General features: G+C 38.9%; 5 protein-coding genes, 1 non-coding gene and 1 pseudogene across 10 annotated transcripts; 2 read left to right on the top strand and 5 right to left on the bottom strand.

Annotated features, from left to right (window-relative positions):
* Positions 1-7663: 7663 nt before the first annotated feature.
* LOC122324818 (AT-rich interactive domain-containing protein 1B-like) lies at positions 7664-33490 on the bottom strand. The gene is made up of 5 exons (XM_043219497.1): positions 32262-33490; positions 27892-28080; positions 18672-18812; positions 9024-9122; positions 7664-7678 (listed from the first exon to the last, which is right to left on the bottom strand). Exons 1-5 carry the CDS (start codon positions 33270-33272, stop codon positions 7664-7666), a joined length of 1455 nt encoding a protein of 484 aa, XP_043075432.1. The 5' UTR covers positions 33273-33490.
* A 1439-nt stretch (positions 33491-34929) lies between these two features.
* LOC122324817 lies at positions 34930-38144 on the bottom strand. Its single transcript, XM_043219495.1, has 9 exons — positions 37923-38144; positions 37766-37797; positions 37134-37229; positions 36830-36991; positions 36430-36581; positions 36167-36303; positions 35975-36068; positions 35850-35880; positions 34930-35054 (listed from the first exon to the last, which is right to left on the bottom strand). The coding sequence occupies exons 1-9, from the start codon at positions 38006-38008 to the stop codon at positions 34930-34932; spliced, it is 915 nt and encodes a 304-aa protein (XP_043075430.1). The 5' UTR covers positions 38009-38144.
* Positions 38145-42931: 4787 nt separating this feature from the next.
* On the top strand, positions 42932-49773 carry LOC122325565 (annotated as a pseudogene).
* Positions 49774-53671: 3898 nt separating this feature from the next.
* LOC122324320 (coiled-coil domain-containing protein 85C-B) lies at positions 53672-89361 on the bottom strand. 4 transcript variants are annotated; one of them, XM_043218641.1, is made up of 7 exons: positions 88190-89361; positions 66090-66172; positions 62635-62673; positions 59355-59456; positions 55689-55781; positions 55471-55569; positions 53672-53970 (listed from the first exon to the last, which is right to left on the bottom strand). In XM_043218641.1, the coding sequence occupies exons 1-7, from the start codon at positions 88887-88889 to the stop codon at positions 53881-53883; spliced, it is 1206 nt and encodes a 401-aa protein (XP_043074576.1). In that variant the 5' UTR covers positions 88890-89361; the 3' UTR covers positions 53672-53880. The 4 variants fall into 4 exon arrangements, with proteins under 4 accessions (XP_043074576.1, XP_043074577.1, XP_043074578.1 ...); XM_043218642.1 differs by having other exon boundaries at positions 66090-66169; XM_043218643.1 differs by lacking the exon at positions 62635-62673.
* Positions 89362-91396: 2035 nt separating this feature from the next.
* Positions 91397-91469, top strand: trnat-ugu. Its single transcript has one exon. It is a non-coding gene; the product is annotated as a tRNA-Thr (tRNA).
* A 99-nt stretch (positions 91470-91568) lies between these two features.
* Positions 91569-97267, bottom strand: LOC122324318 (cholesterol 24-hydroxylase). The gene is made up of 15 exons (XM_043218637.1): positions 97060-97267; positions 96890-96967; positions 96434-96515; positions 96257-96330; positions 95388-95474; positions 95175-95313; positions 94970-95083; positions 94744-94900; positions 93482-93553; positions 93341-93413; positions 93172-93256; positions 92980-93090; positions 92704-92792; positions 92203-92269; positions 91569-92042 (listed from the first exon to the last, which is right to left on the bottom strand). The coding sequence occupies exons 1-15, from the start codon at positions 97191-97193 to the stop codon at positions 91902-91904; spliced, it is 1503 nt and encodes a 500-aa protein (XP_043074572.1). The 5' UTR covers positions 97194-97267; the 3' UTR covers positions 91569-91901.
* Positions 97268-97910: 643 nt separating this feature from the next.
* On the bottom strand, positions 97911-108887 carry LOC122324319 (cholesterol 24-hydroxylase-like). 2 transcript variants are annotated; one of them, XM_043218640.1, is made up of 15 exons: positions 108711-108887; positions 108527-108604; positions 108072-108153; positions 107885-107970; positions 105614-105715; positions 105401-105539; positions 105196-105309; positions 104969-105125; positions 103808-103879; positions 103667-103739; positions 103498-103582; positions 103306-103416; positions 103029-103117; positions 102596-102662; positions 101986-102478 (listed from the first exon to the last, which is right to left on the bottom strand). In XM_043218640.1, exons 1-15 carry the CDS (start codon positions 108842-108844, stop codon positions 102338-102340), a joined length of 1530 nt encoding a protein of 509 aa, XP_043074575.1. In that variant the 5' UTR covers positions 108845-108887; the 3' UTR covers positions 101986-102337. The 2 variants fall into 2 exon arrangements, with proteins under 2 accessions (XP_043074573.1, XP_043074575.1); XM_043218638.1 differs by lacking the exons at positions 101986-102478; positions 107885-107970; positions 108072-108153; positions 108527-108604; positions 108711-108887 and adding exons at positions 97911-98389; positions 98476-98542; positions 98920-99008 and having other exon boundaries at positions 105614-105770.
* Positions 108888-144179: the final 35292 nt, after the last annotated feature.

Here is a 144179-nt window from a genome sequence, read left to right as displayed (position 1 = left end):
CACCAGGCGCGTCTAAAAAAAATTCTGCATTCAACACCATTTCGTTGTGCTCCACCTACAACTACTTTTAAATGCAAAGCTAGCTAAGAAACGTGTACGATTGGGATTGGAATGGGGGGAGAATTGTTTTAGACGAATGGCTCGACTAGCCGTTCACACAAGCCATCGACTAGTTGATTTTGTAGCTCGTTTTGCATGTCTCTAACGAAGGAGAATAAAAGGACAGATAAAAGATTTCGACAAAACATAAAAGGGCTTGGTGCTCCGTCTCTCACGCAAGCAGTGACTAATGTATGCGTCTGCCGAGCGAGTGAGACACAGTAGACAACGGCAAGGCTGTGCTTGATTTGATGAGCTGTTGATGAGAGCAGCCTGGATCCCTGTAGAGGCTTCAGAGAGAAAACGAGCGCGAGACGCACACACACAGCCGAGTTAGGCCTCGATCTATCCTTCACTTCCTCCCCGAAGAGCAGCTTCAGCCAATAGAGTCGCAGTTTCCCATCCCCCCTTACGTCCCCTGCCAACGGCTCAGCCAATCAGACGGCTTTCTCGTCTGCCTCATCAGCACGGCCCTGGCGCCTTTCTCCCCTCCCTCATTTTCCATCCCCTACGTGCTCGTTCTAATTATGGAGAACAAGTTGTGGAGCACGGAGAGAGGGAGTGGAATCAAAGGAGCACGGGAAGACAGAGTGGAGCGAAGGAGAGGAACGTCGGAATGGTGGGGGGAGAAGGCTGCATTGACAGGATACAGACTCAGCCTGCAGGGCTCGGGGATAAACAACGATTCTTTCAAGCTCTCAGTAAATTAGAGCGCTGCAGACCGGCGGTGAGAGTGAGTCGGCTGTGTCTGTCTCACTGCAGCTGTGTTATTGCGGGAAAGACACAATCCTCCCCTTCCAGCCAGTCTGTGACAAGAGGACAGGCAAAAAAAAAGAATGAAGGGTAGACAGCGGGACTAAAATGAGAAAGGTGAAGCAAGAGGGGATAGAAAGTGAGCTGCTTTTTTTTGAGTGGGAATGATCAAACCAAGCAGAGATCAGTGAAGCACCACAGTGATAAAGCAAAAGCCTTTGCGAATCCCCAAAACCTAGCTGCCTACGTAGGCAGAATTTTAAGGCATCAGTCATGCCCCCAATACCAAGTCTGTTCCAAAAAGAAGATGTCTTTCTTCAGGACAAATTGTAAGACGGCTTCACATGTATCCTTTGTGAAGAAGGCAATCAAAGAATGCACTGCGCATCAAGCTCGCAAAAAAAAAAATTCTGTTCAAGATGGCAGACAAATTGAGGGAAAGGTTTATTATACTTACTTGTGTTGTGTTTTTAGCTTAGCTACATGCTAAATTACACCTAATTAGCTGATTTGTTAATGCAGGCTTGTCTAGTTTGATGATTTTAGATGAATGTAAGGGTCTGAAAGACTTAACCCATTCACGTCAGAAGCTCAATTTGTATGACTATGTCCATGTGGTGTGTTCCAAAATAGTCACATATGAAGGTATGTTTCACTTTGGATGCTGCCATAGAACAAAGCATACTAGGTTTTAGACCAAACCTTTTCCCTTCTTTTTTTCTTCCAACCCAGATTCAGTCGTGCTCTGCCTCCCTCTTATTTATGGTTCTGAATATTCAGCTTCTGAAAGCCGTGCTGAGCTCTCATCTGTCTTCCCAGCTTTTTCTCATTAACCGCTCTAAATTCTCCACTCCAACTCTCATATAAACATTAGTTGGCTAGACTGTGTGCAATTCAAAGTGGCATATCTCTAGTTTTAAAAAAAGCTCAGGACACAGAAGTGGTCAATAAAGGAAAATGTGTGTTGCTGAGTGTACATTGTATCGGTTTATTGTGCTTAGATTGAATGAGGTAAAAGGTAGATAGTGGCCAAGAATTAGGTATTTCCATCATATACTAGGGCTGAAACAATTCGTTGAAATGACAAAAAAGCTGACAACAAATATTGTCAACAAATATTGTTGTTGTTTAATCCCATGTGACCTAACATAAGAGCCTGCAATACTGTGGTTTGACAAGTGTAGCACTATAGCGCAAGACTGTAATTCAGCCGTCCTGGATATAATTCGCAAGAAGACGACAACACTTACGAACCTTTAGACAACCTAAACCTGCTGGGCGGTGAGAAAGCAGCAGTTAAGAACGCATCTGATTAGATATAGGATACTCAAAATGTTAAGGAGGTGAATTTACTATGCGAAACCTTCACTGAGCCATTCCTTTTTCTGTCTTGGGAAATAAAAAGAAGACTTTAAGTGTTTTATATGATAAGAGGGTGTATAATGCTGTGAGGAACATGACACCAACAAGGAACCTTAAAACCAAAAAAAAACCTACTCTGATATTTTTTTACAATCCTAGGCATTTACAGTTGTGGAACGGGATGAAAGCCATCAGCTGAAAAAACTAAACCCACAACAAAAATGCATTCATTAAAATTCCCACCCACTGTTCAGGCTAAGATTTTAACTAAATCTGACTAACACAAAGAAAGCCAAATATATTTACTACAAAATTCACGTGCTTAATGATTGTTACTATGGTGAAATGACAAAAAGGCATACTGTATTTGTAACAAGAGGTGTTTTCAGTCACTGCCGGAGTGCAACCAGGCAATGAGATACAAGAAAAAAAATATAATGAATAATTGATAATAAAAATGTAATGTGAACAATATATTAGCTAAAGTGATAAACTATTCTATAATCTAGGGGTGGGCTATATGACCAATATCTAAAATGAAAACAGATATTTTGCTTCATGACAATGATATATTGGATTCTATTTCTATAATGTATTTTTTGAATAATAAAACTAGCCTCTATCTCAAAATCTGTAATACCCGATTTCTGGACTAATTGATCAGCCGTTTAATGTATGGCAGAGTTTTCTCTATAACTATTTACAAAGTCGTTAAGCTTGATCCTAGTATTTTGAAATCTCTTCAGATTTGAAAAGTCGTGTAGTGTATGTCACCTGGTCAATTCACCTGGGTGAACTTACCCTTTAATCTTACATTATTTACAATTCGAAAGATAAAAGCCACCCAACTCCTTTTTGACCTTCAGTACAACAGCTGTCGTGGTGTATAAATGGAAAAAAAAACCTGTGATCCCATGATTCTACAAGCTAGTGAAGAGCATCCAGTCATCCTTGAGAGCTTTTTCTAAACCCAATTTCTCTAATAGAAAAGGCAAAAAGTAGGAAGAATTGACTAGGAGAGACCAAAAGGGTCTAATTACGTCTGCAAGGTCCAGCACATGTTTATTTGATTCGTCTTTTAAAGGAAGTGCTTGATTAAATAAATAGAGGCCAGGAAGCGCATTTCAAATTCTCTTTAATGGAAGATGATGAAAAGCCCACGGCTCGAGGCAGAAGTAGCAAACCCACCACGAGAAAAGCAGGCCATCAATCTCGCTCTCGCTCATACGCATTTCACCTCTTAATGTTTTCCCCAACTGCAATGCATTGAAGATCTGAACGCAAGCACAGAGAGAGACTTTGAAAGCGTCAGGTAAAAGGGATAAACTGTACAGAGATTCCCGCCAGCCCATAATACCCAAGGCACGTAAAAGAGGTTTAAAAAATAAAGCAGAACACCAAAGCAATATTTGTTCAGAAAGATGACACAGGGGGAGACATGAATAAAATGTGCGTGAGAGTGTGCGCGCGCCGCTCCGCTGCTGAGACAAAGCCATTTACGATTACAGCAACACAAGGGCTGCGAAAGAAACAGCGTTTTACCCTTCACAGAGGTGAGCGTTGAGCAAACTGCAGGTGACAGAAGCTTTGATACACAGATAAACAGCACTGAGGTTGTTCCTATAACCTCTCTCTCTCTCTCTCCAACAAAGATAAGCCAGCTGTGATGAGCTCTTACAGAGGTGTAATCCTTCTTTCATAGACACATCTTGGCAGTTGACATGCTTCATCATGCTAATAGAGAGGGGTTGTGTGTAGATGGCCATGTGTGCAAAAGTGGATAGACACACAGAGTTTGTATCATTGTTGTTTTTATGTATGAGTTTTATCCGAAGTGACTTCTTATGTGCCAAGTCTAATCAATTATATTTATAGTTTTTTTCAAAGAACCTAAAGAAACTTCTACAACAAAAGCTGTAATAAAGCTGTAATAAAGTCTTAAATGACTTTCAGAAGGTTAGTTAAAAAAAAAAAAAGATGTCATAGTGTATTTGTCTGTGAAATTGTAATATCTAGTCACTTACTGAAAACAATGGCCGAAAATAACTACATTTGTATAAAAGGATTAAAACAAGAATAAAACTAGCAACTTATAAATAGTATTACAAGTGATTTAGCATTTTAGAATTATTAGAAATTAGGTGACAAGTGATACTTTGAATAATAATAGTACAATAATCATCTAAAATCTGTATAAAGTTACAATTAAAAAACAATTACGATTGTTTTGTTTTTTGTACTTTCAGGCTATTTTCTCAGCCATCACATGAAATCTGTCTTCTGCAGAATACAAAACATATTTTGAAAAAAAAAATGTTTTATCATCATTGGCTTTATACTGATAAACCCTTAAAAAAACCCTAAAAACTTTATTCAAATTATCTTCTTTTATATTCAACTAACAAAAAGTCAGACAGGTTTGCAACAACACGTTCATTTCATTTTTAGGTGAACTCTTTTTATTTGTTTGAAACCTCATCCACTAAAGACTATGCAAACCATTCGAGTAGATTTTATAATGAATTCTTTTTTGCATTATTTTTCATCTATTTTTGCATGTTTATTTGAACTCCTGAGGCTGTTTGTTAAAAACTTCAAGCACTGCAATCTTCATTTGTGTCTTTATGTTTTCTTTGTTCTTTATGGTTTCAATGCTTGGAAAAAGTCATAATTTGCTAATAATTGCATTAACTGTTAAAATGACAAAGTGAGATAGATATCTTTCTCTCTTGTTATCTAATAAATTCTTTGGAGGTAGAAAATTGTGCTGTGCTTTCATGTATGGGATATCTCAGCTTCCACCATGAGAATTTATCAGACACGATATCAAGGATGGCAAATCAATCTGCCATGACAGGATGTGAAGAAAACGGCTAAAAGGAAACCTTTGATGACCAAAAAGAGTGAAAATGACTGAGAAGTTGCCATAAATCCAAACATAAAACCCCACAGAGAGGAAAAATGACAGCTCGCAGACAGATCTGAAAGGTCGAACCATCAAGAGCCTCTACCGGCGCAGAAGCACCCAAACAAGGTCAGCTCATCAGCAGGGGTCTGTGTTGCCATAAAAATCAACAAAGCGGATGAAGTTCACCACAAGGATCTCTTAGCAGGGTCTTCAGAAAGCTCTCAGAGAGCGACAGACTGGAGGGCAGTTCCTGGACGAAGTCATTGGTGCATTTACACCGCAATGCAAAGTATTTTTAAACATCTCTCTGGTCTCCGATATTCAAATTACATTAAGACATATCTATCTGTGTTTCTTGGGGTCAGCTTGAATGATCAGACTAGCGGATATTAAATAAATACTGGATTCGTAAACTATATGTGAAAGTCATAAGTTGACAGAGTATGTGCGGGCCGAGGGGGGTTCAGTGCTAAAGCCTCCCTGTGTCCAAAGGTTTGATGCATCATCCCGTGAAAACAGAAAACAGAGAAGAAAACCGCAGCTATGTCATGTACAAATGATTCAGGAGTATCTGGATGTGTTTACCCCAGCAGCAGTGCGCGCAATGCGATACAGCCATCACAATTAATATCATCAAAGAGACGACTCAAGACTGCCACTGTGACTCGTGTGACATCGCACAGTGAGTGAAAAGGTTAAGATCAGCAAAAGATTGTGTATAAATTCTGCATTATGTGACAGTTAGCTCTGTCTGGCTAACCTAGAGTGCTAATATTTAGTACAACAAAGTTTCCCTGTTTACACTGCTCATCTTGTCTGTGTTTGCAGCGTTCTGGACAGTCTGTGGGTTAGGGGTTAGTGCAGGCAGTATTGATATTTTAGTGAGTCATTGAATCATTCACTAAACCAGGTTTTTTTAAAAAAATACTGATTTACAGGGTTACTCCACTCCAAAATTAAAATTGTCATTAATCACGTCGTTCCAAATCCATACCTTTGTGAAAAAAATGATATTTATTTAACAATTCGCATTCTCTTCTGCTTAATACATTCTCATTGCTCCATTACATACAGACTGATGGCAGGTGGACTATTCTGACGATGTCTTTCATACATTTCCGGACAATGTTCATTACTTAGAAGTCAAAGGGACAGTCACAAGCCAACCGGTTTTCATCCAAAATATCTAAAATTGTGTTCCAAGGACGAATGAAACTATGGGTTTTAATGTGATTAATGACAAAATTTTAATTTTGGATTAGAGTAACCCCATAAATCAATGTTTTTGAACAAACTGGTTCAAAATGATTCAATGACTCGCTCAAATATCAATACTGCCAATCAAAAAAAAAACAAGTCATTGAATTAAATTAATTCAAGAACAAACCGTCTGGAGTTGACTATTTTTATTTGCGAAGACAAAACAGGCAAAGTAACTTGCACCTAAAATGTATGTTATTTATTATTATCTTCCTGCTTATTGATATTATAAAACAGTATCGCATTCACAATGTTTGCTTTTATGGGATCTTTAACATACATAATGCATAAACTACACTGTACATCTACATGCAGGATGCTTTTACAGTTTTGCCTGTAGCATATATTTTCAAGGCTGTTTCTCATTTCAAAGTGCACTTTAAACGAGATGTCAAGAGCTCTAGATCTCCAAGGCAAATGTAGCCTCACTGAAGGCCACGTCGACATGCAATATCATACCTTACTTCAAAAATATTTACTTCAAAAATAATTTTCAAGGACTTTCTGCAGTCACGAAGCATGACAGCGGATTATGCCATGCAAAGCTCACACTGTTTTGGGTGCCAGTAAGGTGGATTACTTTACGCTTTCATAAATAAAGAGACAATAAGCCAAATGTGTTTAAAAATCACGTCATATTTCACGGGGATTCCACAATTAGGAGCACGACCAGGTGGAGAAGACCAAAGGGCAAATTTCCTCCAGCATCTGACATGTGAAGCTCCAAAACTTGCTTCACTCATGACAGAGTGTATTTTTTCTTATTGCCGTCATGCTGATCCTACGTCTATATTTAATATAATTGTAGGAATAATTCAGTAAAACATCAGTTCATATTAATGGGCTGCAAGTCATTAAACTGCCACAGTAACAGCATCACCAGCCCTCAAAGACAAGGCACAAAACTCAGTTCAGGGCAAAAGTAGGCTTGTGTTGGATACATGTACAACTTAGTTTCTGTGGTTTTAACCCATGTTTTCTGAAGGTTTTCCCACAAGATTATTATTTAATTTAATTGGTGTAGTTCATGCTACATTAACATCTGGTGTTTCTTTGTACTTTTCTTCCACTGACCTGGAGTAGTACTTTACTGTGTGAGAGACGCTCTGAGATAATTATCCATGCAAACACACACACACACACACACACTGGCCGTTCCTTCTGCTGTTATTCTCTTTGTCCTTGGCTGAGAGTTCACTGGGCCATTGTGTCAGACACATCTAAAAATAGGTCTGCCGGCATGATACCAGCAGCCGCCTGGGGCTTTTAAACAACATTACCTCAGTCATCAAACCCCTGCGGGAAACCCATCATGACAGCACCAGAGACTGCAGTTCCACTCGTTTAAATACCCATGCAGCGTCTTCTGACTCTCTGCTCACTGGAAACACTAAGAGCTTTATGAGGGCAGAAGGGCTGAATGACTATTTTTAGAAAATGGATGGTAACAGGAATTCCTTCAGCAATTTGGAAATCCTCATAAATCATTTGAGCCTTGAGAATATCTTCACGGATCAGTGAAGAAAGGACAATATCTCACTGTAAGGAACAGTTTACCAGAATGTATTTAGTTATCCTCATGTCGTTCCCAACCCATCTGACCTCATTCTTCCGCGGAACAAAAACTCAAGTGGTTGCTACTTGTCAAGTTAGTTCCATATCACCTAACCTCAATGACAAACCACTGATTCCTGGGTAATCACCCAATGTAATAACAGTGAAGATGAGTTTCATGGTATTTTTTGGCTCCTTGTTTATTTTGGAATTGCCAATGGCCACTAAATGTGTTCACTGCACAAAATCTCTTTTCATGTTCCAAAGAACAAAAAAAGGTTTGGTTTAGGACCATTAGTTTTTTCTTTTCTTTTCTTTTCTTCTTTTTTGATAGCCACCGGCCACTAACTGTATTTAATGTATGAAAATGAGCAACATTAGCACTGCTTAACATCTCTTTTCATGTTCTAAAGAGAAAGGTCTTGGTGTGTAAAGTGTGAAAGAGTAAATTATGACAAAGCGTTATTTTGGGCGAATAAAAGGATAAATAAGATGAACAAAACACCTTTCTTAAAAATTAATCAACAACAGAAATAAACAATAATTAAAAAATAACAGCCAGTTGATAATTCGTCGAAAAATAGTTGTTTTCTTGTCAACAGCATATATGTAATGGAAAACATTTTCTCCTCCTTTTTAAAAAATAAGCATATTTATTTTTCTATTCCAACAATTCTCTTAAGTTTCATTCTATTATTTGCATTAGCATTGTTTTTCCCTCACTGTCCAGGACTCCATCAGAACGGACCTGCAAACCATTTTTGATCGGTTGAGAAATTAATTGGTGCAGACAATTTAGATTACAACGGAGCGCAAAAGTGGGTTTTTGGAAAAGCACTCAATTCTGATAAATAGATGCAACCAGAGCCTTGAGAAGGCAAGCAACAGTGCAATGCACAACCAGAAATCTTTGCGTGTGCGAGTGGAGGCATTTCTCCACACATACCAGGATTTGTTTGCGATATCTCTATACTACTATATCCGACTGAGAAAGATGGACCATCTAAAAATATTTCTAGTGATTATCAAACACCTAAGTCAGACGGTCTTTAAAATCTCAGACTAATTTTGGACTGTAATGTCTCACCGGGAGGCTGGACGGGCGGTCCTGCTGAGTAAGACCCATGTCATCGTGGTTTGGTTTCCCAGACTGGCCCCTGCTACCATATCCCTCCTGCAGAGTCTCCTATGAGGAAAAGAGAGAAAGACTCTCATGAACAAAAAAACCCCCCAAAAGCTCAACTAAATTAAGAAGGAAAACTAAAACAATCGTGAAGAAACTGAAGGGCTCAGACGGCCCAGACAGTTGTGTCATGGTACTGTACATTAGCAGGGCCTGATTCACACAGAATAAGGTAATTAGACAGTTGCAGACAGCGTGATGACAGCAGCCAATAATTTTGCTTCATCCACAGACTTGTGAATCACACAAGCAGAACGGCTGTTCAAGCAGAAATGCTGAGGCATGTCTAAAACGCAGACTGTGCACTGAAATCAACCGTAAAAGTACACAATCCGAACAAGGGGATCAAAAAATGCATCAAAGCAATAGTTTATCCAAAAATTACTTATTGGCCCTCATGCTAAGTCGGAACTCTGAAGGCTAAATGTCCAAATAACTGGATATCAAAGAAAAGACATTCTATTTTGTGAAATATTATTACAATATAAAACAATTACTAGTACATTTTCAAAATTTATTTCAGTATTCAGTGTCACATGTCAGAAATCCTTCTATTACAATATATATAATATATATACTGCCTAATATTTCTGTGGAAATACATTTTGCGAGATACATTCATTAATATAAAGTTTAATGAACAGCATTTATTTGAATCAGAAATGTTCGTAATATTATAAATGTCTTTCTGAGGGTTTGTCTACTAGATTGTTTATATTTCATTTTTATTTAGTATAAGCTACATAAACATCTGTGTTCCTTTGTGTGTTTTTCTCCACAGATCTGGAGCAGTACTTTACCGTGTGTGTTTTTACTGTGCACTTTGTATGTAATACTTTTGAATGGTACAAAAATACATGTTTTTAGAAGAAATGTGTCTTGATCAGCAAATTAGCATATCAGAATGATTTCTGAAGGATCTGAAGGCTGAGTAAAGACTGAAATAAATGATGCTGAAAATATTGCACTTTAATATATTACACTTTAACATATATTACCACATAAAATAGTTATTTTCATTTATGATGATATTTACAATATTGCAGTTTTGCTGTATTTTTGATAATGACAAATTTAAATAAAACACCATAATTATTCCAAACCTTTGGTATTAAAACCATAACAGCTATAAATTCCAAATTACTTTTGTTGTAAAATGAATGCCAATATGGTAAACATAACTGACAAAGCCTCATCTGTGTCAGTCAATCAATTTCCCTAAGTGAAAGTTGACAAGCAAAACAACTAAAAAAAAAAAAATCTAAATACAATCTGTGCATTACAGAAAGAGAAAAACTATTTTGAACTGTCCACAGCAATCTGGGCCCAATATCCCAATAACACTATGGGTATAAAGCCAAAATAAAATTAATTACAGCATCTTTTGAGGAAAAGTGGATACTTGACTTCCCCCAGCCAATACACTTCAGAAAAGAAAACAAAAGGGGCTTGAAAGTGTGCCAACTAAGGTCGCCCTGCCTGCAATTCACTCATGTATACAAACATCACCAGAACTCCCTCCCCGCTCACTTCATTCAACAGTGGGAAAAAAACACTGGGCAAAAAAAAAAAAAAAAAAAAAAAGAAAGGGGGCATTCCCGAGCCAGACGGAGCCGTGTATGTGTGTGTGTGTGTGTGTGCGTGTGTATTGACTCTGGGTCATGGCCAGGCCACACACACAGACGGCTGTTTACAGTTGGGCCATTACATCACTGCTCAGGCATGTGCTGATTCAGAACCGTAACAGCTGCTCTGCTGCGATAACGGACAGCGAGACCTCCGAGATTCACAGCGTCACACCAAAACTATGTGACACTTCCCGTGTGACGCATGCTTTTCCCCTCAGATTCACAAATTTCACTTTCACTATGCAGTTTAGCACTGGCACGGTAACACAATTTTAGTAGTCAATAAAATTGTCGGGGAAATTTTACTACACTTGATATAAAGATTTCAGTATCCCAGCAAACTGTTCGTTAAATGTACTCCTAGTTAAATATTATAACGTGTTGCATTCAATTAAAACATTACATACCTTCATCTGATTGAATGCTAAATATGGGTGCAAAAAAAACAAAACATTATAAAATGTCCAACTATCTCACAATGAAAATAGTACACTATTTAAAAAAAAATAAAAATAAATAAACTACGCTTTAGTTTTAACTTAAATTTACAGTTCAATACTGTCATTTCATTAGTTGATATAATGTTAATATACCAACATTATGACAGTACTGCAATCTGCCTTGTACCCGTGACAACCACAAACAGCAGGTGATGAAAAATCATTTACACAAACACTAAATATCATGGCGAGACTCAATAAACGTTAATTTAACAATATTAGATGTAACATACAACCCTAGTAACATGAGAAATGCAATGCAGGGAACGTCTTTTTCCCTATAAATTTTACAGGAATTTACCTAGGAATTTTACTGTAGCGTTTTTACATTTATTTCTGTTAAAAATCACGTAATTGTTTACAGTATAGAATCACGTGTTTTCTTTAGTATTGTGACATACAACTGAGTGTAATGGATTATTAAAAAAGAAAGAAACATAGAGAGGGGACATGCTTCTATGCACCAGTTGTTGACTGGATTTTAAGATGTATATTCAAAAATTAAGCTTGCCGTTAATTGTGGAGAGGCGGGATTTAAGCAAACTAAATGATCGAGTGAACTAGAAGACCAGCACATGACACTGGAGAGAAGTCTTATGATTGAGTTCTGATTCATTCTGATTAATCCCAAATAAATTATGAATATTAAAATATGCATACACATACAAATAGTTAAGAATATATATTCATACACGTGGATGAATTGTTTACAATAAGACCTATAGTATGAGTATACAAAAGTTAACATAATAATAACTGTAAATATAGTAAAATGATGCAGTTAATAAAATATTTTGTGATATTTTGTCATTTGGGATAACATAAAATATTTACAATCAACAAAAAGTAATAAGTAGTAAACAGAAATTAAACAAAATCCTTTATTGGTGTTTGCAGCTTCTAGGGGTTGTGGATCTTTCCCTTCTCTCTCTCTCTCTCTCTCTTTCTGTTTATGGATGGTTGATAGGCTTACAAAATAAAAACATAAAAAACATCAATGGAGTAGTTCCAATTGCCTCAGGAAGGAGTTTTGAGGTCAATATGTTCTGATTTGAGTCAGAGCTTTCTGCTTCGTTTCTTCATATAATTCATGTTTTCTTTAAAGCAAGGGTCTGTGTTGAACGAGTCGTGTTTACACAGGGTGTGCCTGGATGAAAACGTCGCTTTAAGAAGACAAACGCATCTGAGACTCATAAAACTCAACATGTCCATGAAAACATCAAATCCATCTTTTTATGGTTTTCGAGTCCCTTGTGACTCCACGGTTTCAGCGCAATGATTAACGGATCCTTCTTTGAGCTGCAGATAAAACGGAAAGCATCCCTTCAGTGTGATTAATGCCCTATTGTAATGGCTTGTCTGAAATTGCATCATCCCTGAGCAGTTTGATGTGTAGTCAGCGCGTGAGGGACATATTGTCTCCTTAAAAACAACATGAAGCAAAAAATTGACAGTATTTACTTTCCTAATAAACGTCCCTGGTCTTATTGCGCTTAATCGGTGCGTGTTATTGTAAAGAAAAAAAGTTCATTTACATAATCATTCATTAAAACGTAATGCCTCTTTCTCTCTTTTTTTCACTGATTGTCACCAAGACCATGAGGAGGAGAACAATAAAATAAAAAAAATATCATAGTCAGCTAACAGTCTATCAATAATTGTGAATGCTGTTGTCACGTTGCTTTGCCTTTAAATCACACACACAAAAACCTTGTCCTGAAACCAGTCGGGCCTTTATAAACGGTATGGTCAGCAGATGCTGTGAGACTGGGTCAGCTAGATGTACCTTTCGTGGCCAGCACATGGTGCTAATTGACGATATGAGCCAAGCGGAGGAGAACGTCGGGCTGGAGGTCACTCTGAGACTGCTCTGTGAAGCTCTAATGAAAGTCAGCGCTTTGATTTAACGGCTGATTTTAACCAGACTAAGGACGGTGGACGGGAGAGCTTGTTTTGCAGCTAACATTAAACAGCCTTCGGTCGCGTTCGGAGATGAACCATCATTTGCAGAATAGAACGCCGCGTCCTAATTCACATATTACATCCTGAGTAGTATGTCAGATAAAAATGTGCATCATAAATCACATTATGTTGAAAAAGGTATGCAAACTTGCCAAATGGTTTCTTTTTGAGTCGCCTTTAGAGTGAAGGGTATTTACACACTAGAGGAAAGTCTGAGTATTTAACCACTAGAAAAGGCTGGGTCAGTTTAAAATCAGGTGGGAATACAGTCATTTCTGAAACCATGACTGGACTTGTCTGTATGAAATTGGTCAACAGGCATTGGTTGCATCAGCCGTTCTTAAGCTAATGCTTAAGTTGGGACATGAAGTCCATTCCACACTAGAGGTTGGGTAACTACAAGAGGTAACTGTCTCTCACACTATTGTTTTTTTCTTAAGTCAGAATGTAGCTAGTAGGATTTAAACTTAAATAATGCTATCAAATATCCTCAATTTAAAATTAGTAAGTTTCCACCAAAATATGCTACTATGTAACTGATACTGGAAAAAAAAACATCAGAATAAAATAGGATTTTTTTTATTTCTCTCTCTTAAAATGCCTTATTATAAGGCTCCTAATATTGTTTTGGGAGGCGAAATAACTAAAATAACTAAAATAAATTAGTTTTTTCTAAATATGCATAATGCTAATTTTTTCAGCCATTCTCAAACAATTCGTTTGAAGCAGTTCTAAGATTCTCTCTCTAAATCCCTCCTTTCCGTAAGCCTACTCTCCTCTGATTGGTCAGATGGCCCAGTCTGTTGTGATTGGCCTACCGCGTACAGCAGCCGTCAGTAAATTAATGTGTTTGTGGAAGGGGTCGAGTTGTTGGGGCTGGCCAACGTGAGAACACAGGCAGGAATTATGCAAAGTACTAACGACTTGTTTAGGCTGTATAGAGTCAATTCCTTATTTTGGGAGACAATAACTTAATCGTGCTCTTTCAGATTTACAACTTTGCAAATTGTTTACGTTTACACACAGCTATTACACAACGCATGAAAGGAAACATTCATTTGATTTGGGATTTTTATCCTATCTTACAAAATTGTATCTTATCTCTAGTTAGGAAATCCTAAATTGCACCATCAACTTTGACAACCCACTCTCAGGTCTGTTACCAAGCAACCAGCACTGCACTGCCGATGAGATAAATAAAATAATTGAGGATACTTAACTTTAAAAAGAAAAAGAAAAAAAGGCATTAAGGCCGTTCACACCAAAGACGATATATAAAGATAACTATAGCATCCACACCAACGGAGATGTTTATTTTTTGTGTTTTTTTCATTGGATTTTGAAGTTGGGACAGCTGTGGGGTTGTCCTAAAGTTACGGCAGTTTTTAAAAATGCTTGTCAAGTTAGGAGGTTTCTGTAACACCCCTTTTCCTATCTGTAGTTAAGATGGGATAATGCGCTTCGGAAATGCTGTTCTGTAATAGCTTTTGTCCTAAATGTGGTCCTAACTGAAATGACCATGGTTACCCAACAGATAAGATAAGATTTTAAAGGATCTTTCTGTTATATACCCCTGGAGGCATGATTCAGTCATTTCATCTAGTTTTATGTAGTGTGTCGTAGTGCATGACACCTCTGAGATGCTTACCGTATCGATGACAGCACATTGTTAATGACAGCATGCGATGAATTCTTGGGTAGCATCGTATAGTCTGACATGTTTCTTGTTCAAGACATGACAAGAGTCAAAAATCATATAATCGGACACAGTGACAGTCCTAACCGCAAAACATAGTACAAAGTATATTCTGACTGGGGTTTAAAGGAATAATTAAAAGTTAAAATTACACCATAAACAGCCATCCTAGGTGTATATGACTTTCTTCTTTCAGACGAACACAGTCTGAGTTTTTAAAAAATGAATCCTCGTTCTTCCAAGCTTAGTAATGCTGGTGGATAGTGGCTATTATTTTGAAGCTCTGTAAATTGGATATTTCCACAAGTACTGCAATGTAAAACTAATGTCAGGCTTCTGACTTGATGTACGTCGATGATGTAAGTTGCATCTTGCGTGGAGTCAGAAGTCAGCCAAGAAGCTGGAACTTGATGCTCTCTGGAAAATAACCGGAAGTCAGTTATTTACCTTATAATTTTAAAACATGAAATATTTTTGTTACAAAATCGCATTGATCTTTTTCATAGCCCACCGGAGGTGTAAAGGTTAGTTTTACGGCGAAGTACTTGCAGATATATCTGATTAACAGAGCTTCAAAATAATGGCCACTATCCACAAACATTACCAAGCTTGGAAGAGCCAGAAATTTATTTTTATTTATTTTATTTTTTTAAACTCATATACACCTAGGATGACCTGGAAGTAAAATAGGGGCAGTTTTCATTTTTGGGTGTACTATTCCTTTAAGATATTTCTGATGAAATCCAAGAGCTGTAATTAAAACAGTAATTTTGGAAAGTATCACAATGCATATACATCTCCTCTTCTCATAAACAAGGCACAGTGCATGAGTGTTCTAGGTCAGCAACAGCATGTAAAGGTATTCTTTACAAGCAGATCAAAGCACATGTTTGGAGAGTCATGACACTCTCCAAAATGGTACTAGTAATAGGGAAGAAAGTCATTATTTTTGTTTTCTTTGCACACAAACATATTCACATAGCTTTGTAAAATTAGGATTCAATCACTGATGTAACGTGGACTATTTTACTGATGTCCCTGATACCTTTAAGGGTCTGGGAGCATTTCAGTTGCATGGCTGTCTATGGAAGGTAAGAAATCTCTCAGACTTCTTAAATTTCTCTCAATTTGTGTTCCAAACGATAAACAAATCTTTTACAGGCTTGGAACGACGTGAGTTAGTAATTAATAACAGAATAAAAAAAAATTAAACCAGCTTTCCCTGCCAATATTTATGAAGGAGCGGCCTTGTGTACTACTGTACTAAAGCATGTGTGATGCTTCCGGTGATATTAACATCTGCTGTCTGACTATGATGATATAAATACACAAACATCCCAACAGCTGCTCTGAGCGTCGCTTCATGATCATTTGACCATTTCATTTGAGTAAAACTACCCTCATGTCATATACGCACAGAAATGCAAAGGTATTCAAGGCAACCTGTCAAAATAAAAGTTTGGAAAGTTATTTCTTCAATGTTTTTAGTTGTTACGTTAATTAATGTTACAGTAAAGCCGAAAACCTAGGGAAAACACTGAAAGCACACACTTTCGGATCATTACACGTAGTCAGAGGCTTTGTTGAATATTTAGTTTATGCACACTTTTACATGTCAACTATGTTTAATGGTGTGACACACAAATATTTAGTAAGTTTGCTCCGGATGTCTCACGAGTGCACAGCAGCAAAGTTTCCTCAACTACTGGCTGCAGGTTGGATAGCTACTTTTGCAAACCCTTGCGTTTTTCTCTACGTCCTTAACCCCCAATAAAATCAATGGACTGGCACCGTTCCTGGCATAAACTCCAGGATGGAAATATCCTAATACCGCCCCTAATACCCCTAATACTGTGACAGTTCTCTCCCACTAAGTTAATAATTAATACATTTAAATAACATTCATTTAGATCATTTTCAATGATTGGTTAATTTCTAACTGGCGTCCAACAACTAAATGGCTTCATTCAGTTGTCGGATGTTTATTATTCATTATAACCTCTCTACCCTCGTATTCCATTCATCATGTTTGTCGAGCCCATTTCTGCTTTCTTTCACCTGCGAAAATTTCACGAGCAACGGTGAATGTAACCATAGCTTAAAAGAATGCATTTTCCCTTCATCAGTGGATAACGGCTTGTAGTATTAGTATGCAAATTAAGACACTGCTAAGTTCTTAACACTTCAAAGTTCAAAGTTCTGCCTGAAGAAAAAGACCGGAAAATACAGCAGCTCCAAAAGTCTGAGACCACTAGTGAAAATGCCTCTGTCTTGCATCCTATTCTAACTGAAAACTATTTTTTCCGTTACAAATCGTTTTCCGTGAAACTATTTAAATAAGTATGAATGTCTTAGTGTTTGGGTTTTTCCCTTTTTGCTTCGATGACGGGAGCGTTCAAGCTGCACGGACTTCCTTTTGCCCAAAGGAGTTCACATGATCAGTGTCGCATTTTTTTTTTCTATTTAAATAGCGCTAAATATCATTTATTTAATCTTCAAGTGGAGTAACTTTTTTCGGTTGAAACTGAAAATTCGAAAACTTTTTCAATGTTCTCTCAGACATTTAGAGCCCACTGTATCTCCCACTTGCTGCAGTGTTTCTCCTCCCCACAATCTCTCCTGTCAGAGACACTGGAAGCAATGGCACAGAGGAAGAAAATGAAACCGTTTTTCTCAATCAGCCTCAGTGTCATATAAGAGAAAATGAAAATAATGCCTTTAAGGTCCAGGGAATAAACAGAGAGTGTGATAGCAATATGAGGCGCACGGCAGTGCTGTCCTCGCTGATATTACACACACACCCCTGAGACATCCACTCAAGGCCAGTTTCTTATTACTGCTTTCTCCAAACTATTGGAGTGTGTGTGTTGCAGCCTGTTAAGAACAAGCAGTGTGTAATAGAAAAAAGACAAGAGAAAAAGCTGTGTTTCTCTAGATACTCAACTGTGTGAGTGAGAGAGAGCGTGAGAGTAAAAGAGGTGGGGTTAATTGTTATATTGTGCAGACAAATATAACTTGGAAATATAAATTGCAATCATTTTCTTCATTGCTTTAACGCTGAAAAATTGTGATAGTCCACATTAGACATTCTACTAACTATAAGTAACTTTGTAAATACATGTCTACTAACTCTCGAGTAGACGGTTCACGGTATGTTTAGGTTTATTTGAAGTTGACATATACTTGCACAGCTTCTCATAGTATGTTTTATGTTGGGGACCCATCAAAATTAAGCGTTAGAAAATATTAATCAGACAGTCCACAAATACTCTAATGACTGCTAGTTGACATGTAGTATGTTATTAGATTGTCTTAAGTGGACTATTAAAATAAAGTTACCAAAAATGGTATTCTTTTCACAATGCAGAAAAACTGCATCCTCATTATGCATTATAAAAACATATTTATAGGCCTAGTAGTAAATGTTCTACTGCCTTATGTTGGCATAAAAATAAATAAAGTGTGTTATTCCTTTCACATTATGAGAATTTGGGGCTGAAATGAATTGGCATGAACATACTTAATGGTCCTAAAAAGATTATTATTATTATTATTTCTTTCTTTCTTGTAAAACTGATCATCAGGAGATTCTATCAATAATACCCAATGCTCAGCATATGTCAGGAATATTCAAAAGCTAAATATTCAAGACGAGTTTTGTTTTCGTCGGTTGGCAAGTTTTTCTCCACAATGTGAACTTTTTTTTAAAACGTGAAAATCTTTTTGAGGACACTTTAGCACCTATTTATCAGCCTTAAATGCTCACCTGTTGTGTTGGAGCGCGCTGCTGCATGTAGGGGGGTTGAGAGGGGGCCGCAGACTGCTGCTGTGGAGGACTGAAGTACGGGGGCTGACCCTGTTGACAGTAGCCGCCCATTCCCTGTGGCCCGTACTGAGCCGGCATCTGCTGAGCAAGGCAAGGACAAAAACATGAGACCGTGCACGCGCTCACCGACAAACATTCTGAAATGCTTCGCATGGCGTGTCACGGCAGGGAGGACAATTATTATTAATCTGTGAAGTATTTTAAATGGCGATCCGCCCCGGAACATTAACCGACTACTTTACAATGCTAATCCGATCTGAAACTTCTCTGTCTGGGGCGTGGCGTCTCAAGTCAGGAATAAAGATTCTCACAGTGCTGGAACAGGCGGTGTTTGGGACTGACAACCATATTTATCAACAGGTGTGACTCCCAAATTACCCTGCACTGCATACAGAACAGAAGCAGATCGCATTACACTTGAGCAGACAGTCTACTTTTAAAAATAAAGGCCCTTTATTTGCATCAATGGTCCTATAAATGCAAAAAAAGGTTGTTCATAGTCAACAAAGGTTGTTTAGATTTCTAAAATGGACCATGGACCACAAAACACGCTTTAAGTCGTATATTTGTAGCCTAGCCAGAAATACATTGTGTTAGGCAAAATTATCGATTTTTTTTAATGGTAAAAATTATTAGGATGTTAAGTAAGCATCCTGTTCCAAGAAGATATTTTGAAAATATTTCCTACTGTAAACATATCAAAACTTCATTTTTGATAACCACTATGCATTGCTAAAGACTTTATTTGGACAACTTTAAAAGGAGATTTTCTCCAGATTCCAAATTTTCAAATAGTTGTATCTCAGGCCAAATACTGTCATAAAGCAAGCCTAACAAAGCATACATCGATGGAAAGCTTATATATTCAGCTTTCACATTATGTATACATCTCAATTTCTGAAAATGGACACTTAAAACTGTTTTGTGGTTTAGGGTTATTTAAAATGATTCTTTTAGGAACTGTTCGCTGAAAGGCTCTTTGAGGAACCAAACATTGTTCTTCTACGGCATCACTGCAAAAACACCCTTTTGAAACCTTTATTTGGTGTGCAGAGCTGTCTAAGCTTTAAAAAAAATACAATATTTACATGCCCTTTCATGAAAAAGCCACTGTAGCCAAAATTCTAATTAAAAACTGGAAATGTGGCCTATAAAATTTTCCCTCATATCACAAAACGCAAATACGACAATGTCAGGTTTTTCCTATATCCTTGAACTCTACTGTGCAGCACTTTGTGTTGTGACTTTAAGGATTTAAATTTTATTCAGTCGTTTTTAGTAACTCCCGCCGCTTACTTTTATTGTCTCAGATATTTGGTCAAACATATATTTTTGTATTTTTCCAGCCATACAACTAACAGGTGTTTAGTCTTGCTTTCCAACCACAATATACTGCTATTTTCTGTCATTTTTCAGCTTGAGAGAGGTTGACAGCCCTAGCATTAGTGATTGACAGCAAAAAAAATATCCCGCTAAGTGTTTACATCAGAAAACAGACATCTATTTGTCCAAGCACTGCTGTTGATACAGCATACAGATACGAGTTGTGCATCCAGTTGAGAGTAGCTCTACAACTACTAATTGATAATAATCATTCGAATTTGGTAAAAATAAAATAAAATCATGTCATGTAATTTCACAATGTTGAGTAATGCATTCAATGCGAACAAAGCAAATAATGAAAATGATCATAGGATATAGGAGAATGTTTTATATTAAGCAGCTAAAAACAAATGTAGTTTACTTTCGCAATCAGGTGCTTTGATTGAAATATCAGTTTTGTTAAAATATCTTTAGACATTGAATGCACGTTTAAAATTGAACATGTAACAAACATAACTGCTTTTATGAGAGAAGAGAGCAGTCATTTAACAGGTTTACCAGTTTCTGTTTATTATAATTTGCAATTTATATATCTTTTTAAATGTTCGGTTTGCAATGTGATTTTATATTTGGAACCCTTTTTCCCCCCACATATATATTAACATCATTTGTATAGTATAGCATTATTTGCAAAGCATTTTTTTTATAAATAATATGTAATATTTATTTATTTGATTTTATCAGGTTTTGGGATTTTTCACCAAATTTATCAGCACCCTTAGTTAAGAGTCCCTTGTTGTCAGTCTGTTTTAAAACTGCATTTGAACACATTCATATTTAGCGCAGCAAACAGGACTGACAACTGTATCGTGCCGCTGTGTGAACGTAGCCAGTGAGGGATGATGGGAGACATCTGATCACCGAGGGTCCCCGTGGGTGTGTTAGTGCTTTAGTAATCCACAACTGTTCCCCCTCCTCTGATTCACGACAAGCTGTTATTGTGACGCTCTTATGTAAGAGCTTTTCAAAGCAACAGCTGCCATTGGCACGCTGTCCTCCCATCTGAGCCCCCCGTTACCCGCTCCCTTCATCCGCTGTAATTCTCATTTGTCATTCATACCAAACAGAAAACAAATCCACGAACCATGATGATGTGTTTTTCCCGCTCATCTCTCTAATACATGCAGAAGTATGTCAGCGACGGTACGTGCACATACACTCGCGAGGCTCAGATGGGAATTGTATCGAGAGCTGTGTTCTCTGAGCTTCTTTAATGAGGAAACGTAAGTCAAGCAAGGACAAACCCTAATCTACACTGCAAAAATAATTTCCTCAATCAGTTTTCCATTAGAAAGTAAGTCGAAACCGTAGCCTTGTGGGCAGCAATGCCTTAGGTGACCCGAGTTTGAGTCCCGGTTAGTCCCCATCTTGTTCCTCTTTCTCTTTTCCTTATTGCTTCCTCTCTTTCTATCCGCTGTCAGTCTCCAATAAACACATCAAATAAAAATCTTTATCAAATACACACACATGCACATGTATTTATATTCACACACCCATTTATGAAAATAGTGTCCTACGTTTCAAAGATTCAAAACAGTGTTTTTGTACAATATTGCAATATTGTAATAATGAATCATAATTAATTATATTTTGTATTTTAATATATCGGTTTGAAATGTAAAATATATGCTAAAAACAGCACAAAAACGAAAGGTTTGCGGTAAAACGCTTTCAATAAATGATACTTTTGAAGTATTAGTATGAACACAAAGCCTTTTTAAATTCAAAGAATTTTTTTTTTGCATGGTTTTGACCAAAACTATAAGCATTACAACCATTCTCATGGTTAGTTTTTTTTTAAATAACATTTCACAATAGATTTGTCTTTCCCACATTTTTTTTATTGGATTTGTTTTAATTGCAGTGTAACAAATACGCATAAATATTCTGACCCCTATCTTCCGGATTTGTAACCGTCTGTGCGGCATTTGAGGGGAATGTAAAAGGATAACTGCCGTGCATTTCCAGTCTTTCCATCACTGAAATAACAAAAAGGGATTTAAGAGGACAGCGCACGATTGCTTCAAAATCCCACAAAGAGATTGTGTCCAATCACAAACGGCACATTTAATCCATTTCTCTGCCATGTATTGTGCTTGTCAGCAGTGTGGACAGCAGGGCAGGTGAGAGGCGGTCAGATGGTCAGCGGCGGTGCCTCGGGGGGGTTGATGGACTCTGCTGATTGTGTTGTGATAGGACCTGTCCTCTTACAGAGCCTTCAAAACACCTGTCAGGACCTGCGGCCCCCTGCCACGCACCTGATCCACATCCACCCGAGTTCACACACGCTCATTAAACACACCTAACTCCATCAAAGCGAACACAGAGGTAAAACACAAGGGCAAGTTTTTTTTGATGCCACTAATGGAGAAGAAATTCACATTTAAAGGTGCATTCAGGGGTTTGGTGTTAATTTAAAAGGTTTTAGGCTTTAAGAAATATATGCTGAAAACAGCATTTTTGGAGTACACTCACATGAGACTGACAGTACTTACTAAAATTCAATATAAAGTGTTTTAATAATATATGGTGTAGGTGACGCCCCTCAGTGAATTAATCCTTGTTGAAATATTGTGAAACTGGAGAGACGGTCATCAGTGTGGTGATGCAAAGAATGAAAATTAGACGGTGGATAAAAAAAATATATATAAATGTATTGTTCCTCATTAGCAGAAACAAGAAGAGAATCCGTAGCTGTATGGCTGAAGAGGAAGAAAAGGTCTGAAGACAGAACAAGACAAAAAAACAAGCTTGGTATATTGGTACGACATACAAAGTAGATATAATGAAGAAAACACTGACTTGCGATACCCAAGTGGCTACTAAATAATAATAAATAATAATAAAATATTCAGTAAAGCATCTAAAACTGTGTGGAATATCAGTGTAATTGACATTAAAATGTAAATTACACTGTGTATGTACCAACACTGTGGTATCCTTACTAGCAGTGATGCTAACGCTAACAAGATAAGTACTGAATGCACCTTTAAAAAAAAATTAATTAGATGATTTGGCTCAAAAAAATGATTTGTTATGCTGGTTAAAAGTCTCTTTACATCCTGATGGCAAACGCTAAGTTAAGTGGTCTGAATGTATTTATATGGTCTGTTAAAGAAGTGGGACTATAAAAAGTTTGTCCAATCATATCACTCGTCCGATAGCTACGATAGGCTGTCCTACTTGCCTGTCAACGTATTTATTTGTATTCCTCTGACTATCCTGTTCATGAAGACATGACATGTCATTAGCGCACTCCATTACATTATTTTAGACTAAGTGAGAATGAAAGTCATTATTATGGTAATGTTGTTTATGCAGCAACTATCCACAGTAACATGCTAAAACAGCTGGTAAAACTAACATTAAAACAACGCCACAGTTTGAAAAGGTGAAACAGTTTTATAAAATTCTCAAACTCAAATTTCAGCCTAACAAATTATGTATATTATATATATATATATATATATATATATATATATATATATATATATATATATATATATATATATATATATATATATATATATAGGTGGCTATAACTGGTCTGAACAAAAAGCGGCAGATGGCTGAACAAAAATGCTAATTCACTTTCTGACATTAAGTAGAAAGCTCAAAAGTTCTTTGGATTTCAAAAAGATTTTTTTCTCAAGTCGATAAAACAAAGTATATTTAACGTTGTCTTTTTCCCTCTGTCTAAAAATTGTGCTTTCCTGGGTTTTAAGCTTTGTCTTCTTCTATTTTTATTGTAAAAATGTTATGTGACCAAAACAGAAGTAGCCAGAAGATCAATAGAAATAACACAGCAGGATTCCCTTGGTATCAGACCAGATGAAACATCCAATTTCAGGTAGGGTTGTAAAAAAAAACAAAAAAATCCTCTGGTCATCTAAGGTCTTCTAGTAGATAAAAGTCATTATAGGGTCTCTTTCGATTGAGATTGGCGACAACTAACAGCTGCACGAATGCATGCACACCCCCCTTCGGTTAGAGATTACCCCAAAACTCTCTCCTGTAATGATCTCATTATGTGCTGGCTGCATTCGGTGATGTCTTTCTTGATTAGTGCCTCTCCTACGTTCCACCGTGCCAGGAGGAGATTGCTGATTCTGATCTTTCGTTCTAAAAAGGTCACGTCCGTACCCAGGGGCAATCACAGGAGGAAACTGCACACGACTGCTGTCCTGCTGATCTTGTGTCAGTATAGCTGACCAAAGATCAGTGTAATGGATCTGGAGGTAATGAAAAGAAAGTGGCTGATAGCTGAAATAGCAGTTTATGTTTCTAAGGTCCAAAACACACTTGAGTACGTGAACCCAAACACTTCCAGCCACGGAGACTCGATTTCACGCGTCGCTGTTTTCCAAAATGTGTCAGAACAAAGAGGTTTACAATAACTGGAGAAAAAAAAAGTCTATCTTTTAGCAGTCTCGTTTGTCTCTGTGGTAGTTGCTCGGCTATCACAGTAGTTCAACTGCCAACAATTTAACAACTGCGTAAATCATAGCATAATTTTTCATTTGAATAATACTGATTATCAACAATCCGTCACCAACTTTTTGTGGAATCTGCGTTTAAATTACTGCTGACCTCACAAAAATTTAATAAAGATGACTATATTTCACCTGCAAAAAAGCTAAATTCCTTAAAGGGTCAGTTCACATAAAAAATAAATATTCTGTCATTAATTACTCACCCTCATGTCCACCCAAACCAGTAAGTGAGCGGTCATCTTCAGAACACAAATGAAGATATTTTTGATAGAATCTGAGAGTTCTCTGACCCTCCATAGACAGCAAGGATTTTACCACGATCAATGCACAGAGACAGCAGACATGGGTAAAACAGTCCATGTGGCATTAGAGGTTAAACCAAAATTTTACGAAGCTACGAAAACACTTCTTGTGCACAAAAAAAAAAACAAGAATAGCATAATTTATTCAGCAATTCTTCCCCATGAGTTACAGTTGTCCGCCATTTTGGAGAATACCCCAAAACATAATCACTGTTATTTAAGTTAATTATTATGTTATCATTTCACGTAATAATAACGCCATGAGGGTGAGTAATTAATGATTGAATTTTCATTTGTGGGTAAACTGACCCTTCAAAAATTATTTAATTATTAAAACAATCACCTCTAAAGAGCCATTTGTACACAAAATAGACTATGCTGGTTGTGCTATAAATTTAAGAATGCAGCCTGTGTAGACTACACAATAAAAAAATGTGTTGCATTGGCTTACTTTGAGTTTTCCGGTCCTTTTATCTCAGTGCATTTGTATCTGACTGCAATCTTAAAAATTTAATCTTTTGGTGTGTTATTATGCTTGCCAAACATATACATCCTAGCCTAAGCATTCATATTAAATCAAAAATACACAGAAGCTACAATCATCCCCAATATGCTACAAAAATATGAAGGAATTTTCCATATAGATTTTTTGCTACAATACTTTGAATCAACATATAGCTTTGAATTGTGTTTTAGGCTTGAAGGAAAATGTACTAGTAATTTTCTGGACGTCATTCGATAACAGTGCAAGTTAGATTAAAGACAATATTCAAACGACACGTGTATTGATTTTAACCTAGTTAATGCGGTAGAAAGTAAAACATGTTTAGTTACAGTACTACCGGCTTATTTTTCTTTCGTCCCACCCATGCGGCCTTGGTTACATCAGCAGAACAGTTATTTCAGAGTCAGTGGCATTGAACTTAACACAGTCCAGCTTTCGAGTCTAAATTTAGTAGGGCAGTCTGTACCCAGAATAGGACGGCCCAGCCCAACCAGACTGCCTGCCAAGCTCTTCTGACAGACATGTGGCGCATAAGACTGTCAACATCTCTGGTACGCTGGGAGTACTGTCGCTCCACGCTGACAGGCACAACAGAGTCGTTCCTTCTGCACCACGCTCTGCGTTTCCTCGGGCTGTCACTGTTCAGACCGCCGGCCTGTGGGACATTTCAGTTTCCTGTGGACTCAACAGCATGAAGAGCACTGCTGCTATCTCTGTTCGAGAGCTATGAGTCAGTGTTACTAATTCTGATAGTCTAAGGTAGATGTGCTTAGAAAGTAGATATCGTAGCAGGAGAGTCCCCTGTGTGGCAGCCAGCTGGGGTGGGTAAAAACATTCTGGCATGGTGAAAAGTGAGCTTTTCCATCAGACAAGTAACATAACCAGGCCCACGCACAGTGTTTAGTTGCCGAATGTGAGGAAAACGTGTGGAATTCTGCAAAATGGATTTAAAAGTGTTGAGATGTGTTAAACGGAGCTGGGAGCGTAACACTTTTTGATGTCTGAAGCGAAGTCAGATTTCTTTAAAGCCCCCATTATATCAAGACATGAAATAACAAATGATGACTCATTTTGTATTCATGAATAGGCCTGTATCAATTTTTTTGTACAATTAAATGCCGTCTAGAATCCAGTCCATTTTTTCAGCAGCCCTTTTTCCAAAAATATTTTTCCTATTCATTTTCCCATAGGGATTTTTTTTTTTTTTGGAAATCTCTGTTCACCAATCACATGGTGAATCATGACATCACCCACTTTGATTTGAAGCAATGCTAGTAAATGGTACAAGGTTTTGTACTTAACAGCTTTAATATAGGAAACAAAAACAATCCCATGAAGCACTGTGAATGACAAATGTCCAAAATACATATAAAAGCTCAAAGCATGTTTATTGTATATACAGAAGAACCTTTTTACCCTTTTTTTTTTTTTTTTTTTTTTGCCAAATAGCCATATATAGGCTAGACAAATATTTAAGAAAGGGAAACTGACTATAGAGTCATTCAAAGATCTTAATGGTTTTGATTCTCTGATTGGTGAAAATTTCTTGAAAAATGATGGGTTTCAGTCCCAAGGTTGCCTTCCATATCATGGACTAGACCTATATTGTGAGAATCATAAATTTGTTTAATAAATTGTTCTATTGGATATCTGTGTCTTAAATATGTGTGTTATGTGGTAGCAACCATTTTATAAAGCAAGAAAACACTCCACAATAATGAAAAATGACGCCGTGAACAACTAACAAATAAAACTTTGCAGCTTACAGTAGGTCTGCCTTTAAAGTTTTGCTGTAGTTTGTGTTATTACCCTATGGAGAAAATAATATTAAGGGAATTTCTACTTCCTATAAGAATCTATAAGAACATGCCTCCTACTAATACTAAACGCTTCCAAGAAAAAACATATCATAAGTTAAAGAATGCAACGTAAATTAAAGTTCAAGTTTAATGTAAACTAATGTCACCCCAAACTTCCTGTCTCAAAAGAAAATCTGTCAACACAGGACTGAAAACTGCATCCATCAAGCAATTTTTATGGGATCCTTAATAAACAAACATCCAAGGGGCATATATATATATATATATATATATATATATATATATATATATATATATATATATATATATATATATGTGTGTGTGTGTGAAATCTGTGGCACATTCTGTAGAATTTAGCACAAGCCTTGTTATAAGTGATTTATTTAGCAATTTAAAAATTATAACAAAGACTCTTTCACATGATTGTAACATCTCCCAATACACTGAGCTCTACAGACTCAAGCGTCAAGCACATGACTTCACGGTGGTGGTGCCTGGTTAAAACCAAAAATACGCTTTCCTTTTTACCAACCGTGTAAAATTGCCTTTCCATGAGGGTATCTCCAAATAGTATCTTTCCACAGGAAATCAAAGATGCATGTGACACATCCGTTTGAAGGGGATGTTTTACGCAACACTGAAAATCATTAGCTCTACCTGTTGCTGCGGGTACTGCATCCCTCCCATGCCCACTTGGCCACGCCCCTGCATTCCCATTGGGTATCGGTGAGAAGTGGGTGATCCGTATGGCTGCCCCGGATATGTTCCGCCCGGCTGAGAGTAGGGACTGTTGCCCATCCCATAAATCTGAGAGCGCTTCATGGCCATAGGGTCCATGGGTGCCACCTGTTGAGAGGAGTATCATCATGTTAGCATACAGAACAGCAACAGCGAGAGCTACAGCGTATTGCAGTATGTGTGAACACATTTATACAACTATTATGCCTGAGCAGACTAGAATACAAATAGCAATCATAAGGTTGAGCGGTTCAGTAAATGGAGAGATTCAGGGCAAAGTGCCATCGACTGATATGGGGGTGGGGGTTGGGGGGGTGGTTAGGTTTTCTCTCAAGTGTCTCATCTTTGCCAGAAAGACTGAGAGCCATCCAAGCTAATCTTCTCATGTCACTGCCAAATTCAGGCCAATTGAAGCAGCACTTACAGAAAATGTGACCAATTTGAGAAAGCCTGGGAGGCCACTATAAATGAACATTTTAAGCGTCAGCAGTCATGCCAGAGTGCTCTGCTGTCACACACACATTTTCTCTGACTAGACAACTATATTGTCAAATTAGGGTTTAGACCAAAAAGAGTTTGTGTACCATTAGGCCATGCCTGAAGAATTTGTAGTGGAACATTGCTGCAAGTTTCCAGGTCAATCTTACTCAAGGAACAATTGAAGTCATCAATGACGAGTCTACTGTTTTATAAGCGTAAGCCATTTCCATCTCTAATTTATTCTCAACACTCCTCGTTGATGCACTGCCATCAAGTCCGTCATTAAATCACCAATTAGGTACGCGAGGTCATGCTATGCTGTGAAAATAGTAACAGCTAAAAGACTTTGTTGGCATTATGTGACTATATTCACAAAATAGTGATTTCTTGCTTTATAAAATGGTTACTACACACGTAACAAAAACGATAAAGACGCAAATATCCAACAGGATAATTTATTAAACAAACTCATGATTCTGATAATATAAGTCTAGTCCCTGATATGTAAATTACATGGGAAAGTGAACATGGCTGGGTTTCATTATTCATAATGCCTTACTTTATTATTTATTCTTTTATTAATAACTACTGTGCAACTTAAGTTTGTAAGTTGCTGAGAAGGCTGACAAGTCAAACAAATTCAAAGATTTTTCTTACCACTAGCATACATTGGATATTTAAACATAAATAATAAACATTCTGTGTTTTTTTTTAAACACCAAAACATTTGCTTGCATCTTTTATCCTCAATCCATACCCTTTTTGAATGTAGCATTTTATCTAGCATTTGTGATGTGATTTAAATGCATTACCATTCAGATGTTTGCGGTCAGTAATGTTTTGCTTTTAAAGAGAATTTTTTTTAAATTTAAAAAGAATGCACTGAATTGATTAAAAGTGACATTATTTAAGATTAAAGACATTTATAAAGTAATATTTCTATTTGAAGTATTTCTATTCATCAAAGCATCCTGAAATAAAATGTATCACGTGAAATAAAATGTATTTTGCAAACACACACAAAGTTAACCACATTAATAATATTTCGATATATACATTATATGTCTATAGAGAGGTTTTTTTTAACAGTCTTTAATTTTAATTTATTTCAGAAATACCTCTCTAACCCTAATTGCACAAAATAAAAATTATAATGACATGGCAGATAATCTTTTCTTCATTCCATGATCTATGTACAACGCCAATCTCCATGCATACTCCGAATCACAAATACTTAAAATAGTATTTCATAGTATTATTGTTGTTACAGTATTTTTGATCAAATAAATGCAGCCTTGCTGAGCGTGAAAGTCTTCTTTCAAAAACATCCAAACATCCCACCGTCCTCAAACACAATGGCACAAGGGTAGTGAAACTTCTCACATACACAACACGCAATAAATTGGTGAATTTCTGTCACTAATTACATTTTGCGTGGAGCCAGAGAGGCAGAGCAACGCACACTTGGAGGCCTGGGGAAAGTGCACCGTTTAAATAGGCTTCATGCTGAAGATAAGCCATTAACAACTCAAGTTATTCTTATAATAGCCTTTCTCTAAAAATGCAAATGAGTATAAATGTCAACATCATCTTCATGTATGTCTATAGAATTGAAATCTGTCACACATAGCCGAACACAAACTTATTGATGTAATTCAACCAGTCTGCAATTTTATTCCAATCATTGTTCCTGATCAAATGCACCTAAATGTTTATGTAGAAATGGAGCTCCGTTTTTTTAATTTCTGGTGCAAGATACATATTAGTGCTGAAATATTGTGTCATTTAACATGAATAGAATAGGCTTATAACTATTTTATCCAGAATCCTTTAAAATATTCTAATCGGTATAGCAAAAATAAATAAATAAATAAAATGGATCTAATAAAAAACAAAAACATGTAGAGGTAAGCTTGGAAGAATGTGGCTGCATTTCAATTTATATGATGAGGACAACACAAGAGCGATGAGAGAGACATACTGAGGTTTTTTACCTCTAAATTAACCGTAGACAAACAGGCAAATATATTTTGTTATATATAATGCTATTAACAGTAATTAATCTGCTATGGTACATTCAAAACGTTCTCAAAGCGTCGTACAAAAATGGTCATGGGAGGTGGATGAATGGAAGGTGTGAGGGCTATCAGGTGTCTTGGCATCTCTTCCAGTCATGGTTCCTGGGCAGGCCTCGGGATTACCCTGGGCAATCCAGCACAAATGTTCTTCATGTGTCACTATGAAAGCATGGCTAATCTGCATGTGCGAAGGTCAAGACTGCTCATCCACTCAGAGAAGGGCCAAAGCCAAAAAGCATCTGATCGCACAGATGCAGAAGTGGAGAACTGAAAGCAGGCTTTTTCCTCTTGCTTATGAAAAAAAATATTTTACCACTGTTTTTTTTTTTTTTTTTTTCATCTACAAACACATAATTGTGCGCGTACCGGTTGTAAACAACTAACTAAAAAACCATTGTCACACCAAATTGTTACACTCTATCAGTGTTTACCATTTAACAAAGACACAACCTACAGCATTTAGCTGGTTGAATATTAATATATGCTAAACTATTCCAATAGATTCATCAGCTTTCCCCCCTGGACCTGCATAAAAACATATTAAGCAGCAAAGTCAATTTATCACTAAAATCAAAATTGAAAAACTGTAACTATGCCAGCTGGACCGTGAAATCCAAGGTTGTATGTCAAAACCAAGCGTGTTGCCTACCCAGACAGCACTTTTTAACATTATAGTCTTAAAACTTAGTGAGCTGCCAACCAAGATAGGATTTTCGGGAATTATATTTATAAAACCCGAAGGGCTTCCTACAATTTTGTGTATTAAAAGCTAGGCGCTGTGGTATCATAGTGACAAAACCTAGCGTGTTACTACCTAGTCAAGTTTTTTGTCATTATGGTCTCAAAACCTAGTGAACTTCCTAGGTTTTGGAATACAGCGTCAGTCACCATCTCCACCTTATATTTTATATTTTAATATTTTGCGTTTAAGACATCCAGTGCGGACGCAATTATATAAAAAAAATTGCTAGTGAATGTGAGGTGAATGTGAAAGCATTAATTACTGCATAATGAAGGCAGACGGGCGCAATGGCGCTAACGCCAGCTAACAATGCTAATCAGTAGCGCTGTGTACTGAAAACACAGTCTAGCCCTGGGTTTCAGACAGACAGTGCTTACTGGCGACCAAACATTGAAAACGAAATCGAAATTTTATCTGAAAAGTAGGATTAGAGCACAAAATAGCTTTATTTCGATTGTTGTCGGAAACGAAAAGCACAAGCGGTGAATTTTATTTAGCAGCAGCGCAATGCTAGAACGTTCCATAATTTGAATGGCACCGAACGAACGAGCTCTTTATCGAAACCACGACCAGTAATTTATTCAGTAACGTGACAATGAGTTTTTTGCGCTAATGCTGTATAAATATACGGTCTACAAGAATATAAGCAGCCCAGGATATCGTTTCGCTGTATCAAGCATTTCTTAAAGCAGAAATGAAAGTCTCAGCGCAGGCTAACTCTCGTGCTAACACCGTTAGCACAGTCACCTTGGGCAGAACTTGACATGTTCCCCTGCCTGTCAATCCGTGCACAAGCACAAATCCCCAAATAATTATAACTACAACCGTAGAAAACAAACTCAGCATTCCATTCCACCGTTTACACCGATAATCTGATTCGATAAATACAAAAGCAGCACACTGTAAGCTAGTAATGGGAGTAGCATCGGGCCACGGCTAGACCTGCATGCGAAACTTGACACACACGTACGCAAGCTAAAAAGGTTCACCTGAGCTCTGCCGTTCCCGTTATTCCCGGGACTCATTGCCGGGTGGTTTCTTTGTTGTGCTCCCCAGCCGTGGCTGGCAGCTGGGCTGTACGGGGAGCTCAAGTCTTTGCCCAAACCCATCCCGGACTGCTGCTGCGGCGGGTTACTGTAATCTTGATAACCGCTGCCGTATCCGCGCATCATCGGACTCGGAGATGTCAGGAGCTGGTTTAGGGTGGGTGTAGCTCCAGAAGGGTGCTGCTGGTTTTGTCCGGGGAACCTCTGAAACCCCCCAACGTTGGCACCGGGAGCTGGGGTAACAGTAGAGGCCATAGCAGCCTTGCCATGACTAGCAGCAGCGGCAGTAGGCGAATTGGTACCTGGGCCCATCATGTTCCCCTGCCGCGATGGGCTCATCATACCGTATCCAGCGCCACCGTACCCCGGCCGGTAGTTGGGGTAGTGGTTGTACGGATTATTATGGTACCCTTCGTGAGAGTTTTGCACTTGATCCATGCTGCCCTGTGCTTGATGCATTAAAGCCGTCCTAGGGCTTTGTTGTCCGCCATGTTGATCAAAGCAAGGCCCTCCTCTTCCATTCCCGTAATAATGATTAAACTCAGAAACGGAGCTGTTCCCGCTTTGGGACGCGCTGCCGCCGCCGCCGCCGCTGTTGTTGTTGTTGTTATTGTTGCTCGTTGGTCCAAAGTTGGAGTGCTCGTACCTGCTGCCCATCCGATCCCCCCCGGTTTTGGACGAGCGCTCCTCCTCGTCGCTTGTGTTCAGCAAACGCGGATGGCGATCGACCTGCGTCTCCAGAGCGTTTTCTTTCCCTCCATGCTGCTGTCGATCTCCGCGCACGGGTGTCGGGTTGATGTTGTTGTTGTTGTTGTGCACGGCTCGCTGCTGTGGCTGCTGATGGAATGATGCTTGCGACTGTTGCTGTGGAGGTGTGCGATGATGAGGCGAAGGAGGGGGATCTCCGCTTCCAACATTTTTCACTTGATGATTCGCAACCAGACCCGTTTCCATACTCGATGTCGCGGATAAACGGGCAGAAAAGGCTGTGCGCGTTGATTCTCAGCGTCCGTGTTTTCGCAGAGACTATAGACGCATGCTGATGCCCATCTACATTATTCATTGAGGCAGCGCACAGCCCCACATCGCACCGATTCCTCCTCATTCACACCATTAGATTTGGGATCGTGGATGGAGCCCTTGCCAGCGCTGTCCTGTCAGGGGATGACTGTGTGTTGCACGGGCACGAGCTGTGAAAACAATTACTGGGGCGCTGGAACGGAGAGGAAAAAAAAAAATATATATATATATATATATATATAGGCTATATATATATGCTGAAATATGCGTTTAACTGGTGGCGTTTTGGCGTGAGCAGAGGCGTTAGTATTATATTTTCACACGTTTAAAAGTTTATTTGCAATACCAAACTTCCAATTCCCACAGAGGCGAACGTGAACGTGTATAAATGTGCATAAGACCCCTACCGGAGCCCCTTTGCTCCAGCATGGCATTATCAAGCATCTCCTCCAGCTCTTCACCGCTCTGCGATGAAGTCCGCCGGAAAAACACGGACCGGGCGATTCGGAATTTTAGGATTTCTGTATTTACATTTTAATTACTTCCATTTTAAATAGTTCATGGGTTAAACTATAGCTGGCGACCCTACACGCGCAAAGACGCTTATTTTCCACGAAAAGGTGCATTTTACTTGTGGAGAAATTTGAATGCGTTAACTATTATAGAAACGATATCAGGGAATTCATGCCGTAAATGTGAATACAGACATGGAAATCAAATACAATCATCAAATGTGCTGCACTGTTTTATGTTGCACGGAGTTTTGAATGCACTTACATTTTGAATGCACTTGCATCTATGCGTCTGTGAGATGCTTCGTTCCCAATCAAATTCAGGACTTATTACTTTGGGGTTGCCAGTGCAGGAACAAATACAGCAATCTCCTGTAAATATTAGTTAACCCTAATTAGCTCATCAGGTTTGTTTAGAGTTGGAGCTAAAATCTGAAGGAGGCTAGTTCTCCAATAGCAGGCCTGGAGACAACCGAGGCAACAAATGCAAGTAAGCTTCAAATGTATAATATGGACCGCAGTGTTTAATAAAACTCAGAAATAAGTATTCTTGCACCATCCTATTTTTTCCTCAAACTGCTGATCCACATGCACAGGACTGTGAGATATTCATCATAATAGAAACGTGATGCAGACTTTCGTTGCTCCCATTATACGTCTGTAAAAAAATTATGATAGATGAAACAGTCGTCAACATTAAATCAGAAATGGTCTACCCACTCTCTAAATATCAGCAACTCCATGCCAGATTTTCTCCAGTGCACTGGAATTGGTCTCAATCCATTTCTCTGCAGCTCAACACATCACACAGATATGGACTGAATCACGGGGTATATCATTCTGTGCTCTAGAAAACTCACAGAAAAAAAAAATTATTTCGCGCTTTCACCGTATTATGCAGCTGTTGATTAGCTTTTCACGTTGTTTTAAGTGGGAAGAACAGCTAATTTCACGCGGTAACCAATTCTGTTGCTGCGGATTTGCATCTCACCGTTAACAACGCGTACCGAAGGCTTCTCCCCCAAGCAACAAATTGCTGGAATATTGCTTAAACTGCCGCATCTCTAAAATGACAGCTCTTAATGGGGTGATATGCGTATGGTGGAGAGGCAGGCCTGCTCTGGGGATGGCTCGGCCTGTTCAGCATGAGCAGGATGTGAAAGGACCTCCCCCAGCAGCAGTGGCAGCAGCTCAAGCACAGAAACTGGGTCAGACAAAAAAAAAAAAAAAAAAACCCCCACTCAGGCAGTCAGGCTTAGCTCCACACAGCAAAATTCAAAGTGTTAAATTTACACTAGTAGTGTGGAAATCAACACTTTTTCGGGGTTTATATAGGTCCACACTGAATCGAGTTAATTTTACACTTCAAAAAGTGTACATTTTTCAACTCATTTAGAGTGTTATAAAAACACTGTGAGTGTTCACATTTAACACCATTGGTGTGTTTTTCTTTTAGTGAAAGTTTCCATTTACACCTATTAAGTGTTAAAACTACACTAAGTGTGTCAATATTTTAACACTAATGGAGTTGTTTTTAACACTAAAATAATGTACATTACCCTAAGCCTAAGGTAAATTTTCTCTATACTCAGTTCAAATAAATAGTCACAGAAAATGTATTTATAAAAAAAAAAAAAAACATAACACACCCAAATCGACTTAACCTTTTATTTTTTAAATAAACATAAAATCACGCAACCAGTCAACCAACCAGCTTAAACCAACATACAAAAAGGTACAATATATTCACCATCTGACCCATATGGAATTTGTAGATCAAAAGGTCTGTAGAATTTCAAAGCACTGGCCTTAAGAAGTCCACTCACACCGCAGCATCTCTGTACTTTAAATGCATGGTAATGTTCTGAGAAGTGTTCAGTAAAAAGCTGTTCTCCATCATCTACTCTTCTTCGCGACTTGGTCCTCCTATTTCAAAAATCTCAGAGCGCCCCGTTTTGGGTTCTTCCTTGACAAAGTTTTAAAGCGCCAAGAGATAAACCCGTCCCCTTCTCTGGATCATAAAAATGTTCCTTTTAGAAAGATAAGATGTTTTAGTAAGGTATGACATCAGCATATATTCAGCAAAAAGCATATATTCATATATAATTTAAAATGTGTTCTTACATAGCCCTTTGCTGAAAATGGGTCTCTCAAAGAAGGAAAGAGACTAACAATTCCTAAAGCATAAGTCTCACGCTGTTTGCGGGTGGGGATCCTCCTATAAATTGCATATATATAAAATATTTATTTTTAATGTTGACAAAGCCTTTATGGGAAGCAATTTGTATTTATTGTGTTTGTGCACTGAAATCTTACCCGTAAGTCTCTGTCATGTGACTGACAACAATATTGACAAGTTGGCGTCTGGTGCTGTGCTTCAAAGTTTTAGTTACCTGGTATTCCTCCAAAACTTCCTCACCACCAGATTGTTTTTCCAGGGCATCTTGGATAGTCTGACATTAAGCATGGTTGTAGTAATGTTGAATAAAAAATGTAAAATGTAAAAATAAACAAATAATAATAATAGTAATAATAATTATTCTGACAAATTAACCATAAGGTAAAACATGTATACATACCTGTTTTGCCTTTTCAGCATCCAATGTCTCTCTGCTGCAAGCCCGTGGAGACTGCCTGTTCACTGCTATGTCTGCCTCATCATAGTCAGCTGAAGAGACTGAAAGAGTATCAGTGCATGTGCTGGGGGTCGAGGATCTTGTTGGTGTATTCACTGAAACAAAATCAACAACAATTTTCAGGTTTCTGAAATGCCTTTTTTCTGAAAATTTCAACAACTTAAATTTTATTTAATTATATTTAATTTCCACTACTATACTAAATGTTTAAGGGCAAGTGTGTTTTTAGTCACCATTGTTTGTGTGTTATTGTTCAAGGAAAATCATTTGTTACATTTCTGATTTTAAGAAATAACATTTATTGTACAGATCATAACTGTCTGAAGTGTCACTGCTTGCTTACCCTCTGGCAGGCCAGCAGAAAGTTCTTCCAGACATTTAACAGTTAAACATAAATGTGGATTGGCTTCAATCAGTTCTTGGAAGATGTCCTCCTCCACATTGGTGTCTGTGTCATCAAAGACTTGAAGAGCTGCAGAGCTTGCAAACCCAAATTTGCTTTTAACTGAAAAATAATTATATCAAATACACATGAACAAACATTTAAATTTGTTTTTATCTTTTAGTCAAAAATTAACTGATTTTATGCCTCTAACACAGCCGTTTCCTCTCTTTCTCTTTAAATTAGCACAAGCTTACCTACTTACCTTCAGTGAGAAAATCTTGGAATGTGAAATCATTAGGCAATTTCACAAATTTCTTCACACCTTGACAATGCACTTTCATCAACATGATGATACTTGCTGATAGAAAAAGCAAAGAGTCACATTAAGATAAGCTTGAAACTTCCGCGTTTCAAAACGGAGGCAGCATGCATACGACGTATTTGTAATATTTCAAATGTTCTTCAGTTTAAACTAAACATCGCGCGCCACTGTTGACTAAACGCGCGAACGCAATATGAGGGTATAGCACGAACAAACATGGAAAAATATTATACCTGACCTGGGAATAAAAGTTTCACAAACAGTTCCTTGCTGAACTTAAACTGCGTTATTAGCCGTCTTAGTCTGTACTAAGCGCGCTCCGTTTCGTATTAATTCCTCGGTCCATACAAAGTTTCGTTCCGTCATTGCACATTAAGCGCGCGCACACACATTAGATATTTCAAATATAGGTTGTGTTATTTCCGTTCGTCTGTTTTAACGCGCGGTTTAATAGTTAAAAAAATAACATCTGCCACACATAATCTTGAATATTACAAAACCAAGGTCGAACATAAAAACTGTTAAAGTACTATTAACTATGCTAGTAGTTGATAGTTTTTAATCTAACGTACCTTTGCAGCTCTCGTCTCGAGTGGGTTGTCTACTGTGTAACGTGAAATAAATGAACATTAGAACAATGCAAATAGATAAACATTACCATAAATGTAATATAAAAGTGTAAAATATAAACATTAATAATAAAAAAAAGCAATTAAAAGAATATTATACATCTTAACACTGCCGTCTTCACGTGGCCGTCCGCCATTAGACATACAGGAAGTAATGTGCAAGCACCGGAAATTGGATCTACTCATCAGAAGTGTTGTTTAACTTAACACGCTGTAATTACACTGACTCCTAGCATTGATTTACACTGCAAGTGTTAATGTCAGAGAAATCAACACCAGAATCAACACTTTGTAACTCTGAAAAATTAACACTGGAAAAACAACTCGATTGATTTTGCTGTGCAGAGTGATGCTGTGACACTGCAAGCGTTTTCTCCACAATAGAAAAGCAACACATTCTAATACAAAGTAGTAGATGATGGAAAGTCAAGCTTTCAAGGTCAAGCAAATGATGGACTGAAGTGTTCAGCACCAACTGCCGACAGCCATCCAATAGCAACGATTTTCACTATTACTATTTAAGATCACATTTTGCGTTATGCATGCAAAAACATTAAAATTGCATCTTGTCGTGGCGGTTTAATAAAAAGGGCCTTCATTTTCAGTAATATTATTCATCTGAATGCACTTGTCACTATTAAAGAGCTGACTCTATCACTGAACTGAATCAACACTCCCATAAAGAGATGTTTTTAGTGGAGAACTGTAAACCCGCTAAACCTAACCTGAACCGGGCTGGATTTGTTTGGTTTTATCTCTAAACCTACCCCGAATCTAGCTTTGTTTAACAAGGTACTGGCCTAATTAGACTTGGGACGTTGCTTTACATACGCGTTCTCAGAGTTTGGCAGCAAATGTGTAATATATGCTTTGGTGGGAGAAAATTCCTCTTGATTGTACATCCTTTATCTTCCATAGGAGAAAAAAAAGCCATAAAGGTTTAAAAATGACAAAGAGGCCCGTGCATTTAGTTTAATGTTTTGGGATGTTTCCTCGGTTGAACTTCCTGTTCACTTCAACGCCAGGAGCTTCCCGTCGCGGCTTTATTTCGGCCGGCAGCACAAGACGGCAAGCGTCCTTTATTAAAGACCGCGTCTTGAGCTGAAGCTGGCACTGGCCCAAACTGCATTTAGAACAAGGCACGGTGTCGCTGATTGCATTTTTCCTAATTAAGCCTCGTCTGACCTTGGCAGAGGCAAATCATTAGATTCTCATTTTAATAATCACACCGCAGCGGTTATATTCCACTGGGTCTCTGACGGCACTGGAGCAGTCTTTAAGCTCTTCTTAATTTTCTTGTTTACAAGAGGACCCAACTTTATAGCGAGCGTAAGTAATTGTGTTGGTGGATATGATGACATAAATGACTCTCTAATTTAGGCCCACTGTGTATGTTTGAAGAACGCTATTGCTTTGACTATAAAAGCTACTTATGTTTTCATAAGCGTTTGATGTAAGTGCACATTTTAGCCAGCATTATGGTATATTTTGTCCGTTTTGTTCAGTTGCTTTAGAGGACGGCGTGTAATGATAACCATAATCACAAAATTACCTTATCATTATGAATTACTTAAGTAATAACTTGGTCTTCTTTAGTTGCGATAATGAATGGTTGCCTAGCAGCCGTGTTACACATTCAAGACACTATTCAAGGCATGGATTTTTTTTTTTTATCTTAATTGAAATTGTTTTTCTGATAGTGTGGAAATTCATACAAAAGAAATGTGGTTTTTTTTCCCCTTTGCAAGTATATAGAGTGATATCGAAGAGAGGTAGAATATGAAATGCTTAAACTTGATTGTATTTTTCAGCATATGGTCTTTATATTCTGGAAAAATAGATTAAAAAATAATGCAGGTGTATTTTTCAAGTAACATTGTCCACAGTGAGAGACGTAATGCTTACATCCACGGTGTGAATATATCAGAATTAAAAGATCGCAAACAATTTGCATATTATGCAGAATTTTAATTTAATTCAAGAGAACTTTCAGGGAATTTTACAAAAAAAGTGGGGCTAAATATAATATATATTTTTACAAATACGTTACTAAACCTGAGGAGTAGTGTGCTGAAAAATGTGATGTTTGCAAGCAATTGGTTGTTTGAAATATAATCTGTATAAAAATGATAGAGCATGTATATGTGTACTTTAATTTTTATGTTAATTTTTTATTAATAAGACTTATTATGAAAGATTGTGTATGAGGATTCATTTTTTTTGTTGTTGTATCTGACTCTGATATGATATGAATTTAGTGACGTGATTTTATCTCGAAATTTATTGGTTAAATATGCTTTCCATCGTAGTTTGAGTGCAGTTTAATTTAGTCATTTAATTAGTATGCTCCTAAATGTTATGTAGATACGCTTTGAATCGGCATAGAAAAGAAAAATTTACGTTAGGCCTAACTGTACACTTACTCTGAAAAAGCTTTTTTAATTTAAATATCGTCTTAAAAGAATAGATCGCTTGAATTTGGTCAACATTCATTTTATTTTGTTTTGTACTTTTCTTTTTTGTATTATGTATTTTTTGTAATTTTCCGTTGGGAGGTTCGAATCATATTTTGTACAATATTTCACACTATGTTCTCTGAAATTGGACTGTAATTCCTATGGTCCCTCTTGATTAAACTCAGCTGGCGATTTGTAATTGTGTCTATAAAAGGGGTTGAGTTGCTGTTTGGAAGGTGAGCGCTGGAGAAAACTATGGGCTCAAATGTCAGCACACTTGTCTGTTTTTAAATCTTCTTTTACAATGCAAATCCAAAAAATAAAATGAAATATATGTTTTTGATACACCTTTGTGACCTCTCTGTTGTGGACAAATTTAGTCAGAATTATGTTTTTTTTTCCCATACGCTGAAAGTCAGTGGGTTCCAGAACAAGACCGGACTTACATGTGGTTTATTAGCTGATGACAAATCCATGTGTGGTGTGATTTGCGATGTTTACATAAAACCGTTTGTTTATTGGCTGATCAAAAGTGGTCGGGGATGTGATGGTGGATATCTGATCGCGCCAAAATGCCTCAACCGCTGAGCAGCACTGCCCTCTGCTGACGGCACAAAAGCAGGCGTACTCTTAAAGTGCTACTATTATGGGTTATAAAAGGTTCATATTTTGGTTTTGGGGAGTCCCGAACAACAGGTTAAAATTCGTGCGAGGTCAAAAAACACTTATAATATGCATTTATTTTTTTGCCTTATTTGGTCAACCACTCCCGAATGATTTGTTCGTCGATTCCAAACACTTCCGGTGATCTGTCGATTTAATTTAAAGCAGTATTTCCTTAATAGCTTTAAAAAAAAAAAAAAAAAAAAAAAAAAGAATTAGCATTTTCATTCAGACCAACAAGTGTGCGAGCAATATGCTTATGTTTCAGGACTTGTTTTCAAAACGACTTGTTTCAGGGATTTAGGGTTTTGAGATACAATAACTTTATACACGGTGCACTTTCAGATTTAAAACATGTTTTCATTCACTTAGAGCTGTGTTACACGCCGCATGACAAGATATTTCCAGAAAACCATAACAGGGGCACTTTAAATTAGATCAGTAACCCAGATGACATATTATAGTGTTAAAATATCTGACATTTGTCTAATATTAGCAGGTGTAATCAGCATGGCTTCCTCAGTGAGTATCTCTCTCAGCGAACATCATCAGGTGTTTCCATCAAAGTTAACATACAGCCTGTGAAGTAAAACTAAAAATAACAATCGCTGAACACGTTGTCTGGTGAAAAAGCATAAAAACAATCAAACAAAATCTGATTAACAAGCAAACGGTTACTTAGTGCTTCAAAACCTGTGTGAAAATTAACCATGGTTTTATAGTAAAAATGTAGAGACCGTGTTTTGTTTCGTTTTTGGGCATATGGACTACCATTTTTATAACCACAATTTTTAGGATTTTAGTACAATGATTTAAATAAAGCCAAATTGCGATCAGTGTTAGGGAATAACTAGTTTACATGGGAATTAATTACGCTATTTGAATTGGAAAATGCTAAATGAATTGGAATCAGTTACAGTTACTGAGGAAAAAAAATACGACTACAATGGCGGTTACATCTGGTTTGTTTGTTTTTTAATCACACACATTTACATAAATTTTATTAATTTTATAAATTGCAGAGACTGCTCTAAAATACAAAACACCAATGTTGTAAGTCTAGAATATGAAAAATGTTTTTTCAATATCTGTTTTATTTCATATTTATGTCTATGCTTTATTTTTTTAAGATTAACTTTGTTAGATTAGATTAGCATTGTTAGATGTCAATACTTCCTGTCACAGATAAAGATTTAATTTCAAAAACAGTATAATAGTTACTAAACTATTTAATGGTGTTGCCTTAAATCTGTATTTATCCTCAGAGTGATCTCAAGTAAGTCTGATTTTGTGGTGCCTGTGCTTTAAAATTTAATTATTGTAATCTTAATTCAAGTAAGTACTACTTTAATGCTGACTCTGCCTGGTTTGCGATTTTGAAAATAACATTTGAATAAAATAAAAATGTATTCTATTACGTTACTTTAATAATAAGTAATTAAAGTAGTTACACAAAAATTACATTTTAAAAAGGATAACTTTTCATCTGTAACCTATTACATTTCCAAAGTAATCTTCCCAACACTAAGTAGCTTCTGCGTTGAAAGGAAAACCTATTGGGAACCAGAAAAAGAAGATATAAGGAAGCCTATATTTTAATATTGTACCATATAAGGCCATGGACAAGATTTTTTTTCCTTCATTTCAAATAAAGCCAGCACCCAAGCTGCAGTTAAATACTGGATGGATAGTTTAAAGAGGTTTTTGCAGTACCTTAACAAAGGCAAGTTCACACAACAACAAAAAAGTTCACCTGACCGCTGCACGCGTTCAGAAAGCACTACTGAGCAAATATTAACCATAACACTTACTCCATGATCTGAGGATAGCGAACAGCTAGGTAGTCATTGTAGATAAAGTTATTATTATATAGTTTACTGCTCAAATGTAGCTGCAAGATGAAGTTCGGGAGTTCTTTTGGCGTATATGTCCTCCAGGCCTGCAGGGGCGCTAATGCGACTCCAGCGGGTTTAACGGTGCAAGAGGGCTGCTGAGAAGAGGCAAAAGAAGACGCGCTGTAAATGGCCGCCTCCATGTCGCGAATGTGAAGATTGACAAAGATTACAATTTTATCTAACTGCTCAACTCATCGAGATCATAGTCGAATAATATATCACAACGGTAAGACTATGAATTAGTTACACACGTTTTATAAAATGAAGGATGAGTAAGTAATGTGATCCTCCGGCAGCGGTGTTGAAAGCGCTTTACTCCCTCTGTCAAAATGAATCGAGGGATAAAAGATCGAAGTGGTCTTTTCACGTAAACATCAGATTTACTGTATAATCAGCTGCTAACGTTATATGTGATCAGAGATATATGATACATTTAGTGTTTCAGTATGCTCTGTTGCTGATGAAACTTGAGCTCACGAAGCTGATGATTCACGTAGACTTTAAATAGAGCTTTAAATGTGGTACATGTGATTAACTGCCTCGAACGTGATATCTGTTTTACTTTTCTGACAATAATTATGATGCCGTACAGTTGTCCGACGGGAATCCTTCGTTTGGTAGATTTAATGAAAACTATCAGCAGTACGTACGTGTTTGTAGAAATTGCGTTTTGCTGTAAATCCATAATGTTTTAGTGTTGCTAAGAATTTAATCGTTTTCAACTCTACAAATTCTTACGGTTTCGAAGCTGGCTGAGTTGTGTGTATACACTGTACACATCACTGTGATGATTGGTGTAATTAATAATGTTTTGAGTCTGACCGTACTGAATACAAAAAAATTCAAAAAAAAAAAAACATAACTTTAATGAAGTACCTAATTAAAAAAAAATAAAAAATGCAGCAGATGTTTAATTTTCAGAAGCTTTGCTGTAAAGGCAATGAAATGTTCTTAATTGTTGTAAAATAGTGTTAGAGGGAGAGAAAAAAAAGATTTCTGCAAATGTTGTTTTATAGTAGACATTTATTTATTTACTCACTATTTACAAGGTGAGTAACTGAATATAGTATTTTCTTCTCTCTTAATATCTTGTAGTATTATGTTCGCTGATGATACTATTTTTGTTCTTTGTTTGTTTATAGCACCTTTATAGTAATAAATAGTAAAATTATTGTTGTAAAATGAATTCATTAATCAGCTTTTGCTCTGCGGAAGCTGTCATCGTTTACTTAATGTAGTTCAAGTTCATCCGACTGATGTTTTCTGAGTAGTAACTGTCTTTTAAGCGTACGTTCGAGGTTAACAAGTGATTAACTAAGTAATATGTTCAGTCTTTTGCTGTCCAGACCTGCACAGCTATTGCTGTCCGACGGCGGCCTGATAGTCCAGTTTGGCATCAGCTGTCACTTCCTTCCAAATGAAGGACGGCAAGGAGAATTCTAACACCGCCGCTGGAAGTTTTGCCACGAATCTGGACCACACAAAGCCATGCTGGTACTGGGACAAGAAGGATTTGGCCCACACCCCGTCCCAGTCCGATGGCCTTGATCCAGCCACAGAAGCCCGGTACAGACGAGAAGGAGCCCGGTTCATATTCGACGTCGGAACACGTCTGGGACTGTATCCTTCTAATGCCGCCATTTACAGCTTCTCACCATATTCAGTTTCAACTGTGTGTAGGAATAGAGGTTTTTTTATATGATCCTTAACCAATTTTTAAGACATTATGACACTCTGGCAACTGGAATAACATACTTTCATCGTTTTTACATGTTTCATTCCTTCAAACAGTTTCCCAGATATGTAAGTACGACATACATTTCATGCATTTTGGCAGACTATTTCATCCATCCTATCATATAAGGCCTAATAGTTTACAGTGTTTATCAAAAAGGTACTGCTTTGTGTAACTGGGGTCATTTATAATTTATTTATTCATTCTAATATTAGAATTATTTAAACCATTTCAATTACAGTTCCAATATGTTTTGTTAGGCTAAACCCTGTAAATGAAACTGGGCCTTAATGTTTATTGTTTTATTTTTTACTCTAGGTGAACATTGATGCTCTCTATTAAAGTCATTGATTCGTACTTTAAACCTATTACACCTATCAAACCTATTTAATCTACAAAATTAGTTAATATACAGAGCCAAACAATTGCCGCTTGGTCCAAGCTGTGATTATCTAGAGCTATATAGGGTAAAAACTGTCTATTTTATAATCACACTCTAAATGTAGTCATGTTTAATGTTTCTCTATGCAGGTGACTGGGGCTTGTTGTCTTTTCCTGGCTGGCAAAGTGGAGGAAACGCCCAAAAAGTGTAAAGACATCATTAAAACGGCTCGGAGTCTGCTTAATGACGTGCAGTTTGCACAGTTTGGAGATGATCCAAAGGTTTGCAGTCCATTCAAAACGTAAAATTCTCATTCTTGTGAGGTTCCCGCTGTATTAAACATCACTGCGTTTCATGGAATGTCTCCACAGGAAGAGGTCATGGTCCTGGAAAGAATTTTACTCCAGACAATCAAGTTTGATTTACAAGTTGAGCACCCCTACCAGTTTCTGCTGCGCTATGCTAAACAGCTCAAAGGTATTGGTAGGTTTAAGTCATACATATATATTTATATTATAATATATATTTAAATATATAATATCGGTTTGTTTTGTGATTTTTAAAGATCTCATTCTTTGGTTTTTCAGGTGACAAGAACAAAGTTCAGAAGCTTGTGCAGATGGCGTGGACCTTTGTCAATGACAGGTTCATTCATTCATTTATTCATTTTTTATTACTATACATGCTTATCGGTGTTATTATAGTTAACTAAAACCATGCAAAAAAAAAAAATTGTATCCTAAATAATATAGAATGATTAATTTAAAAGTATTTCAAAATTATAATTTTTTTATTTAAACATTTAAAACTCGTTTAATTGTCAAAGCTATTTCCGATTTTCATTTATTTTAATTTGATGTACTAAAATTCTTAGTTGATGTATGAGGCTTATTAGACTTCTAATGTTAAATTTAAAAGACAAAAGTTTTGCCACATTTAAATCTTAAATATTTAGGCATTTAATTCTCAGTATTGTTCTTTTGCACCAAATCAATAACATTTAAAGACCTCTTTGCACAAGTAAACTATTTAACGTGTCATTATTGATTCTTCTGCTGTTAATAAGATGTTTGTGTGTATTTCCAGCCTCTGCACAATGCTGTCCCTTCAGTGGGAGCCAGAGATCATAGCCGTGGCGGTCATGTATCTCGCCGGGCGGCTGTGTAAGTTTGACATTCAGGAGTGGACGTCTAAGCAGTCATCTCGCCGCTGGTGGGAGCAGTTTGTACAGGATGTGCCGGTGGAGCTGCTGGAGGGTAATCACACTAATGTTCTCTATGCCTCCAAAATAATTATTTGTATGTAGGAAAAACAACCCTAGTGGTCTAGTTCTTCCTTTAATGATGCACTGCTCGCTTCCAGCATTTCATGATCTCCATACCCTTGTCTTGTGTGTTCTTCAGACATCTGCCACCAGATTCTGGATTTGTACTCTCAGGGCAAGCAGCCGATACCCCAGCAGCCTCAGATACCGGACAAAGAGAAACCGCCACCCCCTCCTGCCCCCCAGCCCGGCCAGTCGGGGGGGCCGAACCCACCTGCTCAACCTCCCTCCAAGAAAAACTCCCCCCAGGCCAGCCCGCCCACTAAGATCAAACGCCAGCATGTAAGTAAAGCATTTGCGGTTAGATACGTTATGGAGGTATTAAGGAAAGTGCACCGAAAGTTATTTCAAGACACTACCCTGGCACACAGTGTTTCAGCATTACAGATAGTGCAGTTCTTTGCCAGGGTTTAATCTAATAAAAGTGGAAATCGTATTAACGGGAAAGTTCACCCAGAAATTCGACTCACTTTTCATGTCATTCCAAGCCTTTCTTTCATCTGCAGAACATAAAATAAGATATTTTAAAGAATGTCATTAACCAACCAAACAAACATTTCTGTTGCACGGGGAAAAAAAAGTTTGGCTAAACTTATTTTATGTTCCACTGATGAAAAAGGCATGCTTGAAACAACATGAGAAAGTGAATTATTCCAGATTTTTGGCGGGTGAACTATTCCTTTAAATTGTGGCTACTACAGAACCGTATAGCAGTTGTGCTCATACAATCTTATATTGTTACTTACTTATAATTTGAGGTGTTTTAGACTTGTTTTATTTTGTTTTGTAGGTCTCTCCTAAAGATGAACCTAAAGCCCCAACAGGTAAGTCATTCTGGACATATTTATAGCGTCATGTGAATGTCGAATGTGAGATGATTAATTTCCTGATTGAAAGTGCTATTTTCTCTCTGTTTCTGAAACAGAGCAAGTTGGCTCTAAGATACCACGCCTGGAGAGTCCCATGCCCCCTCTCCCTGTGTCCCAACCCCCAGGTGAGGCTTTCTGTGTTTAGAAATAGGCAGAAAAAATACCTTTTGGTAAAAAAATAATAATCATTGACTAAATAATAAATACATGAATAAATTCACATTTTTTTGTTAATCTTTATGGGATTTTCTGATGGGGTTATAGGAAGAATTTAAAATTTTCTTGGTATTTAACAATAGGTGACTTTGCTTTTTACTTCTTCAGACTAATTGCTTTTAATAATACACAAGTATGCGTTTTTTTTGTTTATTTATGATTACAGCATTTAATCATGTCAATTAATACAATTATTAATGTTAATGAATAAAAAGTTACCCACAAATGAAAATTGTCATCATTTACTCACCCTCAAGTCGTTCCAAACCTGTAGATTTCTTTGTTCTGCCAATCACAAGGAAAAGGAAAAAAAATATATATATATATATATATATATATATATATATATATATATATATATATATATATATATATATATATATAAGAAAAGTTTGTAACCAGGCTTTTTTGGGTCGCCGTTGACTTCCATAGTAGGAAAAAAATACTACGGATGTCAATGATGACCCAATGGTTACAAACTTTTTCCTTTCAGCAGAACAAAGAAATTCATTCAGGTTTGGAGCTACTTAAGTAAATGATGACTTTTGGGTGAGCTAATCCTTTAAACAACTTGTAATTTCAATAATGCATTAGTAAATCCTGAAATGAACACTAAGATTATTAAACGATGTAGAAGTATTGTTTGTGTATGATTCATGTTAACTAATGTTGTTAAGTAATGAACCGTATTGTAAAGTGTTACCATTGATGCTATAAGAACATGTTTTTGACTTCTGTCCACTCATAGAACGCAAGGCTCCATCTGTCATCCCAGCTCCTCCCGCTGAAGCCGAACCGGCCACATCAGCTGAAATGGATCCAGCGCAGGGCCCGGCTCCTCCTCTTCCCACGGGCCCCGCCCCTCTACCTCACCGCCCGCCGCCCCTCCTCCTCCAACTACATCATGGGAATGTCCACGTCCAGTTCGTACATGTCCGGCGAGGGATTTCAGAGCCTGCAGTCCATGATGAAGACTGAAGCGCCTTCCTACGCACCCATGCCCCCATCGTTCGGCCTCCCGTACCATCCTCACGTCTATCCACATCAAAACCCCGCCTCCAGGCCCTCCCCCCCACCTCCTATCCTCCTCCCAATCTGCCTCCACCCACCCCATCTTACCCCCTCCGGGCTACAACCCCAGCTACCCCCCTCCGCCCCCACGTATGCCACCTGGGCACAATGTGCCTCCTCCGGGGATGGGCTTACCACCCGCTGGGTACCCACCTCCACCCGGCCAACCTCAGGTGCCACTGCCGCCCCACGCCATGCCGCCCGTGGCAGGAATGAACAGAGGGGCGTGGATGAGATGAGGGGTGATTTAAATCAGTCCTTCACATCTTGGTTTAAGCCCACGATACGTGCGCCTGTGTACAATATACACAGTCCGTATCGGGTTTATATGTATTCTGATGCAGGTGTCACAGGAAGGTACAAACATTCGAGCTGCTGAGATCAGCACTGGTTGAATTGGAGTGTCTGGGAGTCCATGAAATAACACCGACTTCTGCTTGGGTTCAGGGTTTCACGGTTCTGTAGACTTTGTTCACTGAGGCGATTTGAAGGGATGGTTCACCTCACAATGAAAGACTGATGCATTCACTCTCCCTCGTGCTGTTCTAAACCTGAAGAGTATTTCGAAAAATATCTTCATGGATGTTTTCCATACAGTGGTTCACACTGGCCATGGTCGGTCAGACTACAAAAAGGACAATCTAAAAATGTAACTATACAACTTGTGATCGACGATTTGGTCCCTATGCTGTTTTTGCAGTCAATATAGCTGTTTTCAGGTTTTTTCTTAGTTATCATTATGATTTCGGATCTCAGGTAGTAAGGAATGCTTCATATTGTTTTTTTATTCTGGTCAATATGAGTTTTTTTTTTACATAAAAAGATCTGATTTATGATAAAAAATAATAACAAAAATAAATATCATACAGGTTTGGCACGAGGGCGGATGGACAGTTTTTTCTGTTTGAGGGAAACTATCCCTTTAAATACATTCACATCATCACTTACATTCCAAACCCATTTCTGTGAACGAATGATGTTTCTTGGTTGTATATATGATTTATTCTGTATTACCTTTAGAATTTTTTTTTTCTCAGCGTTACGTATTCACTCCCCTTTGGCTTTGCTTTTTAGTTGGGGTGTTCATTCATATTCATATTGTTTTAATGGGGAAAATATCCCACAAATCATCCTTAGCAGTCCTTTAATTCAGATGCGTTTCTGGCATCTTCAACTGACCTGATATCAAGTGCGTTGATTGGACATGTTCGTTCTATAGTTTCCCGTATGTGCCTTAGTTTGGTTAGTATTTAATCGGCAAAGGACTCGCTATGCTCATTGTGTTTGCCTGTTAATTTTTTTAGGCAGATAATAAAAGTCTTTTTCCCCTTGTGCATTTACCTGGTTGTCTTGCTTTAAACTGCATCACTGTCAGGCTTTGAATCGTCACAGAAAATAATTTTCTCTGTAGTTTTAGGCGCATACCATGTTATAACGAGGTTTGAAAAAATGATATGGTTTAGCATGAGAATATTGAGGTCAAACCTGACATGTGCTGATTCAAATTTATACAAACAAGCTCCTGGCTGGAAAGTTTAAATAAAGTTTTACAAGATATATCCGAGATTACATTTCTGAAATTGACATTTTAGTAAAACTTGAATTACGATATATAGTGTGGTGGTAAACTGCGCATTAGTTAAATATAATACTACTTCCCTTTACATTAATCATTAAATTACAAAACTTACTCTTTGGTTAGCTTAAAATGTCAAAATATAATATTCATTTCTATTTTTTATGCATACAGTAGACCAGTGCATTGCGACATTTACCTACAAACATACAACATGCCTGCAGCTAGAAACCTTACAAGCTTAAATGACTTATATTTGTACTAAATAACATGCTCTAACAAAAACAGATTTAAACCGAATAATATTTCTTGCCCTGCAAACATCCAACGTAAGCTCATTGCTGCAAATGCTATTTTGGTTTTGTTTTACAGTGTAGGCGTTTACTAAGCGTTTTGCACGTGATTTATTCAATGGAAATTACCGAGTCGCAATAATATTATTATTAAGTCACAACGGATCGATTCCAATACGCTGATTGGGTTTTCATCTTGTGAGGTTGCCGATGAGATGCAATGAGTTTAAAAAGGAGCAATTCCTGTTCATTACCATTGGGGCGCACACTTCTCCAACATTTATTATGCGATTTTACATTTTGCACTGCCGCTTTGACAAACACTGGTTGTACAAAAAAGTGCTATATAAATAACGGTGACTTGAATTGGTTTACTGGGCTTTTACGTAGGCCATAAAGTTGGAACCCACACTAATATAGCTCTAAAACTGCTCTCTGCAGCCAGTAATTCACCACACAGTTGTGCTAACACAAACCACAAACAGCTATTTGCACCTAAATCGCGTAAACGAAACAATTTAGCAGCGTTCTTTCCCGTTTTTGGCAACTGTATCAGATCAGCCGTGTGACCTGTTCTTAGGGTCACAACCCACCATTTGAGGACAACTTAATATCCCGAAGTACAGCTTTAGCATAGTTGAACTTAAATGCTATTGCACTAGGTTTTAGACATCTGTTACTATACAATGTAGTGATGCTGGTTTGTGTGAAAAGCTAACGGTTAAATACTTCATTTATATGAAGTATTTATGTTTTGTTTATTTATGGATTTATGCGTGTTGTGTTTTATAGCATTAATATTCCTGTTTATTGCTTTACAGCTGCGCTATAGAACAGTCAGTGCTATAGAAATAGATGTAGCCATATAAAGCAATACTTTCTTTATTGACAAAATCATCTGGTCCACTTTGTACACCTTTTGTCTTTACATCTTTACCATAAAATGTCTCCTGCAGTCATGCTCGCAGCTATTAACACTGAAGACGGGATAAACCTCAGGGGCCTGGTTTATAAAACGTTGAGCAGAAACCATCCTAAATGCGTACGTGCGATTCATAAAACGATCGCACGACCAGAAGTCGCGCTCGCGCCTCTCTTTCATCCACGAATCGCAAATGATCTTAAACTCGCGCACAAATGAATGGTTTCAGCTCTCTGCTTGAAAACGACTCCCAATTAATCTGAACACATACAATATCCCCCGATCGTCATAATTTAGAGCAGCGAGCTGCAAGAATCTGAGCGCACGCTCGTTTTATAAATGAGACCCAAGAGGTTTTACACAAGAAAACAACACAGGGAGTAGGTGCACGGGTTCCAAGGAAAACCCCATGCACAAAAGAGGCGGCACATGCCAAATCATTCCCAAACCAAAAAACTAAAAAAAAAACCATGGCTTTGGGTTCAGACCGCTTCCCAAAAGAAACGGCACTTTATCTGTTAAGGATCTGCTTGCAACTCTTTTCATTAACAACAATAGCAACTTCTCGTGTTTGTAACAGATGGGTCAAAAGTCATTGCCAGCCAATCGAATGCACTCTTACTAATAGAGAAAAACCCCCTGGTTAAATTATGTTAAAACTCGTTCTTTAGCCTTTACCCATTTACAATGACATCTTTTGGCTATGTTTAGAATAGCATACTAACATACTTCCCGCAACGCAGTGTGCTCCGCCTTACATTGCCAGTATGAAGACTGAACTGAATTAATTGCAATTTATTTGAATACGAAATATTTCCAGATCTGCGGTGCTACTGTTTATGGTTGTACAATGTGTGCTTTTATATGCTATTTCTTTTTTGATACAGTATTTAGTATATATTGCACAATGATATGCTAGTTATGCATTCTGAACACATCCGTAGTATTTCAACTATAAGCATGCCTGTTTTTGAACTCAGCAGTTCATTTGACATTAAAAAGAATATCAGGAAAAAACAGACTCACGTACATTAAACTATTGCTGACATGCAGTTAAATTAGCTGAACATCACTTGCTATATCCGGATCTTGATCACTATTTAAGATGAATGTTTTACAATAGTTCTCTGCTGAATAGCAGGCCCTGCAGACTTTTGAAGGGAAATGTAAGGAATTTAAACATAAAATATGTTAAATGGTGCTTTTTGATAGCTGAAAGCGTTACCAAATTAGCCAAAATATATAATAAATTAACAAACACGGGGTGGGAAATATGCATAGCATCTAATGGATTCCATGAGGGATAGTTTTTCAACCAAAAACAAACGACAACAACAATAACTGTGTGACAGAGTATTCCCTTTAACAAGTACTCAAAAACCCATGAAACCGCTTAATGGACACAGTTGTCCTTCATGGACCTTAACATGAAGTTGGGGCGGGATATTGATGGATTTGTCCACTTTTTGAGACACAAAGCTGCTTTAATTTAAACTTTGACCTGGATAATCTGTCATGCATTCATATGGAGGTCAAAGTGGAGGACTGCATGATTGTTTTTGAATCATGAGAAAGGGCCTTCAGGAGTTTTATTAGATTTGTAGGTAAACTCCTAAGGTTGCAACAGACAACCTAGACCATTAAAACATCAGGTTAGCATAATTATTTCTGCCAGCGCATCGGTTTTGACTGTTTACAGGGCAATCAGGGACTTAAAAAGGCTGGAAAAGGACAAAACTACTATGTTTCAGACATGATGTATACTTGCTATTTCTCCAGACCTGAGAGACGTGATTGTCTAGCATGCACAGCACACTGTTTTAAAATCTGACATCTTAAATATACAAAAACAATTCATTTATTTTTCATACAGGAACAGGGGAAAAAATCTAATTCAGCATGTTTTGTGCTGCTTGTGTCTGAGTTGCATTGTTCAAAAAGTGTTGAGCTGTTAATAAACCCCATACGCTGTTAAGTCGGTACTTATTAAAAACAGCTATTAGAAAAAGTAAAAACATTTAAAAAGACAACATAACAAAGAGATTTAAAGCTTTTGTACATATCTTACATTGTCTTTCTGTACACTACTTGCACAGGAAAGGTACCAGAACACAGTGGAGTTAGTGAGCATCATCTGATATCACTCTGAAAGGAGTAAAACACGGTTTGATGACCCAACTTTGTTCAAAAGACTGTGAGAAAACAATAATGAGTCTTCTGACGTCACTGTTATGTAAAAACAATAATATGAGGTAAAACACAAAAGAGGCAAGCTGACAGACCACGACTAGCTGCCAGTTGTAAACACTTCATCATGGGTCCAGTCCCAAATGACGCTGTCCTTTTAGTGTTTCTTTTTTGAATCTACATTCGGTCAAATTGACCGTTGGGTAGCTGTCAACTGAATAGTCCAGAATTGGTAATTCATACCATTTCATCAATAAAGAAAAACATTTTTATAGTCAAACAATGCGGATTATTGCTTTACATGTTCACAATTGGAGTGCAGCGGTCCAATGTTAATGGCGATATTTGAACTCATTGGATGATGGTAGTGTTTGTGTATGCTGTTGATGTCGTGAGCATTTCTCAGTTTGGTCCTGCTGGAGTTTCATGGCTGACCAGAAGGAGAGATGTTCCTTATGTGCTGGAGCTGCTATAGAGGACCTTTGAACTGATTCCCAGAGAGCTGCTGTCGGATGGACGGCTTCGACCCTGCCGCGTCACCAAGCTTTCGCCACACCACCTGAACACAAAGTGCAGTCAAAAATCCTGTACGCCATCGTAATACATGCATCAGCTGTTGCATTTCTAGTGCTCTCCTTTCTTATTTAGAAATTGTACAGAATTAACCAATTAATTTTGTGTAATATTTTTTCTAAATAACAAAGTAATGTAAATTTAGACATCAAAATTGCACAATTAGAATATGGATTACCATTTTCAGATTTGAATTTATTGATTACATTTTGCAAGTGTTTAAATCTTAAGGCCTGATTTACAAATTAGTTTGAGATTAAAAAAAAGTGTTGATGGGAGCCAACAGCAGCTTCTGCTGTTGGTTTACAAACAATTGAAACAACTGCAAATGAAAGACCAATGCAAACTAAAAAGAGCAGTGCAAATTAGCAGCTATTGTAGGCATGTCAAGAGCAAAATGGGTAATTCTTTTTTTGGGCATTCAATAATACTGCATACCATTAAACTGACTACTGCAAAGCTTAGTGGCATTACATATTTAAATACAGTCCTCCCATACATTTTGCATCTGAAAGGGAATCTCCATATGCAACAAATGTATATAGGATCAGCTGCAAAAATATCCATGCCTTTTCATTGCTAATGTTTCACTGCGTGTCCCCACAGGTTAACACTTTAGTATAGGGACCTATTCTCACTATTAACTATTTGCTTATTAGCATGCCTATTATTAAAATATTGGCTGTTTATTAATACTTATATACTCCACATATTCCACATGACCATTTTCTACATCCTTAATCCTGCCCAATGCCTAAACCTAACACCTACCTTACTAACTACTTCACATAAAGTCACAGTTATTCCATTGGCGTATTTAACATTATGCAAGAATCACCCAAAGTAAGTGCAAACAAGCCAAAGCATTCATCAAGAACAGAGTTCACAATGGTGTTGAACAGGCCAGGAGTTTCCAGGTGAGTGGGACAGAGGTGTTATTGTGCTCAGAGTTGGATTTCTTCATTCCCACATTCCTCCAAGGGGCCCAACAAACACATCAAACTATCATGAGCTCTGTGTACCGACCTGTCCATTCACTGACCCTCCATAATCTACACACACTTTGTGACACTTCATTGTGAAGGGAAGCTTTAACGAATGTTCCATAAAGGAACATTTCTGTGACGTTTCTGCTAATCAAGCATGGTATTGTAAAGCATTTGTTATCTACCGTTGTTCTTATAATGGTTATAATGCAATAATTTGTATAAAACACAAGAGAATGTCAGAAATTAGGCGTACAGTTCTCAAATTCAGCTGAACAACACTGTTCTGTGGTAAATTTTATAAAGATTTGCTAACAAATAAAAATATGTAAAGATTAATATGGTGTACAGCAAGAGCTGCTAAAGTTGATAGGACCGATCAGTAATGTTTTAAGGCTAAACTAGCAGCTAAATTAATGGGACAACGCAGTTTTGGATTGTGCATAATGTGTTTTGGCAAGCATGACAGACTTATCACAAAAATCCAAGCAAACACTCACGTTGCACATTTCTCGCACTATGGCTTTCTCTTTCTCACTCAGGTCTTCCTCACTTTCTTCTGGAAGCTGCTTTTCCAGATTTTCATGGACCTCCAGAACCTGTAAATACAGTATATTGTCCAAAAAATTAAAACCAGCTCAAACAGCCATACTGTAACTGTACTGAACTGCCTTTTTTTGACATTAAAATGTTTGATTACGTGTGGAAATATGTGTACCTTCATGGCATGAACCACAGCTTCAGGTTTCTGTACGGATGAGACAAACCCGGTAGAAGGAGAAGACTCACTGGTCTGTAGCCTTCCAGTCCCCTGGAGAAGAAAACAAATGTTAGTTTGTTCCTGGCTGAAATACTGGTAATAATACCAGTAATAATAACTGGATATTGTATCATGGAAGTATGTACTAGTGTTCAAAAATTTGGAATCAGTAAGATTCATCACTTAAAAACCATTGAAATATAGTAGCTGGTTTAGAGCTGGTAATTAGTGGGTCCAGATCGGTTTAAATGGTTGACCAATGGAGGTACAGTGAGGTAAATGTAACCAACAGTTAGCAGCATATTAGAATAATTTCTGCAATTTTGGGGTACAGAGGATAGAAGTGAAATATTTACATTTACATTTAGTCATTTAGCAAACGCCTTTATCCAAAATGAGGACACAGAATTAATCAAAACCAACAAATGATCAACAACATGTAAGCTCTATGACAAGTCTTAGGTAGCTTAATGCAGTACACATAGCAATTTTCTTTTTTCATAAACAAGTAGATGGAATAAAAAAAGAAAACTAGAGTTAAGTTATTCAAGAAAAACTAGCAGTTAGTGAATAAATATGCAAGCGATAGAGGGTCAAGTATATATATATATCTATCTATCTAGGAACTGGATGTGTCAGAAGATGTTTAAAATCTGACTTTAGTTATGTGATATGTTATTTTCCCTATATTGCCCCACTTCTTTTCACAATTTTTTCAACTCCAGGATTTTGAATATGATCTTTCTGTGATTGTGACTCACCGATTTAATTGCTGGTTTGTTTGAAAAATTATAAATTTCAGGGTTGTCTCCTACCTCCCTGTAACCACTTTTCAAATCAAACCTAAGGGCACAAAGTTAAAAACATCCTGCTGGAAAACATCATCTAAAAACCATTGAAACATGGTAGCTGGTTTATAACTGGTCATTAGTGGGTCCAGTTTGGTTTAAATGGTCAACCAGAGGAAGGACAGAGAGGTAAATGTTACCAAGAGTTTTATAGAAATTTGATGATTGCTATTTCATGTACATATAAGCCAAGATGACTGCAGAGTGAACGGAGTGAATATTTTTCCATCATCATCTTATCTTATTATGATGTATTAATTAATTCATCATTGATAATTATCTGTCTTAACTCAGAGATATGTAGATCATTCATAATGAAAACTACTTCCATGCAAAACATTTATCCTTGCTCCAAATCAGCTGCCCAGACAGCTGTAGAGGACAAAAATCATTCATACCGCATGAAGAGAGCCGGACATGATCTGAATACATTCATGCTGGTGGTGACTGCAAAACACCCCTTTTAAAAAACACTTACGTGTTTTGCTGGGTGCCGTGTTCATGATCATCTAATATGCATCTAATACACCTCTCTATGCCTTTCATAAGCGAGCCTATCAATCAAAGCTCCTGGAAAGAAGAAGTCTCCATAATTTCAGACGGTTCCCATAGAAACACCATGCAGAAACCTATTTTTAAATGCTTGAGCAAAGTCATTCTCACTCTGTTTAGACTAATAAGTGCTGACTAAAGAGGACAAACTGTAGTGTCAGTTCTTAGATGGCAAAACTGAGATTGAATGCAATCTGCATTTTTATAATATGTGTAAAATGATGTACTATTCTATGTAAAATTATATTCCAAGTAATTTGAAATTTAATGTCAGCTGTCGGTTTGTCGACAAAGTTTTTGTGTCTGATAATGAAGAAAGAATAGAGAAAAGGCAATTCAATTTTTCAAGTAAACAATGTTGATAGTGATATGACAATAAAAAATAGCCCTGAAAGAACGAATATAGAAGAAGAAAAATGCAAACAAACGAATGGAGCATCATTTTAGTTACGGGTTAACTAGTTCAGTTTGCCTAATACTAATTTATTGGTATAAATCACATATTCTGCATGATATTTTACACTCCTAATCATAAACAACCTTACTGACTATTAAAATGGACCTTAAAAGAAAGTGTGGCCAATGTTATTTTCGTAAAATAAAATGCGAATGATTTAATTGCTTATGCAATGAAAAGTAATTAAACCATTAGTGAACTAAATCAGCTGAGATTAGCTGTCTTTAATTAATCGTTAATCACTGATTAATCGTTGGCTGATTTTACACACCAAACAACGTGTGATGGTAATGTTTAACGCCTTCGTTCCCTGCTTAGATTTGACAACAAAAATCTATAAAACATGAAAGGTCAAATAAAATAAACGGGCACTCGACCCTTTTCTCAAAGGAGATGCTGAGTCAAAACAATTTAAAGAAATTCAATTCAAGCCCCGCATTAATACTGTAAAGACTTTCAGCTGACAATGGCAAGATTGTCAAGCAAGCATGAAACACACAGTGGTGCGACTTCCTGTGCACTGGCTGAAGGCTACATGTTCAAAGACGCATTCGCGTTTCCATTTATTCATTCAGCGTATTTTCAGTAGGTCTGCTAATTTTCCAAGGGAAAATGAGAAAAAAATTTCAAAGGTAGGAAAAGTGCCTCCAGTTCTATACAGGAAAAGCCTATAGCAGACTATACCAGATGAAAGATTTGATGCACCGAGGATCTGCTTTTTTTTTTTTTTTTTTTTTCCCCACATTGTTGCTGAATAGAGCCAAACCGATTAGACTGCGCTTTCATTTTGGAATAATGTCCCATGATATCTAGTTTGAGTTTTTTCTTCTTCCTCTTAATTAGAAGGCTGTCAACTGATTATTGCAAATTTAAATCTAATTAATTTTACGATTATAAAAGCTGATAACCAAGTGAATTAAACAATAGAAATATTTGAATACATTTGCGTTGAGACAAATACATCAACAAAAGTTTGTTTTTATCACTGTTAATCATTAAACAGAATCCCATTACTACCCAGCAGGACTTTTATTCTTCTATATAACAATTTTATGCACAAATGTAGGTCGACTTGACTAATTCTGCACAAATATTTTTTTAAAGATCTGAGAAAATAAGTTGCATTCAGAAATAAGGTAAAAACACTGGTAAATAAAATAAATGGTCACACTATTTTATTTATTGCCACTAACAAACCATTAAATTTTGCCTTAATAAATAGTTAGCTTATTTATTTAAATAGTGCTTATTAATAGTTAGTAAAAAAAGTTGTTATGTTTAGGTATTGGAATTAGAGATGTAGAACGTGGTCATGCAGAATATAGGTTTTGTAAATACTAATAAACTTAATAACAGGCCTGCTAATAAGCAACTAGCGAATAGACATAAATGGTCTCAAGTGAATAATTTAGAAATGATCTATTATGAACAATACAAACATTTTAGTTCCCCTCACTCTACAAACAATCCTTTAAATTCACCGGTATTTAAAACAAAGCTAGAATAAAAAAATATACGCATAAAACAAGCATTACTTATACTGACATCCATTATTAACATTATAAACAGCCTAACCAAATTGATTTGAAGCGAAGCTTAAACTTTCTACACTTTTTTTTTTATCAATTTGCATTACTTAGCGCTTTTGAACATTAGTCACAGAACATTTCAGATGATTAAAAAAAATAAATACATAAAAAAACGTAATAAAACAAAATAAAATACGCTTGGGTTGACGTGTATGCACAGTTTCAGAGGCTCGCTCACGTTCAGCAGGGCCTCCTGCCTCTGGGGGAGGGAAGACAGCTGTGATTCGGAGTGGTACAGGGTCATGCCTTTCCGCAGGGCTCGCAGGTCTCCCGGATTACACTGTCGAGAGGGAAAAAGAGATGTTATGACTTGATGCATACTAAAGGGTTACTCCACCCCGAAATAAAAATGTTGTCATTAATCGCTTAACCCCCATATCGTTCCTCACCAGCAAAAGCTAGACATTTTAGATGAAAACGGGAGGCTTCTGGCTTCCGTTGACTGCCAAATAAAATAGAAAAGTATGAAAGATGTCATATAAATGCTCCTTCTGACATCAGTGGTAAAACCATTACATTATGTAGTTACGAGAATACTTTTTGTACTGAAATAAAATAAAAAATAATGACTTTATTCAGCAATCCGTCACTGTAGCTCCAATTTTAAGAGCATATGCCCGATGCACTGTTCTATATCACAAGCCATGCCACAAGGATTAGCTGTTTTCAAATCAAATAGTAAATACACCTAGAAAACTTATCCTTATTTTGCAGCCGACACCAAACAGAGCACGCTATTTGACTGCAGCAATACTGTGTGACGAATTGTTGAATGAAGCCATCATTTTTGTTTTCCTTCTGTATTCTTGTAGCTTCGTAACATTATGGTTCATACTTTTCTTGACAGTGTCCATTGCTTGGTAGTCAACGGGACAGCCACAAGCGTGAACACCACCCAGTGTTCTTCTAAAATATCTTAAATCGTGATCTTAGTGACAAAACATTCATCCTGGGTTGGAGTAACCCTTTAAACATCCCATTTAACTAAACGTACTTTACGGCTCTCAAAGAAAATAACTGGGGCAAGAAAAGATCATGAAAAAAGTGTGCGCAAGAAGGCTTTTCAAGTCTAGAGATCACAGTCGGTAAGAGAGAAGAGGAGAAAAGATGAACAGAATAATAATTGACCCTAAAAAAAAGGATACATCTTTCATTTAAATTGTGAGTTTCTTTCGGTGGACGGCAGCTGTTGACTTTTTTTGATTCTGTGGAAGTCGATAACTACCATCAACTGTTTGGATACCAACATTTTTAAAAATATCCTCTTTTGTTTGTGTAATGGCACATACCCGCATATCGATAAAATCAGATCAAGTTTCAAAATATGAAAATAAGCCTTCAAAGTTGGATTATGTTGCAGAAAGTTTCGTAGATGAATGGAGCTCAGCACCAAAACAAACTCCCACACAGCATTCTGCCCTGCTTTAAGTATCCTTGTCCTTAGAAAGTGAGCCGGATTCTCTTCCTGCTGCTGTAATAAAGACACCCACAGGCTCCAGCTGGCATCATCTCTAATCACCAGTGATCCTTATGACATTTTCAATGTCTTGCTTTCATGTTCCCTGAATGCATGTGATCACTATAAGAAAGACTTATAAATAGCTCTGTCACTCTCTTATAGAAGAGAAACTGTGTTTAGGGGGCTGCAAGGAAGATGTGAACTTTATATCTGCCTGCAACCTAAACATACTGTATCACCCACTAACCATCTATGGTATTTAGGACGCCTAGATCAAAGGCTGATGTACTTGTGTAGACAAGTACAATTTTGTTTGTATGCACTTTAGTTAGAATTTCATGAAGGATACACACATGCACATATATTATGGGGACATGGGCGTAATGGTTTTTATACTTTTAATACAAACAGTATTTTCTCTCCTTAACTCCTTACTCTAATCCCATCCCTAAATGCATTTTCACATTAGTACTAAACTTCACTCTGTATTAGCAAGCTTGTTTCCTCACGGGGACCAAAAAAGAACCTACAAGGTCCAAATTTACTATACTTTTAGGTATAATACTAAACTATAATTTAGTGACATTTGATCTCCATAACGAACACCAGGTACACACACACACACACATTATTAACAGTAACATTATTTTAGTTTTAATTGACATGTTTCAGTGTGGGAAGGACAACAAATCAAGTTAAATTATTTTAACACATCTTCATTATTTTACAAACATACTGCATAATTTGCTAGGTTAATGACATTACTTGTTTATTAAATATTGTTGTTAAGAATGTTTAAGAAATGACCGATATCTCCTAACAATTATGAAAGAGATTGATTTTTTTTGCTGTTGTAGATACTGTATGGCTCACTTCATTCTAATGGAATTATATACAATAGATTTCTGAAATGAGCCTGAAAGCACTGAGGGAGTGTCAGAATTCCTGTCGACTGACGTTACTTTTCATCACTGAGGCAACAGGAACTGCTGGAATGCAGCCTGTTGAAAGTCCTCACCTGACCGTATTGCTGCTCTGACAACACCAGAAAAAAAAAAAACTTATAAACATATAACTAGATAAATGTATCACACATGCAATTATAATGATATTGGGAACGGATATGATCAATCAATCACTCAACAGCAGACTAGTCAGTTACTGAGGTTGCTCTAAGCTGTAAAAAAAAAAAACTAAACAAAACTGAAATTCACCTGTAATTTTCTGCCAGGTCATTTTATTTCTGTTGAACCTAAAACACCATGCAGTTAAGGGCAACATTCTAAACACAGGTAAAACATCTGTTAAAAAAAAGGTACTAAAGCTGTCACTGATGATATTTTTTCAAAATGTGCTATTGTGTACAATTTTAGTTACAATATGCACTATTAAGGTACTAATTGACACCGTTTAGGTTAAAAAAGTGTACCTTCTACAAAAGCACCGGCCTTTATGTATGATGGACACTAATTACAGGGTTTCTTTATGACTGACTAGTCAACAAATCATTCAGACAACCCAAAATCTATTTTGAAAATATGCACAACCTTATTTTTGCTGGGTACTCAAACATGATTTTAAGCAATTCGACTGGATTTAAACACAACAGAGTGGTCCATTTTCTTAGAGAAGTTATGGGATGGTGCCCAAGATAGATAAGTGGTTGTTTCTTAAAAATTTAAACATGTTCACATTCATCTTTACATCCATCGGTTTGTCAGACATGAAAAATTAACGCTGAACTACCTGCGCTGCTTGAATAAATGATAAGATCGGAAAGACGCTTTCAACGCAGACGGACAAGCATATGAGCTCATGCGCCGAAGCCCCCGAGCACAGCCCAGCATGTTAGCACAAGCGCTTAGCCTAGCATGCCATTGCACACACCAGCTTTTGAAGTAACATAGAATGTGAACGTAAAGATAAGAAACAAGCAAGAAGAGAGCCATAGGAGTATATAGAGCTCCGCCACCACTGAGCAAAAGTGTGGTAAAATTACCTTCATGGACAGCTTTGATAAGCTATAACGGCTACAGGGCTGGAGAACACAAAACACATTTTACAAACCAATTAAATAAATACAAGTATATGCTCATACAGTTTCTTCACTGGGGCTATCATAACCAGGGCTGTGCTTTCCAAAAGCATCGTAGACCCACTGAAACCAAATTGAGCTATAATCAACTTTAGCTTACGATGCTTTTAGGGAAACAAAAGATTAACTAGTCAGCCCTGATTAACTAGTCAGATAATAATGTTTGGACTTCTTATGTTTGGTTTTGCAGGACATTCAACATTAGATTGAAACACAAATGGAATTTTCATCTTCAGTTCATGAAATTTTCAAATTTTCAAATCTTAATTTCATCATTTTTTTTCAAGACCTAAAATCAGTACTAATTTTTATTGCAGTCACCTGTTGAATTTTTTTTTAATCAAAGCCGTAGAGTTTTACTGCAAGAAAACATTTTTAGAATTAAACAGAGCTATAATATAATATAATATAATATAATATAATATTCTTTAGTAAAATGAAATGCCAAAAGGCCAAAAATGTACCCTTCCATCATAAAAAAGTGCCCCATTTCGCAGGGGTTAATAAATGTCTTCTGAAGTGATGTGTTTTGGGGCTTGAAAATCTCAACAAAATCTCAATTGCCATAGCAAAACTCGGAAAAGCCAGGACATTTTTATATAACTGATTTAGTTTTTTCTGAAGGAAATCACTTTCATTTTGGATGAACTATCCCAATTGATTTTGTTGATCTCATGGAGTCTTCAAGTTAAAACCCGGTGCACAGAAGTACAATGTTTTTTTGTGTTTGACTTTGCAGCCAGCCTTCAATTCCAGTGTTGAAATGCTGCACCTGCACTGTACATTACAAGCTGAAGCATTTCTCAAAACTAGAACACAATCTGGCAAAAAATACCAGTACATGATCAGATGTGTGTACCAGTTCATCGGCAAAATAAAGACTTTTTAGACCTTTCCAAGAAAACAGACCTGTCGTCCTCCGGGTCATGTGGGTTTAAAGTAAGTTGCGAACCAAAGCGTCATCTATCACAACAGCTGAAATGGCTTTTAGGAAAAGCTTAGTGTAGGTATCCTGGGAAATCAAGAGTTCGGCTCAGTTCATGTGCGCTCAGGACAGCGTTCTCTGAAGGATTGAGCTCTCCTCTGAATTAATCATGCTTCAAGTGAATTCGCTCATTCTCAAAGGACTGCAGCGATGAGACGCAAACCGTTTTCTCTTATTTGACCAGAGGGAGAAAGTAACTCTCTTGCATTTTAATCATAGCTTTACAAAGTGCTTTCCATCCTGGGGATAAAATGCTTTCACGTTACATGCACTGTGTTCCACATGTTCGGAGAAAGAGACTCAAATAGATATGACTCGAAAAGGAGCAACAATTTAAGCGTACCGCCGTTTGGTACACCCACTTTCACTCAAAGACAGAGGAAGACCGGCGATGAAAATGTAACAAGGATATATGATTAAAAGAGAGAAATATTGCAGATTCAAGGACTCTTTGAAGCCTGTGGCCATGCCAACACTCTCGGCTTTGTTTCTGTGAATGCCGTGTGATGAATTCTACCTACAAAGGCATTCGTAAGAACTGCTTTGTAGTCAGTATTTCCAGTGCCCATATAGGTGTTTTCATTTTCACTGGAGAAAATTCTGTCATCACTTATGCATCACCATGTCATTCAGAACCAAGGTGACCTTCTTTATTCCAAGGAAAATAAAAGGTTAAACGCTAAAAATGTTCTTAGCTTCTCTTTTACATATGATGAAAGCGAAGAGGGATCTAGAATGTCAAAAATTGTCAATATGGCTTTTGCTGTATATTCCAAGCTTCTTGAATCAACGACACAGTTGTGCAGGTCACATTTATGTTCTGATGTTACAAACCCGAGATCTAATTTCAACATGTCTGAATTGACGTGGCACATCAGAGAACATGATCTAGATTCATTTTGATAGAATATTCATTATTGAAATGTCTTAAAATGTTAATTTCACTGAAATTTCACAGTACATACAGTCATACATAATAATGACGTTCCTTATATTAAAACCAAAAATACATTTATCTTCTGCCTTTGATATGTTCAAAAATACAGTAACATTGTTACATTTAAATTGTACAAGTAATATTATAATAATAATTTAAAATAAATATTTTATTTATGTGCAAAACTGACTTTTCAGCTCATTATTCTAGGCTTCAGAGTCACATAAACTTCAGTGATAATGATAATATGATATATAATAATATGAAAAAACTATTATTATCACTTATGTGATTCATCATCAATAACAATTGTTGAAAACATTTTTTTAGGATTCATTGATCTCTTTTGCAACATTATAAATGCCTTTTACTTTATAATTATTTCCTTTCACAATCCATTCTTGCTAAATTAAAAGTATTCATCTTTATTTAATCTTACCTCAAACTTTCACAGTTTTACACACAAAAAAAGCAAGATCAATTGCCATAAAAATTACGTAGCTGTATACAATAGAAGAATGAATGTTTCTTGAGCAGCGAATCAGAATATTGCAATTATTTTTTTAGGATCATGTGACACTAAAAACTGGAGTAATGATACGCAAAAAAAAACAGCTTTACATCACAGGAATAAATAACATTTTTTTTATTAACATTTCCCCATATTACGTTTTTTTCAAATGCAACTTTGGCAAGCTACTTATCCAACTTCGGTATACATAGCTACTTATCCAATTAACCTATTGATTAAAGAAATAATCAATAGATGAGCTGATTCAGTAGTCGCAGCCCTAGTCATCAGAGTACAGTTAAGTTTTAGATTTTATCCTTTTACCTTCAAGTACAGTGAGCTTTAAAATAGGAACCTCTGTGAAGCTATGAAGATGTAATTGCCCCTCACTTTCCCAAATGTGATTGTTTTACACCTACCTACACATTTACACAAGCTGGAGGTGAAAGAACTAGCGAAGTCCCATTCAGGTGCTCAGGAGAGTGGGCTGTAACGGTGTTCTGCTGGGTGGGTTCACAGTAAGTGTTTTGTTGTATGTCTGTGCTATGGTGGAGGAATGAATTTGTAACATTCTGTGATAGGCAGATTGATTGCAGTGCCTTCAGGATAAATAGGTGAACCTGAAATGCTCTTTCGGTTGGTAAAACCCACTCATTCTCCACAAGGGAGGTTAAATTGAGGCCACAGAAGCTCAGAGATGCCCACACAATCCCGGCGTGACGGTAAGCTGCTCCTTTTTCCTGCCGGAGGGGATGCTGTGTGCCAATTTAACACAGTTTGACCCAACATGAATTAAAGATTGGCTGCCTTTTTCGTAACCCCAAACTGCCACCCCTAATACTGGCACCCAATGGCAAATCTAGGTCTAGATTACTCATATTTTCAAGAGCTTTAGAAAGAAAGCATGCTGTTAAGTCAGTCCTTACTTGTGAGAGCAGTTTGTTGTTATTGTCCTCTAGAATCCGGACCTTGGTTTCTAGCTGGCGAATGTAGTTTGAGGATGCATCTGCTGGACAAAGACAGGAAGAGATCAATTAAATTGTTTAAGTGAACAAAATACTACAGTGCTAGAATTAGTGATTTTCTGCTGTCGAAAAGAAATTGTTATAACTTAATTTACAGCCCTAAAAAAGGCATCTTGTTTCTCCAAGATCATCAACACTAGCTGACACATCAGGTGAAGCATTTTGAAGTAACTTTGGCCCAAAATGCACATACCTTTGATATTTTAGACCACTAACTATTACAAGGTGAAATTTCAGCTTAATTAAAGACTTGAGAATACAGCCTGTGATCTATTTTGGGGGTTTGTTTTGATTCAGTTAATTCAGTTTACTTGATTTCTCATGCAAATGTGATTTTAATTTAATCCCAGTGCTTTAAGCTTAAAATTAGCTTCCCTTTTGATAACACAGTCGAGATATTTTCGGTTTTCTCATTGTCAAAGAATTCAAACGACCAAATGCATTTGCGGTTTGATGTGGTCTGTACTTTGGATCAGTAACTGTGGACACTAGCAATCAAAGGGTAATGTTGCTCTTTTAATTCTGGGCTGGCATCAAGGTTCAGGCCAAGAATGCATGGAAAACTCATCTCATCACAGACTTCACAGTATGCAAGATTGAAACAAAAATCAAGGCATAAGCCAAACAATATTAATTTATGAGGTCACGCATTAAGTGAATGAAAACTGTTGTAATGCAGTAACCAAGTCAAAAACAGAGGTGAACATTTTTGAGTAATGAAGAAATGAAATCGCGTTACATTATAGTTTTTAATAGATTCATTGGTAGATTCAATGATTCAAACCCACAGGAGCATTACAACACGTGACCTTACACTGCCATAAAATATTTCAGTAACACTTTAGAATAGAGAACACTTATTGACTATTAACTATGACTTTTCCCTTAATAAACTCCCAATTGGCTGCTTATTAAAAGTTAGTAAGGTAGTTGTTAAATGTAGGTATTGGGCATAATTAGAGATGTAGAATAAGGCATTGATATGTACTTAATTACTACTAGCGAATGGCTAATATTCTAGTAATATGCATGCTAATAATCAACCATGTAATAGACCCTAAAATAAAGCGTTACCAATGTTTATTGTTTGTAAAAATATTACATTGTAATTTTACATTTGACCAACTGAGACACCTGGCTTTCAGAGCTTCTTGAGTTTACAATGGAGACCACGACATAAAGCACATACTTTGACTTTTGACACAAACGTTTTTAATGCGTGCTTTTGATTAATTTGTTTATCAAAGGGTACAAACATGCGCTGAGTTAGCTGGGAAACTGCTAAAGCCAGACGTTCCTTATGAAGCAATGTGCGCTGAAATCCCTTTTTTTATGATTTTAATCCAAACACTCATTTTACGTTTTTATAAAATTGTATTTGCTTAAGTAAGACGTGACTGTGTGGGCATGGTGTAGACAATGGACGGCATTAGTTATTAGCCTATTAGATAAACACAATGCCAAGTCTGAATAAAGCCCTCAGCAGTGGACAGTGAGGCAGTGCAGGGCGGCTGCAAATCCCTAGTGACACTCTAATCTAACTTCATCTGGCTGAATGAATGATGATGGGCATGGGCCAAGCCGATTAAGAATCAGCTCTGATACACAAAACCCCTGGAACAGCCCAGATACACCCACTACCAAAAATCAATCCAACCAGAACCAGCTATTAGAAATATGACTCCACTACCCCAAAGCAATTCATTTTCCATCGTTCCAGGGAGCTAAATGTTCTTGTCAGCATAACTCGCCACACAAGAGACTTCGAGTCAACTGCAGTCATCAGATCTGGTGGTGTGAGGACAACATAGTTGACCTTTCGCTGTAAGACACAGCTCAAAGGACGACGTCCACAGAAACACCCCTATGTTGTGGCTTCTCAAATTTCAATGGGCCTCATCCTACATAACGTCTAGTGCTTTTAGTGTTTTATTCAGTATTTCTTACAAAAAACTATACACTACACAGTTGAATTTACTTAAAAAACTCAAGTTGCCCTAAAAATGCAAGTATTATTTACTCACATAACAGACATTTAACAACTATTTAAAAAAAATTTAATATTTTATTTTACTTATGATTTATAGCTACCCACTGACTCCCAGAGCTGCACTAATATAGGAAGAAAATTATAATAATGTAGACAAAGCTCTAAGTGCCCGACCGAAGTTAATGCTAATCACTACAATGTTAAGTAAAAAAAACCCCAAAAAACATTATAAAACATTTTAGGAAAATCTTGTGCGTCTTATGTGATGTTCAGTTGTGTTGAAAATTCAATACGGAAGATGACTTGGTGAATTGAGTGAATTCAACTAGTGAAATATAACAGACATGGAGAAATATTTTCTTCTTCTTCTGTTGTTATATTGTGCATTAACAACATATTAGTGTACTGCTGCCTCTCTCTGCTTTATTAATGCCATTGGTTCCTTTGTGGCTACTTGAATATTTTAAGTGTCACTCAAAGCAGAAAGTAAATAGTTTTATTTGCCTTGAAAGTTGCGGTTACCTAAAACCTAGTAAGTATAGCAACTAAGTACAGCTCACTTACTATAACTAAGTAAGGTAAACTAATGGATTTTAAAGTGCATACAGTGTAGTTTTGTATATATATGCTGTACTTTATTTGAATTGACATTACTCCATGACATAGCATGCAGATGCAACAAATATTTTAAAACCGGTAATAAAAAAAAAAAAGATTTTAAGTAATATAGTACATTTTAAACTCATAATAAAATTTAATTTTTTTTAGATTCATTAATTCAGTGCCATTGTCACGTTCTCCGGACTTTGTTTATGTTTTCGTCTCGTGCCATGTGCTCCCTGTGCCCTGCCTTCCCTCAATGTTAATTATATCATTGTCATCAGCTGTGTCGTGTTAAGTTAGTTAATTTCCCTGTGTACTTAAGTCCTGTGTTTTCAGTTCCGTGTGTCCGATCTCGTCCGTATGTGCGTGTGATTATGTCCTGTCATTCTGCCCGTCTGCCTGCCTGTATATTGTTTATTTCATCCCGAGTGGATTAAAGCCTTTTTGTTTTCGTTCAATCTCGTTGTTTGCTAGCCTGCCTATCACACGCAGTGACAGAAGATCGGACCGCATAAAAGTACAGTTTTAGCGGCGATTATTTCTTTTATTTTGTGGTCATGTATTCCCGCATAACGACCCCAACTTCCTCATCCTCCTGCTGGAGCAGGAGGATCGCTTCTCGAGGGTTATACGGCGACTTCTCGCCCTCGCGAACGACTCGCGCTACCCGGACAGCTTCCTCTGCTCGATCCACTGCCGAGGATTAAACACCACCACACGAGCGAAGCTGTCCGAGACGGCCCTCGAGAGAGCGTCGCCGCTTACATCGAGTGGGTGCTGGTGTCCTGCAATTCACCAATGACTGTTGCGCTGGAGGACACCGACACCAGCCCCACTCAGGATCCAGAGCCCAGCTCATCCCTTCACCGTGTGGTCGAGCCCCAGCCTGAGCCCACCGCTGACACGGGGGCGGAGTCGAGCGTGTCCACGGACCCATCGCCAGAGAGAGCGACCGAGCCGTGGAGCGTAACAGGACCCGAGCCGAATACGTCAGACCAGGTGCGCGAGCCAGCAACAGAGCTCACCACGGTGGAGCGAGCCGACTGCAACAAGAGCGCGGAGTGGAGCTCCGCCCAGTGCACATCGGCTGAGGGTGAGCTGATTCCCCACCTAGGGCTGCTGGATCCCCAAAAACTCCCTCCATTGCCCGCGCCTCGTGCGCTCCGTCCCGCGCCGCGCGCGTGCGCTCCGTCCCGATGCCCGCGCCGCGCGCTCCGTCCCGATACCAGCCGCGCCTCGTGCGCCCGTCCCGCGCCCGCGCCACGCGCGCCTCCTCCCGTGCCCGCGCCACGTCGCTCCCTCCGTGCCCGCGCGCCGCGTCGCGCCTCCTCCCGTGCCCGCGCCACGCGCGCCTCTCCAGTGCCCGCGCCTCGTGCGCTCCTCCAGTGCCCGCGCCTGCGCGCTCCCTGTTTTCCTCCTCCCACCCTTGTCACACAACGACGATGGATCCCAGCAGCCCCTGCGCTCACCTCAGCTCTCCAACTGGAGCTCGCCACGGGTCTGCCGGTCTCCGTCGCCGCCGAGGGTGAAGGATCCTCGCCTCGCCGTCCTGCCTCCGAGACCCAGACTCCTCCTCGGCTCGTGAGACCCGCCGGCTCCCCTGGGCTCCTAGCTCCTCCTCTCCACCGTGGGTCCGTCAGTCCACCAGCTCCACCAGGCTCCATCGTCCCCGGCTCCGCCTTGGTCTGTCGTCGACCATCCGTCGCCTCGGGATTCCTCTCCTCCGGCTTCACCTCGTCCCTCCATCCCACCGGCTCTGTCAGGCTCCTCCTTCCTCCGCTTCACCTCAGTCCTCAGTCGCTCTGGCTCCGCCGCGTCCTTCCCGTCCCCGCCTCCGTGTCAGCCGCCGGCCTGCGGCGTCGCCTCGACCTCCAGCGCCTCGACGTCACCCCTGGCTCTTCGGCTCTCCGCCTCTGCCTCAGTCTCTCCGCCAACTGCTCCACCGCCGCCGGTCGGCCCCATGGAGTCGATGGTCACTCCTCCTCCATGGCTCCTCCCTCCGTCGACTCCACCGTGGACCACCATAGCTGGGCTCTGGATCTCCTCCTGCTCCGGACTCCTCCTTTCTTCTCCCTGGCTCCTCCCTCCGTCTGTTCCTCCCTGGACTGTCTGTTTACCCCCTCCTGGGGGCCGTCCTCCACCAGAACCTCCTCCCAAGATCCTGTACCTCCAGTTCCCAGACATTTTGTTTTTGTTGTTCCTCTTTAGGTGCGAGGACGCACCTTCCGGGAGGGGGGTGTAATGTCACGTTCTCCGGACTTTGTTTATGTTTTCGTCTCGTGCCATGTGCTCCCTGTGCCCTGCCTTCCCTCAATGTTAATTATATCATTGTCATCAGCTGTGTCGTGTTAAGTTAGTTAATTTCCCTGTGTACTTAAGTCCTGTGTTTTCAGTTCCGTGTGTCCGATCTCGTCCGTATGTGCGTGTGATTATGTCCTGTCATTCTGCCCGTCTGCCTGCCTGTATATTGTTTATTTCATCCCGAGTGGATTAAAGCCTTTTTGTTTTCGTTCAATCTCGTTGTTTGCTAGCCTGCCTATCACACGCGTGACAGCCATAAATGCTAGCCTGTGCGTGAATGAAATTAAATGTTATATCCACCTTATTTTTAACATACAATTAACATTTGGGGGTCATGCATTTCCATTTTTTATCTATAAAAAACATTGTTATTTATGTTTTAATTCAACATATTTAAAAAAAAAAAAAAACACACAAAGGTTTGTAGCATGGAGTTTTAGAGTTTTGTGCACTTTGTTATTCTTCTGGTTATTTGTCCATCCGAATTTTAGCACATACTTAAAGGAAGAGATTACATTGTAAATGGAGGTGGATGTTTTCCAAATTGTGACTGTGTGATTTTTTTTTAGCTGTTTTATGGTTGCGTTTGTATGTTTTCTAGTCCAGTCAATTCACCGTTATTCATATAGCGCTTTTCACAATGCAGATTGTGTCAAAGCAGCTTTACGGTATTAAAGTTTGTTATTTTCTAGCACACGATGTAGACCTATAGCATCTTGCAGTTTGCTTTGCCGTCTCCTAGATTCCACTTCTCCAGTTAGTAGACCCAACACTGCGCAATAATCAAACAGCTCTGATGTGCTGATCAGCTATTTGTGCACGTTAGCTCAGTGAACTGACATGCTGTTATGTGTGGCGGCACGACGCGGATGAGCGTGTGGGGGTTGGGTAGCGAGCCTGTCCCTCTCGCTTTGTCGCTTCCAATCGCATCAGCAATGCCATGACCCACTTCTATAGCCGCCACTGCGGCACAAGGCTCGCGCAGGAATCTTCAGGATAGGCCACATGGGCAGCGACTGTTAAGCAGTCTTCATGACATCACAAGCAGCCCCTTCCAACAGCAGTCACACCCGAAACCCACAAACGCAGCAGGGTTCGTTCAGAGAGAATTGAGATGAATTCCGACTTCTTGGAAACACGCTGATAAGCCTACAGAAACGCTGTCGTTCAGTTTCCTTTCAACATCTGTTGCAACACACTGGGCGCTGCCTACTGCGTGCGAGCATGTGTTTTAAATACAAATCAAAAACTGCGCGCGCGCGCGTGTGTGTGAATGACTCTGTGAGTCTTCAAGGAGTGAAACGGAAAAGAAAAACTAGCAGGAAAAAACTCCAAGCGAAAGCTTTAAATGGGCGTGTGCACGAAGTTGCTGGATCAATTGCTGCAAGATGTGGAAGTCCCTACAATAATTCATTCCATACAGCCTGACCTCATTCTGTTCGAAAACTACAGCATGGCAGACAATGAAATTTAAATTAAAGAGAGGCGGGAACGCTACAGACCAGAGACAGGAGGAAAAAAAAAAAAATCACTCTGGCTAAAAATACATGTATATTTTTTAACTTGTTGTTTAAAAGTCTGCACAACCTTTCTTGTCTTACCGGAGGATAGGGGAAGTAAGAAAAGACGAGAAGTGAAAACAAAGAATGTTAGAGAAAGACAGAAACAGATAGATAGACACCAAGAAGTCATGTTTGGATAGTGAGTTCAGGCTATAGATTGGATGGTAACACTTTATTTTGGGTCTCTTAGTTGCTTATTAGCATGCATATTTATTAGTTTCTTATTAGTTAGTCTTATTAGTTGTTCCGTAAGTGTTACCAATTGGACTCGTATTGATGGTGTTTGCTATCTGATGGTGCTCTGTTAGGGATATTGGAACATGTACAATATATTTCTGCTGTGGTACTTGTTAATCAGAGTGTTACTTTTCTGTTTAACAATTTTCACCTGACAAATGATAAAATGGATGAAAATCTCATAAGGTCCAGACACACCAAACCTCAAATGAACTATAGGCGAAGAAAAAAAAAAATCACACAAAACCAACAGCATTCTGCACCTTTGTCACAGTAAATATTTCTCCGTGCCAGAAGATGGCAGTAGTCTGTAGTAATGGTTAGTTAAAATATTCTTTTCAATATACAAATGTTTTTACTGATGAGATGAAGATGAAATGAAAGTGTGCCCTTCTGACTTTGCCGTTCGCTTGCATCACTTTTGTTTTTCTTCCCTTTTATTTTTCTCTCTACTTGCGTACTCCACCACCAGGGTCCAACTAGTGGCAACAATATCGAACACATCATGAAAACTAGGACAATGGATGACAGCAACAACATCAACCCAATACCGACCGACCATTGTCTTTGTGTGTCACTGTCTATAGACCTACACTGAAGGTGAAGGCAACAAGCACCAGTTTGAAGCACTAGATTTAAAAAGACTTTCAACTGAACAAGATAACTATTTTAAATTATTACCAGCTCATGGATGATTAATTTTGGCACTATTTTAATCTGTTTACTCTTTGCATGACTAAAAAAAAAATACAGAATCGTTTCAAAATATTTTTTTTCTGAACACTCCCTTGCCTGCTATTCATCAGGCCTCAACAGGTAAACACATCCCACTTCTCAATAACCTCACACCATTGGTTGCCATGTTGCGCTTGGTATTCAAACAAACAAAGCATTGCGCTAAAACCACAAGCAGCATGACATTTAACATGAATCTGTGTAACTTATTGAAAACAGCTGAATTCAAATCAAAGTCAGTGGGGTTCGAACCTTATTATATGGATGAAAACGGTAGAAAATAAGTAATTACCGTACACCTTTAATCATTACCTCAGCTTGGAGAGCTGCATGTAGTTTAATCATTGACTGCATTAGCGACCTTGATCCTCAGCACACAACCACAAATGAAGTCATTTGCTTCAGCCAAGTCGCCTCCTCAAAATGTTTATTTACTCAAGTAAACTATAGCTATTTTTTTTCTACGCTACATATGTCTTTAGTTTACAGGCGAACTTTGTAAAAACTTTGAAAACATTTTGAGGTTTAAATACCTCATTCTAATATTCAAAGACACTATAGCACTTTATACAAAACAGCTACGCAGGGATACACTGAAAAATAAAAGTGTTACAAACTTGTTGTGTTAATGTGTTAATGGTGCAAAGATCATCAGTTATAAAACTTCTTTGAAAGCAGTGTCATTATCCAGCTCAGTTCTTACCATAGCGGTCAAATGGATAATATTTTAAAATTGTCATTTTCATTTTAAAACACTTTGTCCAGACCAGCATCGGTTTGTTTTTGTTTTGTTTTTTTTTTCCCCAGCAAATGGCAGATGGGTGGAGTTCGAAGAGTTATTATATTTGTCATTCTCTTTACTGCCACTAATTGATGCAGAAATAACATTTCGCCTTTAAGATGTGTGTGGCCAAGTTTTCAAACTGCTAAACTAATCTGCTTTACGAGCTTGAGTCCCCAGACCTTTTTAATTATATGGTGCTTTCAGAAAATACAACCTCTTGTTCTCATTGCCTTTTGTTGAAGTCAAACCGAACATACTTTTTAAATGTAACATGACATGTTTATTTTTAATCCGTCTCTGCTGGATGGCTTAAAATATAGCTGACTGCCTAAGAAATCATTTACTCTGTGGGGTCACTGACACAACAGATCACTCCTGCTGTCTTGAAGATCAAATTGTTAGGAGGACCAAAGATTATAAAGACAATGTTGGTAAAGCTCTAATCTGTCCTAGAAGCAAAGTCAACTGTGAAAAACCACGATGCAGCTAAGAAGAAAACATTAAGATTAAGCCATCCCAACTGCAACTGGACTAAAAAAAAAATTTCTTTTGGGAACTTGCAGATATTGTTTCACACTCTTTTTTATTTACAAGGACCAGAGTCTGTTTGAGTATGGTTTGGTTGTTAACCTGGAATGGAGTTTTTATTTGCCACTATATTAGATGAATAGTGGTTACCAATCACTTAAGGTCTCTATATCTCACATAACCATTGTAGATCACAGGAGCTTCAAATGATAATCTGATGAGCTGAATCAAGTGTGTTTGAACAGGCAGTTTGAAACATTTATTGTTGCATGTGCATTCCACATATGTTCAAGATTTCCATGATGCTTTCCATGAATCGACATTTCCAACAACATAGTGGTTAGAACTATAAAATAAGATCCAGTCTTTATCCCATTATCCTTCAGGCCTTCTAGCTCCATGACCATGTAAGTGTTGGTCATGTGAGACCACAACAAGAGGTGTAACAACATTTCCTCAGGGGCAGAAGACACATCACATCACATGGCCTTCAGAGCACAACACGGCAACTACAAATGACCAATAAATATTTAATTTACAACAGGATGCTAAGATAAGTGTACGAATATCAGCAACCAAACAAGCTTCATACATTTGTAAACTCTACCTTGGATATATAATCTGTGCCAGTTACTGTTACCACTGTATGAACTAATATGGGGAAAATTCAATCAGTCATTTGGTTTCATTTCTTGACAGTGGTACATAATATTTGGTAACACTTTATTATAGAATTTATTGAGGGAAAGTCATAGCTGATAAAATGTCATAGTTAATAGTGAATACGTGTTCCCTATTCTAAAGTGCTACCTAATACTTTTTAGTAGTAGTAATAACAATATCTGTAATATTAACCAGGATTATTATAATTTTTTTTTTTTTTTTTTTTTTTTTTACAACATTTGATCTCACTTTATATTAGAAGGCCTTAACTACTATTTAAATTAATAATTTGGCACAATGTGCTTATTGTGTACATAGAAGCAAAAGAAATTGGCAATAAAAAATAAATTAAGCATAATATGTTCACTTCAATTTATGGTTTATTTGTATATTGAGAATTTGGAATAGCTAAATATTGGTCGATGAATCAGCCTGGATGACAAATCCATATATAATTAGTTTTTAACCTATAACATAAGGCGTGACCAACCAAACATTGTCATTCATTTAACATAAAAATGATGAAAACTAAAAAAAACAAACAACAACTAAAAAATCACCTGCCTTTCCATTATGTTTATATGTAGATCACGTGTAGACTTGCCTTCCACTTTTAATTCTTTTGGGAGCAGACGAACACACATACACAGGACAGGCTGGAGTTTTTAGGCTGGTGGGTGGTAGGCAGATTCTAACAGATTCCACACAGTTTTAAGTAACGCTGACACCACAAGCCTCAGAATTTCAGAGCATCTTCTAAGCCTGGTGAATGGTGTGATCTCACCACTGGCAAGAGGAACCCTTATGTAACCCAAGACGCCAATGTGTTTATCTAGGAAGACATGAACTTCAATTATCTGTGTTGTTTCTGGGCAAGTACAAATTTCTACTCTTCCATCATAGACCACTAACATTGCAGAGGTTGCTGGAGAAAAAGTTAAATATTTTACAATATGGATGCAATGCAGCAAGTCAAGAAACCCCATAGACTCCATATGAGCAATCTTAGAGTTTCAGGTAACAGGAAGTTTGCTCACGGGATGTTTACTTACAGTCACGCAATATTATTTGGTAGATTAGCAACAACTGTTGTCTCCATCTAAATCAAATTATGCACAAAGAAATTATTGTCAGTGTTGGATATTTTTTTTATGTGAAAAACTCCTTAATGGTCCCATGTCGTACTATTCTTGAACTTTGAATTCTGGTCATGTTTTTTTTTTTCACAAAAAAACATTTTACCAATCCCAAACCACATCAATCTTAATAACTACTAATGATTTTGTGTTTAATCATATTCAAGTGACGTATAATTTTCCAGGAAGGCTGAAAGTCGAAAACATCTTATACTCAGGTGTTCCAAATTATTACATGTTTCTTTTTCCAGATAATATATCTTCCACAATATGGCATTAAGTTTGGGGAGCTCATTTTTAGTCCATCTCCTATCCTGAAATGTCTAGGAGAAGCTCCTAAAGCTTACTGCCAGATTCTGGAAGATAAATTCTTCAAACAATGTTATGCTGTTCCTTCAAGAGTTCTCGGTCCATAAAGTCTATGAAAAATCAGTGTTAATGGATTTCACAACACTTCAGCATGTTATTCTTATTAAGTGAGGGTCTTTTTTAAGATTTTTGCACCCAAGCAAAGTCTCTGAGAACCTGAAACATCGCACTTGTGGAGACTCCAGGGAGGTTGCAGTTCTTGAAAATGATGGTGCTGGATGGTTTCTGGATCCTGATGGTTGCTCGCCTAATTCTTCACATTAATTCTTAATTCTAAAAAATTTTTTCTAAAAGTTTTTTCTGACATTGCTGGCCTTATGAGCATTCCTTAAATTTGCTAATTCTATTATTGCATTAGTATTGCATCCTTCTTATGAGAATTTAATCATTTTTAACTTTTAGTCTGAGTTCAATCTCTTACTTGGCTCATTTTATCTGAAAAAAAAAACAAAACATGCATAATAAACCTGAATTTATTTGAATGAATTTATGTCATGCGTTTTGAATTTCAGCCTACCCGGACAATTGTACATCACTTATATATGATTAAACACAAAATCAATAGTAGTTATTTAGATTGATGTGGTTTGGGATTGGTAAAACGTTCTTGGAAAAAAAATACGACCAGAATTTCAACTTGCCTAATAAATCGGAGTGCAGTGTAATACAGCCTTAAATTAGAATATGATCGCATACCCTGGAATAATAACTTAGCTGTAAAATTTGTTGTCTGATGAAACTGATATGTATACATCTTCATCATGACTTGATGGACAGAGCTTTTATATTCTCAAAAGGTGAAGCAGGATACCCAAGGGCTCGGTTTACACCTATCGTCATTTCTAGCCACTGGAGGACCATAGGCAGGTTAGGGGAGCTCATATTAATGTTAAAAAAAATCTATATGGATTAATACACTTCAGAAGAATAGAATTCATTGACACCGACTAATCCTTGTCTCAACATCATTCAGGTTTAGATATTTCTTAATCTCTGCTTAAATTAACAATGAGACTTTTCACTTTATCAGCCTACGCAGATGCCAATAGTTTCAGGGGGGGAAAAAAAGAAATATGAGACACAAAAAGAAGACAAAAAATGTATTGACTTTTCAACAGCTCACAGGAATTTGACATGAAGGTGTGAAAACAACATGTGTGAACCTGTACAAATATGTCTTTTTTTTTTTTTTTTTTCAAAATGTCGTTCTTATTCAAAACAATTCAGAGCATTTTGGTGTCTACTGTGCTTTATATAACACTTATAAGTGCTATTTATAATGTATGGTGCTTGCAGTGGACTGAAGATGTTTCACAAGAATGTTAACAAGGCAGCTGGGGAATATTAAAGTTCTACCGCTGTTCTCATATCACTTGGCAGTGTGGTATATGGAAGATATTTAGAGAAAGAAAGAAAAAAACTTTCACGAATGGAAAAAGTAGAAAAAGTAAATAATTCATATTTTGCAGAGGAGCTGCTACTGAGAGTACAACTTGAGTGAGTTACTTTAGAAGACTAGCAGCTCATTAGACCACAGCAAGGCTGGAAGGTGTACAAGTCCATGGTCCTAAAATATGTAGATATTGTAGACACCTAAATCATACTTTTACATAACTAAATATCAAACCCTGACAATTTCATAACGGTCAGTCAATGGACTGACCAATAAAGTTTTTTAAAAGGTTCTTCACAGCGATGCCATAGAAGCAAAACGACTTGTTTCAATGATTCAGTCAACTCTTTCTTTTGAGAGACAATAGCTTTATAAAAGGTGCACTTTGAGATTTAAAACTTTGCAGGATATTTTCATACACTTAGAGCTGTGTTATACACTGCATTAAAGGTCATTTTTCGAAAATCCATAATAGGGGCACTTTAACGGCGCCTATGTTTATGTTTCTTTGGTCAGGTCTCCTTGTTATTATCTTCCCGCATATTATGCAACTGACCCTGGAAAAACATTACTATCACATGCTAATGAACCACAGCCATGCCAGCTGCACTCTCCAAGCCAAGCCATATCTTTCCATAAGGGCTGAAGGTCTGTCGGAACATAAAAGTACATGTGCAGGCAGCAGCATGACTTCTGTGGTCTCCTTGAGGGAAAGCAGGAGTGTGAATTTTGCATGGCTCTACCCTACAGCAGATCCACGTAACTTTCAAGACCTGTCTGCGAGCTCCCAACAGAAACCTAAGGTCATGATCATATGCATTGTCCTGTATAATATCTGACCACCGAGAGTTCACAGAGATGAAACCGCAATGCAGAGACCTCAGGCAGGCTCTGACTGCATCAGATGGAAACGGCTTCAGTGCAGTTTTTTTGCAGAGCCCTGACTGACACATCTGTGGTGAAGAAAAAACTGAGCTCAACCAGTGGTGATATCTTCCACCGGATTCACGATTTTCCTAATTAGTGTGGGTTGCGTAACATCCTCATTCCTAGTATTCAGAACAGCAGGGACAGTGTCCCTGGTGAAAGGACAGTTTCTGTGAAAAGACGGGTGCTGCAGTGTTGTTTTCAGGCTTGAAATGTCCTTTCGTTTGAGAGACAACTGTTGTTCTATTCATTCATTGGTGAATGAGGGACTGTTGGTGTTTTTGGAATTTAGCCTTGACCTCCTTTGAAGTTAAAAAATAGGAAAGTGACAATACCACAGGAGAGGATAGCGCACACTTCAAAAACACAAAAAATGGTATCCTAGCAACAGGAGACTGATGCTGGCGGGTTTCGCTTTATTCCAGAAATGCATCTAGAGCTTAATCTGCTCAGATCTTTTTCTGGTCTGTAAGCTACTTGACTAAAGCTGTTTGGAAATAACAGATTTCTGATTATTTGATTGCAGATTTTTTTGCACACACATATAATATATTGTACAGTATAAGTTCACTTTAAAACTACAATTTTTTAAGTTTATTAGCTTACCCAAAGGGCATCTAAGGTGACTTTTAATCATTGTGGTCTGTCAGTAATATAATGGTTGGTATAGGGAATTTTCTCTATGAGAGGTATATGAGTTAAAAAACTATATAAATACTGTAGTTTTCTCATTTGAATTTCTCTGTGCATGTTTTATTTTCCTCTCATAGAGAAAGTTCCCTATACCAACCATTATGTGACTGACAGACTACAACGGTTTGACTTAAAAATCTCAAAATTGGATATGATGAAGAAAAAAAACCACCTACACTTTAGATGGCCTCGGGGTAAAGTGATAAACTTAACATTTTAGTTTTAAAGTGAACTATCCCTTTAAAAGCAATATGTTAGATTAAAATCTCAAAATATATGAGAAAGTGTAGGCAAATATCTTTGGTCTCCTGACCGGTCACCATAATTTTTTTTCTTCACTAGTTAATTAAAAAAGTCATTTTAAAAGCACAAAAACATTTAATTTTAAGTAAAAGAGTTCCCCAGAAAATAATCCTAAATATTATATATAAGTATCACATATGAATTGTCCCAGTTTGAACTTTATCAGCAAAAACAGAACAAATAAACCATTGCCAAAGACTAAAATATGCATGAGTCTGGTAGATTCACCTTATGTGAACTGAAAATACTTCATTGTAACCTCATTGCAAAGAGGACAGAACCAAATTATAGTGTTAACAGTTGATAATAAACAACTTCATTTAAACTTATATGGATGTTCCTTGCTAGATTTATATATCTTCATTTTAATTTATTCATCAAGGTCTGTCTCACAGCTCCTGAATGTGGAATGCTCCCGGAATGTTGCTGCAAGGCTAAAAACCTAAGAGCACTCAAGAGCAGAAACAGTGTAAGAAAGTTTAAAGGAATAGTTCACCCAAAAATGACAATTCTGTCATAATTTACTCCCCTTGATTAGTTCCAACCCTTTATGAATTTCTTCGCCCTGCCGAACACATAGGAAGATATTCATTCAGGTCTGGAACTACTTGAGGGTGAGTAGATGATGAAAGAATTCTCATTTTTGGGTGAACTATTCCTTTAAGAACATAACCATTCAGAGATGCTGTTCTATCATAAATACACTTTTTAAAACCACTTGGCTTTTAGATAAGCTCTTCAGACTGCTGGAGACTGAATTCAGGATAAACCACAGCAACACAGTGGTCAAGAAAATTTGATGACAAGCGATTTATACATTTTCCAAACTATAAACAGTGGCTTGGACTGTTTCTAAGCAGGATGCTTAAGCATTAAGGTAAGATAATGTCTTAGGGAAGAAACCCTAAAAACCATTTGCGTCATGGCTGAGTTGCAAGGTGGGCATTCATTTTCAACAATTCAGCGGTTCCACAATTCTGCAGAAAGCACTGCAAATTTCCAAATCCCATGAATTGCTAAAAAAAGACCACTGTTGAACTGGTGAGGACACACACTCCTCCAATCGTGTCTTCATGAGGACTGAGGAGCCAACAGGGTTAGAGCCCCATCCAAAATAGTGTTATAAAAGCCATAACCCCTCATCAAAGGTAAAAGTCTGCAGGACAGGCATTTTAAAACAGTTTTCCTTTTGCCTGCAGAAATGTCAACTGCATTCAGGCTTCGAAATGGTTCACTTCCCCCAAAGGCAGTCCCCATTTTTTGTAAAAACAAGAGGAAATATGAAGATCTGTTTTGAGGATTTTAGGTGTCAAAGCCCAAAGTCAGGGGTGTCCAGTCCTGCTCCTGGAGAGCTGATTTCCTGCAGAGTTCAGCTCCAACCCCAATTAAACACACCTGAACCAGCTTATCAAGGTCTTAGGCAGGTGTGCTGAAGCAGGTTGGAGCTAAACTGCAGGATACAGGACATGCACTGCATAAAATGCAATGGTGATAGAAAAATATATGAAAGAGGAAAATTGTAATTCAACACTTTCTCTTGCAAAAACACTGTATGTCCACTTTCAAAAGCACTGAAATATTTTTCCCCTCTGACCTCATACTTTTCCCAACATAAATAATTTACAAGCAAATGCAAGCTTCCATAGGGGAATGCAAAAGTTTCAGGAAAAAAACATTAAAATTATCCCTCCAGGCTGATTTTTATTACATCCATATTCATGTGATAAACTTTGTGTAGGAATTACGTTATGTACGTGGGATGAATAAATGAAGTCGAAAACAGTATATATATGACTGACTTCATGAATCCCAATAAGAACTTTCAGGAACAACAAAATGTTTAATCGAAAACATAATACAGGTCCGACAATTACATGCAACAATTTGGTGAAGTCATCAGAATAGCATATGGAGCAAAATGTCAAAAGGTGAAAGACTGAGACACACTGTGTGAATTTGTTTAGAGAATACCCTCTCCTGGCAGATTGCAGAAACGGCTGACGCTCAGAGGAAAATCTCCCTCCAAATTGGCCTGCGATGACATTGACGCTTTAGTTAAGTTTTGCCTGACACAATATGAAGGTCACGGTTTGCGTCAACAAAATCGGATTGCTGATTGTGTTCTTTGATGCAGCCTGTACCAATGTGCCACCTGGCAGCTTCATTAACAATTTGTTACACAGCGTTTCATTAGGCAAGCAATAAATAAATGGATTATCGATGCGTTTCCACCTGGACAAAGCCTCTACAAGGCTCTACAAACGCCAGTCATAAACACTGCTGAGGAAGAGGTGAAAAATAGGTATGTGAAAAACTATTTTTTACAATCGATAAGCGGTGAGTATCCTATGTTTTTTGTTTATCTGTCCACGACTTATCGTTATTAACATTATTGGCTAATATTACCGGTTCATTAATTGTTATGTTAATGGTTTCAAAAAAAAATTTCACCCTGCCAGTATGTCAGTGAATTTAAACTAATGCTTGTATTCAGAGTATGTTTGTATACTATAGTGAAACTAATGTTGTGTTTTTGTAATGTTAAATACTGTTAAGTATTTAAAGTTTAGGGAATATTGTTATTTTTTCCCCATGGTACTGAGTACAGTATTAGTGATATCGGTACAGACTAGACATTGATTTCTGGTATCATGACAGTAATTACCACTACTACTTTTTCATAATTATATATATTTTTCTGTTTAATACTGTAAAGTTGCTTTGACTTGACTAATACCCATTTTTGGGTATCAAGTTTATACCAAAACGAAAATTTCATCATGACGACCTTACTCCAGATGATAAATCAATGTTTTATAAATCAACTGTCAGATGTAGGGTTTTTTTTGAAGCGATGACTTTGGGTGAACATATGATCTCACAGAGATAACGGAGATTATTTTCGAATCTTTGTTAGTGTTCATCTGAGGAAAGAAAATACATTTGGGACAGCAGGATGAGCAAATGACCCTTTTTCCCATATACTATGTCATTGGTTTAACAGCTGAATTACAGCACCCTGTCAGTGCTACAGCTAATAAAAAAAAAGATTTTATAAGGCCTACAAATAAAATCTATAAAAAACTCAGTGCTCAGTGTTGCCAACTCAAGGACTGGGTTCAACTCAAGCTAACGAGTTTCACACAGCACATTTACAGTCATACCATTCACTGAGAGAGCAGATCAATGGTTACTCAAACTATGCTTGTCTTATCTCGATTTGTATCGTCTCCCTCAGGTTGTTGAGAAAGGACTCGCTATTGTTTAATAAGGAATGTGGGAATTCGTGACAGACGGCCTTTCTGTCTGACTAAAGCCAGCTGAGAGTTTCTGTACGCCATCTCTTGCCTGCTCTCCTAAGCCAAACAACCAAGACAGACAAGACCTGACACTGTTGCCAAGCCACATATAAAGTCTAGAATATGGTCTCTTGTTGCTTATTCTTTGCCCTTTAAACCTGCCATGGATTCATTAATGTCCTACATGCTCTGACAGCACGCACAGAAAGTTTTGTTTAAGACTACCATGTTGTGATTCTTTCGTCTTGTGCATACCAGAAAAACAAGTTTTAAAAGAGCAACTTATACTCTGGTCAGCAGAGTGGCACACCCTTTAAACCTGTTAAATAAATCAGAGAAAAGAAACAAGTCTGACTGAAGAACTCAGCCAAGTTATATGGCAATTTAAAATTGTAAAATATTTAAAGGGATGTCCAATTTAGTTTTTTTTATTTTATCTGTGTTTTTAAGATGCAAAAAACTTAAACTGCACACTTGAATGAATATATATATATATATATATATATATATATATATATATATAGCTTACTGGTGCCTATTCATGTTAGAACAATACTTTATAAAGGATAAATTGACTGTTTACTAATGCTTACTTGATAATTCATAGTGTGCAGTTATTAAAGTGTTACCCCTAAGCCTAAATTCTGCAGTAATATGGCCTTGCTTTAAAAATAACAGAAAAAAATAAAAAGATGAAAATTATCTGGTCAACAAATCAAAGTTTAGTGTCTGAAATTCCATGAATGTTATACAGCATCATCACACTAAGATGCACTGGCTGAGCAAGTTTAACAGGTTCACTTTGACCCTCATAGGGTCACTGCCCTCATTCTTACACTGAGTTTTGATTTTACAAGCCACTGACATAAGGTGAAACATCCTCATGAGATATCGCAAGAACATATGTGCGTAGAGAGAGAAAAATAAACATACAAAAAGAGATGAATTTATGATAAATAACCAAGTATATTTATCTTTATAATCTGCATCCTTATCAAGCTTAGCCATTACTTGCATATGCCACACCAAACTTGCCAAACTTAACCTGCTAGGATTAAACCTAATCTATCTAGGATAAACCAAAACACATCAACTGAGCATATCTCCCTGGAAACTTGAAAACAGATGGACACCCCCTGGTCAGATAATACCCCCTCTGTGCACCCAACCCATTAACATTTTCTACCTTTGATCTGTCTTTTGCATCACGCACAAATGTATATATGGGTATAAAGCACTCATAGTTTCATAGTCCCCTATACAGCTAATTACTGTGGTTCATTGATAATTATATATAGATCATTTACAAAAACAGTGAATTTAAAAAAACATACAAAAATAACCAAGTATGTGTATAAAATTCAGGAACAATAAAACAATAATAATAATAAATATCCTCAAGCAGGGGTTCAAGCATTTTAAGAACCTCGAGCACTCATAGATATTTCAAGATGATATTACCCAAAGATGCTGAAAAATCACAAATACAAATCACTACAAATATTACTGAATGACTATTGAGATTGCATTTTTGGATTATTTTGACAAGGTTCTTCCATATGGGTGTTTAGATGATGCATGTCAAATCTTGAGAGTAGTGAGCACTATGTGCTTGAACCCCTAATATTATATTAATAATTCAATGTTCCTGTATGGTCCTTTTTTTTTTTGATTAGTCTAATTTAGAAGTACATAAACTTCTTTAGTATTTGTAGTCCCTATTAGCATCTTATTAGTATCTTATTTAATCAAAAAGTGTTTTTAAAATTCAGATTTGATGTAGGAATGTTTAAAAACAGAAAATTAACAGACTTATTTTATTTGTCACTGCACATTGCAAACCCCAATTGTAAAAACTATTAAAAAAATTCCAGAGGCAACCCAAGGTGTAAAAATGCCAATTTTCATCCGCATTTTGAATTAAAAACAGGGCACTTTATTATTTTTTTAAAAAGTGCATGATGATCAAGATTCACGTAATCGTTTTACTTTTGAAATTTGCATAATGATCAAAATGTAGATCACTTCAAATATGTATCCCACAGAAACCAGTGGTAGAATATGCTAGCAATGTAGCTCTGCTTCCTTTCTGTGTAAAGGCTTCAACTCTTGAGTTGTGAGGCAGTTGTGCAACACAGCTTGGGATCGAACATTGCCATGAAATATGAACCTGTCTCTGATGATTACCACAGCACCATCTGTGCATTGGGACGGCCAACGGCTCGACTGATTGACGAGACCCCTTAAAATGGAAAGAGAGCAGGGGACCTCATACACACACACACACACACGCACACACACACTCCAGCCCATCCAACCTCTTACCACTACCCAATGTTTCGGCAACTACCTCCACAGGTCCCACTTCACTCACTTATCACCTTCATATACGGCTGTTAGCAGGTCTAAAGAATCCTCATGGAATTAAGATACACACTTCGAACATCTATGAGCTCAACTTGACCATCTTATTAAATGACACGGCACCACATATTGAATCCAGGCCACACGCATTGACCCCAGGGAATCTAGCGTGATCAAATTCACTTCATTGATCGGACAAGCTTAAAGAACTACTATGATGTGCACAAACCATGAAGAGTTTTTAAGGGTGGAAACATAATCAAGAAACTTGTCACGATTCAGCCTTGATTTAGTTCATTTACTAGATTATTGGATCATGTTTTACAAAAAAAATACTATTGCATATTTACTTTACTGTGCTGTGCTAATGTGAATGTTAATGTTTGCATTAATGTGCGCGTTAGTTACAAATTAGCCTAGCTGCAACGTAAAGGAGAAGCATTACAGCATATGCACATATAACTATTTTAAAAATATTTTGTGGGTTGCGACATTAGACCTGATCGATAAAACAGTCGAGTAAAAAAGTATTGAATTGCATTAATAAGCTAATGTTTTACGTGAGGCAAAAGACCTTAGAATCGAGCTTAATAGGATAAAATTAACTTTTACTCACTTATTGAAAAGGATGTAATAATTGGATTGTTCGAAATAAAAACCATATACAACTAGACATTGTGGAGAGCTTACATCTTGGCTACGTTCTCTCTTAATACCAACAGAATAAATAATAGAAAACATAAATTTCCTTTTCCAGCTTTGAATTAATTTTATGAGGAAGGAGTCTGCTTAAGTTTCACAGTGCAATACAAATAAATGTAAATAAATAAAACTATATATATATATATATATATATATATATATATATATATATATATATATATATATTTGGGGTGAAGCAGGTGTGAGACCTAAAAATGATACCCTGTCATACAATTGTTGAAATTTTAAACACAATATATATTAAAAGCAATTGCGCAGATAAAAGCTACCCAACCTATCTTCAGTTGTCACTTCAGAACTGAGATTCAGAAGACAGGACAGCCTGTGTTCATCACAATACCACTGTCCTTTCATCTGAAATCCTGGTGCCGCTGAAGTGCAGCTAAAAAGCCAGGCTTAAAATGCCATTTCATTACAGTTATCAAACTGTCAGCTCATGTGTTTTTTTTAAGGGCTTGAATAGCGTGATCTCATTGATCTTTTTTGCGAGCCCCTTTCATAGCATGAGAAAACAATGACCATCAGCAAATCCAAAATCCATAAACACGATTTACTTGTAAAAGCAATTAACACAGTCCTTACTCAAGGCAACACTCGCAATGCGATACCGTTGCTTTATTGATCTGAGGTGATTTAGGTAATTAGCACCGGGGTAATTAGCTATATCTTTAGTAATATTGTAAGCCCTTACATTTACTGTTGCCTGTTAAGTATATACAGTTAGTAAAAACTTATACATTTTTATATAGTTCACCCAAGCTGCATTGCAAGTGTACTTATGCAAACATATTTACGGTTAGTAGATTGATTGTGTTAAAACCCCATTAATTAGCATCTACAAAGATCTACAAGTTACTCGATCAAAACTTACTTCAAAACTCACTTTCAGACCAAAATGCAATGAACGTGGACCAAGAATGAAGGTGCAAAATGAAAGTTTTTATGATTTCTCAAGGTATTTCTAAAGAGGCTACCCAGAACTTTATTTTTAAAGGCTTTAGACATGTAAAACATCCACGCTTCATGTAATTATTGGGTGTTTTAATAATATAATTGTGTACGTTATCTCATTATGCGGTCATGCAAACTAACTGGTCAATCAGTTTTATGTTGCCTAATGGGTTATTTTTGCCTCTCAAAGTGATGACAGCAATTGAGTTTTTTTGAACCAATTGCAATTTATGAATCACTGGGTTCAGCTACAAATCCTTTTTTTACTGTTCGACTGAAAAAGTTACCTAAATTTTGATGGTGAGTAAATTAACAACACATTTTGTAAATTAACAACACATCTCTTTAAATATGTACACCGGACACAAATTATGTCAACTTTTTAAGAGCATACTAATATATGAATGGCCTTAAAAAAGACGGCAGCAAAATATACTCACCGTTGAGTCCATTGGGAATGCTCCTGTGATGATGAGGTGCGGAAAGGTCGTCCATTGATCGTCGTATGGTGCCAATCTTGGTTTCTACAGTCTTGTTTATGTGATTATGATGATGGTCGGGGCTGCCAGCACTTCCACCGCTGGAGGTACTGCTCCCATCTCCAACATCCCTGACAATCCCAGAACCTCCATTCAGGTTGCTCAGACTGGACTGGCTGTCTATAGAGCTCCGAGATCCTGCACCATTCCTATCTTCATCCAACATGAGAATGATCTCCTTTAGCTCTGCATTCTCCCGGAGGACGTTTTGCTGGTTGACTTCCAGCTCCTTGAGTTTATTCTGATAGGTGCTCACCTCTTTCCACATGGAGCTGGCTGTATATCTCCCAAACCTCTGCCATTCACGGGACAGCTTCTTACCTTTCTGCCGGTCATCATCGAGAAAGCAGCAGAGTTCCCTGAGCTCCTGGTTATCATCTTGCAGTTTCTGGTTGATCTCCTTTAGATTACGGATCTCATGGAGGTGCACCTGCAGTCTACGGTTGACGTCCTTCATCATGTTCCCATGCTCTAGCATTAGGTTCATTTTCTCACTGTCAGCCCTTCTCAGTCTCTTGATCAAGTCCTCTTTGCTCCATCTTACCAGTTCATCATCTGAGATCTTACTCAGGTCATCATTAGGACAATGTTTTGCCATCATGATGCTTACAGAGAAACAGTCTCAGGGTTAAATATTCAACATAGATCTAACATAGCGTTGTGTTTCGATCCCACCAAAAAAAAAGCAATGCAAAAACGCATTTAAAACATGACCATGTAAATAATTTCGGTAATCCTTTTACAACGAAATACTATGCGTGAACCGATTTGTATTCCACACAAATATATTTTCAAACCTTCACCTTTATCAACGCCTCACTTAGCGATAACTTCACAGTTACGAGTGTATTTAAATATCCTAGAATATGCGTGACACACGAATCCACGGGCATCGTTGTAAATGTTTTTCTCAAGAAAACAATTTCTTCATACACGCGCGATCTTACAGGTTTCCAGAGCTGTATTTCAAAAATAAACAACCATGCACAGCGCATTCATTAAAAACATGCTTGCAATTGCGTTCGAATTCATCGGAAGCTCCAGAGATCAGATCAGAATGGGTTTGCCGTAGAGCTCCATATACGCGTGCCAGGGTCTCGGGTTCGGTTCTTCCTTCGACTGGTGTGAAACGATCCCAGCGGATCTGTCCAGGTTCAGAGATGAGAGGCAAAAGGCAGGATCTGCCCTCTTAAAGAGACAGTACCACATTCCCTCTAAAAGACCCATTTCAATTCTGTTTAAAAATATATAGCCTACATTATAATGGATTGCGATAATTGTAAGTGTGATTAAATTATTCACTTCTATTTGTTATTATTTATTTTTTAAGATTATGCAGTACTCTGCTCTGTTACACACATTTTAAAGACCTATATTTGGTTAAAAAGGAGCACATAGGTACCACAGATTTTTGTACATTGCAAAATTCCTAGACTTTTAAGTGAAATACATTTTAAGTTAATTTGGATTAAAGTGTCTGAGTACAAATTTAGCATTAGCTACAAAAATAAATTAAAAAAAACAAAAAACATCACACATTCAGTATCAGATCCACTTGGCCAGACCAGATTACTATTTTAACCTACAATAAATTACATTTAATTTAATTTAATTTAATTCAAATTTATTAAAACTGAATTGTCTAATGGTAACCACAGATTTACATCCCTGCTGAAAAAAACAACTAAAACCAGCCTAGGCTGGTCGGCTGGTCTTAGCTGGTTTAAGTTAAAACAGCTGGTTTTAGCTGGCCTCCCAGCCTGGCTGGGCTGGTCAGGCTGGTTTTAGCTGGATGTCTCCCAGCTAAGACCAGCCTGGCATGCTGGAAATGTGGCAAAACCCCTCTAAAACCAGCCTGCTGACCAGGGAGACCAGCTAAAACCAGCTACTTGTACATTTAAGTACAATCTTACAATATTACATGTATTTAAGCTGTGTACTGGTGGGTTAAATCAAAGGTGAAGCTGAATAATGTGTACTCAAGTACAATCTTTATACACTTTATTTTAAGCAGCTTATGTCTTTGAATTTACTTTTATAATTATGCTGTATAAAGTCTGCAAGACATATGTGACAACCCTTTGGTTAAATAGTCGTTCTGTAGCTGCCTATAATCTGCATAATCACAAACTGTAAGTACAGGCTAATTTAGTTACATACGCACATTTTGTTTACTTACTAGGTAAGTTACTTCTTATTATAGACACCTTGAAATACCCAGTAAATTATTTATTTATTTTTTAAATTTACTTCAATGAACAAGAAAACAATAACCCATCGGTGTCCAAAGTAGGTCCTAGACAGCCACGGTCAGAGAGATTTCCTCAGACCTTGGTAAAAACTCATCTGTAGCTTTCTAGTAATCCTTACAACTTGATCATGTGTGTTTGATTAGGGTTGGTCTGAGAGTCAGGACTGAAAGTGCAGGACTGTGTAGTCCCATGTTTAAATTTCAGTGAGATTTTCAGTGAGAGTCATTGTTAAAAAGTATTTAAATCCTTGATTAAAATGTGCTTCAGGATTTCAGCTACAGTAGTGAACATCTGAAGTCGTCCTAACATGTTCTTGTCTTAGAACAACTTTGATGAGCACGTCAAATGTTGACTACATATAACTGTAATATCGAGAAGCTAATCAGGTTCTTTTGACTACTAGACACTTACGGGCAGGTGTTTGGAGCTAAAGCTAGATAAAACAACAACACTGCAGGACAGGGCCTTCTAGGAGCTGAGTTTGACTCAAGACTACAGAACGTGATTGTGGAAAGTTTTGTTGTTAAACTTCGCCCTCTAGTGGATAAAAACTTCATCCGGGTATTATAGTCGACGAAAACATCGACGATAACGAGGCATAAAAACAATTTTATGTTAGCTGGTACATAAAATATTTCCTCTTTTTTAATAAATTACTCTAAATACTGTAACAATTTATTTCGATCTCAAATACTTCTTACATCTTAATTTTAAAAAGCTGTAAACTGTCATATTCATATTTGTTGGCAAATAGAAAGAAAGTACTATTGTTTTCAGCTTCCATCATATACTATTTTTACACGTTATGTGTTGTAATGAAATAAATAGTATAGTCTCTGGCCGGCTACTCGAAGCTGGCTCCATAGCTCAGTGGTTAGAGCACTGGTCTTGTAAACCAGGGGTCGCGAGTTCGATCCTCGCTGGGGCCTGCACTGGAATTGTTTTTAATTCAGACGTTTCCTTAGTATATTATTTTCGCATTGTAGTAAAAAAAATGTTATTTCAATTGATAATAATACGAAATACTGTATTTTTTAACAGCAAACCCACTTTTATTATTGTATTGCACTGTTTAATCTCCCTGCGTATAGCGTGTGAATTTAAGAACATTTGAAAATCAGAAAAAATAAAATTCCAAGATGACAGATACTTCTTACTACTAAATTTGTTAAACTGATACAACGGTAAGTATGATTCTCATTGAGCATGTTGCCTGTTATGTTTATATCATGACCATATTTTGTATATTTAAACAAAAGCCTTATGTCACCACAATGGACTACAATAAAACTGAATTAAATAAAAAGCACAAATGTAGCATAAATGATTAGCATGTCATAACGTCTCTGCTCAGACACATCCTATGAGCAGTGTTTAATGTAGCAGATCACTCCGCTCTTGGGCCGCAGGGTTCCCGAGTCTTTAATGTCAAAAGACTGTCCAGGAACCAGATTGAACTCAAATCTCTGAAGCAGTTTGGCAAGCACAACTCTTGCCTCCATCTGAATGCAGAAACACAAACAGAGTGATCAAGAACACAGCAAATTTGGCAATTGGAAAACAAGTCTCAATCAACATCTAAAGGAATCCAAAACATGAGCCTGCATATTCTGCAAGTCCAAAAATTCTGAAGTAAAAAAGGGAAGTTGTGTGCTTCATCACCTGTGAGAAGACCTGTCCCAAACAGCTCCGTGGACCGAGTGCAAATGGATAGTAGCAGTAATAAGGCCTTTCAGATCAGAACACAATTAGAAATCAATAGACTTGATGATAAAATTACACAGCATAATTATGAGATTATGGCTGTAAAAAGAGCTCATGTCCTGCTTGAACTTGTACACCCTGAACCTTATTAAAAATATAGTTTAATGCAACTAGAACAGAGTTAAAAAGATGCACAGGGTTGTTGTATTCCAGCTTTGTCATAATGATTATAAAGATAACACCGATTTTTTATTTACTTTAGAAATTAATAATTTGAAGACAAAGGCTGTAAACAAGAGGCTGGCTTCTCAGAATTACAGTCATTATGTTGTAAATGTGGGTTGAAACAGAGCGTAAAGGTTGAAACAGAGGGTTGAATACAGATAAAGGTTGAAACAGAAGGTTGAATACAGATAAAGGTTGAAACAGAGGGTAAATGAGACTGTTATATTGACTTACTTTGGGGCATTCACATCAAATCTCTCTGGATCAAACTTCAATGGATCTTTAAAATACTGTTCCATTCTTTGGGAGACATAAGAACTGAACTGTATGGAAAGGTTGAAAAATTATTGAAATACTTATTTAATTATATACAATGATATAAATAAAAGTTGCTGACAGAATTTATTGCAGAATTTTCTCCATTCAAATTGACAAGATCTGTACTTGTCTTACTAGAAAGAGCAGCCATGGGCCGGTACCATGATGGCTAGAGAATGATCCAATACTCACAAGAACAGAGCAGCCGCCTGGGATTTTCATCCCATTTATAACCATGTCCTCGTGGAGCCAGCGATTGGTTCCTGGAGCAGTTGGGTACAGACGCAGCGTTTCCTTCAACACCTGCAGCATTAAGTAAAGAACAAACACAGTTTAAAAAATAGTTACAAAATGCTTTGTGTTTGTAGCATGTAAACATCCCACCTGCGACAAGTAAGTGAGTTTTCCAAGATCTTCATATGAAATGTCTCTTTTTGTCCCAAGGACTTCATCCACCTCTGCTTTAGCCCTAGGAAGGAAAATAAAATTCAAACTAAAAAGCTTTGTAATGCAAGACAGACAGAGTAGGGCCACGTTTCCAATTTGTTTTTACCGTTTATATATCTCAGGATATCTCGCTAATTCCATGATTGCAAATGAGAGCTGATTGGCTGTTGTCTCTTGCCCTGCAACAAAAAAACAGTTTAGAACTGCAAGGGTTTATGAACAAAAATCAAAAGCAGCCATAACTCACCAGCGATGAAGAAAGTCACAAAATTGTCCAACATCTGCTCATGATCTTTTGCACTATTCACTTTTTCCTCCTCTGAAGCAAAAAATAGAAATTTGGAATGAAATTAACTATATGACACGCTGAAAAACCAACTAATTCAAAAACTCAATTACATTTATAAAGGGTTTATGACATGAGAAATCAATTTAGCCTTGATCTCCTGACATATAAGAGGTCTTTGGTACTGACAAGCCAGAAAAGACTAGCCCCTTAAAACCGATGGTTGAAAATAGTCATGTTTCCACATATACACTAATTTGAATGTTAGGTTAGGATGTTAGGACACCTTGTTTAAGTTTGGACTATTTAGGGATTTAATACCTCTACATAGCAGCCCAGTACCTGCGTGAGTCAACATAGACATAAACAGAGAGAAGCAGCTCCAATGTTCTTCCACAAGACTCAAGATCCTTGGACTGTCCACTGGTTCTGATTGCTTGCTGCCTGTCTATCGACCTCTTGCCTGGACTCTCTGACCTTGATTACCGGTTTATCTGTAATTATGCCATTGCCTGGTATCATTTATGACTCTGTCTCCTATATCCCTGTCACTGTTGTTGGTTCTCTGCCTTGTCTGACCTTCCTCAATAAAAACTTGCAAGTGGATCAAAACTTCTCTGACTCCTACTTACAAATACAGATTGACAATCACTTTTATTTATTTAGCACTTTTAACAATACACATTGTACCAAAGCATACTGTGTCAAAGTGCATAGATTGTGTCAAGTTTGAATAGGGTCTGCTGAATTGATGATAATCGCTAGAAATCAATGTCCTCAACTATCAGGCCAGAGGCGAGGCACTAACTGAACTGCAACTTCGAAAAACTTAAACTAAAACCGTGTCTTTTTTTGGCAAGCCTTGCAAACATAGTAAGATTAGAAAGATTTAGTAAGATCATTTAACATGTTAACTGAGGCCTGCTTCTCTAACTAATACGAAAACCATGGAATTCAATAGGGTGTCAATTTTCTCACTTAATTTTTTTTTTTCCGTGTGTGTGCTAAAACTTTATTAACTTTATAACTGAACCTCAAGGAACATAATAAAATAATTCAAAAATCCATGTCATGTCCCCCTTTAAAAGCAACCTCTGAAGTTAATGAACTTTTTGTAATCAAGTTTGTGCTGTATCATACATGCTGATCTATGGAAACCAGTGTTCGACTGAAATCTTAAAACTGAACCTTTAATGTCTCGGGACAGGTTGAGAGCCACATACCTGCTGTTTTGAGGATGTGTGAGAGAATGTCTTGGGGGATGTCTTCTCCATTTTCAATTGCTGTCTTTCTCTCTTGTATCCATTTCTCTCCTGTTTTACGCAGGAGTTCAGCTGCGTCCTTAATTTTTTGAATGGTCTTCCAATTCTTGGGCATTAGCTGAGAAAAAAAAAGGTTATATAGCATTGATCCTACTACTCTGGAGTATCTTTGAATAAATTCTCTTACCGCAAAGAATGGGTCTCTGACATCTAACACCATGCCCCTTAAACACAGTTCAACTGCATCCTGGAAAGGACTTTCAGTGAGCTTCAAAAAATTTAAATCAACACCAAAAGCCACCTGAAGATAAAACATGAGTAATGATTACCAGCTAATGTGACATTCCTTGCATTAGACCTTCGTTTTGAAAAAGTGGGAAGAAGAGTGAAACCTTGCAAATGACGTCGAGTGTGACACAGTTGACCAGGTCATGCATGATGGCAGGTGTTTTTGTGTCGGCTATTTCCTCCAGATGGTCCATTAGGCGCTCAGACATGTCATTAAAAGTGCCCATCAAGCTTCGTAAGTATCTGATGGATAAGACAGCATGAGTTGAGGTGCATCTCTATCTCATCTCAGTATATCAGAGATGTTCTTGACTCACGTGCTGCTAAAAGCCGGATCCATGATGCGACGCTGCCTGTACCAGATGTCATGGTCCGCCGCCGTTATTAGACCATTTCCAAGGAACCTGAGAGTTGCATTTCTTTTAATTCAGCTTAGGTGACATGACTTGCAATTGTTTTATTTTGATGAATTAATCTGTATATCATTTAATTTTTAATTAATCTGTATAATTAATCTGTAATTAAAGCTTAGTCTTACTATGTAAAAAGTACAGCTATATCCGAAATCATATTCACCTCCACTATATAGTAAACAGTACATATAATTTAGAACTGAACTTTTTTAGCAGTCACAAAATAATTACTTAATTAAAAGCAACACCTCTTCAGAGAGTACGCAATTTTTGAAACACATGATGAATGTTCGTCATGACAAATGTTCGTCATGGTTTACCATTACACATATACTGCTTTCCATTATATGTTAATACACTTCTATTTTTTTTAATCTTTTTTATAATTTTGATAACAAGGGGTCAGAATAGTGGACCCATATGAAAAGGTTAGATTAATGTTCTTCTATATTGTCATATTTTCTATTGTATGTACTGTCTCCTCAAGTCAAACACACATATGAAGGATATAGATATAGATGGATTTAAGCTATCAAACATGGGGCTGCTAACATATATTGCGAAACAAATTAAACTTCTAAAATTCATATTAGAATCAGAATTAAAATTCTTATTAGCTGTTTTTTGTGATCTTCTGCATTTGGATGCATATGAATAGAAGAATAAAAGTGGAATAAAAAGTACCACGTACCACACCTTTTAATTTACTCAGTGTATCAGTGTTAACTTACACCTAACAATGCTATGACATATAGAAAACAAATAAAGCTTACCTTTTTCCAAACAGGTTATAGAGGCGTTTGTAGACAGTGGGGTCTTTAATATATTTAGGTGACATCATGATTGTCTATAATAATAAAAGTGTGATTTTTTTGGTCATTTATATATTTATATCTTTTTTGGCTTCTAATTCTCAACATAAATGAAATTAAATGAGATTAAACATGTACCTTTGTAGCCTCAGGGCAATGAACTGCAATTGTGACTTGGTGAAAAGTGTTCAGTCTGTAAACAGGGCCATATTTTTCTCCCCTTAATACAAGAACATGATTAGAACACTTTATAAAAATACCTTTATAGGATTAATAGATTATCCCTACATCTATTTAATTTCTAGCTGAAATGAGGAAATTCCACAACAGTGTTTTATTATAATTCAATAAATATATTTTGATTAACCTTTGACTCCAAAATTTTTTTAAATAAATAAATAAAACAAAAAAATGAGTAAAACATTTTCACATTATAAACTTAAATGCCAAAAAATTGTTGAAATTTCTATTTAATGCAATATCACTACGTGTGATATGACAACCCACTGTTATGTAATAGTGACAAGTTTTGTAGGTGCAAAGTCAAATAAAAAAAAGAAAATAAAATAAAAAGAATAAGTGTTTTGATCTTACCACTCAAGAAACAAGTCATGTATAAGGCTATCCGACTTCATCGTTCTAGCAAAAGTTGGTGCATGTCCCAGCAGAAAACTGTCAAGATATCAGGATATTTATTGCAATGTAAATGTATATATTTTTGTCAAACACAAGTATAAAGAGAACCAATTCTTAAAGTTTCTTACTTGTCTCTTGGAGGTCCAGGTAGATGATCATATTTCTGATGAACATGATGAACATACAGACAATATGCAAGAAATGCACCAAAAACAGCAACAAGCAGGTAAAACGCAATATATGAGACCCATTCGAAGATCATGATGGTGCTGGACTGTAGCTCAGTGTATAATGCGCGTCTTTTGCCTTACTGCTGTCAGATATCAAACGACGTATTTCCGGGTCTCTGGACATTGTTTTCGGACGACAGAGGGCAGTCTTCTTCCTTTCCTACTTTCTAAGACTAACGTGCTGATTTAGAGTACGCTAAAAGCACTTCATAAAACATATTTGCATACATTATGTATTAATATTGTAAGAGATATAAAGCATAACTGATTATTTCAAATAATTAGAGATTTTATTACAACGTAACATATTATTCTTTTAAATATATATATATGTAAAATTTACAAGTATTCCTATCCTTGTGGGGACATAAATACCAGGTGCACACACACACACACACACACACACACACACACACACACACACACACACACACACACACACACACACACACACACACACACAAACATACACATTATGGGGACATTCCATAGACGTAATGGTTTTTATGCTGTACAGACTGTATCTATTGGCAATTTCAGATTTTTAAAAAAATGTAATCCTGTATGTTTTATAAGTTTTTTTCCTCATGGGGTCCTAAAAACATCCCCACAAGGTCAAAATTGACTGCTATCCCTATCCCTGTGGGGACATTTGGCCCCCGTAACGTGATAATTACCGGGAGCACACACACTCACCCTCTCTCTCTCTCTCTAAAAAGAATATTATTTCAATTGATAATAATATGAAATGCTGTATTTTTTACCCACTTTTATTATTGTATTGCACTGTTTAATCTCTCTGCGTATAGCGTGTAAATATAAGAACATTTGAAAATCAGAAAAACTAATTCCAAGTTGACAGATACTTCTTACTACTAAATTTGTTAAACTGATACAACGGTAAGTATGATTCTCATTGAGCATGTTGCCTGTTATGTTTATATCATGACCATATTTGTATAATCTACGTATATTTAAACGAAAACCTTATGTCACCATAATAGACTACAATGAAACTGAATTAAATAAAAAGCACAAATGTCGCATAAATGATTAGCATGTGATAACGTCTCTGCTCAGACACATCCTATGAGCAGTGTTTAATGTAGCAGATCACTCCGCTCTTGGGCCGCAGGGTTCCCGAGTCTTTAATGTCAAAAGACTGTCCAGGAACCAGATTGAACTCAAATCTCTGAAGCAGTTTGGCAAGCACAACTCTTGCCTCCATCTGAATGCAGAAACACAAAGTCTCAATCAACATCTAAAGGAATCCAAAACATGAGCCTGCATATTCTGCAAGTCCAAAATCATCACCTGTGAGAAGACCTGTCCCAAACAGCTCCGTGGACCGAGTGCAAATGGATAGTAGCAGTAATAAGGCCTTTCAGATCAGAACACAATTAGAAATCAATAGACTTCATGATAAAATTACACAACATAATTATGAGATTATGGCTGTAAAAAGAGCTCATGTCCTGCTTGAACTTGTACACCTGGAAGCTTATTAAAAATTTATGAGTTTAATGCAACTAGAACAGAGTTAAAAAAGTGCGCACGGTTGTTGTATTATAGCTTTGTCATAATGATTATAACACAGATTTATTTCTTTAGTCAGGTTGGACTCTCAGAATTACAATGATTGTGTCATGAATGTCATTGTGGGTTGAAACAGAGAGTAAAGGTTGAAACAGAGGCTTGAATACAGATAAAGGTTGAAACAGAGGGTAAATGAGATATTATATTGTTATATTGACTTACTTTGGGGCATTCACATCAAATCTCTCTGGATCAAACTTCAATGGATCTTTAAAATACTGTTCCATTCTTTGGGAGACGTAAGAACTGAACTGTATGGAAAGGTTGAAAAATGATTCAAATACTCATTTAATTAAATACAATGAAATAAATAAAACTTGCTGACAGAATTTATTGCAGAATTTTCTAGAATTTTCAAGAACAGAGAAGCTGCCTGGGATTTTCATCCCATTTATAACCACGTCCTCGCAGACGCAGCGTTTCCTTCAACACCTGCAGAATTAAGTAAAGAACAAACAATAGAAAATAAAAAATAGTTACAAAATGCTTTGTGTTTGTAGCATGTAAAAATTCCACCTGCGACAAGTAAGTGAGTTTCCAAGGTCATCATATAAAGTGTCTTATAAATGAATTAGTTAACCAACTAATTAAAAAACTCAATTACATTTATAAAAGGTTTATGACAACAATTTAGCCTTGATCTCCTGACATATAAGAGGTCTTTAGTACTGACAAGCCAGAAAAGACTAGCCCCTTAAAACCAGGTGATTTTAAACAGAGGAACAGAACGAGGGTTAAAATAGTCATGTTTCCACATATACACTAATTTGAAAATGTTAGAACACCTTGTTTAAGTTTGGACTATTTAGGATATAATACCTCTACAGAGCAGCCCAGTACCTGCGTGAGTCAACATAGACATAAACAGAGAGAAGCAGCTCCAATGTTCTTCCACAAGACTCAAGATCCTAGGACCACAGGTTCACTGGTTCTGATTGTTTGCTGCCTGTCTATCGACCTCTTGCCTGGACTCTCTGACCTTTGTTATTGCTGCCCGCCCTGACCATTGCCTGGTATCGTTTACGACTCTGTCTTTGTCTCCTATATTCCTGTCACTGTTGTTGGTTCTCTGCCTGTCTGACCTTCCTTAATAAAAGCTTGCAAATGGATCCAAACTTCTCTGACTCCCGTTACAAATACAGATTGTCAATCACTTTTATTTATACAGCGCTTTTAACAACATTGTACCAAAGCACATTGTGTCAAAGTGCACAGATTGTGTTAAGTTTGGATAGGGTCTGTTTTATCAATGATATTCGCTAGAAATCAATGCCCTCAACTATCAGGCCAGAGGACTGAACTGCAACTTTGAAAAACTTAAACCATGCTGCCAAAATTGTGTCTTTTTTTTTTGGCAAGCCTTGCAAACATAGTAAAATTAGAAAGATTTAGAACAGAATGCCATTATAAACTCTATCATTTAACATGTTAACTGAGGCCTGCTTCTCTAACTAATACAGAAAACCATAGAATTCAATAGGGTGTATTCTTAAAAAACATATTTGCATACATTATGTATTAATTAATTAGTTCTTTTTATGACATGTTCATGTTGTGTTTCCATGTTTTATGGGGACTCTGGATAGACGTAATGGTTTTTATACTGTACAGACTGTATGTGTTATTGTTCTACACCAACCCTACACCTAAACCTACCCCTTACAGGAAACAAATCACTTTTTTAGATTAAAAAAATAATAATAATCTTGTATATTTTATAAGCTTGTTTGCTAAAAATGTGCCCACAAAGTCCAAATTTACAGGTATTCCTATTCTTGTGGAGACATAAATACCAGGTGCACACACACACACACACAAACATAGACATTGGGTTTCTGTGTTTTATGGGGACATTCCATAGACGTAATGGTTTTTATACTGTACAGACTGTATGTGTTATTGTCATACACCAACCCTACACCTACCATCCCTTACAGTAATCTATTGGCAATTTCAGATTTTAAAAAAAAATGTAATCCTGTATGTTTTATAAGTTTGTTTCCTCATGGGGTCCTAAAAACATCCCCACAAGGTCAAAATTCACTGCTATCCCTATCCCTGTGGGGACATTTGGTCCCCGTAATGTGATAAATACCAGGTGCACACACACACACACACACACACACACTCACCCTCTCTCTCTCTTACACTCTCGCTTCCCAAAAAACAAAACAAAAATGGGTTTAGAAATGCTTCAGTGGTATTTTGTTTTTCCTTTGTTCATACAATGGAAACCAGCGGGGACCAATACTGTTTGCTTATTACTTCTATATTCCATTCTATAAATATATATATATATATATATATATATATATATATATATATATATATATATATATATATATATATATATATATATGTATATATTAAGCAAAGGAACCCTAACTACGTATTGAGTGTTAATTAATTCAAATTTTCTGAGATATTGAATATGGAGTTTTCACTAGTTGTCAGTTATAATCATCAAAATTAAAAGAAATAAACATTTAAAATATATGAGTCTGTGTGTAATGAATGATTATAATATACATATATAATATAGTGTCACGTTTTGAATGGAATTAGTGAAATAAATCAAATTTTGATGATGTTATAATTATAGGACCAGCACCTGTATGTTCTTATTTAAGAACTTTGATGAACACGTCAAATGTTGACTAATTATATAACTGTAATATCGATGCAGCTCCTTCAGAGTTTACCTCCAACCCTAATTGAACAAACCCGAGAAGCTAATCAGGTTCTTTTGGACTACTAGACACTTACGGGCAGGTGTTTGGAGCTAACGCTAGATAAAACAACAACACTGCAGGACAGGGCCTTCTAGGAGCTGAGTTTGACTCAAGACTACAGAACGTGATTGTGGAAAGTTTTGTTGTTAAACTTCGCCCTCTAGTGGATAAAAACTTCATCCGGGTATTATAGTCGACGAAAACATCGACGATAACGAGGCATAAAAACAATTTTATGTTAGCTGGTACATAAAATATTTCCTCTTTTTTAATAAATTACTGTAATACCTTAACAAACCATTTCGGTCTCAATTAATTCCTATATTTAAATTTTTTAAAGAGCTGTAAACTGTCATATTCATGCTTGTTGGCACATAGAGGCTTTTAAATATTTCCCGCATAATATGTGTCGTCGTATGATTAAATAGTATTTTCTTCTTCACTTCAGTAAAAAAGAATGCTATAGCTTCACCTAATAATAATGTGAAATACTGTATTTTTAAGAGCAAACCCACTTTTATTATTTTATTGCCATGTATTCTCTCTGCATATAATGTATATGTAAATATAAGAACATTTGAAAATCAGATAAACAAATGTCAAGATGCCAGATACTTTTTACTACTAAATATTTCACTAAAATGGTTAAACTGATACAACGGTAAGTATGATTCTCATTGAGCATGTTGCCTGTTATGTTTATATCATGACCATATTTGTATAATCTACGTATATTTAAACGAAAACCTTATGTCACCATAATGGACTACAATGAAACTGAATTAAATAAAAAGCACAAATGTCGCATAAATGATTAGCATGTGATAACGTCTCTGCTCAGACACATCCTATGAGCAGTGTTTAATGTAGCAGATCACTCCGCTCTTGGGCCGCAGGGTTCCCGAGTCTTTAATGTCGAAAGACTGTCCAGGAACCAGATTGAACTCAAATCTCTGAAGCAGTTTGGCAAGCACAACTCTTGCCTCCATCTGAATGCAGAAACACAAAGTCTCAAAGAACATCTAAAGGAATCCAAAACATGAGCCTGCATATTCTGCAAGTCCAAAAATTCTGAAGTAAAAAAGGGAAGTTGTGTGCTTCATCACCTGTGAGAAGACCTGTCCCAAACAGCTCCGTGGACCGAGTGCAAATGGATAGTAGCAGTAATAAGGCCTTTCAGATCAGAACACAATTAGAAATCAATAGACTTGATGATAAAATTACACAGCATAATTATGAGATTATGGCTGTAAAAAGAGCTCATGTCCTGCTTGAACTTGTACACCCTGAACCAGAAAATTTATGAGTTTAATGCAACTAGAACAGAGTTAAAAAAGTGTGCATGGTTGTTGTATTATAGCTTTGTCATAATGATTATAACACAGATTTATTTCTTTAGTCAGGTTGGACTCTCAGAATTACAATGATTGTGTCATGAATGTCATTGTGGGTTGAAACAGAGAGTAAAGGTTGAAACAGAGGCTTGAATACAGATAAAGGTTGAAACAGAGAGTAAATGAGACTGTTATATTGACTTACTTTGGGGCATTCACATCAAATCTCTCTGGATCAAACTTCAATGGATCTTTAAAATACTGTTCCATTCTTTGGGAGACGTAAGAATTGAACTGTATGGAAAGGTTGAAAAATTATTCAAATACTCTATAACTGTAATTATATACAATGAAATAAATAAAAGTTGCAGAATTTATTGCAGACTTTTCTCCATTCAAATTGACAAGATCTGTACTTGTCTTACTAGAAAGAGCAGCCATGGGCCAGTACCATGATGGCTAGAGAATGATCCAATACTCACAGCAACAGAGCAGCCGCCTGGGATTTTCATCCCATTTATAACCATGTCCTCGTGGAGCCAGCGATTGGTTCCTGGAGCAGTTGGGTACAGACGCAGCGTTTCCTTCAACACCTGCAGCATTAAGTAAAGAACAAACACAGTTTAAAAAATAGTTACAAAATGCTTTGTGTTTGTAGCATGTAAAAATCCCACCTGCGACAAGTAAGTGAATTTTCCAAGATCTTCATATGAAATGTCTCTTTTTGTCCCAAGGACTTCATCCACCTCTGCTTTAGCTCTGAGAAGGAAAAGAAAATTCAAACTAAAAAGCTTTGTAATGCAAGACAGACGGAGTAGGGCCACATTTCCAATTTGTTTTTACCGTTTATATATCTCAGGATATCTCGCTAATTCCATGATTGCAAATGAGAGCTGATTGGCTGTTGTCTCTTGCCCTGCAACAAAAAAACAGTTTAGAACTGCAAGGGTTTATGAACAAAAATCAAAAGCAGCCATTACTCACCAGCGATGAAGAAAGTCACAAAATTGTCCAACATCTGCTCATGATCTTTTGCACTATTCACTTTTTCCTCCTCTGAAGAAAAAATAGAAATTTGGAATACAATTCTGAATAACCAACTATTTCAAAATCTCAATTACATTTATAAAGGGTTTATGACATGAGAAATCAATTTAGCCTTGATCTCCTGAGGTCTTTGGTACTGACAAGCCAGAAAAGACTAGCCCCTTAAAACCGATGGTTGAAAATAGTCATGTTTCCACATATACACTAATTTGAATGTTAGGTTAGGATGTTAGGACACCTTGTTTAAGTTTGGACTATTTAGGGATTTAATACCTCTACAGAGCAGCCCAGTACCTGCGTGAGTCAACATAGACATAAACAGAGAGAAGCAGCTCCAATGTTCTTCCACAAGACTCAAGATCCTAGGACCACAGGTTTACAGGTTCTGATTTTTTGCTGCCTGTCTATCGACCTCTTGCCTGGACTCTCTGACCTTTATTATTGCTGCCCGCCCTGACCATTGCCTGGTATCGTTTACGACTGGTATTGTCTTTGTCTCCTATATTCCTGTCACTGTTGTTGGTTCTCTGCCTGCCTGACCTTCCTTAATAAAAGCTTGCAAATGGATCCAAACTTCTCTGACTCCCCGTTACAAATACAGATTGTCAATCACTTTTATTTATACAGCGCTTTTAACAACATTGTACCAAAGCACATTGTGTCAAAGTGCACAGATTGTGTTAAGTTTGGATAGGGTCTGTTTTATCAATGATATTCGCTAGAAATCAATGTCCTCAACTATCAGGCCAGAGGACTGAACTGCAACTTAAACTTAAACCATGCTGCCAAAATTGTTTCTTTTTTTTGACAAGCCTTGCAAACATAGTAAAATTAGAAAGATTTAAAAAAGAATGCCATTATAAACTCTATCATTTAACATGTTAACTTAATTAACTTTATAACTGAACCTCAAGGAACATAATAAAATAATTCAAAAATCCATGTCATGTCCCCCTTTAAAAGCAACCTCTGAAGTTAATGAACTTTTTGTAATCAAGTTTGTGCTGTATCATACATGCTGATCTATGGAAACCAGTGTTCGACTGAAATCTTAAAACTGAACCTTTAATGTCTCGGGACAGGTTGAGAGCCACATACCTGCTGTTTTGAGGATGTGTGAGAGAATGTCTTGGGGGATGTCTTCTCCATTTTCAATTGCTGTCTTTCTCTCTTGTATCCATTTCTCTCCTGTTTTACGCAGGAGTTCAACTGCATCCTTAATTTTTTGAATGGTCTTCCAATTCTTGGGCATTAGCTGAGAAAAAAAAAAGGTTATATAGCATTGATCCTACTACTCTGGAGTATCTTTGAATAAATTCTCTTACCGCAAAGAATGGGTCTCTGACATCTAACACCATGCCCCTTAAACACAGTTCAACTGCATTCTGGAAAGGACTTTCAGTGAGCTTCAAAAAATTTAAATCAACACCAAAAGCCACCTGAAGATAAAACATGAGTAATGATTACCAGCTAATGTGACATTCCTTGCATTAGACCTTCGTTTTGAAAAAGTGGGAAGAAGAGTGAAACCTTGCAAATGACGTCGAGTGTGACACAGTTGACCAGGTCATGCATGATGGCAGGTGTTTTTGTGTCGGCTATTTCCTCCAGATGGTCCATTAGGCGCTCAGACATGTCATTAAAAGTGCCCATCAAGCTTCGTAAGTATCTGATGGATAAGACAGCATGAGTTGAGGTGCATCTCTATCTCATCTCAGTATATCAGAGATGTTCTTGACTCACGTGCTGCTAAAAGCCGGATCCATGATGCGACGCTGCCTGTACCAGATGTCATGGTCTGCCGCCGTTATTAGACCATTTCCAAGGAACCTGAGAGTTGCATTTCTTTTAATTCAGCTTAGGTGACATGACTTGCAATTGTTTTATTTTGATGAATTAATCTGTATATCATTTATTTTTTTTATTAATCTGTATAATTAATCTGTAATTAAAGCATAGCCTTACTATGTAAACAGTTGTCATGTATTTGGACTGTCTTGTCATTGTTTTCATGTTCCACATGCCCTGTGACCTACTTTCTGTTTATCTTCTCATTGCCTGCCTGCCTGCCTGTAGCAGTGTTACGTTCTCCTTTGTGTAAGATTAAATACTATTAAGCTTACTTTCTCGTCGAGTTCTCCTTCTTCCTGAACCACACCGTGACAAACGACCGGACTTTTAAAAAGTTTAATAGCAGTGTGTTTTCCCCTTTTTGTTTTGATATGTTTTCCCCGTGTCATGACCCTAATATCCTCTTCGCTCTTTTAAGGACCACACTGATGATATTTTGTGTTCCTCGCGAACGGATCACATTACCCGGACAGCTTCTTGTGCTCTATTTACTTTCGCAGACTCAACACCTCCTCACAAGCTAAGCTGTCCAGGAAAGGTCCTCAAGAGAGCCTCGCCGCATACATCAAGTGGGTGCTGATGTCGTGCAATTCACCAGTGACTGTTCAACCCGAGGACGGCAACACCAGCCCCACTCCCGATCCAGAGCCCAGCCGCGACGCGGAGGCATTGCTGGAGAGAGCGTCAGAACCGAGCCGACGTGAGTTGGCAACGGAGCACTCCATGGTGGAGTATACTAAGTACAGTGAGAGCGCGGAGAGGAGCTCCGCCCACTGCACGAAGGCTGAGTTGATAATCCATATGTCCTGAATCCCCGCTGGTTCCGTCCAGCCATCCTGAGTCCATTCCCCAAAGGTGCCCTCCAGTGACCGCGCAGCCTCCTCCAGTGCCTGTGCACAAAGTCTGTACACCCACCCACCCTATTCTGCCACTGTTGATGTCTCCCAGCAGCCCCTGCGCTCGCCCTCAGCTCATCTGGTGCTGGGGCTCGCCACGGGTCTGCCTGTCACCATCGCCACCGTGGGTAAAGGATCCCTCACCTCATTGTCGACTCTCCGAGTCCTGGATTCCACGTCGGCCCATAGACCTGTCGGCTCCCCCTTGGCTCCTAGCTCCCTCCTCTCCACAAGACTCCATCATCTCTACGGCTCCTTTTTGGTTTGACGTCGACCATCCATCACCTCAGGATTCCTCTCCTCCGGCTGCACCTTGTCTCTCCATCCCTCCGCCTGTCAGGCTCCTCCATCCCCCTGGTTCCACCTCAGTCCTCTGCCGCTCCGGCTCCGGCTCCACCGCGTCCTTCTTGTTCCCCGTCTCTGCATCGGAGAGCACAGCCAAGAAGATCCACGGTGGAGCCGATGGAGGGAGGGGCTGTGCTCTGGATCCCATGGATCTGCTCCAGACACTTCCTGTCTCTATCCTGGTTCTTCCCTGAGCTGTGTGTTTATTGTGGACTCTGTTTGCCGGCCCCCTCCTGGGGGTTTGTCCTCCACCTGATCCTCCTCCCAAGTTCCCGTGCTCCCGTGCTCCCGTGCCCTCTCTGTTGTTGTTTAGGTGTGAGGATGCACCTTTCTGGGAGGGGGGTGATATGTCACGTATTTGGACTGTCTTGTTATTGTTTTCATGTTCCACGTGCTCTGTGACCTACTTTCTGTTTATCGTGTCATTGTATTCATGTGTGTTCAGTCAATTATGCATTACGTCTCCCCAATGTAAGATCCTGTATATTCAGTGTTTTTTGTCCGATCTTCATGGTATTAAGTGTGGTTGTATCCTGTCAGCCTGCCTGCCTGCCTACCTTTGTGTAAGAGTAAATACTATTAAGTTTACTTTCTCGTCGAGTTCTTCTTCTTCCTGAACCACACCATGATAACAGTACGGCTATATCCCAAATCACATTCATAGTAAACAGTACATATCATATAGAACTGAACTTTTTTTAGCAGTCACAAAATAATTACTTAATTAAAAGCAACACCTCTTCTGAGAATTAAACTTTGGAATGCAGAAAAATTCATATTAGCTTTTTGTGATCTTCTGCATTTGGATGCATATGAATAGAAGAATAAAAGTGGAATAAAAAGTACCACGTACCACACCTTTTAATTTACTCAGTGTATCAGTGTTAACTTACACCTAACAATGCTATGACATATAGAAAACAAATAAAGCTTACCTTTTCCAAACAGGTTATAGAGGCGTTTGTAGACAGTGGGGTCTTTAATATATTTAGGTGACATCATGATTGTCTATAATAATACAAGTGTGATTTTTTTGTAATTTATATATTTTTAGATTTTTGGCTTCTAATTTTGAACATAAATGAAATTAAATGAGATTAAACATGTACCTTTGTAGCCTCTGGGCAATGAACTGCAATTATGACTTGGTGAAAAGTGTTCAGTCTGTAAACAGGGCCATATTTTTCTCCCCTAAATACAAGAACATGATTAGAACACTTTATAAAAATACCTTTATGGGATTAATAATTAAATAATTAATAAATTAAGTGAAATTTTCACATCATAAGCTTACATGCCAGAAAATAGTTTGATATTTCTGTTAATTTTCTGCAAATTAACTACATGTGATATGACATGTGACATAACAACCCACTGTTATGTAACAGTGACAAGTTTTGTTGGTGCAATGTCAAATAAAGGAAAGGAAAGGAAAGGAAAGGAAAGGAAAGGAAAGGAAAGGAAAGGAAAGGAAAGGAAAGGAAAGGAAAGGAAAGGAAAGAAAAGGAAAGGGAAAGTGAAAGTTCTAAGAATCTAAGAATCTAAGAAACTGTTTTGACCTTACCACTGAAGAAACAAGTCATGTATAATGGTATCCGACTTCAGTGTTCTAGCAAAAATTTGTATATGTCCCAGCAGAAAACTGTCAAGATATATATTTTTTATTTTTTTATTTATTTATTGCAATGTAAATGTATATATTTCATCAAACACAAGTATAGAGAGAACGAATTCTTAAAGTTTCTTACTTCTCTCTTGGAGGTCCAGGTAGATGATCATATTTCTGATGAACATGATGAACATACAGACAATATGCAAGAAATGCACCAAAAACAGCAACAAGCAGGTAAAACGCAATATATGAGACCCATTCGAAGATCATGATGGTGCTGGACTGTAGCTCAGTGTATAATGCGCGTCTTTTGCCTTACTGCTGTCAGATATCAAACGACGTATTTCCGGGTCTCTGGACATTGTTTTCGGACGACAGAGGGCAGTCTTCTTCCTTTCCTACTTTTTAAGACTAACTTACTGACTTAGACGCAAAAAGCACTTCACAAAAACATATTTGCATACATTACGTATTAATATTGTAAGATATATGAAGCATAACTGATTATTTGGGATTTTATTATAAGACATTGAATCTCTAGTTTCTTTCCCCAATTCTTAACTCAGTGAAGAAAAAAAGCAAGAGCTAACGGACCACCATAATCATGGTCGGTGTTTATTTTAGTTAGGTTCTTGGCCCTTTTAATACATCTTTCAGCATGGTGGAGAAGGTGATAAACACCCCACCACAACTATCACTACAACTATCCAGATTCACAAAGGTCTGTGGGAATGCTTTCAAAGAAAGAGCATTTTCCAAGAACACATAATGGAAGACACACAATGTCCTCAACAAAAAGGACCTCTTGTATGATCAGTTTTCTGCGGTGTCTGGGTTGCATAGGAATTTTTAATTTTTTTTTGTTATTTACTTGTTTTTTCATTATATTTTACAAATTGTTAATTGTAAGCATTTCATTTGATTAATTATGATAAATTCTATTTTTATAAATAGTTTTATAAATTAAAAATATTTATTGTAATATTTTAAAACAATTTAATTAAGTAAATATAGTGAATAATTGTTTACAGTATGCGTGTGTTTTTGAAATTCAGTAAAGAAAATGTGTGCTAGCACCCCTACCATATAACAATGAAAATGCAGATTCTAAGAGCACAAATATAGCTGAAATATACTTACACATTTTTGCACATTTTATACATTTACTGTATATGTCAAGTACACTTAAAAAACCTATTTCTGAGAAGTATATAAAAAGTAGACTAAAAATATACTCGTTGCACATGGAAGTCAGCAGAATCTTTGATTCTATGTTGCTGCAAATCTGTCCAGCAAATGAAGTCCTCATTAGATTCATGGCAGAGGTTTCAGCTGTAGTAAATGCTCATCCACTAATACCAGTATCAACAGATCCAAACATGCCCCAGCAACACTTTTCACAAAAAAGACTGGCACGCTTGTTTCCACAGATAGAAACTTTAATAAAAAGCACCTCTACATCACCCCAGTGTTAAAAGTTCAAAGTTTAGCCAACACCTCCTGGCTTCGGATGGAGAAGTGCGTATCTAAAACTTACCAAAATCAAAAAATCATTATGAAATAAATGTTTTCTCAAATACACAATTATTGGCACCTAGAAATTTTTATGTGAAAAATATCTTTGAAATACATCCACTCCAGGATGATTATGAAATTATCCAGCCATGGTTTCCTATTTCACATAAATAAAAATAGGAGGGAAAACAAAGCCCAAATTCCCTTAATCATCAATCACAATGAGAAAAACCAAAGAATATATTTCTGATGTGCAGCAAAATATAAATTAACTTCTCAAATTTGTTGAGTCTTGGGGTCAGAAAATCTTAAAAATAAATGATCAAACATTACCCCATATTTAGCAAGGTTTCTGTTATTTTTGGCCATGACTGGATAGATAGATAGATAGATAGATAGATAGATAGATAGATGGATAGATAGATAGATAGATAGATAGATAGATAGATAGATAGATAGATAGATAGATAGATAGATAGAACGATATCATACTTAAAGTATTAATATCTGTCATTGTCAGTTTATAAATGAAAAAGAGCAAAGATTTAGATTTTTTTTATTATGTGTACAATCACATGAAGCAAATTAAAAAAACCAATACACATAAACTAAACTAAATAAAATGCTCACAAATATTCCATTAAACATATGAATATATGACACAAATGCTTTAAGCCATCTGGTCCCAGTTGCTGGTCTCTGATTTTGATCTCCCTTTTTTCTGGAGGTGACCAGCTCACACCTGCATTGTCCTGTTAAAGGAACAGACGGAATAAAGTAAAACTAAGCAGATTTAATTATTATCTTTGAGGAAAATATATATTGCTTCTACATGAAGGTGGTTTATGATATGAAAAGGATATGATACCTTTTTAAGTAAGTCCAAGTAAAACTTCATGTCGAGCTGGGACACGGGCTGCGGGTCTTCATGTTTTTGCCTCCTCACTTTAGGCTTCCGTGGCACCTTGCTGATTTCCACGCACATTACTTTTTGTGGAGATGGCTCACACACATCCATACTGTCCTGCTGAAATAACAGACATAACTACTTAACACTGGGCACTTTTAAAGGGTGCTGCTTAGGTCCACAGATACATCTTTCTATCATTTGGAAATATAAAGTTATGATATTTTAAATAATGGACCTAGATAACATTGTAGCTTAGGTGAAGACAACAATACGAACTTACTGATGCCTTCTGCTGCCTCCGCTGCCTCTGCTGCTGTTTCCACTGCTCCCTCCGCTTCTGCTTCTGCTGCTCTGTGATTCTAGGGTTTGCTCCTGTCGGCGTGAGCTTCCTGTAAAGTCCCAGAATACACAGGCACCACTTTTGAGGTCCTGGAGGCGCAAGTACTTGCTGGGTGGAAGAGAAAGGCATGCCCAGCTGCTCAGCAAGCCTCCGTTTCTCTGCCTTCATGGTTCTGGTGGGCACTGACGCTTCCTTTGGACACCCAGTAGGCAGTGGAGAGCTGGCAATCACTCCTGCTTCCTGTGAGGTCCCGGAATGTACAGAGCCCCTGCCATGTAAAGCGGCTGGAGGCTTCTGCTGGAGCAGTTCCTTCCTCAGCCGCTCAGATATTTTAAGCCCTTCCGGGTCTTTTGGGCCACGGGTTCTGCCTTCTCAGGAGAGGCCCTGCGGACACCTGCAACAGCTCCTGTCTCAGCCGCTCAGGTATCTTGAGCCTCTGCTTCCCCTGGGTCTTTTGGGCCACTGGTGCTGCCTTCTCTGAAGAGGCTTGAGGCTTCTGCTGCTCCATCTCCTGCCTGGGTGGCTCAGGGATCTTTAATTTTGCGGCCGTGAGGCAGGCACACGAGCTTCCAGTTCATCAGCGGCCTTTAGCAGATGCCGCTTCAGATACTCAGGGATCCTTAGTTTTCCACGTTGCCGGGAACAAGTGGGCACAGGATGACCTCGCGGGGTGTCACCAGCCACAGGTGGTCCCTGAGGGAGCTGGCAGGGATAGGGGCTACCTCAGGCTCCTTCTTCCTCACCTGCTTAGTGGTCTTGGCGATTTCCCACACTCAGCCTTCTTAGATCCACAAAGCGCAGGTGGTCCCTGAGGCTCCTTCTGCCTCCACTTCTTCTGTTGATCCGTGGTCTTCAGCGTTGCATCTGAGAACCCTGAGCGCAGAGACTCAGCCTTCTCTGATGCACTGTTGAAGACCAGGGATGAGGTGTGGTCCCTCTTCTTAGCACAGGCAGGCACAGGTGCTTCCTTTTGGGACCTGGAAGGCATGGGTGCACCCTGTGTCTTCTTCTGCCTCCACGGTTCCTTGGTAGTCAGTGTTGCATCTGAGAAGCCTGGAGCGCGGGACTCAGCCTTCTCAAATTCATCACTGAAGGCCAGGGATGTGGGGCATGAAGATTCCCCTTCCACTATCGTTCCCCACCAGTCAGGTGAGGTGAAGTTCCCATATTCAGGCTCCTCATCTATAGGAAGGAGACCTCGTTATGGCCCACCACCGCCCCTGCAGCGAGGGCAGTGCTGAGCTCATCTGAGAGCTCAGAAGATGGTGACTGCACTGCACTCTCAGGAATGGGGATAGCTGACATAGTCATGTTGATTGCTGAATCGATGATGAAAGATAAATGAACAATACTGCCGCTGTCTTTGTATCTGTAAAACACTCTGGCAGAAAGAGAAAGGCAAGAGAAAATGTAAACATTTAAACACTTATAAACATTGAAGGGGCTGAAAGTTGGTGATGTTACTTTTTTTCTTTTACAGGTACAGTTTTACAGTGTGTCCATGCCCAGTGGGGGTCCACACCTAGAGTTTTTATTAATATTATTTTACCAACTAACAATTCACTGCACCATGTTTTGTTAACAGGGAGATAATGCTTGGTCAAAAATCAAGAATTATAAGAACATTTAATCTATGTATAGAAGCATAATTATTAACAACTCTATGTTACAAAACATCAACTAATTGCTGAGATCAGTCATTGCGATCATCATTATTTACATATCAACCTCCATCAAAATGTCCACACGGAGCTCTACTGCAAGCCTGTGTATCTCAAAGCACAAAGTTAATTTTTTCTCCAAGTTATGAACATTTTAAGCCAAAAAATATATAAAAATCTAATTGAGATGTAAAGAGCATACTCACAATCACTCGCCAAAACTCGCTACAATTTGAATGATGCATCTGCACTCATATTTATAGACTACTCGCCGAACGTTCTGTTGGAATGCGGCGATCATGACGACGCAATAGCTGGCCGCTCACTGTTCTAATTGGCTGAAAATGATCTTAAAAATACACAAGGAAATGTGACAATTATTAGAAACAATTATATGAATAAAATAATATCCAAAATGCGTCAATTTATTGCACAAAATAAAATATATAGGCGCTTTTATGTCTCGCAGAGCGCAGCGCGTAAAGTTTTCATGTTAATGCCATAAACGGCGCTGCTGGTGATTATCGTTCACGGTTTTGGCTGTCAGGCAGATCTATCGGAATGATAAACCACAAATACATCACCACATGTTGTCTGGGACAGTTTCAAGAAAAAAATTCCAGCATATTCGATTATAAGACACGACTAAAAAATATTTATTTCATAATTATATTTACTAGAAATTCTTATTATCCATAAGCCTCAAAAAATTGTATGCATATTTTCGTGATTCTTTTAAAATTAAAGATTAAAAGGAGTAATTGTGCAAATTCATTTCTACAGCCTTCTTTGATTTTCATATTTACCAAGTATTCTGATATTTCGTCGATGACTGGATAGATAGATAGATAGATAGATAGATAGATAGATAGATAGATAGATAGATAGATAGATAGATAAATGAAAAATAGCAAAGATTTATGCATTTTTTTTTTACATTTTTATTATGCTTACAATCACATTACATAAATTCAAACACAATACACATGAACCTTAAATGCTTACAAATATTCCATTAAACATATGAATATATGACACAAATGCTTTAAGCCATCTGGTCCCAGTGGCTGGTCTCTGATTTTGATCTCCCTTTTCTCTGGAGGTGACCAGCTCACACCTGCATTGTCCTGTTAAAGGAACAGACAGAATGATGCAACACTAAGCAGATTAAAACAAAATATGTAATGCTTTTACCATTTCAGCATGAGGGTGGTTTATGATATGAAAAGGATATGATACCTTTTAAGTAAGTCCAAGTAAAACTTCATGTCGAGCTGGGACACGGGCTGCGGTCTTGTGTTTTGCCTCCTCACTTTAGGCTTCCGTGGCACCTTGCTGATTTCCACGCACATTACTTTTTGTGGAGATGGCTCACACACATCCATACTGTCCTGCTGAAATAACAGACATAACTACTTAACACTGGGCACTTTTAAAGGGTGCTGCTTAGGTCCACAGATACATCTTTCTATCATTTGGAAATATAAAGTTATGATATTTTAAATAATGGACCTAGATAACATTGTAGCTTAGGTGAAGACAACAATACGAACTTACTGATGCCTTCTGCTGCCTCCGCTGCCTCTGCTGCTGTTTCCACTGCTCCCTCCGCTTCTGCTTCTGCTGCTCTGTGATTCTAGGGTTTGCTCCCTGTTGGCGTGAGCTTCCCTGTAAAGTCCCAGAATACACAGGCACCACTTTTGAGGTCCTGGAGGGCGCAAGTACTTGCTGGGTGGAAGAGAAAGGCATGCCCAGCTGCTCAGCAAGCCTCCGCTTCTCTGCCTTCATGGTTCTGGTGGGCACTGACGCTTCCTTTGGACACCCAGTAGGCAGTGGAGAGCTGGCAATCACTCCTGCTTCCTGTGAGGTCCCGGAATGTACAGAGCCCTTGCCATGTAAAGCGGCTGGAGGCTTCTGCTGGAGCAGTTCCTTCCTCAGCCGCTCAGATATTTTAAGCCCTTCCGGGGTCTTTTGGGCCACGGGTTCTGCCTTCTCAGGAGAGGCCCTGCGGGACACCTGCAACAGCTCCTGTCTCAGCCGCTCAGGTATCTTGAGCCTCTGCTTCCCTGGGTCTTTTGGGCCACTGGTGCTGCCTTCTCTGAAGAGGCTTGAGGCTTCTGCTGCTCCATCTCCTGCCTGGGTGGCTCAGGGATCTTGAAATTTTGCGGCCGTGAGGCAGGCACACGAGCTTCCAGTTCATCAGCGGCCTTTAGCAGATGCCGCCTCAGATACTCAGGGATCCTTAGTTTTCCACGTTGCCGGGAACAAGTGGGCACAGGATGACCTCGCGGGGTGTCACCAGCCGCAGGTGGTCCCTGAGGGGAGCTGGCAGGGATAGGGGCTACCTGAGGCTCCTTCTTCCTCGGCTGCTTAGTGGTCTTCAGCGAGTTCCCACACTCAGCCTTCTTAGATCCACCAAGCACAGATGGTCCCTGAGGCTTCTTCTGCCTCCACCTGGTCCATTGGTCCGTGGTCTTCAGCGTTGCATCTGAGAACCCTGAGCGCAGAGACCCAGCCTTCTCTGATGCACTGTTGAAGACCAGGGATGAGGTGTGGTCCCTCTTCTTAGCACAGGCAGGCACAGGTGCTTCCTTTTGGGACCTGGAAGGCATGGGTGCACCCTGTGTCTTCTTCTGCCTCCACGGTTCCTTGGTAGTCAGTGTTGCATCTGAGAAGCCTGAGCGGGGACTCAGCCTTCTCAAATTCATCACTGAAGGCCAGGGATGTGGGGCATGAAGATTCCCCTTCCACTATCGTTCCCAACCAGTCAGGTGAGGTGAAGTTCCCATATTCAGGCTCTCATCTATAGGAAGGAGACCTCCGTTATGGCCCACCACCGCCTCTGCAGCGAGGGCAGTGCTGAGCTCATCTGAGAGCTCAGAAGATGGTGACTGCACTGCACTCTCAGGAATGGGGATAGCTGACATAGTCATGTTGATTGCTGAATCGATGATGAAAGATAAATGAACAATACTGCCGCTGTCTTTGTATCTGTAAAACACTCTGGCAGAAAGAGAAAGGCAAGAGAAAATGTAAACATTTAAACACTTATAAACATTGAAGGGGCTGAAAGTTGGTGATGTTACTTTTTTCTTTTACAGGTACAGTTTACAGTGTGTCCATGCCCAGTGGGGTCCACACCTAGAGTTTTTATTAATATTATTTTACCAACTAACAATTCACTGCACCATGTTTTGTTAACAGGAGATAATGCTTGGTCAAAAATCAAGAATTATAAGAACATTTAATCTATGTATAGAAGCATAATTATTAACAACTCTATGTTACAAAACATCAACTAATTGCTGAGATCAGTCATTATGATCATCATTATTTACATATCAACCTCCATCAAAATGTCCACACGGAGCTCTACTGCACGCCTGTGTATCTCAAAGCACAAAGTTAATTTTTTCTCCAAGTTATGAACATTTTAAGCCAAAAATATATAAAAATCTAATTGAGATGTAAAGAGCATACTCACAATCACTCGCCAAAACTCGCTACAATTTGAATGATGCATCTGCACTCATATTTATAGACTACTCGCCGAACGTTCTGTTGGAATGCGCGCGATCATGACGACGCAATAGCTGGCCGCTCACTGTTCTAATTGGCTGAAAATGATCTTAAAAATACACAAGGAAATGTGACAATTATTAGAAACAATTATATGAATAAAATAATATCCAAAATGCGTCAATTTATTGCACAAAATAAATATATAGGCGCTTTTATGTCTGCAGAGCGCAGCGTAAAGTTTTCATGTTAATGCCATAAACGGCGCTGCTGGTGATTATCGTTCACGGTTTTGGCTGTCAGGCAGATCTATCGGAATGATAAACCACAAATACATCACCACATGTTGTCTGGGACAGTTTCAAGAAAAAATTCCAGCATATTCGATTATAAGACACGACTAAAAATATTTATTTCATAATTATATTTACTAGAAATTCTTATTATCCATAAGCCTCAAAAAATTGTATGCATATTTTCGTGATTCTTTTAAAATTAAAGATTAAAAGGAGTAATTGTGCAAATTCATTTCTACAGCCTTCTTTGATTTTCATATTTACCAAGTATTCTGATATTTCGTCGATGACTGGATAGATAGATAGATAGATAGATAGATAGATAGATAGATAGATAAATGAAAAATAGCAAAGATTTATGCATTTTTTTTTACATTTTTATTATGCTTACAATCACATTACATAAATTCAAACACAATACACATGAACCTTAAATGCTTACAAATATTCCATTAAACATATGAATATATGACACAAATGCTTTAAGCCATCTGGTCCCAGTGGCTGGTCTCTGATTTTGATCTCCCTTTTCTCTGGAGGTGACCAGCTCACACCTGCATTGTCCTGTTAAAGGAACAGACAGAATGATGCAACACTAAGCAGATTAAAACAAAATATGTAATGCTTTTACCATTTCAGCATGAGGGTGGTTTATGATATGAAAAGGATATGATACCTTTTAAGTAAGTCCAAGTAAAACTTCATGTCGAGCTGGGACACAGGCTGCGGTCTTCGTGTTTTTGCCTCCTCACTTTAGGCTTCCGTGGCACCTTGCTGATTTCCACGCACATTACTTTTTGTGGAGATGGCTCACACACATCCATACTGTCCTGCTGAAATAACAGACATAACTACTTAACACTGGGCACTTTTAAAGGGTGCTGCTTAGGTCCACAGATACATCTTTCTATCATTTGGAAATATAAAGTTATGATATTTTAAATAATGGACCTAGATAACATTGTAGCTTAGGTGAAGACAACAATACGAACTTACTGATGCCTTCTGCTGCCTCCGCTGCCTCTGCTGCTGTTTCCACTGCTCCCTCCGCTTCTGCTTCTGCTGCTCTGTGATTCTAGGGGTTTGCTCCCTGTTGGCGTGAGCTTCCCTGTAAAGTCCCAGAATACACAGGCACCACTTTTGAGGTCCTGGAGGGCGCAAGTACTTGCTGGGTGGAAGAGAAAGGCATGCCCAGCTGCTCAGCAAGCCTCCGTTTCTCTGCCTTCATGGTTCTGGTGGGCACTGACGCTTCCTTTGGACACCCAGTAGGCAGTGGAGAGCTGGCAATCACTCCTGCTTCCTGTGAGGTCCCGGAATGTACAGAGCCCTTGCCATGTAAAGCGGCTGGAGGCTTCTGCTGGAGCAGTTCCTTCCTCAGCCGCTCAGATATTTTAAGCCCTTCCGGGGTCTTTTTGGGCCACAGGTTCTGCCTTCTCAGGAGAGGCCCTGCGGGGACACCTGCAACAGCTCCTGTCTCAGCCGCTCAGGTATCTTGAGCCTCTGCTTCCCCTGGGTCTTTTGGGCCACTGGTGCTGCCTTCTCTGAAGAGGCTTGAGGCTTCTGCTGCTCCATCTCCTGCCTGGGTGGCTCAGGGATCTTGAAATTTTGCGGCCGTGAGGCAGGCACACGAGCTTCCAGTTCATCAGCGGCCTTTAGCAGATGCCGCCTCAGATACTCAGGGATCCTTAGTTTTCCACGTTGCCGGGAACAAGTGGGCACAGGATGACCTCGCGGGGTGTCACCAGCCGCAGGTGGTCCCTGAGGGGCTGGCAGGGATAGGGGCTACCTGAGGCTCCTTCTTCCTCGGCTGCTTAGTGGTCTTCAGCGAGTTCCCACACTCAGCCTTCTTAGATCCACCAAGCACAGATGGTCCCTGAGGCTTCTTCTGCCTCCACCTGGTCCATTGGTCCGTGGTCTTCAGCGTTGCATCTGAGAACCCTGAGCGCAGAGACCCAGCCTTCTCTGATGCATTGTTGAAGACCAGGGATGAGGTGTGGTCCCTCTTTTAGCACAGGCAGGCACGGGTGCGTCCTTTTGGGACCCGGAAAGCATGCGTGCACCCTGTGTCTTCTTCTGCCTCCACGGTTCCTTGGTAGTCAGTGTTGCATCTGAGAAGCCTGAGCGCGGGGACTCAGCCTTCTCAAATTCATCACTGAAGGCCAGGATGTGGGGCATGAAGTTTCCCTTCCTCTATCGTTCCCCACCAGTCAGGTGAGGTGAAGTTCCCATATTCAGGCTCCTCATCTATAGGAAGGGAGACCTCCGTTATGGCCCACCACCGCCCTGCAGCGAGGGCAGTGCTGAGCTCATCTGAGAGCTCAGAAGATGGTGAATGCACTGCACTCTCAGGAATGGGGATAGCTGACATAGTCATGTTGATTGCTGAATCGATGATGAACGATAAATGAACAATACTGCCGTTTATTTGTAAAACACTCTGACAGAAAGAGAAAGGCAAGAAAAATTTAAACAGTTAAACACTTAAACATTTAAGAGGCTGAAAGTTGGTGATTTTTATTAATTTTGTTTTACCAACTAACAATTTACTGTTTTGTTCATAGACAGATAATGCTTGGTTAAAAATCAAGAATTATAAGAAAATTTAATCTATGTATAGAAGCATAATTATTAACAACTCTATGTTATAAAACATCAACTAATTGCTGAAATCAGTCATTGCGATCATCATTATTTACATATCAACCTCCATCAAAATGTCCACACGGAGCTCTACTGCACGCCTGTGTATCTCAAAGCACAAAGTTAATTTTTCTCCGAGTTATGAACATTTTAAGCATAAAAACGAATTGAGATGTAAAGAGCATACTCACAATCACTCGCCAAAACTCGCTACAATTTGAATGATGCATCTGCACTCATATTTATAGACTACTCGCCGAACGTTCTGTTGGAATGCGGCGATCATGACGACGCAATAGCTGGCCGCTCACTGTTCTAATTGGCTGAAAATGATCTTAAAAATACACAAGGAAATGTGACAATTATTAGAAACAATTATATGAATAAAATAATATCCAAAATGCGTCAATTTATTGCACAAAATAAATATATAGGCGCTTTTATGTCTGCAGAGCGCAGCGCGTAAAGTTTTCATGTTAATGCCATAAACGGCGCTGCTGGTGATTATCGTTCACGGTTTTGGCTGTCAGGCAGATCTATCGGAATGATAAACCACAAATACATCACCACATGTTGTCTGGGACAGTTTCAAGAAAAAATTCCAGCATATTCGATTATAAGACACGGCTAAAAATATTTATTTCATAATTATATTTACTAGAAATTCTTATTATCCATAAGCCTCAAAAAAATTATATGCATATTTTCGTGATTCTTTTAAAATTAAAGATTAAAAGGAGTAATTGTGCAAATTCATTTCTACAGCCTTTTTTGATTTTCATATTTACCAAGTATTCTGATATTTCGTCGATGACTGGATAGATAGATAGATAGATAGATAGATAGATAGATAAATAAATGAAAAATAGCAAAGATTTATGCATTTTTTTTTTACATTTTTATTATGCTTACAATCACATTACATAAATTCAAACACAATACACATGAACCTTAAATGCTTACAAATATTCCATTAAACATATGAATATATGACACAAATGCTTTAAGCCATCTGGTCCCAGTGGCTGGTCTCTGATTTTGATCTCCCTTTTCTCTGGAGGTGACCAGCTCACACCTGCATTGTCCTGTTAAAGGAACAGACAGAATGATGCAACACTAAGCAGATTAAAACAAAATATGTAATGCTTTTACCATTTCAGCATGAGGGTGGTTTATGATATGAAAAGGATATGATACCTTTTTAAGTAAGTCCAAGTAAAACTTCATGTCGAGCTGGGACACGGGCTGCGGGTCTTCATGTTTTTGCCTCCTCACTTTAGGCTTCTGTGGCACCTTGCTGATTTCCACGCACATTACTTTTTGTGGAGATGGCTCACACACATCCATACTGTCCTGCTGAAATAACAGACATAACTACTTAACACTGGGCACTTTTAAAGGGTGCTGCTTAGGTCCACAGATACATCTTTCTATCATTTGGAAATATAAAGTTATGATATTTTAAATAATGGACCTAGATAACATTGTAGCTTAGGTGAAGACAACAATACGAACTTACTGATGCCTTCTGCTGCCTCCGTTGCCTCTGCTGCTGTTTCCACTGCTCCCTCCGCTTCTGCTTCTGCTGCTCTGTGATTCTAGGGTTTGCTCCTGTGTCGCGTGAGCTTCCTGTAAAGTCCCAGAATACACAGGCACCACTTTTGAGGTCCTGGAGGCGCAAGTACTTGCTGGGTGGAAGAGAAAGGCATGCCCAGCTGCTCAGTAAGCCTCCGTTTCTCTGCCTTCATGGTTCTGGTGGGCACTGACGCTTCCTTTGGACACCCAGTAGGCAGTGGAGAGCTGGCAATCACTCCTGCTTCCTGTGAGGTCCCGGAATGTACAGAGCCCCTGCCATGTAAAGCGGCTGGAGGCTTCTGCTGGAGCAGTTCCTTCCTCAGCCGCTCAGATATTTTAAGCCCTTCCGGGTCTTTTGGGCCACGGGTTCTGCCTTCTCAGGAGAGGTTCTGCGGGACACCTGCAACAGCTCCTGTCTCAGCCGCTCAGGTATCTTGAGCCTCTGCTTCCCCTGGGTCTTTTGGGCCACTGGTGCTGCCTTCTCTGAAGAGGCTTGAGGCTTCTGCTGCTCCATCTCCTGCCTGGGTGGCTCAGGGATCTTGAAATTTTGCGGCCGTGAGGCAGGCACACGAGCTTCCAGTTCATCAGCGGCCTTTAGCAGATGCCGCCTCAGATACTCAGGGATCCTTAGTTTTCCACGTTGCCGGGAACAAGTGGGCACAGGATGACCTCGCGGGGTGTCACCAGCCGCAGGTGGTCCCTGAGGGGAGCTGGCAGGGATAGGGGCTACCTGAGGCTCCTTCTTCCTCGGCTGCTTAGTGGTCTTCAGCGAGTTCCCACACTCAGCCTTCTTAGATCCACCAAGCACAGATGGTCCCTGAGGCTTCTTCTGCCTCCACCTGGTCCATTGGTCCGTGGTCTTCAGCGTTGCATCTGAGAACCCTGAGCGCAGAGACCCAGCCTTCTCTGATGCATTGTTGAAGACCAGGGATGAGGTGTGGTCCCTCTTTTTAGCACAGGCAGGCACGGGTGCGTCCTTTTGGGACCCGGAAAGCATGCGTGCACCCTGTGTCTTCTTCTGCCTCCACGGTTCCTTGGTAGTCAGTGTTGCATCTGAGAAGCCTGAGCGCGGGGACTCAGCCTTCTCAAATTCATCACTGAAGGCCAGGGATGTGGGGCATGAAGTTTCCCCTTCCTCTATCGTTCCCCACCAGTCAGGTGAGGTGAAGTTCCCATATTCAGGCTCCTCATCTATAGGAAGGGAGACCTCCGTTATGGCCCACCACCGCCCTGCAGCGAGGGCAGTGCTGAGCTCATCTGAGAGCTCAGAAGATGGTGACTGCACTGCACTCTCAGGAATGGGGATAGCTGACATAGTCATGTTGATTGCTGAATCGATGATGAACGATAAATGAACAATACTGCCGTTTATTTGTAAAACACTCTGGCAGAAAGAGAAAGGCAAGAGAAAATTTAAACAGTTAAACACTTAAACATTTAAGAGGCTGAAAGTTGGTGATTTTTATTAATTTTGTTTTACCAACTAACAATTTACTGTTTTGTTCATAGACAGATAATGCTTGGTTAAAAATCAAGAATTATAAGAAAATTTAATCTATGTATAGAAGCATAATTATTAACAACTCTATGTTATAAAACATCAACTAATTGCTGAAATCAGTCATTACGATCATCATTATTTACATATCAACCTCCATCAAAATGTCCACACGGAGCTCTACTGCAAGCCTGTGTATCTCAAAGCACAAAGTTAATTTTTTCTCCGAGTTATGAACATTTTAAGCATAAAAAACTAATTGAGATGTAAAGAGCATACTCACAATCACTCGCCAAAACTCGCTACAATTTGAATGATGCATCTGCACTCATATTTATAGACTACTTCTCTTAACGTTCTGTTGGAATGCGGCGATCATGACGACGCAATAGCTGGCCGCTCACTGTTCTAATTGGCTGAAAATGATCTTAAAAATACACAAGGAAATGTGACAATTATTAGAAACAATTATATGAATAAAATAATATCCAAAATGCGTCAATTTATTGCACAAAATAAATATATAGGCGCTTTTATGTCTGCAGAGCGCGCAGCGCGTAAAGTTTTCATGTTAATGCCATAAACGGCGCTGCTGGTGATTATCGTTCACGGTTTTGGCTGTCAGGCAGATCTATCGGAATGATAAACCACAAATACATCACCACATGTTGTCTGGGACAGTTTCAAGAAAAAAATTCCAGCATATTCGATTATAAGACACGGCTAAAAAATATTTATTTCATAATTATATTTACTAGAAATTCTTATTATCCATAAGCCTCAAAAAAATTATATGCATATTTTCGTGATTCTTTTAAAATTAAAGATTAAAAGGAGTAATTGTGCAAATTCATTTCTACAGCCTTCTTTGATTTTCATATTTACCAAGTATTCTGATATTTCGTCGATGACTGGATAGATAGATAGATAGATAGATAGATAGATAGATAGATAGATAGATAGATAGATAGATAGATAGATAGATAAATGAAAAATAGCAAAGATTTATGCATTTTTTTTTTTTACATTTTTATTATGCTTACAATCACATTACATAAATTCAAACACAATACACATGAACCTTAAATGCTTACAAATATTCCATTAAACATATGAATATATGACACAAATGCTTTAAGCCATCTGGTCCCAGTGGCTGGTCTCTGATTTTGATCTCCTTTTCTCTGGAGGTGACCAGCTCACACCTGCATTGTCCTGTTAAAGGAACAGACAGAATGATGCAACACTAAGCAGATTAAAACAAAATATGTAATGCTTTTACCATTTCAGCATGAGGGTGGTTTATGATATGAAAAGGATATGATACCTTTTTAAGTAAGTCCAAGTAAAACTTCATGTCGAGCTGGGACACGGGCTGCGGGTCTTCGTGTTTTTGCCTCCTCACTTTAGGCTTCCGTGGCACCTTGCTGATTTCCACGCACATTACTTTTTGTGGAGATGGCTCACACACATCCATACTGTCCTGCTGAAATAACAGACATAACTACTTAACACTGGGCACTTTTAAAGGGTGCTGCTTAGGTCCACAGATACATCTTTCTATCATTTGGAAATATAAAGTTATGATATTTTAAATAATGGACCTAGATAACATTGTAGCTTAGGTGAAGACAACAATACGAACTTACTGATGCCTTCTGCTGCCTCCGCTGCCTCTGCTGCTGTTTCCACTGCTCCCTCCGCTTCTGCTTCTGCTGCTCTGTGATTCTAGGGTTTGCTCCTGTTGGCGTGAGCTTCCTGTAAAGTCCCAGAATACACAGGCACCACTTTTTTGGAGGTCCTGGAGGGCGCAAGTACTTGCTGGGTGGAAGAGAAGGCATGCCCAGCTGCTCAGCAAGCCTCCGTTTCTCTGCCTTCATGGTTCTGGTGGGCACTGACGCTTCCTTTGGACACCCAGTAGGCAGTGGAGAGCTGGCAATCACTCCTGCTTCCTGTGAGGTCCCGGAATGTACAGAGCCCCTGCCATGTAAAGCGGCTGGAGGCTTCTGCTGGAGCAGTTCCTTCCTCAGCCGCTCAGATATTTTAAGCCCTTCCGGGGTCTTTTGGGCCACGGGTTCTGCCTTCTCAGGAGGCCCTGCGGAGACACCTGCAACAGCTCCTGTCTCAGCCGCTCAGGTATCTTGAGCCTCTGCTTCCCCTGGGTCTTTTGGGCCACTGGTGCTGCCTTCTCTGAAGAGGCTTGAGGCTTCTGCTGCTCCATCTCCTGCCTGGGTGGCTCAGGGATCTTGAAATTTTGCGGCCGTGAGGCAGGCACACGAGCTTCCAGTTCATCAGCGGCCTTTAGCAGATGCCGCCTCAGATACTCAGGGATCCTTAGTTTTCCACGTTGCCGGGAACAAGTGGGCACAGGATGACCTCGCGGGGTGTCACCAGCCGCAGGTGGTCCCTGAGGGGAGCTGGCAGGGATAGGGGCTACCTGAGGCTCCTTCTTCCTCGGCTGCTTAGTGGTCTTCAGCGAGTTCCCACACTCAGCCTTCTTAGATCCACCAAGCACAGATGGTCCCTGAGGCTTCTTCTGCCTCCACCTGGTCCATTGGTCCGTGGTCTTCAGCGTTGCATCTGAGAACCCTGAGCGCAGAGACCCAGCCTTCTCTGATGCATTGTTGAAGACCAGGGATGAGGTGTGGTCCCTCTTTTTAGCACAGGCAGGCACGGGGTGCGTCCTTTTGGGACCCGGAAAGCATGCGTGCACCCTGTGTCTTCTTCTGCCTCCACGGTTCCTTGGTAGTCAGTGTTGCATCTGAGAAGCCTGGCGCGGGGACTCAGCCTTCTCAAATTCATCACTGAAGGCCAGGGATGTGGGGCATGAAGTTTCCCCTTCCTCTATCGTTCCCCACCAGTCAGGTGAGGTGAAGTTCCCATATTCAGGCTCCTCATCTATAGGAAGGGAGACCTCCGTTATGGCCCACCACCGCCCTGCAGCGAGGGCAGTGCTGAGCTCATCTGAGAGCTCAGAAGATGGTGAATGCACTGCACTCTCAGGAATGGGGATAGCTGACATAGTCATGTTGATTGCTGAATCGATGATGAACGATAAATGAACAATACTGCCGTTTATTTGTAAAACACTCTGGCAGAAAGAGAAAGGCAAGAGAAAATTTAAACAGTTAAACACTTAAACATTTAAGAGGCTGAAAGTTGGTGATTTTTATTAATTTTGTTTTACCAACTAACAATTTACTGTTTTGTTCATAGACAGATAATGCTTGGTTAAAAATCAAGAATTATAAGAAAATTTAATCTATGTATAGAAGCATAATTATTAACAACTCTATGTTATAAAACATCAACTAATTGCTGAAATCAGTCATTGCGATCATCATTATTTACATATCAACCTCCATCAAAATGTCCACACGGAGCTCTACTGCAAGCCTGTGTATCTCAAAGCACAAAGTTAATTTTTTCTCCGAGTTATGAACATTTTAAGCATAAAAAACGAATTGAGATGTAAAGAGCATACTCACAATCACTCGCCAAAACTCGCTACAATTTGAATGATGCATCTGCACTCATATTTATAGACTACTACGCGAACGTTCTGTTGGAATGCGGCGATCATGATTTACGCAATAGCTGGCCGCTCACTGTTCTAATTGGCTGAAAATTATCTTAAAAATACACAAGGAAATGTGACAATTATTAGAAACAATTATATGAATAAAATAATATCCAAAATGCGTAAATTTATTGCACAAAATAAATATATAGGCGCTTTTATGTCTGCAGAGCGCAGCGCCGTAAAGTTTTCATGTTAATGCCATAAACGGCGCTGCTGGTGATTATCGTTCACGGTTTTGGCTGTCAGGCAGATCTATCGGAATGATAAACCACAAATACATCACCACATGTTGTCTGGGACAGTTTCAAGAAAAAATTCCAGCATATTCGATTATAAGACACGACTAAAAATATTTATTTCATAATTATATTTACTAGAAATTCTTATTATCCATAAGCCTCAAAAAAATTGTATGCATATTTTTCGTGATTCTTTTAAAATTAAAGATTAAAAGGAGTAATTGTGCAAATTCATTTCTACAGCCTTCTTTGATTTTCATATTTACCAAGTATTCTGATATTTCGTCGATGACTGGATAGATAGATAGATAGATAGATAGATAGATAGATAGATAGATAGATAGATAGATAGATAGATAGATAGATAGATAGATAAATGAAAAATAGCAAAGATTTATGCATTTTTTTACATTTTTATTATGCTTACAATCACATTACATAAATTCAAACACAATACACATGAACCTTAAATGCTTACAAATATTCCATTAAACATATGAATATATGACACAAATGCTTTAAGCCATCTGGTCCCAGTGGCTGGTCTCTGATTTTGATCTCCCTTTTCTCTGGAGGTGACCAGCTCACACCTGCATTGTCCTGTTAAAGGAACAGACAGAATGATGCAACACTAAGCAGATTAAAACAAAATATGTAATGCTTTTACCATTTCAGCATGAGGGTGGTTTATGATATGAAAAGGATATGATACCTTTTAGAAGTAAGTCCAAGTAAAACTTCATGTCGAGCTGGGACACGGGCTGCGGGTCTTCGTGTTTTTGCCTCCTCACTTTAGGCTTCCGTGGCACCTTGCTGATTTCCACGCACATTACTTTTTGTGGAGATGGCTCACACACATCCATACTGTCCTGCTGAAATAACAGACATAACTACTTAACACTGGGCACTTTTAAAGGGTGCTGCTTAGGTCCACAGATACATCTTTCTATCATTTGGAAATATAAAGTTATGATATTTTAAATAATGGACCTAGATAACATTGTAGCTTAGGTGAAGACAACAATACGAACTTACTGATGCCTTCTGCTGCCTCCGCTGCCTCTGCTGCTGTTTCCACTGCTCCTCCGCTTCTGCTTCTGCTGCTCTGTGATTCTAGGGTTTGCTCCTGTTGGCGTGAGCTTCCTGTAAAGTCCCAGAATACACAGGCACCACTTTTGAGGTCCTGGAGGCGCAGAAGTACTTGCTGGGTGGAAGAGAAAGGCATGCCCAGCTGCTCAGCAAGCCTCCGTTCTCTGCCTTCATGGTTCTGGTGGGCACTGACGCTTCCTTTGGACACCCAGTAGGCAGTGGAGAGCTGGCAATCACTCCTGCTTCCTGTGAGGTCCCGGAATGTACAGAGCCCCTGCCATGTAAAGCGGCTGGAGGCTTCTGCTGGAGCAGTTCCTTCCTCAGCCGCTCAGATATTTTAAGCCCTTCCGGGTCTTTTTGGGCCACGGGTTCTGCCTTCTCAGGAGAGGCCCTGCGGGACACCTGCAACAGCTCCTGTCTCAGCCGCTCAGGTATCTTGAGCCTCTGCTTCCCCTGGGTCTTTTGGGCCACTGGTGCTGCCTTCTCTGAAGAGGCTTGAGGCTTCTGCTGCTCCATCTCCTGCCTGGGTGGCTCAGGGATCTTGAAATTTTGCGGCCGTGAGGCAGGCACACGAGCTTCCAGTTCATCAGCGGCCTTTAGCAGATGCCGCCTCAGATACTCAGGGATCCTTAGTTTTCCACGTTGCCGGGAACAAGTGGGCACAGGATGACCTCGCGGTGTCACCAGCCGCAGGTGGTCCCTGAGGGGAGCTGGCAGGGATAGGGGCTACCTGAGGCTCCTTCTTCCTCGGCTGCTTAGTGGTCTTCAGCGAGTTCCCACACTCAGCCTTCTTAGATCCACCAAGCACAGATGGTCCCTGAGGCTTCTTCTGCCTCCACCTGGTCCATTGGTCCGTGGTCTTCAGCGTTGCATCTGAGAACCCTGAGCGCAGAGACCCAGCCTTCTCTGATGCATTGTTGAAGACCAGGGATGAGGTGTGGTCCCTCTTTTTAGCACAGGCAGGCACGGGTGCGTCCTTTTGGGACCCGGAAAGCATGCGTGCACCCTGTGTCTTCTTCTGCCTCCACGGTTCCTTGGTAGTCAGTGTTGCATCTGAGAAGCCTGAGCGCGGGGACTCAGCCTTCTCAAATTCATCACTGAAGGCCAGGGATGTGGGGCATGAAGTTTCCCCTTCCTCTATCGTTCCCCACCAGTCAGGTGAGGTGAAGTTCCCATATTCAGGCTCCTCATCTATAGGAAGGGAGACCTCCGTTATGGCCCACCACCGCCCTGCAGCGAGGGCAGTGCTGAGCTCATCTGAGAGCTCAGAAGATGGTGAATGCACTGCACTCTCAGGAATGGGGATAGCTGACATAGTCATGTTGATTGCTGAATCGATGATGAACGATAAATGAACAATACTGCCGTTTATTTGTAAAACACTCTGGCAGAAAGAGAAAGGCAAGAGAAAATTTAAACAGTTAAACACTTAAACATTTAAGAGGCTGAAAGTTGGTGATTTTTATTAATTTTGTTTTACCAACTAACAATTTACTGTTTTGTTCATAGACAGATAATGCTTGGTTAAAAATCAAGAATTATAAGAAAATTTAATCTATGTATAGAAGCATAATTATTAACAACTCTATGTTATAAAACATCAACTAATTGCTGAAATCAGTCATTGCGATCATCATTATTTACATATCAACCTCCATCAAAATGTCCACACGGAGCTCTACTGCACGCCTGTGTATCTCAAAGCACAAAGTTAATTTTTTCTCAGTTATGAACATTTTAAGCATAAAAACTAATTGAGATGTAAAGAGCATACTCACAATCACTCGCCAAAACTTCGCTACAATTTGAATGATGCATCTGCACTCATATTTATAGACTACTCGCGAACGTTCTGTTGGAATGCGGCGATCATGACGACGCAATAGCTGGCCGCTCACTGTTCTAATTGGCTGAAAATGATCTTAAAAATACACAAGGAAATGTGACAATTATTAGAAACAATTATATGAATAAAATAATATCCAAAATGCGTCAATTTATTGCACAAAATAAATATATAGGCGCTTTTATGTCTGCAGAGCGCAGCGGCGTAAAGTTTTCATGTTAATGCCATAAACGGGCGCTGCTGGTGATTATCGTTCACGGTTTTGGCTGTCAGGCAGATCTATCGGAATGATAAACCACAAATACATCACCACATGTTGTCTGGGACAGTTTCAAGAAAAAATTCCAGCATATTCGATTATAAGACCACGACTAAAAATATTTATTTCATAATTATATTTACTAGAAATTCTTATTATCCATAAGCCTCAAAAAAAATTGTATGCATATTTTCGTGATTCTTTTAAAATTAAAGATTAAAAAGGAGTAATTGTGCAAATTCATTTCTACAGCCTTCTTTGATTTTCATATTTACCAAGTATTCTGATATTTCGTCGATGACTGGATAGATAGATAGATAGATAGATAGATAGATAGATAGATAGATAGATAGATATAGATAGATAGATAAATGAAAAATAGCTAAGATTTATGCATTTTTTTACATTTTTATTATGCTTACAATCACATTACATAAATTCAAACACAATACACATGAACCTTAAATGCTTACAAATATTCCATTAAACATATGAATATATGACACAAATGCTTTAAGCCATCTGGTCCCAGTGGCTGGTCTCTGATTTTGATCTCCCTTTTCTCTGGAGGTGACCAGCTCACACCTGCATTGTCCTGTTAAAGGAACAGACAGAATGATGCAACACTAAGCAGATTAAAACAAAATATGTAATGCTTTTACCATTTCAGCATGAGGGTGGTTTATGATATGAAAAGGATATGATACCTTTTAAAGTAAGTCCAAGTAAAACTTCATGTCGAGCTGGGACACGGGCTGCGGGTCTTCATGTTTTTGCCTCCTCACTTTAGGCTTCTGTGGCACCTTGCTGATTTCCACGCACATTACTTTTTGTGGAGATGGCTCACACACATCCATACTGTCCTGCTGAAATAACAGACATAACTACTTAACACTGGGCACTTTTAAAGGGTGCTGCTTAGGTCCACAGATACATCTTTCTATCATTTGGAAATATAAAGTTATGATATTTTAAATAATGGACCTAGATAACATTGTAGCTTAGGTGAAGACAACAATACGAACTTACTGATGCCTTCTGCTGCCTCCGCTGCCTCTGCTGCTGTTTCCACTGCTCCCTCCGCTTCTGCTTCTGCTGCTCTGTGATTCTAGGGTTTGCTCCCTGTTGGCGTGAGCTTCCCTGTAAAGTCCCAGAATACACAGGCACCACTTTTGAGGTCCTGGAGGGCGCAAGTACTTGCTGGGTGGAAGAGAAAGGCATGCCCAGCTGCTCAGCAAGCCTCCGTTTCTCTGCCTTCATGGTTCTGGTGGGCACTGACGCTTCCTTTGGACACCCAGTAGGCAGTGGAGAGCTGGCAATCACTCCTGCTTCCTGTGAGGTCCCGGAATGTACAGAGCCCCTGCCATGTAAAGCGGCTGGAGGCTTCTGCTGGAGCAGTTCCTTCCTCAGCCGCTCAGATATTTTAAGCCCTTCCGGGGTCTTTTGGGCCACGGGTTCTGCCTTCTCAGGAGGAGGCCCTGCGGGACACCTGCAACAGCTCCTGTCTCAGCCGCTCAGGTATCTTGAGCCTCTGCTTCCCCTGGGTCTTTTGGGCCACTGGTGCTGCCTTCTCTGAAGAGGCTTGAGGCTTCTGCTGCTCCATCTCCTGCCTGGGTGGCTCAGGGATCTTGAAATTTTGCGGCCGTGAGGCAGGCACACGAGCTTCCAGTTCATCAGCGGCCTTTAGCAGATGCCGCCTCAGATACTCAGGGATCCTTAGTTTTCCACGTTGCCGGGAACAAGTGGGCACAGGATGACCTCGCGGGGTGTCACCAGCCGCAGGTGGTCCCTGAGGGAGCTGGCAGGGATAGGGGCTACCTGAGGCTCCTTCTTCCTCGGCTGCTTAGTGGTCTTCAGCGAGTTCCCACACTCCAGCCTTCTTAGATCCACCAAGCACAGATGGTCCCTGAGGCTTCTTCTGCCTCCACCTGGTCCATTGGTCCGTGGTCTTCAGCGTTGCATCTGAGAACCCTGAGCGCAGAGGCCCAGCCTTCTCTGATGCATTGTTGAAGACCAGGGATGAGGTGTGGTCCCTCTTTTTGCACAGGCAGGCACGGGTGCGTCCTTTTGGGACCCGGAAAGCATGCGTGCACCCTGTGTCTTCTTCTGCCTCCACGGTTCCTTGGTAGTCAGTGTTGCATCTGAGAAGCCTGAGCGCGGGACTCAGCCTTCTCAAATTCATCACTGAAGGCCAGGGATGTGGGGCATGAAGTTTCCCCTTCCTCTATCGTTCCCCACCAGTCAGGTGAGGTGAAGTTCCCATATTCAGGCTCCTCATCTATAGGAAGGGAGACCTCCGTTATGGCCCACCACCGCCCTGCAGCGAGGGCAGTGCTGAGCTCATCTGAGAGCTCAGAAGATGGTGAATGCACTGCACTCTCAGGAATGGGGATAGCTGACATAGTCATGTTGATTGCTGAATCGATGATGAGCGATAAATGAACAATACTGCCGTTTATTTGTAAAACACTCTGGCAGAAAGAGAAAGGCAAGAAAAATTTAAACAGTTAAACACTTAAACATTTAAGAGGCTGAAAGTTGGTGATTTTTATTAATTTTGTTTTACCAACTAACAATTTACTGTTTTGTTCATAGACAGATAATGCTTGGTTAAAAATCAAGAATTATAAGAAAATTTAATCTATGTATAGAAGCATAATTATTAACAACTCTATGTTATAAAACATCAACTAATTGCTGAAATCAGTCATTGCGATCATCATTATTTACATATCAACCTCCATCAAAATGTCCACACGGAGCTCTACTGCACGCCTGTGTATCTCAAAGCACAAAGTTAATTTTTTCTCCGAGTTATGAACATTTTAAGCATAAAAAACTAATTCAGATGTAAAGAGCATACTCACAATCACTCGCCAAAACTCGCTACAATTTGAATGATGCATCTGCACTCATATTTATAGACTACTCGCCGAACGTTCTGTTGGAATGCGGCGATCATGACAACGCAATAGCTGGCGCTCACTGTTCTAATTGGCTGAAAATGATCTTAAAAATACACAAGGAAATGTGACAATTATTAGAAACAATTATATGAATAAAATAATATCCAAAATGCGTCAATTTATTGCACAAAATAAATATATAGGCGCTTTTATGTCTGCAGGCGCAGCGCGTAAAGTTTTCATGTTAATGCCATAAACGGCGCTGCTGGTGATTATCGTTCACGGTTTTGGCTGTCAGGCAGATCTATCGGAATGATAAACCACAAATACATCACCACATGTTGTCTGGGACAGTTTCAAGAAAAAAATTCCAGCATATTCGATTATAAGACACGACTAAAAATATTTATTTCATAATTATATTTACTAGAAATTCTTATTATCCATAAGCCTCAAAAAATTGTATGCATATTTTCGTGATTCTTTTAAAATTAAAGATTAAAAGGAGTAATTGTGCAAATTCATTTCTACAGCCTTCTTTGATTTTCATATTTACCAAGTATTCTGATATTTAAATCGATGACTGGATAGATAGATAGATAGATAGATAGATAGATAGATAGATAGATAGATAGATAGATAGATAGATAAAGATAGATGAAAAATAGCAAAGATTTATGCATTTTTTTTTACATTTTTATTATGCTTACAATCACATTACATAAATTCAAACACAATACACATGAACCTTAAATGCTTACAAATATTCCATTAAACATATGAATATATGACACAAATGCTTTAAGCCATCTGGTCCCAGTGGCTGGTCTCTGATTTTGATCTCCCTTTTCTCTGGAGGTGACCAGCTCACACCTGCATTGTCCTGTTAAAGGAACAGACAGAATGATGCAACACTAAGCAGATTAAAACAAAATATGTAATGCTTTTACCATTTCAGCATGAGGTGGTTTATGATATGAAAAGGATATGATACCTTTTTAAGTAAGTCCAAGTAAAACTTCATGTCGAGCTGGGACACGGGCTGCGGGTCTTCGTGTTTTGCCTCCTCACTTTAGGCTTCCGTGGCACCTTGCTGATTTCCACGCACATTACTTTTTGTGGAGATGGCTCACACACATCCATACTGTCCTGCTGAAATAACAGACATAACTACTTAACACTGGGCACTTTTAAAGGGTGCTGCTTAGGTCCACAGATACATCTTTCTATCATTTGGAAATATAAAGTTATGATATTTTAAATAATGGACCTAGATAACATTGTAGCTTAGGTGAAGACAACAATACGAACTTACTGATGCCTTCTGCTGCCTCCGCTGCCTCTGCTGCTGTTTCCACTGCTCCCTCCGCTTCTGCTTCTGCTGCTCTGTGATTCTAGGGTTTGCTCCTGTTGGCGTGAGCTTCCTGTAAAGTCCCAGAATACACAGGCACCACTTTTGAGGTCCTGGAGGGCGCAAGTACTTGCTGGGTGGAAGAGAAAGGCATGCCCAGCTGCTCAGCAAGCCTCCGTTTCTCTGCCTTCATGGTTCTGGTGGGCACTGGCGCTTCCTTTGGACACCCAGTAGGCAGTGGAGAGCTGGCAATCACTCCTGCTTCCTGTGAGGTCCCGGAATGTACAGAGCCCCTGCCATGTAAAGCGGCTGGAGGCTTCTGCTGGAGCAGTTCCTTCCTCAGCCGCTCAGATATTTTAAGCCCTTCCGGGGTCTTTTGGGGCCACGGGTTCTGCCTTCTCAGGAGGCCCTGCAGGGACACCTGCAACAGCTCCTGTCTCAGCCGCTCAGGTATCTTGAGCCTCTGCTTCCCCTGGGTCTTTTGGGCCACTGGTGCTGCCTTCTCTGAAGAGGCTTGAGGCTTCTGCTGCTCCATCTCCTGCCTGGGTGGCTCAGGGATCTTGAAATTTTTGCGGCCGTGGGGCAGGCACACTGAGCTTCCAGTTCATCAGCGGCCTTTAGCAGATGCCGCCTCAGATACTCAGGGATCCTTAGTTTTCCACGTTGCCGGGAACAAGTGGGCACAGGATGACCTCGCGGGTGTCACCAGCCGCAGGTGGTCCCTGAGGGGAGCTGGCAGGGATAGGGGCTACCTGAGGCTCCTTCTTCTCGGCTGCTTAGTGGTCTTCAGCGAGTTCCCACACTCAGCCTTCTTAGATCCACCAAGCACAGATGGTCCCTGAGGCTTCTTCTGCCTCCACCTGGTCCATTGGTCCGTGGTCTTCAGCGTTGCATCTGAGAACCCTGAGCGCAGAGACCCAGCCTTCTCTGATGCATTGTTGAAGACCAGGGATGAGGTGTGGTCCCTCTTTTTAGCACAGGCAGGCACGGGTGCGTCCTTTTGGGGACCCGGAAAGCATGCGTGCACCCTGTGTCTTCTTCTGCCTCCACGGTTCCTTGGTAGTCAGTGTTGCATCTGAGAAGCCTGGCGCGGGGACTCAGCCTTCTCAAATTCATCACTGAAGGCCAGGGATGTGGGGCATGAAGTTTCCCCTTCCTCTATCGTTCCCCACCAGTCAGGTGAGGTGAAGTTCCCATATTCAGGCTCCTCATCTATAGGAAGGAGACCTCCGTTATGGCCCACCACCACCCTGCAGCGAGGGCAGTGCTGAGCTCATCTGAGAGCTCAGAAGATGGTGAATGCACTGCACTCTCAGGAATGGGGATAGCTGACATAGTCATGTTGATTGCTGAATCGATGATGAGCGATAAATGAACAATACTGCCGTTTATTTGTAAAACACTCTGGCAGAAAGAAAAGGCAAGAGAAAATTTAAACAGTTAAACACTTAAACATTTAAGAGGCTGAAAGTTGGTGATTTTTATTAATTTTGTTTTACCAACTAACAATTTACTGTTTTGTTCATAGACAGATAATGCTTGGTTAAAAATCAAGAATTATAAGAAAATTTAATCTATGTATAGAAGCATAATTATTAACAACTCTATGTTATAAAACATCAACTAATTGCTGAAATCAGTCATTGCGATCATCATTATTTACATATCAACCTCCATCAAAATGTCCACACGGAGCTCTACTGCAAGCCTGTGTATCTCAAAGCACAAAGTTAATTTTTCTCGAGTTATGAACATTTTAAGCATAAAAAACGAATTGAGATGTAAAGAGCATACTCACAATCACTCGCCAAAACTCGCTACAATTTGAATGATGCATCTGCACTCATATTTATAGACTACTCGCCGAACGTTCTGTTGGAATGCGGCGATCATGACAACACAATAGCTGGCGCTCACTGTTCTAATTGGCTGAAAATTATCTTAAAAATACACAAGGAAATGTGACAATTATTAGAAACAATTATATGAATAAAATAATATCCAAAATGCGTCAATTTATTGCACAAAATAAATATATAGGCGCTTTTATGTCTGCAGAGCGCAGCGCGTAAAGTTTTCATGTTAATGCCATAAACGGCGCTGCTGGTGATTATCGTTCACGGTTTTGGCTGTCAGGCAGATCTATCGGAATGATAAACCACAAATACATCACCACATGTTGTCTGGGACAGTTTCAAGAAAAAAATTCCAGCATATTCGATTATAAGACACGACTAAAAAATATTTATTTCATAATTATATTTACTAGAAATTCTTATTATCCATAAGCCTCAAAAAAATTGTATGCATATTTTCGTGATTCTTTTAAAATTAAAGATTAAAAGGAGTAATTGTGCAAATTCATTTCTACAGCCTTCTTTGATTTTCATATTTACCAAGTATTCTGATATTTCGTCGATGACTGGATAGATAGATAGATAGATAGATAGATAGATAGATAGATAGATAGATAGATAGATAGATAGATAGATAAATGAAAAATAGCAAAGATTTATGCATTTTTTTTTTACATTTTTATTATGCTTACAATCACATTACATAAATTCAAACACAATACACATGAACCTTAAATGCTTACAAATATTCCATTAAACATATGAATATATGACACAAATGCTTTAAGCCATCTGGTCCCAGTGGCTGGTCTCTGATTTTGATCTCCCTTTTCTCTGGAGGTGACCAGCTCACACCTGCATTGTCCTGTTAAAGGAACAGACAGAATGATGCAACACTAAGCAGATTAAAACAAAATATGTAATGCTTTTACCATTTCAGCATGAGGGTGGTTTATGATATGAAAAGGATATGATACCTTTTAAGTAAGTCCAAGTAAAACTTCATGTCGAGCTGGGACACGGGCTGCGGGTCTTCGTGTTTTTGCCTCCTCACTTTAGGCTTCCGTGGCACCTTGCTGATTTCCACGCACATTACTTTTTGTGGAGATGGCTCACACACATCCATACTGTCCTGCTGAAATAACAGACATAACTACTTAACACTGGGCACTTTTAAAGGGTGCTGCTTAGGTCCACAGATACATCTTTCTATCATTTGGAAATATAAAGTTATGATATTTTAAATAATGGACCTAGATAACATTGTAGCTTAGGTGAAGACAACAATCTGAACTTACTGATGCCTTCTGCTGCCTCCGCTGCCTCTGCTGCTGTTTCCACTGCTCCCTCCGCTTCTGCTTCTGCTGCTCTGTGATTCTAGGGTTTGCTCCTGTTGGCGTGAGCTTCCTGTAAAGTCCCAGAATACACAGGCACCACTTTTGAGGTCCTGGAGGGCGCAAGTACTTGCTGGGTGGAAGAGAAAGGCATGCCCAGCTGCTCAGCAAGCCTCCGTTTCTCTGCCTTCATGGTTCTGGTGGGCACTGACGCTTCCTTTGGACACCCAGTAGGCAGTGGAGAGCTGGCAATCACTCCTGCTTCCTGTGAGGTCCCGGAATGTACAGAGCCCCTGCCATGTAAAGCGGCTGGAGGCTTCTGCTGGAGCAGTTCCTTCCTCAGCCGCTCCAGATATTTTAAGCCCTTCCGGGGTCTTTTGGGCCACGGGTTCTGCCTTCTCAGGAGAGGCCCTGCCCGGACACCTGCAACAGCTCCTGTCTCAGCCGCTCAGGTATCTTGAGCCTCTGCTTCCCCTGGGTCTTTTGGGCCACTGGTGCTGCCTTCTCTGAAGAGGCTTGAGGCTTCTGCTGCTCCATCTCCTGCCTGGGTGGCTCAGGGATCTTGAAATTTTGCGGCCGTGGGGCAGGCACCACGAGCTTCCAGTTCATCAGCGGCCTTTAGCAGATGCCGCCTCAGATACTCAGGGATCCTTAGTTTTCCACGTTGCCGGGAACAAGTGGGCTGGATGACCTCGCGGGGTGTCACCAGCCGCCAGGTGGTCCCTGAGGAGCTGGCAGGGGATAGGGGCTACCTGAGGCTCCTTCTTCCTCGGCTGCTTAGTGGTCTTCAGCGAGTTCCCACACTCAGCCTTCTTAGATCCACCAAGCACAGATGGTCCCTGAGGCTTCTTCTGCCTCCACCTGGTCCATTGGTCCGTGGTCTTCAGCGTTGCATCTGAGAACCCTGAGCGCAGAGACCCAGCCTTCTCTGATGCATTGTTGAAGACCAGGGATGAGGTGTGGTCCCTCTTTTTAGCACAGGCAGGCACGGGGTGCGTCCTTTTGGGACCCGGAAAGCATGCGTGCACCCTGTGTCTTCTTCTGCCTCCACGGTTCCTTGGTAGTCAGTGTTGCATCTGAGAAGCCTGGCGCGCGGGGACTCAGCCTTCTCAAATTCATCACTGAAGGCCAGGGATGTGGGGCATGAAGTTTCCCCTTCCTCTATCGTTCCCCACCAGTCAGGTGAGGTGAAGTTCCCATATTCAGGCTCCTCATCTATAGGAAGGGAGACCTCCGTTATGGCCCACCACCGCCCTGCAGCGAGGGCAGTGCTGAGCTCATCTGAGAGCTCAGAAGATGGTGAATGCACTGCACTCTCAGGAATGGGGATAGCTGACATAGTCATGTTGATTGCTGAATCGATGATGAGCGATAAATGAACAATACTGCCGTTTATTTGTAAAACACTCTGGCAGAAAGAGAAAGGCAAGAGAAAATTTAAACAGTTAAACACTTAAACATTTAAGAGGCTGAAAGTTGGTGATTTTTATTAATTTTGTTTTACCAACTAACAATTTACTGTTTTGTTCATAGACAGATAATGCTTGGTTAAAAATCAAAATTATAAGAAAATTTAATCTATGTATAGAAGCATAATTATTAACAACTCTATGTTATAAAACATCAACTAATTGCTGAAATCAGTCATTGCGATCATCATTATTTACATATCAACCTCCATCAAAATGTCCACACGGAGCTCTACTGCACGCCTGTGTATCTCAAAGCACAAAGTTAATTTTTTTCTCCGAGTTATGAACATTTTAAGCATAAAAACGAATTGAGATGTAAAGAGCATACTCACAATCACTCGCCAAAACTACTACAATTTGAATGATGCATCTGCACTCATATTTATAGACTACTCTCTGCGAGCGTTCTGTTGGAATGCGGCGATCATGATTTACGCCAATAGCTGGCGCTCACTGTTCTAATTGGCTGAAAATTATCTTAAAAATACACAAGAAATGTGACAATTATTAGAAACAATTATATGAATAAAATAATATCCAAAATGCGTCAATTTATTGCACAAAATAAATATATAGGCGCTTTTATGTCTGCAGAGCGCAGCGGCGTAAAGTTTTCATGTTAATGCCATAAACGGCGCTGCTGGTGATTATCGTTCACGGTTTTGGCTGTCAGGCAGATCTATCGGAATGATAAACCACAAATACATCACCACATGTTGTCTGGGACAGTTTCAAGAAAAAATTCCAGCATATTCGATTATAAGACACGACTAAAAATATTTATTTCATAATTATATTTACTAGAAATTCTTATTATCCATAAGCCTCAAAAAAATTGTATGCATATTTTCGTGATTCTTTTAAAATTAAAGATTAAAGGAGTAATTGTACAAATTCATTTCTACAGCCTTCTTTGATTTTCATATTTACCAAGTATTCTGATATTTCAATCGATGACTGGATAGATAGATAGATAGATAGATAGATAGATAGATAGATAGATAGATAGATAGATAGATAGATAGATAGATAGATAAATGAAAAATAGCAAAGATTTATGCATTTTTTTACATTTTATTATGCTTACAATCACATTACATAAATTCAAACACAATACACATGAACCTTAAATGCTTACAAATATTCCATTAAACATATGAATATATGACACAAATGCTTTAAGCCATCTGGTCCCAGTGGCTGGTCTCTGATTTTGATCTCCCTTTTCTCTGGAGGTGACCAGCTCACACCTGCATTGTCCTGTTAAAGGAACAGACAGAATGATGCAACACTAAGCAGATTAAAACAAAATATGTAATGCTTTTACCATTTCAGCATGAGGTGGTTTATGATATGAAAAGGATATGATACCTTTTTAAGTAAGTCCAAGTAAAACTTCATGTCGAGCTGGGACACGGGCTGCGGAGTCTTCGTGTTTTGCCTCCTCACTTTAGAGCTTCCGTGGCACCTTGCTGATTTCCACGCACATTACTTTTTGTGGAGATGGCTCACACACATCCATACTGTCCTGCTGAAATAACAGACATAACTACTTAACACTGGGCACTTTTAAAGGGTGCTGCTTAGGTCCACAGATACATCTTTCTATCATTTGGAAATATAAAGTTATGATATTTTAAATAATGGACCTAGATAACATTGTAGCTTAGGTGAAGACAACAATACGAACTTACTGATGCCTTCTGCTGCCTCCGCTGCCTCTGCTGCTGTTTCCACTGCTCCCTCCGCTTCTGCTTCTGCTGCTCTGTGATTCTAGGGTTTGCTCCTGTTGGCGTGAGCTTCCTGTAAAGTCCCAGAATACACAGGCACCACTTTTGAGGTCCTGGAGGGCGCAAGTACTTGCTGGGTGGAAGAGAAAGGCATGCCCAGCTGCTCAGCAAGCCTCCGTTTCTCTGCCTTCATGGTTCTGGTGGGCACTGGCGCTTCCTTTGGACACCCAGTAGGCAGTGGAGAGCTGGCAATCATCACTCCTGCTTCCTGTGAGGTCTCGGAATGTACAGAGCCCCTGCCATGTAAAGCGGCTGGAGGCTTCTGCTGGAGCAGTTCCTTCCTCAGCCGCTCAGATATTTTAAGCCCTTCCAGGGGTCTTTTGGGCCACGGGTTCTGCCTTCTCAGGAGAGGCCCTGCAGGGCCACCTGCAACAGCTCCTGTCTCAGCCGCTCAGGTATCTTGAGCCTCTGCTTCCCCTGGGTCTTTTGGGCCACTGGTGCTGCTTCTCTGAAGAGGCTTGAGGCTTCTGCTGCTCCATCTCCTGCCTGGGTGGCTCAGGGATCTTGAAATTTTTGCGGCCGTGAGGCAGGCACGAGCTTCCAGTTCATCAGCGGCCTTTAGCAGATGCGCCTCAGATACTCAGGGATCCTTGGTTTTCCACGTTGCCGGGAACAAGTGGGCACAGGATGACCTCGCGGGGTGTCACCAGCCGCAGGTGGTCCCTGAGGAGCTGGCAGGGATAGGGGCTACCTGAGGCTCCTTCTTCCTCGGCTGCTTAGTGGTCTTCAAAGCGAGTTCCCACACTCCAGCCTTCTTAGATCCACCAAGCACAGATGGTCCCTGAGGCTTCTTCTGCCTCCACCTGGTCCATTGGTCCGTGGTCTTCAGCGTTGCATCTGAGAACCCTGAGCGCAGAGACCCAGCCTTCTCTGATGCATTGTTGAAGACCAGGGATGAGGTGTGGTCCCTCTTTTTAGCACAGGCAGGCACAGGTGCGTCCTTTTGGGACCCGGAAAGCATGCGTGCACCCTGTGTCTTCTTCTGCCTCCACGGTTCCTTGGTAGTCAGTGTTGCATCTGAGAAGCCTGAGCGCGGGGACTCAGCCTTCTCAAATTCATCACTGAAGGCCAGGGATGTGGGGCATGAAGTTTCCCCTTCCTCTATCGTTCCCCACCAGTCAGGTGAGGTGAAGTTCCCATATTCAGGCTCCTCATCTATAGGAAGGGAGACCTCCGTTATGGCCCACCACCGCCCTGCAGCGAGGGCAGTGCTGAGCTCATCTGAGAGCTCAGAAGATGAAGTGAATGCACTGCACTCTCAGGAATGGGGATAGCTGACATAGTCATGTTGATTGCTAAATCGATGATGAGCGATAAATGAACAATACTGCCGTTTATTTGTAAAACACTCTGGCAGAAAGAAAGGCAAGAGAAAATTTAAACAGTTAAACACTTAAACATTTAAGAGGCTGAAAGTTGGTGATTTTTATTAATTTTGTTTTACCAACTAACAATTTACTGTTTTGTTCATAGACAGATAATGCTTGGTTAAAAATCAAGAATTATAAGAAAATTTAATCTATGTATAGAAGCATAATTATTAACAACTCTATGTTATAAAACATCAACTAATTGCTGAAATCAGTCATTGCGATCATCATTATTTACATATCAACCTCCATCAAAATGTCCACACGGAGCTCTACTGCACGCCTGTGTATCTCAAAGCACAAAGTTAATTTTTCTCCGAGTTATGAACATTTTAAGCATAAAAACTAATTCAGATGTAAAGAGCATACTCACAATCACTCGCCAAAACTCGCTACAATTTGAATGATGCATCTGCACTCATATTTATAGACTACTTGCGAACGTTCTGTTGGAATGCGGCGATCATGACGACGCAATAGCTGGCCGCTCACTGTTCTAATTGGCTGAAAATGATCTTAAAAATACACAAGGAAATGTGACAATTATTAGAAACAATTATATGAATAAAATAATATCCAAAATGCGTCAATTTATTGCACAAAATAAATATATAGGCGCTTTTATGTCTGCAGAGCGCAGCGCGTAAAGTTTCATGTTAATGCTATAAACGGCGCTGCTGGTGATTATCGTTCACGGTTTTGGCTGTCAGGCAGATCTATCGGAATGATAAACCACAAATACATCACCACATGTTGTCTGGGACAGTTTCAAGAAAAAATTCCAGCATATTCGATTATAAGACACGACTAAAAATATTTATTTCATAATTATATTTACTAGAAATTCTTATTATCCATAAGCCTCAAAAAAATTGTATGCATATTTTCGTGATTCTTTTAAAATTAAAGATTAAAAGGAGTAATTGTACAAATTCATTTCTACAGCCTTCTTTGATTTTCATATTTACCAAGTATTCTGATATTTAAGTCATTATGACTGGATAGATAGATAGATAGATAGATAGATAGATAGATAGATAGATAGATAGATAGATAGATAGATAGATAGATAGATAGATAGATAAATGAAAAATAGCAAAGATTTATGCATTTTTTTACATTTTTATTATGCTTACAATCACATTACATAAATTCAAACACAATACACATGAACCTTAAATGTAACACAAATATTCCATTAAACATGAATATATGACACAAATGCTTTAAGCCATCTGGTCCCAGTGGCTGGTCTCTGATTTTGATCTCCCTTTTCTCTGGGGTGACCAGCTCACACCTGCATTGTCCTGTTAAAGGAACAGACAGAATGATGCAACACTAAGCAGATTAAAACAAAATATGTAATGCTTTTACCATTTCAGCATGAGGGTGGTTTATGATATGAAAAGGATATGATACCTTTTAAGTAAGTCCAAGTAAAACTTCATGTCGAGCTGGGACACGGGCTGCGGGTCTTAGTGTTTGCCCTCCTCACTTTAGGCTTCAGTGGCACCTTGCTGATTTCCACGCACATTACTTTTTTTTTGTGGAGATGGCTCACACACATCCATACTGTCCTGCTGGAAATAACAGACCTAACTACTTAACACTGGGCACTTTTAAAGGGTGCTGTAGGTCCACAGATACATCTTTCTATCATTTGGAAATATAAAGTTATGATATTTTAAATAATGGACCTAGATAACATTGTAGCTTAGGTGAAGACAACAATACGAACTTACTGATGCCTTCTGCTGCCTCCGCTGCCTCTGCTGCTGTTTCACTGCTCCCTCCAGCTCTGCTTCTGCTGCTCTGTGATTCTAGGGTTTGCTCCCTGTTGGCGTGAGCTTCCTGTAAAGTCCCAGAATACACAGGCACCACTTTTGAGGTCCTGGAGGCGCAAGTACTTGCTGGGTGGAAGAGAAAGGCATGCCCAGCTGCTCAGCAAGCCTCCGTTCTCTGCCTTCATGGTTCTGGTGGGCACTGGCGCTTCCTTTGGACACCCAGTAGGCAGTGGAGAGCTGGCAATCACTCCTGCTTCCTGTGAGGTCCCGGAATGTACAGAGCCCCTGCCATGTAAAGCGGCTGGAGGCTTCTGCTGGAGCAGTTCCTTCCTCAGCCGCTCAGATATTTTAAGCCCTTCCGGGTCTTTTGGGCCACGGGTTCTGCCTTCTCAGGAGAGGCCCTGCGGGACACCTGCAACAGCTCCTGTCTCAGCCGCTCAGGTATCTTGAGCCTCTGCTTCCCCTGGGTCTTTTGGGCCACTGGTGCTGCCTTCTCTGAAGAGGCAGAGGCTTCTGCTGCTCCATCTCCTGCCTGGGTGGCTCAGGGATCTTGAAATTTTGCGGCCGTGAGGCAGGCACCACGAAGCTTCCAGTTCATCAGCGGCCTTTGCAGCAGATGCCGCCTCAGATACTCAGGGATCCTTAGTTTTCCATGTTGCCGGGAACAAGTGGGCACAGGATGACCTCGCGGGGTGTCACCAGCGCAGGTGGTCCCTGAGGGAGCTGGCAGGGATAGGGGCTACCTGAGGCTCCTTCTTCCTCGGCTGTTGTA

Source organism: Puntigrus tetrazona, chromosome 20 (genome assembly GCF_018831695.1).
Source record: "Puntigrus tetrazona isolate hp1 chromosome 20, ASM1883169v1, whole genome shotgun sequence".
In the NCBI taxonomy this organism is placed as follows: domain Eukaryota; kingdom Metazoa; phylum Chordata; class Actinopteri; order Cypriniformes; family Cyprinidae; genus Puntigrus; species Puntigrus tetrazona.
Note: the sequence above shows the minus strand (reverse complement) of the source record. Positions and strands in the feature narration are given on the sequence as shown.

Coding starts and splice junctions, on each gene's coding strand:
- LOC122324818 (XM_043219497.1), bottom strand. CDS start 33,272: ATGGAAACGGGTCTGGTTGCGAATCATCAAGTGAAAAATGTTGGAAGC. Junction 18,813..27,891: donor TGCAGTACCCGCAGCAACAG/GTAGAGCTAATG, acceptor TGCCTTGCTCAG/CAGATGCCGGCTCAGTACGG. Junction 9,123..18,671: donor AGCGCGCTCCAACACAACAG/GTGAGCATTTAA, acceptor TTTTCCTCATAG/GAGACTCTGCAGGAGGGATA.
- LOC122324817 (XM_043219495.1), bottom strand. CDS start 38,008: ATGAGTAGATCCAATTTCCGGTGCTTGCACATTACTTCCTGTATGTCT. Junction 36,582..36,829: donor TTCTGCTGGCCTGCCAGAGG/GTAAGCAAGCAG, acceptor ATTTTGTTTCAG/TGAATACACCAACAAGATCC. Junction 35,881..35,974: donor CATTTTCAGCAAAGGGCTAT/GTAAGAACACAT, acceptor TCTTTCTAAAAG/GAACATTTTTATGATCCAGA.
- LOC122324320 (XM_043218641.1), bottom strand. CDS start 88,889: ATGATGGCAAAACATTGTCCTAATGATGACCTGAGTAAGATCTCAGAT. Junction 66,173..88,189: donor CATTCCCAATGGACTCAACG/GTGAGTATATTT, acceptor GTCTTTGTCCAG/CAGATGCATCCTCAAACTAC. Junction 55,570..55,688: donor CTGTGGTTCATGCCATGAAG/GTACACATATTT, acceptor CTGTATTTACAG/GTTCTGGAGGTCCATGAAAA.
- LOC122324318 (XM_043218637.1), bottom strand. CDS start 97,193: ATGATCTTCGAATGGGTCTCATATATTGCGTTTTACCTGCTTGTTGCT. Junction 95,084..95,174: donor CACTCGACGTCATTTGCAAG/GTTTCACTCTTC, acceptor TTTTATCTTCAG/GTGGCTTTTGGTGTTGATTT. Junction 93,414..93,481: donor TGTGACTTTCTTCATCGCTG/GTGAGTTATGGC, acceptor TTTTTGTTGCAG/GGCAAGAGACAACAGCCAAT.
- LOC122324319 (XM_043218640.1), bottom strand. CDS start 108,844: ATGATCTTCGAATGGGTCTCATATATTGCGTTTTACCTGCTTGTTGCT. Junction 103,880..104,968: donor ACACATCCTCAAAACAGCAG/GTATGTGGCTCT, acceptor TTTTTTCTTCAG/AGGAGGAAAAAGTGAATAGT. Junction 103,118..103,305: donor CAGGCGGCTGCTCTGTTGCT/GTGAGTATTGGA, acceptor CTTTCCATACAG/TTCAATTCTTACGTCTCCCA.